The sequence below is a fragment of the Dipodomys merriami genome, unplaced genomic scaffold (genome assembly GCF_024711535.1).
Source record: "Dipodomys merriami isolate MVZ:Mamm:240054 unplaced genomic scaffold, mDipMer1.0.p SCAF_9, whole genome shotgun sequence".
Classification (NCBI taxonomy): Eukaryota; Metazoa; Chordata; class Mammalia; order Rodentia; family Heteromyidae; genus Dipodomys; species Dipodomys merriami.
This window is the reverse complement of record NW_027206512.1, coordinates 51930006-52069264: the sequence shown is the minus strand read 5'-3', so window position 1 is coordinate 52069264 and position 139259 is coordinate 51930006. Positions and strand designations below refer to the sequence as shown.

Genomic DNA, 139259 nt, shown 5'->3' with positions numbered 1-139259 from the left:
CCCAGAAACAGCCAGTGTTCATAGTGGCATCTTGTCTTCAGTGCATCACTGATCACAAGAACAATTCTGCATGGCCCGGGGAGGAGGAAGTTTGAGCTGACTTCTGGGAGACAGGAGTCTCATCTACTTTTAGGTTCCTAAGCCTATGACCAACTGAACAGGTAGAAAGAGCAAAACGTGGTGCATATCCTATAGCCCATTTCTTCATTGTCCTGGCCATTTTGCTTTCTGTGGTGTGTAGACTCCCAGTGGGTGAGAGTCTCCAGGGTAGGCTAGGAACCCGGGGCGAGGAGGAGGAGGAGTGGTCTTCAGGATACAAGTGAAGCAGAAGGCAGGCTTGCAGTTTGCAACAGGGAATCATTTACAACTCACCGAGTACCAAGTGCTGAGCACTGCAAGGAAGCCCGTGCACCTTGGTGGAACAGAGCAGAAAGGTGCTGCTCCATTGAGGACCAGGAAGTTTGTTATATAAGTAACATGTGAAAGCTGGACACATTCTGAGAAAGAAACAGATAAGCAGTTGATGAAATAAAAATGGTACAGGATATAGAAGAATTCAATAAAGCCAGTGCCGGTGGCTCACACCTGTAATCCTAGCTACTTAGGAGGCTGAGATCTGAGGATCATGGTTCAAAGTCAGCCCAGGCAGGAAAGTCTGAGACTTTTTTGGGGGGTGGGTTTCAGTCATGGGACTTGAGTCTGGGCCTGAGTGCTGTCCCTGAGCTCTTCAGCTCAAAGCTAGCACTCTACCACTTGAGGAGATAAGAGTCTTATGGACTTTCCTGCCCAGGCTGGCTTTTAATTGCAATCCTCAGATCTCAGCCTCCTGAGAAGCTAGGATTATAGGCATGAGCCACCGGCGCCCAGCCATGAGATTCTTATCATGGGCATGGAAGGAGAAAGATGCAAGCTAAGTGGCTAGAAAACATATTCAATTAAAAAGAAGAAAAATTCCTAAGTCATGAGAAAGAGCCGGCCAGTCAGGTACAACTAATGTATAAGAACAGAAAAGAACAACTTCAAGACAAATTGTAGGTAAAAAATGAAATACGTGGAACTTCTTTTGCTGCAGGAGAAATATCAAGTCAAAGAGAATGGCAAAGCCACTAGAAGGACAGCAGATTTTTCAACAGAAAATGGTTTCTCAACAGAAGCTGAAAGCTGAGAGTGCTTGGGCAGAAAGCTTCCTTCAAGCCTTGAAATAAGTTACCTACACTAATCAAAAAGAAGGAAAGTGAAAGAGGAAGAAGGTCCAAACTAACAAAATTACTGATGAGAAACAACAAATATCAACAGAAGTCAGATGATCATAAGGGAATACTTTGAAAACTTATATTCTAATAAACTGGAACATAAAATAAATGGATACATTTCTGGACTCAAGATGTGCCTGAATTAACCAGGAGGATATCAACCACATGAACAGATGCAGAATGAGCAATGAGATTGGAACAGCTAATAAAGAATTCCTCACCAAAGAAGAGTCCAGGACTAGATGGATTCACTCTACCAGGTTTTTAAAGAAGAACTAACACCAATGGCTCTCAAATTATTTCACAAAATGGAAAAGAAAGAAATTCTACTATATTCATTCAATGAAGCCAGTATTACCCTGGTACACAAACTAGATAAGGATGGAACAACAACCAAAAAGATATAGACCAATTTTCTTAGTAAATATACATGCAAAAACTTCTCTTCAAAAATACTGGCAAACCAAATTCAGTAACACACTAGGAAGATCATATACTGTGAGGAAGGTGGGTTCATTCCAAACATGAAAGATGCTACAACACATGAAAATCAGTAAATATAATGTGACATGTGCTCAGAATAAAGGACACATGAGCATCTCATTACATGCAGAAAAAAAAAGCCTTTGATAAAATTCAACATCCTTTTATGTTAAAGCCACGAAGAAACTAAAAACAGAAGGCATCTACCTCAACTTAATGAAAAATATATGAGACAATATCACATGTGGATCTGTAGCCAACATCATCATAAATGGAAGGAAAACCTGAAACCATTTCCTCTGAAATGAGGAAGAAGACAAATAAAGCCACCTTACCTACTCTTACTCAAAACAGTGCTGGAATTCCTAGCCACAGCAATGAGGCAAGAGAAAGCATAAACAAGGTACATATAGGAAAGGCAGAAGTCAAACTATCTACTTGCAGCTGATACGATAGTATATTTAAAAGACTCTGGAGACTTCTCCAAGAAACACATCACAAAATAGCATGATGCAAAATCAACCTATGAAAATCAGTAGCCTTTCTATATTCCAACAATGAAAATGCAGAAAAAGAAATTGGGAAAACAAAACAACTAGTAATAGCTTCAACAATAGCTAGAAATATACTTAACTAGGAGATGAATGTGTGTGTGTGTATGTGTGTGTGTCTGAGTCTGTGTCTGTATCTGTGTCTGTGTCTTTTTTTTGGGGGGGGGGTCCAGTTGTGGGGCCTAAACTCTGGGACTGGGCGCTGTCCCTCAGCTCTTCAGCTCAAGGCTAGCACTCTACCACTTGAGCCACAGCGCCACTTCCGGCTTTTTTCTTTTTGCTTATGTGGTGCTAAGGAATTGAACCAGGGCCTCAGATATGCAAGGCAAGCGCTCTACCACTGAGCCACCTTCCCAGCCCTGTGTCTGTGTCTTGACTGTGACTGTGTGTGTGTTGTTAGATGTTCAAGATGTAAATTGAGGCAAGTGTTCTGCCACTGAGATAGTACGTTATCTCTTCAGTTTTTTAATGTAGCATTGACTGTACAATCTTACCTCTTAGTAATGCTTTTTCTCTATTGAAATTAAATATTTCTTGATTTTTTTTCTTGTCTTCATTTTTTCTGTTTTCTTCTGGTGTTCATATAAATGAATTTTCCTATTTTTTGTCCTTTTACTCCTATTTATTTATTTATTTTTGGGTCCGATCGTGGGGCCTGAACTCTGGGCCTGGGCACTGTCCCTCAGCTCTTCAGCTCAAGGCTAGCACTCTACCACTTGAGCCTCAGTGCTACTTCTGGCTTTTTTTTTTCTTTTGCTTATGTGGTGCTGAGGAATCAAACCCAGGGCCTCATGCATGCAAGGCAAGCACTCTACCACTGAGCCACCTTCCCAGCCCCACTCCTATTTTTTTAATCTGTGTTTTTTTGCTGTATTCTCTAAAAGTTTTTCTAATCTTTGTCTTCCAAGTTATGGCTGGGCATTGGTTTGTTTCAAGTTCAAGGTTCTTAGGGATAAAATGGCTATAACATCCTGATAGCTTTCTGTTGGCTATCATATATAAGCATTTCTCTTGGGCATGTACTTACAAGCGAATCTCTAGTAGTTTTTCAAAATATTGTACCAACTTGCACTCCACCAAGACAGAAAGAACTTTGGAAGCTTACCATTTTAAAAAAGAGAAAACTTTTGGTACTCAAAAGACAGACTTTTGTGTCACTGGTAAGTTATTCTGAGATGTCCATAACTACAGCATTCCTTTGTATGACGTGCTATCTGATAGGAAGCTGTCTGTCTCTCCAGACAGACAAAAAGAGTACATTAGGGAATGTGTCCCAGCCTGGCAAACAGGAAGAGTGCTGTGTGTCCTAGACCATTTTAATTATGCTCTCACTAAGTGTCTAGCACAGCCTCACTTTATAATAGTCTCTCATAGTATATTATACTGAGTCTCATTTAAATCCATTTCTTCCTGGTGTTGTGTATTAAAAGGGAGCCAAAATTTAACACCTGTTTTCCCTTGTCTGTATTTCTTATTAGCATATAACCTCCACGTTTCAGTGTCTGTGGCAGTGTGAATGGAAGCACTCAAGACATGTATGAGATAAACATTTGAAGTCTCAGTGCTATATTTAGCTGTGTGGTTTCGAGTAAGTATTTTTACCCTTTTGAAATTCAGTCTGCTTGCCTATAGGTCTACCTGCTTTGCAAGGGGTGGGTCAGATAATTGATACAAAAACAAATACCTTAGACTACTATGCACACCGAAATTATCGTCTATATTAAGGTTCAGACTTGATATAGTTGGTTATAAAAATAAAAAAGCAACTGTGGGAGCAAACCGTGGTGAAGTGAAGAAGTGGGAGTTAGAAGCCAGGGAAGATAGGGACTGAGGTCACAGTGAGGAAAAGTAGATTCCAGAAGCCCAGGGAAATCTTCATTCCTGGTTGTCTTACAACAAAAGCAAGAGCTGAGCATCCTTTAGTGAAGTGGCCAGTGCAGAAATTCACCTGACCACCAGAGGGAGCCATTAACTAGGTTGGAAATCAGAAGGGCGGCCCATCTGTTTGTTTATAGTAAAGCCTCTCAAGATGCTTGGAGATTTAATTTAATATTTATAGGTCTGGGGAAAAAACATCCCACTAATCCTGACATTACTTCTTTTGCTTTAAAAATCATCTTTTAAATCAACATTAGCATCTTTCTCCTAATATTTTTTTCCTTTTTTTTCTTCCACTTTTTTTCCTCTTCTTATCCGCCTTCCTTCTTTCCTCTTTCCTTCTTCCCTCCTTCCTTTTCCTCCTTCCTCTCCCTTCATTCCCTCCCTTGTTCTCTGCCTCTCTTGCCATCCTGAGTTTCCAGTTCTTTGAGTCTTCAGCACTCTTCTTTCCTTGGTAGGTGCTCTACCATTTGAGTCACAGTACTAGCCCTCATTGCTTGAAGAACAAATTGCCTTTAAAATAAATCACAATTTCCACAGAGAAAGATCATTTCCTTTTATTTTATCACTCCTCCTATGACTCTTTCTTACACCCCTTTAATGCCTTTGTGCTTTACAATTTTAAGGGATTTCACTATTCAGTTTTCATGCATGCATATATGTATTTCAATCCAACTCACCACCACTGCTACCACCTCATCATTCTCTCCAAGAAAAATAATTTCCTAAAATTTAAAGCCTGTGTCAACCTGTGTCAACCCTGCCAGCCAGGGCATCATTTCTCGGTAGTGAAATTAGACAAGCTATCAATTTTTAAACCACAAGTTGTCTAGTTTACTCATGTCTCTTGGCAAGACAGCTCTGCCTTAGACTGAGCTCCTGGCAGGGGCTTCCATTGGAGCAGTGTTTTTACAGATGCACAGAACACCAAGGTCACAGGCGGGCTGAAGAGGAAGGCCTGGCTGGAGAAATAATCTATTTTTTTTGTTTGTTTCTGATAAAGCCAAAAATAAGAGGCTGAACAGTCAACAAATTCATTTTCTGATAATAACATTACTCACTTCTCTGGGAAAAGTCTAGCTTAGGCAACATTACAGTGATTAAAAAAAAAAAAAAAAAGGAGTGCTGTGGCTCAAGTGGTAGAGTGCTCTCTTTGAGCTGAAGAGCTGAGGGACAGTCCCCAGGCCCAGAGTTCAAGCCCCACAACCAACAACAACAACAAAAGCAGGTGACTGGGCATGTGGTTCAGTGGTAGAGTGCTTGCCTAGCACACATGAAGCCCTGGGTTCAATTCCTCAGTACCACAAAAACAGAGCCAGAAGTGGCGCTGTGGCTCAGGTGGTAGAGTACTAGCCCTTGAGCAAACAAAGAAGCTCAGGGACAGTACCCAGGCCTGGAGTTCAAGCCCCAGGACTAACACAAAAAAAAAAGAAAGAAAGAAAGAAAGAAAGAAAGAAAGAAAGAAAGAAAGAAAGAAAGAAAAAGAAAAGGAAAAAAAGAGTAGTTTCAGAAAGTCCTGCAAAAATGCAGGAAGTTCCATTTTCCTTTACCTCTATTTAAAATTACTGACATGCATTACATGTGGCATTAACAGAAATAAAACATGTTCACTTCTTCTATTCAGTGACTCTTCCGGACTGTGTTCTGAGCCCCGGGTTTTAAACTGATTTCCCCAGATGTCGGGTGCAGACCTTGGCCTTGCTGTTGAGTGGCTCTAGGACAGATGGACGGGTATGTAATGACACAAAATGAGAAGGGGCTAGCATGGAGGCATTCAGACAAAGGAGCCTGGGGACAGGTCTGCCTGTAGGAGCCTGGAAGGGCTTAATGGATGTTGGCATTCGAATTGAACTTGGAAATATGGGTAGGTCCCCTACGAAGTGAGGAAGAACATTCCAGATAAGCAACACAGAGTGTACAAAGTCTTGTGTTGTGTCACTTCCTCCAACCTGCAGATAGAATGTGGCTTTTTCTCAGGAAGAGAGGCAAGAAAAAGCCTGGAGAACTGGACAGAAATCAGCTTCTAGGGGGCTGGGAAGGTGGCTCAGTGGTAGACCGCTTGCCTTGCATGCATGAGACCCTGGGTTCGATTCCTCAGCACCACATAAGCAAAAAGAAAAAAGCTGGAAGTGGTGCTGTGGCTCAAGTGGTAGAGCACTAGCCTTGAGCTGAAGAGCTGAGGGACAGCGCCCAGGCCCAGAGTTCAGGCCCCACTACCGGACCCCCCCCCAAAAAGAAAGAAATCAGCTTCTAGAGACGCCATGTGGCATACCTCCAAGTTATGATGGCACTGGTTCAGTCAATAACTGTTTAGTGAGCACCAGCTATACTCTTATTTATCATCATGGGATCTCATCGCCAATCATTGCCCTTATCACCTGCCGTTCCACTAGCCTGGGAAGGATCGACAATAATCAAGTAAGAAATGCATGAATAAGCTAAGTGTAGATAATGGTACTGGATATGAAGAGAAGGAGCTAGGAAAGCTCTTCTGTCTAGCACAGGTAATAATGGGAGAGAGAGATTATGTGCTTGCACATAATCTTGTAAAATTGCACACACACACACACACACTGACAGAAGTCTGTGCCTACTTTCTGTGTCAAGTTGAACTGTGAAGTAATGCCTGTTGGTAACTCAGTGTTGGTGGCACAGTGAGTGATATCCTGGTAGTACCCTGGTGGAGGGGGGAAGGGAGTCCTGCCAAAGGACAACAAAACCAGAACAGACATGCCATAGGCCTGCCTCCTGCCTCTGCCTACTGTCCATCCTTCCTTGAATTCCTTGAATTCTTAGTTCTGGAAGGGATTGGAGGAGGCAGGGGCCGGTTGCCCGTATGGGTTCCCATGTACAAAAGTGTAAGATGTTTCGGTTCTGGAGGTCAGGATCCAAGGCCATATTTTCTCAGGTGTTTTTCAGAGTGGATTCAGGGCCCTCACTTTGAGGAAACATTTGCTTTCTGCCCCCATGGTACATGGAGTCCGAGACTGGGAGAAGTGGGGGCCCGGGCCGGAAGGCGACAGCAGGCAGAGCCTCTAAAGGCAGCAGCTCCGGGACAGTTCCCAGTATCGCTTTGATTCCGGACAAGGGTCCTGTGGCTTCCTGGTAGCTGTCATTGAGGAGAGTCAGCTGATGAGGAAACAATGTTTTCTCAGGTCCTTCTGAGGCATTTGAGGACCCTACTTGTGTTCTTGGGCGGTGGCAGGTCAGATGATTCTTAACACAGACAAGAGACGGAAGCAAGTGTTGAGCCAAAGCTAGGAAATGCCATAGGTGTGTGTGGTGGGCTGTGGACCAAGTGCATGTTCTTCAGGGCTGAAAGGGCCAGGTTAGGGGGGTTGGGGAGCAGCAGGCAGGCAGGGCAAGGGAACTTTGTTATAAGGTAATTGAAGACGTTGAGCCCTAGGTCCTCACAGTGAAACTCATGAAATATTAGAGACCTTGAAAACTTTCGCCTGATTTTAGCAAGCAGAAAATCATAACACGTTATATATAATGTATCTCAGATCTGTGTGTGTGTGTGTGTGTGTGTGTGTGTGTGTGTGTGTGTGTGTGTGTGTGTGTGTGTGTATTCTGTACTGGGGTTTGAACTCTGGACCTCAAGCTCTCACTTAGCTTTTTCTGCTCATAGCTGGTGCTCTACCACTTGAGCCATACCAGTTTTTGTTGGTTAATTGGTAGTAACAATCTATCAGATTTGTCTGCCTCAGCTGGCTTCAAATCAAGAGTCTCAGATCGTTGGGGCTGGGAAGGTGGCTCAGTGGTAGAGCGCTTGCCTTGCATGCTCGAGGCCCTGGGTTCGATTCCTCAGCACCACATAAGCAAAAAGAAAAAAGCCGGAAGTGGCGCTGTGGCTCAGGTGGTAGAGCGCTAGCCTTGAGCTGAAGAGCTGAGGGACAGCGCCCAGGCCCAGAGTTCAGGCCCCATGACCGGACCCAAAAAAAAAAAAAAAGAGTCTCAGATCGCAGCTTCCTGAGTGGTGAGGATTCTAGGCATGAACCCTGGCCGTAGCAAGTAATAGAAGGAGCAGCCATCTGCCTCTGCACCAGGCTTAGGATTGTTTTTTTTTTTTTCCCAGCATTTAAAAAAATTAGTTTACATTAGTTATGGGGGAAGTTTCATTGTTAAATTTTCACATGTTTACAACACATTCCAACCAATCCCACCCACCTAGGCTTAGGACATTTTAATGCTTTGCTGTATTTTCTTCAGATATTCTTTTTCTTCTGTTGGTTGTGGGGCCTGAACTCTGGACCTGGGCGCTGTCCCGAGCTCTTCAGCTCAAGGCTAGCACTCTACCACTTGAGCTATGGTGCCAATTCCGGCTTTTTCTGCTTATGTGGTGCTGAGGAATTGAACCCAGGACCTCATGCATGCAAGGCAATCACTCTACCACTGGGCCACCTTCCCAGCCCCTTCTTCAGCTTTTGGAAGAAGAAACAAAGCACTAAAAACAGAAGTTTCCTATATAGCCTTCCTCAGCCCTACGGTGAAAATGCCTCAGACTTTCCTTTTTAATTAGTTTTTGACAGTTTTGAGGCATACTTGCCAAATATTTTATAGAACGGCTTGTCTGATATTTTCCTTGCGATTAGCCTTGGTTTGTTTAGGGGTTTTGGTAAGGATCACGACAGAGAAAATGTTCCCTTCTTGTTTCACCATATTTTGTGAACCCGCTGATGCCGCTGTTTTATTGTTCCAGATGTTAGTAGTGAGGTGATGTTGTCAGGTCTGTTCACTGTAAGTCTCTGCCTCCCTCCCTCATTTCCATACTGTAACTTTTGGAGGGAAGTCACAGCGCTAGAGCACTAGTCAGCTTCTTGTCACTACAGAAAATACCTGGAGGTAATCAAGTGATAAGCAGAAAAGGGTTTTGAGCGTGAGGCGGGCAGTTGGAAGTTGCTTTGGGGCTTATGGTGAGGCAGTGAATCATGGCTGAGAGCCTAGGCTGAGCAGAACTGCTAATGTCATGGCCACAAAGGGGCAGCACAAAGGGAAGCAGGAAGAGGCTGGGGCCCTATGATTCTCTTCAACACAGTTCCCCAATGACCTAAGGCCTCCCGCTAGGCCTTGCCTCTGGAAGTCTGTCATCATCACCCAAGGGACTTCTATGCAGATCTTGCTCTTGCCTATTCATGCCCACCTCCTTCCTCTAGATGGCACTCAAGTCAACTTCCGCCCTCTCCTTCCCTATCTTACTGGCTGGCTCTACCTCCTTTGTCCTCTTCCCATTCTCTCCTCCCTCCCCTTATCTCTTTCCTCCCTCCCTTTCATTCCTCTTCTCCCCTAACAGCCTATGAGGCACAATGCTAGGCTGGATCCTAGATGAAGGTGGACAAAGCTCCAGGTCACCACCGGCAGAGCATCCCGTATCCAGAGGAGAAGCAACTATTGGGACTGCTGGTCTCCCTGTGACCTTCGCCCTCCTGTGGGGAAATAACCACTTGTCCCCTAATGTTACCTTCCAGTCCCTCTGCAAAGCATCTTCATTGGAAGATGTTTGGTGAAAGAGGAAGAATAGAGAAGAGGTGAGGATAGCAATCACTGTTCCCCACAAGACTCCCCAAAAGTTGAGAGAAAGGGTCAGGGCTGGGGGGGATAGGGGAACCTCCTAAGTCCAACCCATCAGATTCTCCCTAGTTGGCCAACTGGTTTACCTCAGTAGGCCTCCAGAGAGAGGTAAAGTCCTTGACCTTGTGTACCTAGACATGAACCTGTGTGATCAAACAGATGGCTTGGCTTCTTGGTTAACACTCTCTCAGGAGGAGTAGGGGTCTGTGATTTGGTGAAGAACAAAGATGATTTTCATAAGCAGCTTTGTGAGAGGCAAGGATGACCTCTCTTGGTCATCCTTGTAAGAGCAGGAATCCCAACTCTAGCTCTGAAAGGAGTTAAGAGACAGCCTCAGGGATTCCTGTATGTATGAGCTTCCTTCTCTTCTCAGAAGTCTGATCATCTCCCACCATGACTTCCTTGACAAACAGCCCCCCTCCCCCCACTCAGGGTCTTCTGCCCCTTAGTATATTTTAGTACTGGCCATTCGTTAGATTGTAAGTCCATTAACACTATGAATCCACTTGACTCACACAACCACCTTATGAAAGAGGAGCTGTGGTTACCCTCATTTTGCAGAAGAAGAAACAAAGTCATGGAGAGGACTAAGAAATGTCTGGGACACCTGTGGCACAACATGAGCCTAGCATGTGCCTGGCTCTGGGTTCTAATCCAACACAGCAAAAGCAAACTAAGAAAGTTGTCCAAGTGTTCAAAACCTGTAGGCAGAGGAGCCCTGGTATAGCTGGCCACAGTCCCAGGCCTCGTTCCTGTGTGGTTGGTAGTGGTGCTCCATCATCTCCCCCATCATCCATAGAGTCTTAGCAGTGAAGCTCTTTGTCATTTCATATCCTCCATCTTGGCTGGCACTCTGCCCCCTGGCGGCAGAGAGAGGGATACCTAGGCTCAGCCAGGGTTCCACCCAGTGTGACACCACTGGCCAATGAAGAGCTGGAACTGAACATAGCCATCCCTTGCTCCACCCAGTCACCCTCTACTCCATTAACCTCTGCCCCCTCCCTTTCTGCCCTGGCCCTTTATTCCCACTTGTCCTCTGCGTGTCCCCTGGCTGTGTCCTCCCAGCGCTCTCTGCACACGTGTTGACTTCTCCCCTCTCCCTGCCTGACTCACACCGATGTTCTTTAGAGCCACAACAGGTTTGGAGAGGGAAAGAGGCACCTTCAGGGAATGTGTCTTAGCCCATCCTTCCCCAAACTTCTCTACACAGATACAGGGTCCTAGTGCTAACTGAGAACTGCTGGTTTGAATTTGAACACAGTGCTAGAGCTGGGAGCCCTGGGCTACCCCCAGGGCCAGAGCCCTGAAGAGTTCCATCAGATTGGGTGGCCAGAGGGGGCTGGGAGGAACTGAAGGGGCGGTGGCTGCAGCTGTGGCCTGGGTAACTATGTAGACAGGTGGAGGGAGTGTCAGCCTGCCAGTTACACACATACTCAGGGGCTGGTCCCGGCCTTACTTCCTCTACTCACATGAAGTGTTTTCAGCTCAAGGGTTTATGGTTCTGAGGCTTCCAGGACCCAGTTCTCAGGTAATGTTGAGAAATAGTAAGTTAGCAATCAAAAGGTGACCTAAGGCTGGGGCAGAGGTCAGGGGGTAGCAGGCTCACCCAGTGCAGGTGAAGCTGGGGTTCAATCTCTGAAGATGGATCTAACATAAGCCTGATTTGTGAGTGAGCTCTGGGCAGGGGGTGGGGGATGGGGGTGTGGGGGAAGGGCAGGATGTACCCACTTGCCTTTCGGCCTCTCTGTTCTTTGTGAAGCTTTCCCTGAATCACTGGGAACAAATTTCAACCCAGTGATTGCATTCGATACCATTGTTCTTTCTGAAATCAGTGTTGTAGAACCAGCTCCATTTGTAAAACCACGTGATGCTTTGGAATCTAACAAATTCAGTGTAGGACAGTCATGGAATCTAAGTCTTAAAATGAGGATGTAAGCACTCTGTAAGAGATGGGATCGTCCATCCAACACCCCTTTGCTAGAGACTTTGCTTTCCATGGAGATCGGAAACTAGAGCAGAGAGTCTACAATGCTGGAAGAGGGACATGATGCTGAGTCCACCATGGCCTGAGATGTGTGTGACCTCAGCTGCAGGTTGAGCAGTAATGACCTAAATGTGAATGGCCAGGAATCTGGGCACCTTCAAGTTTTACTTAGGTTGCATCCACCCATCCAATGAGTAAGTGTGGAGTATCTCCTGTGCTCTAGGCCCTGGCCAGTGGAGGACAAAGACAACAGGGGGCCAGTCCTGCAGCCCTGTGGGCTGTCTTGGGTCTTTTTCTTTTTGCCAGTCCTTGGGCTTGAACTCAGGGCCTGGGCACTGTCCTTGACAGTTCTGAAGACACTGAACCAACAAACCTTGCATGGACAGCCCCAGGTCTGGGCCTGCCCTTGATTTCCAATTGGTCAACTTCTTAATTCATCAAGAGGGAAAACATTAGTTTAAAAAATGCATGGGGGAGCTGGGAAGGTGGCTCAGTGGTGGAGTGCTTGCCTTGCATGCTTGAAGCCCTGAGTTCCATTCCTCAGCACCACATAAGCAGAAAAAAGCAGGAAGTGGCGCTGTGGCTCAAGTGGTAGAGCACTCGCCTTGATCTAAAGAGCTGAGGGACAGCACCCAGGCCCAGAGTTCAGGCCTCCCAACCAACAAAAAACAAACAAACAAAATGCATGGGGCTGGGCACTGGTGACTCATGCCTGTAATCCTAGCTACTCCGGAGGCTGAGCTCTGAGGATCATAGTTCAAAGCTAGTCTGGGCAGGGAAGTTAGTGAGAGTCTTCTCTCCAATTAACTACTGAAAAGTGGAAGTGGAGCTGTGGCTCAAAGGGGTAGAGCGCTAACCTTGAGAGAAAACACTGAGGGATAGCACAGAGGCTCTGAGTTCAAGCCCCAGGACTGACAAACAAACAAAAATAGAACCTGGGCCACTTGGTTGAGAATTATACTAGTCCTTCTTGTCCTCTCATGAGGACACCTCAAACAGGAAACTGGACAATCAGAAGCCATGTCATTCCAACAGTTTTGTCCACTGAGGCTTTCTGTGCGCCAGGCTCAAGGCCTGGCCACCACTTTCAGGGAGAAAAGATGAAAAGTCATGTGTCAAACTAACTTCAGTGTATGGCTGCCTGGGCATTCCAGGCTAGGTAGAAATCCTGGACTCTAGGAGGCTGGTTCTGTGTGGGGATACATGGATGCATCCCCGCGTGCACCCAATCGTTGAACGAGCAGGTCCTGAGCCCTCAAGGCTCTAGGTGCTGGCGGAGGAGGACAGGGAGACTGAGCAAGCAGAGAAGGCAGCCTCTGGGCGTCTCCATGGGGATATAAGCAGGAGAGGACGTGAGGGAAGCGGGCAGGAGGACAAGAACCAAGAGGGAGCCTGCAGACTCCGCTCAGCACAGTGGCAGGAAGAACAGGATGGAGAGAGTAGGATAGAGAGGCAGGTTTGAGAGCGGAGAGCCTGAGCATGGGAATGAGGCTGCCCAGCGCGTGGCTGGGGCTTCCGTGGAAGTGGTCAGACGTAGATGTGGACCTGCTACACACAGCCAAAGCCTGAGCAAGAGGCAGAGGGGAGAAGACCTGGGGTCCATTCAGGAAATAGCCTGGTGGCAGCCATGGGAAAGAGAGTCACAGAAGATGATCGGAGCTTGGGTAATATCTGTGGGTGTTTATTAAGTGCATTTTTAGAGACAAAATATTAACTCACCAAAATGTCTCACATTTGGGGAGGTGGAGAGGGGGGCTGAAGAAAAGGAGAAAATAATTGTATTGGTAAAGACAGAGAGAAATAGAAGCTGTGCACTATAGGTAGAAGGTAAAATGGCACCATTACTGTGGAAAAATAACATGGTAGATACTCAAAAAATTAAAGATGGAATCACCATATGATCTAGCCATTCCACTCCTGGGATATATATATATATATATATATATATATATATATATATATATATATATATATATATATATATATATGCACAGACACAGAAGAATTACAAACACATTTCTACATCGCATTCATTGTAACATTAATCAGAATGTGCTGGCTTTGCAAAAAGCGCGCACTCAATTCATGGTAAACAAATGAATCACTCATGCGCTGGGTACACTGTGTGCACAAGACACTGGGCCAGGTAAAAGCCAGTCCCTTGGCTCCTGGGATCTTGATCTGGCATGGAGATGATTTTAGGATTTTCTTTTTCACCTCATGCTTGGAAATTCTATGATGATTGACATTTACATGGTATTCTGTATTTTGTATTCTGTATTTTGAGTACTTGGTGAGCCTTTAAAATCTGAAAACTGTTCTTCAGTTGAGAACTATTTTGTTTTTTTATTATTTTAATTTTATTGTCAGGGTTACAGAGGGGTTTTATGTACAGAGGGGTTACAATTACATAAGTAAGGCAGTGAGTACATTTCTTGTCCAACTTGGTACCCACTCTTCCATCTCCCTCTTTCCCTCCTCTCCCAGTCCCCCCCCCCCAGTTGTATAGTACATTTCCAACATACTGTCTTGTGAGTATTGCGTTGCATTGGTTCACCCTTTGTCCATTGTCTCACCATTTTGTTGTTCCCCTTCCTTTCCCTAATTCAGATAAACATATATACAATAACTGGGTACCAAAATCAAATACAGTGACAACAGGAGATAAACCATACAGGGAAAACACAAAAGAAAAAAGAAATCATGTAGTACATTAAAAACAACAAAGAAAAACCTTTTGTGTCCATGTCTTGGAGTTTATTTTGCTTAGCATCATTTTATATGGTTATACATACATAGCTATTGAGCTATTCTGCTCATCTGCTAAGATTGTCCTAGACATATACTAATTATTACAAATAATGAAAACAATGGGCCTGGGTGCTGCCCCTGAGCAAGGCAAGTGCTCTACCACTTGAGCCACAGCGCCACTTCCAGCTTTTTCTGCTTATGTAGTTCTGAGGAATCAAACCCAGGGCCTCATGCATGCAAGGCAAGCACTCTACCGCTGAGCCACCTTCCTAGCCCCAACTATTTTCTTATATCTTCAATATTTTTCTCCTATCCATTTCTCTGCAGTCTCTTCTATTGATTTTTTTTAAACCTTAGTAACTGTAATATTGGTTCTAACAGCTTTTTCTGCATTCCGTGTGCTCCTTTTTTACGCATACTTTCCTTGGTTATGACTATGATCTACTCTTTTAGTTTCTGGGATTGATGATGGGTTTTCAAAAGTTTTCTGCCCCTTAATATTGTTTTCACTTCATGTGAGTTCCTTTGTGGGATTTAACTTGATCTCCTTTCCTCTTCCCCTCCCACTCCTCTCCTCTCCTCCTCTTCCACTTGAACCTCTGCCTCCCTTGAACCAGTCTTGTTATGTAGGCCCTGGCTAGCCTCAAATTTGCCGTCCTCCTACCTCTGTCTCCCAAGTGCTACCCAGCATCCCTGTAGAATAATTGGACAGCAGCCAGGGATTTTGTCATTGAAACCACCAAATCCATGTCTCTAGTCTTTTCTCCTGGTCTGTTCTCTCAGTTTGGTCTCTCCCACCCAGCAAAGGCTCCTCCAGGGGTCAGCCTGGGAGTCATAGGTTTACCTACCAGTTAGGCTAGCATTTGTCCTGGAAGGGATGTAGGATGAGGACTTCAGCCCTGGGTTGTTTCACTTACAAAGACCTCTGGAGCTTAACCATGGCTCTACTCCCAATTCCTAGAGCCCCAGCGTGGGGTCCATAGGGCTTGTCCAGGGCCACAGAGCTAGTTTGACAGTCAACCTGGGTTTCTTGTCCTCTGCTCCCCTCTTGCAGCTGATTTTAAATCTCTCTTTTCCCAATCCCATCAACATCAAAGCTGTAACCGCAGTGCCACTGCCTGCCCAGGCCCTGCTGCATGCTTCGCCTTGTGCCGCCATTTGTATTCACAGCCTTGCGCACCATTTTGGCAGACTATTTTCAGAACAGAGAGTGGGAACTCTTGCCTATGAGTTACAAACCAAGTTTTCTGACTCAACACTTTTTTAAAAAAAAATCTGTAATTGAGAAACTGAATTGAGAATAACGATTCCACTTCTGTTTTATCAAGCTGTAACTATGCTTCCCAGCTGTGGGCTGGTACTGCCTGGGTCCATAGAAAAGGCCAGAGTCAGGTTCCCACCCCAGAGCCAAGCCTGAGACAGAGCTGACCAAGAGAGAGAGCTGTGTGGAGCATTATCCAGAGGGCTCAAGAGATGGCTTTAGCCAGACTGGAGAGGGCTGGGAGAAGGCAAAGTTATGACAGTGAACAGTCCAGAAACAAACAAAACTAAAGCAAAACTAGTGACCGATGCCATCTTTGGAACCTATGCCAGCACCACCCTTCTTGCTCCTGTGCGCAGTGGTTGAATGGATGCACAATCAAATACACATTTGAGTTGGGTGCTGGTGGCTCACACCTATAATCCAAGCTACTCAGGAGGCTGAGATGTGAGGATAGAGTGAGGTTTGAAGCCAGTTCTGGGAAGACAAATCTGTCAGACTCTTACTGCCAATTAACCAGCAGATAGCAGGAAGTAAATATGTGGCTTCAAGTGGTAGAGTGCCAGTCTTCAGTGGAAAAACGAATCAAGAGCACAAGGCCCTGAGTTCAAGCCCCAATACTGGCAACAAGAACAACAAAAAATACAAATTTGAGGGAATGGGAAGACATCCCCCCAACCCCTGACTCCCCCCCCCCCGCCCCATCTTCTCTGCTCCTTTTGGAGTTGTGTAGAGGGATAGATCGCGAGACCTTGGCTGCCCCAGCAAACTTGATGCTGGCTGTGCTCTGTCAGACCTGGAACAGGAAGGGCTTGGTCCTGCTTCTTCATCTGAACATTAATATTAATTGCCATCTTAATGTCGGAGGTAAATTCCTGCAGAACCAGTCTCAGGTGTTTTGAGGAAGCCTGGGCTGGGTGGAGCAGGTTGCTAACTTTGACTGGTGTCAGGCTGTGGGGGGGACATGGGTGTAGGTCACATTCCATCAGTGTTGGGTTGACCCTTTCCGGAACCTCTGAACTGCTTACCTTCCTTCCGCCTCACCTCGGGGCCTTGCCTACTTCCCTAGGGTCTTTCCCTTGCTCGGCCTCTACCCACCTCACCCCACTCCACCCACCCACTCTGCCCATCTCATCCCGTCCCATCACCATAGCAACCCAGGACAGGAGGACCACAGGGTCCTGGAGGGCCGACGTGACCACACAAGGCTGCTCAGCTGGTAGATGGCAGACGTAGGCTGGAATCTTGGCTAAGTTCTCTGTTGCATTGGTTCTCTTAGCAATCCTGTCCGCTCGGGTTGCTGCAGTTTAAGTTGTTCAGAGGTTGAAAACAGCAGAAGTTTGTTTCTCAGCTGTGCTCCCTGGGAAAGCCTGGGTCAAGGCAGCAGGCTCCGTGTCTGGCTCACAGATGGCTGTGGCTTCGCTGTGTTCTCACATGGACGGAGAGGCGGAGGAGCCTTCTGGAGGCTCTTTGATAAAGAGACAAATACTATTTTTTTAGGGTTCCACTCCCTTCCTTCCTTCTTTCCTTCCTTCCTTCCTTCCTTCCTTCCTTCCTTCCTTCCTTCCTTCCTTCCTTCCTTTTTGCCAGTCCTGGGGCTTGAACTCAGGGTCTGGGTGCTGTCTTTGAGCCTTTTTGTGCTCAAGGCTATTGATTTACCACTTGAACCACAGAGCTACTTACTTCTTTTTCTGAATAGTTTGTTGGAGAAAAGTGTCTCAGGGACTTTTCTTCCCTGGGCTGGCTTCGAGCCACGGCCCTCAGATCTCACCCTTCTGAGTAGCTAGGATTACAGGTCTGAGCTGCCAGCGCCTGGCTTCCAGCCTTAATTCCGATCACCTCCCACACACCTTACCTCTAAATACTGTGACTTGGGGATGAGGAATTGATATGAATTTGGGGACACACATACTTATAGCAGCACCCCGTGCCACCAGCCTGGCCCTGTTATGCCCTGAACTTATGGCTGTCATGGTCTTGGATTATTTCTTGGTCTTGGAATACAGTGCTGCCGAGGTTTGGGACCTCTCTGCCTTGTCTATTTTCATGCCCCAGGGCCTACCATAGGCCCCGAATAAATTAATAATAAATGGAAGGCACAAATATCGGCCTTTATTCCAGGGTGAATAGGCAGTGTTTACCCGGGCTCCACAATATAAGTGCTAAGATATTGATGGATGCTTTTCTGGAAGCTTAGAAAGTGGCCAGGAGCAAAGCAGATAGGCCCAGCCTGCCGACGTGCCATTATGGTGAGATGCAGGGCCCCAAAGACTCCATGCAGTGTCTGAGAAAGAGAGGAGCCCTGGTACACAGCACTGTTAGCTTTATATTTGTTGTCCTTACTTTCTGTCCATTAGTGAGGAGACTGAGATGCTAGCCCTGTTGAGTTCCAGGGTACCAATTTCCATCGAAGAACTACTGTAGTGTACACAGCATCCTACCTACCCCCTACCCCCACTCCCACACGTGGCCCTAGGAGATGGAGTTTTCATTCCCATCTGACACAGGAAATCTATCTTCAGAGAAGGTGAACTGACTTAATCAATGCCATAGTGTTAGACAGGGGAAAGGAAGACTTTGAACCTAGATGCTGAAGCTGTTCTCTTGTCTGACCCATTGGATTCATAGCTTGACTTCTAGCCATCCAGGACCAGCCCAGGCTATAGCATGACAAAAGATGTGAGACCACTGGATGACAGGAAAGGAACTCGAATCTAGGAGTCTTTGATTATGACCGTTGTCATATAAGCTGGGACATTTCTTCTCCTAGAAATTATGTAAAAGCAATAAAGCCAAGAAATACTTCCCATCACCAATCCTTCCCAGAATTTGCATTTTCAGACAGACTTAGAGACACAAATAATCTCTAGAATACACCAAAATACTACCAGAACAGCCTGAAATATTGGAGGTGAGCAGCTGACATGTGAATATGCCCATACGTCTCAATTTCTTTTGCAATGAAAGCTCAAAGATCTTGTCAGAGGCTGCCACAGAGCAGAAGAGCTGGGTCCAGATTCATTCACCATCTTCATTCATCATCTTGTCACTGGGTAACAGTTCAGTGTCTGAGCTCTGGAAGCTGGCTGTCTTTGCAATTTTTTTTAAAAAAAATATACCACTAACTATTTATAAGCTAATAAGGCTAATATTTTAGGGGTCTCATGGGGCTTGAACTCAGGATCTGGGCGCTGTCCTTGAGCTCTTTCGCTCAAGGCTAGTGTTCTACCACTTTGAGACACAGCTCCGGTTTTCTGGTGGTTAAAAGGAGATGAGTCACATGGACTTTCCTGCCTGAGCTAGCTTTAAGCCGTGATCCTCAGATCTCAGCATCCTGTAGCTAGGATTATAGACGTAAGCCACAAGTATTCAGCAAGCTAATTTTTTTTTAATCTGTTGTGGGGCTTGAACTCTGGACGTGAGCCATGTCCCTCAGCTCTTCAGCTCAAGACTAGTGCTCTACAACTTGAGCCACAGCTCCATTTCTGAGTTTCTGGTGGTTAATTGGGGATAAGTGTCTCACAGACTTTCTTGCCCGGGCTGGCTTTAAACTGCGATCCTCAGATCTCAGCCTCCTGAATAGATAGGATTACAGGTGTGAGCCACCGGCACCTGGCTAAAGCAAGCTAAGTTTTTACTCTAATAATCAAGTATTCCAGAGACAGGCATTCAAATGAATGATCCATTCATCAAAGTCACTTTGGCATTACTGAGGCTGTTCACAACACTCAAGAACAACTTTTTGGAATTGCCTTTAAAATGTATTAGTGAATATTAATAGGTCAGGGGGTTTCACCATGGTGTTTTGTGCATGCAGATACTGTACAGTGACCGGATCCAGCACTAGTATTGCACTGTGGGGATTTCTTCTTGACACATTCAGATACTCTTATTGGAGAGAGCTCTTTTTCCTTTGAAAGCAAATGAGTCTTTGAAAAGAGGTGGAATTCGTTCAGATTTCATTGAGATCATGCCACTTTTGCTTAAAAAAAAAAAAAACAAAAACACCAAGTCACTGTAACAACAAGGCTAGTGTTCTTGCCGGGATCATGAAGTCCCTTGGAGGGAGGCAGGGAAGGAGGCCTGGGACTTCACCAGTTTTATCAATGAGAGTGCCACGTCCTGTGCCCTCTGCTAGCCTGGGAAAGCTCAGACAGTGTGTCCTCCCATCTCCAAGCAGACATGTCCTCCAGTTGGATGCAAGAGGTCCTCTCCTGCTTACTCTCCAGGGATTCAGACTTCTCCATCACTACTGAAAGGCAAGACTCAACTCAGTAGGCTCGTTGGTTGTCTGTTGGCGATACGAAGACTTGATCTCAGGGTCTTGTTCTTGCTAAGCAGATGCTCTGCCACTTGAGACACACCTCGAAACCCTTTTTTGCTTTAGTTATTTCTCAGGTGGGGGTCTCTTGTTTTTGCTTGGGACTGGCCTTGGACTGTGATCCTCCTACCAATGGCCTTCCATGTAGCTGGGACCACAGATACAAAGTGCTATACCCTGCTTGTTGATTGAGATGAGGGTTTTGCTACTTTTTTTTTTTTTCTTAAATTGCCTTTGAACTAAAATCCTCATGATGGCTGTCTTCTCAATAGCTGAGGTTACAGACATGAGCACCATGCCCAGGTGGTAAATTCAACCTTAAGAACAATTTGGTTGAGCCATTTAAGTTCCTTGGAACTATTTTTTTTTAAATGTTATTTGGAGCAATGCTTGGAATTCCTCTGTGCTTTGTAGTTTCTGCCTCTTTGGTCTGTTTGTTGATTAAGTCGAGCTATGTAAGAACAAATAGATTAGGGCTTTGAGTGTGTGAGCTCTGCTATTTGTTTTTCAGGAATCTCATGGTCCATGTGACCCTCCATTCCTAACCTGAAGAGTAGGACAAGTAAGTTCCTTTACTGATCTACACACAAGCTGCGAAGTTATTGTTAACTTTAACGATTCATTCACATAGTCACAAGTTATCAAACATTTGTTACCGCCAAGATTTCCAGAAAGTAGTAATCCTAGAGGGAAAGCAGACATACCACAATGGGTGTGGGCATGAAGTTCTGGAACTTCAAAGACAAGCCTTGTTAGTCCACCTGGGGCGCTCTGAAAGGCTCCCTGGCAGAGGTGAGATGTTTGACAGAGATGGGGAGGAGGGCAGAGGGAGTGGCCATTCCCCCCCCCCCCACACACACACCATGGAGTTGAAAGGACTATTTGGGATTAGGCACAGTGAGTCTCAGGGTTTGCGTGCACTTGGAAAGAGCAGGATGGGGGCCGACCATGAAGGGATAAGTGTCTATCTAGGAATCTGTGCGCCTTGTCAGGGGCTGGAGCCTGTCAGACCCTCTCTGTGCAGGGCGGATGTGAGAGCGTTGGGAAAGCAGGACTTGGGGTTTGTGCTCAGCAGGGTAAGCAGATGGTACGAATGAGGAGACATAACGAAAGGAGAGAGGCTGAACGCCTGCACACGCATGCGCACATCACCTCCCTCCCCACGTCCTCCTCAGCGTTGTTGACAGCATTGTCCATCACCTGCATCCTTCACGCAGCCACTGTCAACTGCCCTCCACCGGATCGGACGCAGCCATGAGCACAGGGCTCTAGGCTTATTCCTTGCTATATCCCTAAACAGATGCTTGATCAGAATCTACTGACTTAAAGCTAAATCAAAGTACGTTTGAGCTCCTTTGCACTGACTGTGTCAGCCAACTGGTTAATGTGGTTGTTTAGCTCCTGTTTTCTTTTCTTTTTTCTTTCTTTTTTATTCTTTGTCAGTTGTGGGGCTCGAAGTCAGGGCCTGGGTGCTGTCCTTGAGCTTTTTTGGTCAAGGCTAGCACTCAATCATGTTGAGCCATAGCACCACTTCCAATTTTTTGGTGGTTAATTGGAGATAAGAATCTCATGGATTTTCCTGCCCAGGCTGGGTTTCAACTTGGATCCTCAGATCTCAGCCTCCAGAGTAGCTAGGGTTACAGGCATGGGCCACTGATTCCCAGCTTCTGTTTTTCTTTATGGACAAAATTTATTGCATTCTAAAAAGCATTTGAACTTCAGAAACTCCAGAAATACAAGCACTTTAAAACAAGTATCTATCAACCAATCTATCTATCTATCTATCTATCTATCTATCCATCTATCTATCTGTCTATCCACCTATTGTTAGTCCATCCATCTGTTTATTTATTTATTTATGATGCTGGTGGATGGTACTAAGCATTTACTCCACCATTGTGGTACACTTCAAGCTACAGAATTATTATTATTATTTTTTTGGCCAGTCCTGGGGCTTGAACTCAGGGCCTGGGCACTGTCCCTGAGCTTCTTTTGCTCAAGCCAGGGCACTACTTTCAACCTTTTCTATGTATGTGATACTGAGGAATTGAACCCAGGGCTTCATGCATGCTAGGCAAGCACTCTACCACTGAGCCACCTTCCCAGCCTGAGAATGATTTTTAAAAGAATAAAGAACAAACTAGGTTGAAGGGACAAAGAAAACTGACTAGGAGACAAAGCCCAGAGAACTGGCGTGCAGAAGTAGGTGTAAGGGCAGCACTTCAAGTAACAAATTCTTGTCTGAGCTTCCTGCTGGCCAAGGCAGAAAGAGCAAATGGCCAGTTATGACACATGCAGTCTTCAATAGACAAAGACATAACACCTTTTTTTTTGTCAGTTGTGGGGCCTGAACTCTGGGCTTGGGCACTGTCCCTGTGCTCTTCACCACAAGGCAAGCGCTCTACCACTTGAGCCACAGAGCCACTTCTGGTTTTCTGGTGGTTTGGAGATAAGAGTGTCATACACTTTCCTGCCCAGGCTGGCTTTGAACCATGATCCTCAGATCTCAGCCTCCTGAGTAGCTAGGATTACAGGCATGAGCCATGGGTACCTGGCCTATTTTTTTGTTTTGTTTTTTTAAAGCAGCGCCTCCTTTTTCATGGGAAAAGATGTCACTGGAGCCACGTGCATTCATGTTCACATTGCATGGATACAGTGCCATCTGGCAGCCTTGTGGTGAGCCTCTCTCTTCTGGTATAAGAGGTAACCAGAAATGTATTCGAGCCAGGGCTAGAGAATGTGAAGCCTGTAGCTCAAGTGACACTCATCTAAGGGCAGGCTGGAGCAGGGAGAGGGGGTAAGCAGTCATTTCCTGTCCTTCTGTCCTCTCCTGAGCCTTTATCAACCTAGAAGAGACTTGGGCAGCGATAAGGAGGAAGGTTACACGGAAATCTGGAGGAGGTCATGGGAATCTCGGTCACTGTTTGTCTCTCGTTCTTTGGTTTACTCAGGTTCCTTTGAAGCCCAATTTAAGTGAGAGGCTGGGCTTGCTGAATTTTTAAGATTGAAGCAGTGGGAAGGGAAGAGGAAACAGATTTGCCAAATAGCTAATATTCCCTTTGTTTGTTTGGCAGTACTGGGGTTTGAACCTAGGACCTCACCCTTGCCGGGCTGGTGTGATACTGCTGAGTGACACCCCAGAAATCTGCAGAGAAAGTAGAATAAAGAACCTGCTGCGGTTATGATATGGTTAAGGTGGAGAATACAAAAGAACAAGACCGAGTGCTATTTGCTGAATCCTTTTTTTTTTTTTTGCCAGTCCTGGGGCTTGAACTCAAGGCCTGGGCACTGCCCTTGAGCTTCTTTTGCTCAAGGCTAGCACTCCACAGTGCTACTTCTGGCTTTTTCTGTGTATGTGGTGCTGAGGAATCGAACCTGGGGCTTCATGCATGCTAGGCAAGCACTCAACCACTAAACCGCATTCCCAGCCCTGAATCCTTATTCTTTACCAGGTGATAAACTTACGTCCCATTTTGATTTGTTGAGACAGGGTCACATTATGTAGTCCAAGATAGCCTGATTACATACCTGATTACAGGTATGTGCTACTATTCCCAGTCTATATTCTTTTTTTTTTTTTGTTTTGGTATAGGGTTTGAACTCTGGGCCTAGATGCTGTCCCTCAGCTCTTCAGCTCAAGGTTCCACTTGAGCCACAGCGTCACTTCTGGTTTTCTGGTGACTTATTGGAAATAAGAGTGTCATGGACTGGGGCTGGGAAGATGGCTCAGTGGTAGAGTGCTTGCCTTGCATGCCTGAGGCCCTGGGTTCGATTCCTCAGCACCACATAAGCAAAAAAGAAAAAAAGCCGGAGGTGGCACTGTGGCTCAAGTGATAGAGCGCTAGCCTTGAGCTGAAGAGCTGAGGGACAGCGCCCAGGCCCAGAGTTCAGGCCCCACTACCGGACCCCCCCCCCAAAAAAAAAAAAAGAGTGTAATGGACTTTCGACTGGTCTGGCTTTGAACCGCAATCCTTAGATCTCAGCCTCCTGAATAGTTAGGATTACAGGCGTGAGCCATTGGCTCCTGGCTCTCAATCTGTATTTTTTACATAAATTTTTCATTTCATTTATATACTAAGCCTGGGATTTAGATAGCAATATCTTCATATTATGCTTGAGACAAATGTCTCAGAGCGATATGTTCATGGTCTGTTGTAGGGTGAGAATGACTTTGAACTTGTTTCTGTGTGAGTCTATATCTTGTGTTGTAACAAGGTTGTATATGTTCATGATCTGGGCTTGACATTAGGTCTTGGACAAGTTGCTTATATTTCTTTTTTTATGTTTTTATTGTAAAGATACTGTACAGTGGGGTTACAGTTACATGAATGAAGTAATGAATACATTTCCTATCAAGCACTGTTACCTCCTTTGTTTGTCCCCTACCATCCCTTCCCTCCCTGCCTCCCCAAGTCCTCCCTCCTCCCTGCCAAGTCGTAAAGTTTGTTTCCAACCTAGTATCTCGTATATCTCATTGTTACAATGGGACAAGCTGTATCCTTATTAGTTGCTCGTATTTCTGTGCCTCTGTTTCCACATCTGTAAAGGATAATGATGATGATGATGAGTTGTGTATGAAGGAAGTTTCCAGGGTTGTAGAAATGCCCTCATGTCCACAGGACTTGGGCCTCTTCTCATCCCTCCCTGGAGTGCACACAAGTCATCATGGATGACAGGAGCCAGAGCTGGGATGTTTGGGGCAGGGTCATGAGCAACCTGTGACTCTCTCTTCCCTTGTCCAGTCGTCAGCCTGGGCTTGAGCCCAGCATCCCAGGGCCCACGGCATTTCCTTGAAAGTCATGCCACAAACAAGACCTTCCCTGTTTCTCAGGAATGACCCCCGGGCCATCCTCCCAGGGGACAGGTCTGCATCCAGGTCATGGCTGTGCCAACAATGGCTTTTCTCACCAGCAAGTGTCAGATACCTATGAGTCTTTGTGGCACATGCAAAGAAGAGTTCAATTCTCTGTTTATTTATTCATTCATTTATTCAACACATGTCAGTTTAGCAGCCAACACTATATGGGGAGGGTTTGTGATGCATGACCAGACCCAACCCATTTCACCCATCTGATGGTTTCCAGAGGAGAAGACAAATGCTTTAGAATAAATTAACTACCAGGAGCTGGTGGCTCACGCCTGTCATCCTAGCTATCAGGAAGCTGAGATCTGAGGATCGTGGTTCAAAGCCAGCCTGGGAAGTAAAGTCTGAGAAACTCTTATCTCTAATAAACCACTAGAAAACCAGAAGTGGAGCTGTGGCTCAAGTGGTAGAGTGCTAGCCTTGAGCTAAAGAGCTGAGGGACAGCGCCCAGGCCCAGAGTTCAAGCCTACAACTGGCAAAAAAAAAAAAAAAAAAAAAAAAAAGAATAAAAAGAATAAATTAACTGAAGGACATGAACCAGGGCAGCAGGTCCAAACCAGAAAGCTGACTTTATACAGTCTCTGAGAAATCAGGAAGCTTCCTGGTGGAAGGATGAAGGGTGAGGAGCTGGGGGAGAGTTTTTCTCTTTTCTTTTTGTTTTAGGCCGAGATCAAGACTGGAACTCAGTACCTGACTCTGGTCATTGGTTAGCGCTCTACCAACTGAACCATGCTTTCAATCCTGGGAGAGATTTCTTTGAAGTTGTTTCTGGGTCGGCTGTTTGCACTTGCCTGGGGTTTGGAAGACACATGGGGCTGCTGTGTTTCCACAGCCGCCGGTTCTTAGATGCCACCTATTTCCACAGTTGTGGCTCTCAGTGAAGTATTGAAGCTGTCCCGGTGGAAGCAATGTCCCTACAGCCAGCCCTCCTGCGTGGCTTTCTCAGCCCTGCTGGCTGGACAGTAACAGATCCCCACGTGGCTAGCTCTGCATCCAGACTCTGGATACCATTGGCAGAGGCCTGCTTACAGCCCGTCGCTCCAGGCCTTCCAGTGGTTTCTGTAAATTCTTAATTCTCTGGATGAAATCTCTTTCTCCGTAAAATGGTTAGAGTGGCTTCTCTTTCCTGCTGGTGTTCCCTTCTGATAAAGCTAGCAGTCACTTACAATTATGAAAATGGTGGTAGGCCATTTTCTCACAGTGTGAACATCCTAGTGCGCTCACACAAACCAACATGGCCTCCTTGCTAGTGTGTGTGATGGGAGATTGAACCCGTGGCCTTACGCATGCAAAGGATGTACTCTACGAATGAGTTAGATGCCCAGCCCTAGGCCATATGATCTTATGGGACCACTATTGTCTATCTGGTCTGTAATTGGCCAAAATTCTGTTGTGTGGCATGCTCCTATGCTACTAAGGTACACATAAGTTCATTTATTTAGTCAATATATACCAAAACCCAGATATGCTTGGTTCTAGGCTCTGGGAATATAGAACTCTTCTGGCTTAGAGATAACTGGCAAAGAATAAAAGACCATGAAATCCAGCACATTCTGTTCTTCCAACTGTTCTATAAAATGAAGATGATTCACAACTCTATCTGTGATGCTTTTCCTAAAGTCTGCTGCAGACATCTTCCAAGTGTGCCATGTGTTAGAATAAGAAATAGACGAACTCTTGTTGTGAAATTTTAATAAGTCTGAAGTTTTGACCAGCAGAGCAAACTAACAAATTCAGATAGATAGATGATAGATGATAGATAGATAGGTAGATAGATCCTTAAACTTCATCTGTGATGAAAAAAACTAAACTATTTCTTTGTTACCTGGCTGGATTTCTTCTTTGCCAGATTTAAGAAAAGATTTTTTAAATTACCTACGCCATATGTTAGATTTTTTTAAGGCAATTAATTGACACTTTTTAAATTAGAAGTCCTTGAGACAAAATATACCCAAAGGATTAATTGGACAGTGTCTGTTATATTGCTTGGCATACTTAATGCAAAGAAAAAGTACTTGTAATTTTTCAAGTCTATTGATTGGCCTTTGCTATTGTTAGAAGATTTCTTTGTATTTTATGAGCAGTTATTTGCTGGCTGAATTGAAGAACTTGCACTTTTTGTGAACTATCTGTTTTGATTGCTTCTGCCGAATTTCCTAACAAAGTTTCTATTACTGAAAAAATAACTACTTATATTAAGACATCTATCCTCTCAAAGTGTTTTGCTTTTGTGAAAGAATCCATCAAACTCTTTAAAACTGGTCAAAATTATAACTGTAGATCTGATTTAAATTGATTAAAAATTAAAAATTAAGGCTGGAGGTGTGGCTCGAGTGTTAGATTACCTGTCTAGCAAGCACAAACAACTCAGTTAAAAAAAAAACCCTGGTATAGTACAACAAAAACATATTAAAAAAATTAAATTAAAAAAATTAGGTCTGGGAATGTGGCTTAGTTGTAGAGTGCTTGCCTAGCATTCATGAAGCCCTGGGTCTGATTCCTCAGTACCACATAAACAGAAAAAGCCAGAAGTGGTGCTGTGGCTCAACTGGTAGAGTGCTAGTATTGCACAAAAGAAGCTTAGGGACAGTGCGCAGGCCCTGAGTTCAAGCCCCAGGACTGGCAAAAAAAAATTAAATTAATTAAATTTAAATAATTTGATTTTTAATCTAAAAATTTAAATTTTAATCAATTACATTAGAATTATACACATACACATAAACACATAGACTATGTAGCTCAAGCTGGGCTTAAACATATGATGTCGGGGCTGGGAAGGTGGCTCAGTGGTAGAACACTTGCCTTGCATGCATGAGGTTCTGGGTTCAATTCCTCAGCACCACATTAAGCAGAAAAAAGCTGAAGTGGTGCTGTGGCTCAAGTGGTAGAGCGCTAGCCTTGAGCTGAAGAGCTGAGGGGCAGCGCCCAGGCCCAGAGTTCAAGCCCCATGACTGACAAAAAAAAAAAAAACCAAAAAACAAATGAACAAGCAAAAAACATGTGATCTCCTATCTCAGCCTTCTGAGTCCTAAGATTATAGATCTTGTCAGTTTGTAATTTTTTAGTATAAAAATGGATACATTTTCTCTTTTTTGGTTTGTTTTTGTTTTTTGCTTTATTCAATGACAAGGAAGTTATAAAGGTAGGCACGCATGAACAAGTGTGGTGACTGAGACAAGAAGAAAGCATTGTTTTCACGAGCAGATCCCTACCAACAGATTGTGTAGAGTGCATCCCTGATCTCCAGATGGCTTCCTTCCATCCCTTCCAGTCAGCATCCTTACAGAAGCCTCTCCTGGCCCTCATTATGACAAAACCTGCTGGTTGCTGTGTTTTGTAGAAGTGGCATGATTCAAAGCTGAGTGTGGCGGTACGTCGAGTCCCAGCACTCAGGAGGCTGAAGCAGGAAGATCTTTTTTTATTTATTTATTTTTTTATTGTGAAAATACTGTGCAGAGGGGTTACAATTACATGGGCAAGATAATGAGTACATTTCTTATCAAGCATTGCAGCCTCCTCCTTTGTTTACCCTTCCCATCCTCCCTCCCCCCCGCCCCCCAAAGCAGGAAGATCTTGAGTTAACAGCAGCCTGGGCTACCTAGCGAGGTCTTGATTAAACACACACACACACACACACACACACACACACACACACACACACAACTTACGCAATGTGTGTTTCTATATGTCTGGTTTCTTTCAACCTGTACCTGTTGTTACTGTTGATCCTGTTGTTTGTCTCCGTCATCTGACATTCGCCGGCATTGCTGTGAGTAGCAGCAGCTAGTTTCCACTGTGTACCACTGTGCAATCAGGTCACATGTACAAAGCTATTCTACTGCTGGTGGCATTTGGGGCCAGTATGACTCTATGATGTGATAGTAGGAAAGTCACACATGCCTCCTAGTGAGTAGACGCACTTGTTTCTATGGATTAGTTATCTAAGAAAGGAGTTTCTGGCTCATCGAACAGGCAGAGATTTAACTTTGGGAAACACTGGCAACAAGCTTTCCAAACAGATGGAACCAATTGGTACCCATCACAGTACATCCTCAGCCATGCTTCAGATCCTCTCATTTTCCCCTACTTTGCAAAGCAGAAAAATGGAGGGCGGGGTAGACTAAACATCCACCCAAGATAACATAGCTACTGGGAAGTGGACGTTCTTTGGAATCCTTGTGTTACTGCAGATCTGGCGCTGTCCAGCATACTCGCGGGCGTGTGAGGATATCATATATAAATAGCCCGATCACACGTCTCCGTGGAATTCTGAGAAAGGCCACATCAATGCTGGCTCCTGAGCGGTGAGCTTGAACTTGGTTTTAGGATTGTTGTGTAGCATTCAATCAGGGCAGAGTGGAAAAAGGCTCAGAGCATTTCTGGACAGGTTGAAGCCTTGGCTCCAGGCCGGGAGGGGAGGATGCGTGTGGGAGGGGTGACGTGAGGCTGGTTCTCTCACCTGAGCTACTGATCGCACTAGTGTCCCTGTCTCAGTGACATCGTCCTCGGGCGCCCAGATGGCCGCCATCGTCCTCTACTCTCCGCGTCTTGCTCAATCCTGAAACTTCTTATTGGATGAGGGAGCTTAAACCACACAGTACCGAGGGCCGGGAAGTCCCCATCCAGGTTCTAGCTGCTCTGGTTTCTGGGCACGGCTCCCTTCCTGGTGTGTGGGTGCTGCCTGTGGAAAGCCGGCTGTGCCCTGCACCGGTTGCCTCTCTATTGTACAGAACAGCAGCTCTCAGGCTGGGCCGGGCCCCGGGTGACTGCATTGGCTGTAACAGTACTTCGCTTCATTTCAAATGCAGATGCTGAGGCAGAAACACTGTACAGGATGTGTGTACGCGTAATTAACAATCCACCCAACACGAGTCATGAGACAGATGGATCAATAACTTCATGACCATATCAAATGAAATCGGAAGCATATGGTGATGTGGGTGTATAAAACCTGTATCAGAAAAAAAAAAAAACTGGACTGTGCCAGTTATCAAACACAGCACAATTGAAATGATGCAACTCCCTCACCTGATAATGTGGAAGGAGACACACCTAGAGCTGAGTATAGCGGCACTCCCAGACTTGTCCTTGGGCCACTGAGGGCATAGGTCAAGGATGGACAGGAGATGAACCTGTGACTCTGCCCCTGAGGCTTCAGCTCATCTTGGTTCGCCTGCTTCTTTTTTTTTTTTATTATATTTTACTTTATTTTATTTGTGAACATATTGTACAGAGGGGTCTCCTGCTTCTTAAAACCCGTTGGGATTCAGACCTGCTTGGCCCTCAGCCAGGCCTCTTCTACCCTTTCTTAACTTCCTGTAGCCTTATATTATTGTGAAGTATAGTATGTGACCTGAGAGTACCTATGCCTAGTCAAGATCGGAATTAAAAATAAAAAAATGACCATGTTAACCTGGTGTCTTTAATCCTAGCTATTCAAGAGGCTGAGATCTGAGGATTGAGATTTGAAGACAGCCTGGGCAGAAAAGTCCATGAGACTCTTACTTCTAACAAACTACCAAAAATCTGCAAGTGGTGCTGTGGCTCTCAAGTAGAATGTTAGCCTTGAACAAAGGAAGCTCAGGGACAGTACCCAGAGCCTGAGTTTAAGCCCCAAAACTGGTACTAACAAGTAAACAAAAAGCCAAACCTATTGTTGGCAACAGCTCAAAGCTCTCAAGTGAAATCAGTCATACTTGGCATGTGTGAATGCCAACAAAATGGATGCAACTTGTGTATTTATTGTTATTCATTAACTCCTGACATTGTGGAGAGACACAAGTTATGTTTCTGACACAGGTCATTCGTTGATAATGCTTCTTTCTGTGTCTCTGCATGATGGGATGGGGGGGAGGGGGGCATGACATCATCTAGCTCTAATTATCCCCCAGTATTATATTGAGGAGTAGAACTGGAACTGGTGAATTATGTGTGGAAATAGTCCACAATATTCACTACCCTATTCATCTTTATTGTCTTTTTTTAAAATTTCAGGACAGCAAGTCTAGTCTTTCCAGTATAATTATAATCTCCCTGAGGGCAAGACAGGGAAGTGTGGGCCCCACCTTTATGCATTTCTGGATGTATCCTTGATAATGGAAGCTCAGTGCTACCCAAGGGGTCAGGGTTGATGACGTCTCGTTGTTTTCCCCAGAAGGTTTGACTCCCTTCTATTATTGCAAGCACGTGGCTCTTAACATCCCTTCAAAGAGAAACTTGGCAGCTGTTTTGACTCCTGTGATGAATTCATCTCAGTATAATAAAATGTTCCTATTCCTCATGATTATTTCTCGTAGTTCAATATAGCTGGGAAAACTCATAAAACGAATGCTAATTAGCTGTAAGCTGGAAATCGGGTCTGGGAGACGGGCACTAAACATCCCATGTCATTACCCCCTTCCCCCGCCTCAGTTCCTCTTGGCATATTGATCACTACTCCCCCTCCTTGCTGGTGCTGAACTTCCCTTCATAATGGATCAGAGCTTGGCTTCTTATCCCTCCCCTCTTCCCACAGCCAGGCTGTGTAATTCAGGATGAAAGTCTGGTTGAAATTTGTTGTGAGTGACCTCTCTGAGCTCTCTGCCATGTTGCTTGCTTGTTCCTCCTGCTCCTGCTATGTGAACCTGCCTTCTATGGCCACATGGTTCATTTCTCCCATTCAGGCTGGCACCAGGCATACCCACAGCCTTTCCAGCATTCTTCTGGCAAACTTTTTCATTCCAAACTTAGAAGGGAGCACCCTCTTTCTTTTCTCTGTATTTTAGACCATCGCTTTTTAAAAAATAGACTTGGTTTAGTACAGTTTTTGATTTACAGAATACCTAAGCAATAGTATATGGATCATCTCCTCATTGCTTCTGCCAATGGTTCTCATGTTATTAACCTCTTCTTGCATTTATGGTAGTAGTTTGTAACAATGAATGAATCAATATTGTTAATTAACTCTAGTCTCTAGTGTGCCTTAGAGTTCATTCATCTATCTTGTGCATTTCTGTGGGTTTTGACAAGTACATGATGACATATATCAAACCGAGTGTCAAACTGAGTAGGTTCAGCTCTTTAGAAGTCCTCTTGGGCTGGGCTCAAGTGGTAGAGCACTTGCCAAGCATGCAGAAATCCCTGGATTCAATCCCCAGTGCTTCAAAGCAAATCCTCCCTGTCCATACCACTTTTTACTCATCTTTCTTATTTTTTATTGTTATTATAAAGGTGATGTACAGAGGGGTTACAGTTATATAAGTCAGGTATGAGCATATTTCTTTTTGGACAATGTCACCCCTTTCCTTGCTCCAGACCACAGCTTTTATAAGGCTTTATTGTTTGTATAGAGTCTAGCTTTCCTGTATCTCAGTCTTTTCTAGATTACAATCCTGATAAAGGGGGAATTTAGTTTTAGTTGATCTTGGGGCTTGAACTCTGGGCCTGGGCACTGTCCTTGAGCTCTTTTGCTCAAGGCTAGCACTTTACCACTTTGAGCCACAGTGCCACTTCTGGTTTTTGAGTGGTTAATTGGAGATAAGTTTCACAGTGACTTTTCTACCCAGGGCTGACTTTGAACCATGATCCTCAGATCTCAGGCTGCTGAGTAGCTAGGATTACAGGTGTGAGCCACCAGCGTCTGGCTTAAAGGAGGAAATTTTTTAAATTGATTTTGTTCATAATAGTATTCCTTGCTCAGTACTAACTTGGTCCATTTTCTGTTGCTCAGATTAAAAAATAATTACAATTAAAAAACCTAAGACTCACTGGGCACTGGTGGCTCATGTCTATAATCCTAGCTACTCAGGAGGTTGAGATCTGAAGATTGAGGTTCAAAGCCAGCCAAGGCAAGAAAGTCTGTGAGATTCTTGTCTCCAATTAACCACCAGAAAACCAGAAGTGGAGCTGTGGCTCAAGTGGTAGAGTGCTGGCCTTGAGCTGAAGAGCACAGGCACAGCGCCCAAGCCTCTGACTGACAAAAAATAAACAAAATTAAGACTATGCTGGGCAGCAGTGTCTCATTCTATAACACGGGATAGTTGAGAGGCTGAGGTTGGAGACTTGAGGTTCAAGGCCAGACCAGGCGGAAACTTTCATGAGATGCCTTCTCAACTGAGAGCTGGGTGTCGCGGTATGCACCTGTTATCCTAACTATTCTGCAAGCCTGACACAGATGGATCGCGCCTGGATACGTGCCCCTCAGGCAGGGAATGAAAGCCTATTTCAAAAATAATAATCAAGAAACAAGACCAGAGGCCTGGCTCAGAGGTTAGAATGTGTGCGTAACAAGTGTCAGGCACTGAGTGCAAACACAAGCACTACCAGAAGCAACGTACCCAAGGCCAGGTAATTTATAAAGAATTTGGCTTGTGGAGGCTGGAACTACAAGAGCATAGGCTAGGCTGCCTTACAACATGGCGGACGGCATCTCCTGGGCAGAGACGACAGGGTGATAGCTTCTGTCTCTTCCTCTTCTTATAAAAGCACCGATTCGATCATGAGGACCCCATCTTCATGGCCTCATCAGATCCTTGTTTTTCCCCCAAGGCCTCACCCCTCTCCAAATACTGTTCACTGAGTTTGAGCACTAGCTTGCCAACACATGAACCAAGCCACAGCAACTGCCCGCCGTACCCTAGACACTCAAGAAATAATTGTGTTGATGAATCATTTAATGACTGTGCAGAGCGATACGAAATTGTGAACCTGTGTACCCGCTTGGTCAGGGATTGAAAATATTGATACGTGGCCTTAGAATCCCTGGAAGCATTTCTCGGTCCTGGAAATGACTGGGGACAAGGTGGAAGGGGCATGTGCAGTTAGGCCACAACTTACTGAGGGTCAGCAGCTCTCATCCACTAGGTGGCCCAGACCTGTTTCTTAGTCTCCCTGCACCTCAGCTTCCTTCCCTGCAAAATGAGGCTTGTGATGCCGGAACTTGTCCCATCAGGCACATGCCTAGTGCATTAGAAGTAGCATCTCAGTGACCAGCACGCCCTTCACCTTTGGCTGTCTCCTGACTTGGACTCTATTTGCAGGACTCCATTTTCCCTGTAATGCTATAATGATGACCCCCCCAAAAAAGTCTGATTAAAAAGGAAGGCACTTTAAGAATCAGGATCCATCTAGAATGAAAAAATGCTCTTGTTAATTTTTCTCCCTGCTGAGTGTTTTGTCTTAGGTTTGCCTAGAGCCTTCTGTGGTATAATTTGCTGTTCTGGTTGGTGGTAAATCTTTAAAGGACTATTGTCTTATGTGGCTAGTTTCCAGAAGGCACGAGTAAAGAATACATGAAGGATGACAGGACTCTTTGTGCCTTTTTATTTGTGTTGCTGCCTGGGCTGAATCAGTAGGTAATAGTTAATATGATGAATGACCTGGAAGGACCAAAACACAGACTAAAAGTTATCCCACATGGTTCAAGAGGAAGGACAGAGACACAGAAGTACTTTTCATGACGCAGATTGGTGGCTCACACCTGTAGTCCAAGCTACTCAGGAGGCTGAGAAGTGAGGATGTCTGTTCAAAGCCAGTCTGGAAAGTCCATGAGACTCTTACTCCAATTAATCACTGGAAGGCCAGAAGTAGAACTGTGGCTCAAGTGGTAGAGCACTAGTCCTGAGTGAAAAAGCTCAGTCAGTGCCTAAGCCCTGAGTTCAAGCCCTGGTACCAGAAAACAACGCTTTTCAGAGACTCCAGAGGAGGCAATGGTCACATCATCTTGGGACATTTATTAAAGCCATGTGTGATACCAGCATCAGAAACAACTGTGGTTGTATGTTCTGGCTTTATCATCAAGGACTAGCGAGATACCATTGTTTTCCCTATATCAACTTTCCTTTCCTCTCTAAGGGAGAGCGACTTTTTTTTTTTTTTTTTTTTTTTGCTTATGTGGTGCTGAGGAATCGAACCCAGGGCCTCATGCATGCAAGGCAAGCGCTCTACCACTGAGCCACCTTCCCAGCCATCTAAGGAAGAGTGACTTTGTGAAGGGGCAGGGGGACCGAGCAGGCCTGTGACCGAGGACTGTTTCCTGGAGGGGGGTAGAACAAGTGGCTTCTGCCCACAGGCAGAATAGGTAGTAGACAGGGTAGATAGAAGCAAGGCTGGTTTGACCCCACTCTGTTATTCTCTGTGCCACAGCCGGCATTCCCTTTCGGAGCTTTTTTATCCTTGCCTATAATATGGGTCATTTGGACTGCATCAACTTGGGCTGGGTCTTGTCTTCTTTCTTCAAACAGACTCCTGTGCAGAACCCAGGAACAGAAAACAGATAGCAACTGGCCAGGCTTCCTCTCTTGGTTGGAGGCAGGAATTCACAGCCGTTCACCACCACCCCTACTTCTGTCTTTTCTCCCTACTCCTTCCCCCCCATGCTTTCCAGGAATCACAGAGTACAGCTGGAAAACAACTCAAGTCTGTGGCTGGAAGGCTTCTGTGCCCAATATTACCCCTGAGTTTCACCTAGCTGTTGATCTTTTCTTCCTGCATCAACCACTTTAGTATGAATTAATGCATTTTTTTTTTTGTCGGTCATAGGGCTTGAACTCTGGGCCTGGGCACTGTCCCTCAGCTCTTCAGCTCAAGGTGAGCGCTCTACCACTTGAGCTACAGCGCCACTTCCGGTTTTCTGGTGGTTTATTGGAGATAGGAGTCTCACGGTCTCTCCTGCCCGGGCTGGCTTTGAACCTCGATCCTCAGATCTCAGCCTCCTGGGTAGCTAGGATTACAGGCGTGAGCCACCGGCGCCCGGCTTGAATTAATGCATTTTAAACCTTGTTTTGGCTTTGAAAATGTTTCTCTACAATACTCACATGCCATCTGCCTTGCTAGACCTGGGTTTACAGTGATGGACAGTGGTCTCCCCATCTAGGGGCCCAGCTCAGAAGCGACTACGTGTGTGTTTGGGTATGTGTTCTAGAGCTTACAAGAGAGATTAGAAAGAGGTCAGTGCAGAGGCCCTGCAAGAGAGAGGTCTCTCATGAAAGGATACCTTCCTGGAAGAAAAGGACACTTTCGACAGAGATAAGCCAGGTTAAAAAAAGAGCCCTTGTAGACTGAGGAGCCATCTTATATAAAGACTTGATGATCAAGAGCTCAAAGTATTTGGGGCCAAAAGTTCTAGAACTAAAAGTTTGATCTCCCTTGCTGGGGGGGCAGAAGGAGGATGAGGAGGATGAAGATGATTTACGTATTGCTCTTATTGGTGAACCTAGGACATGAAAAAATGTTGTATATGTAGATCAGATATGGTCTACTCAGGAAGTAGAGGTCGAAGGATCAAGGTTCCAGGTGGGCCAGGACAAAGAGAAAAACAAACAAACAAAAAACCTTCCGGGTGCCGATGGCTCACGCCTGTAATCCTAGCTACTCAGGATGCTGAGATCTGAGGATTATGATTCAAAGCCAGACCAGGCAGGAAAGTCTGTGAGACTCTTATCTCCAATAAAGCACTCAAAACTAGAAGTGGCGCTGTAGCTCAAGTAGTAGAATGCTAGCCTTGAGCTGAAGAGCTGAGGGACAGTGCCCAAGCCTAGAGTTCAAGCCCCATGACTAACAAAACAAAACAAAACAAAAACATTAGAAAGGCAAAAGAATTGGAGGTGTGGCTCAAGCAGTGAAGACCTTGCCTAGTAAAGTCAATCCCCAGTACTACAACAAACAAATAAACAACAATATCTCCAAACCAAAGAATGGGTAAGGGTCTCCAGAAACTCCAGACCCATTTTTTTTTTTTTTAAGCACTATGTTGCTCTGTTTTCTTGAGAGCAGAATTAGAAGAAGCATGATCTAGCAAGATGGAAGGTGATTGGAGAAAGGCAGAGTGTGGTGGGGACTTCACCCTGCTGGGATACTCTGGGTCTGTGACTCGCTGTCCCTTGAGCTCTGGCCCATGCTCCAGCAATTGGGGCCCTGCTATGCTCTGGCAGCTACACTAAAGCCCTGCCCATACACCTGCAGCCCTATGCTAGTGCTGATTGGCTTTCCCAGTGTTGCTGGCATTCAACAACTGTCATGGCTACCACTGAGCTGTCATGGCAGGGTGGGGCTTTTATTAGGGCCATGATGATGGAGAGGCATTGCTGGGCATGCAGCAACTGGGTAGCAGGCCACTACATCACCAGGATGGGTCTGGGGACCAAGTTCTCTTGCCTGTTCATCCCTTGAGACAACCTGTCTCGGTAGGTTGGTCTCCCCTGTCAGAGCAGGGCTCTGGGCCTCCCAGGTCTGGCTGTCTGGCTCTACAGTCTACAGTCATGCTCGCCTCACTCAAAGGGAAGTGGTTGTCACTGAGGTTTGTGTGTGGTGAGCACCATCACGTGCTCAGACAGGGTGGGGCCAAGGTAATGCGAGTCACAGAGGACTTCGGTAAGTCTCTTGCTGAGGTTGGAAATGGATTTGGTGTGCTCAATGATAGTATGCTATTTCTGGATCTCCATTTCACTAATGTGACAGGCGGCCTCTCTTGGTACCACCAGCCAAAGGGCAGCCTGGAGTCTCCAGGCAAGTGCATCCTGTGAGTCTCTGGCAATCAGCCTATTTATTGCTCTTAGATTAGCTTCGCGCTGATGCACTTGCCACGTAGAGAAGGAAGGAAAGACACAGATCAGCTGGACCTTCACCTGTAAGTTGCTTTCACAGGTACAGGGAACTTAGACCCAGAGGTAGAGTGGTGTGTGTGTGTGTGTGTGTGTGTGTGTGTGTGTGTGTGTGTGTGTGTGTGTGTGTGTGTGTGTGTGTGTGTGTGTGTGTGTGTGTGTGTGTGTGTGTGTGTGTGTTATTTGGTGCCAATTACCTAACAACTTAATAGACCATTCTCATTATTTCTTGTCAAGAGGGTGTGGTGATTAATGAAGCCCCAGAAGCAGGATCATGGGGTTGAAATCTTGATTATACCACCTGATTATACAGCCACATGACCTTCACTGGCCTTATCTGAAAAATAGGGAGCATAACATCCCCTCAGGTTTTTGAGGGATTAAATCAATTACCCAGCAAAAGCATGCCACAAATAGGAGTCTTTATTATTATTATTATTATCATGCAAGCATCCAGGTCCTTTTCCTAGTCAGTGCCATTTGCAAATAACCAGACAGTTCTGGAAGCAGGGAGGTCATGTTATCCAGTGGGCAATGGATGGAGAAGGGGGACTCTGCCTCTGAAAACATCTTCTGGTGCCCGACTTCATGGTGCCTGTCTGAAATCCTGGTACTCGGGAGGCAGAAGTAGGACTCAAAGTTCCAGGTCAGGCTGGACTAGCGCTACATAGTGACATTCTGTTCCTCCCACCAAAAACAACTTGCACTTAATCAATTTCCCTGCCAATCATCACCTCTGAATTAAAAGTATCAAAATGTGGTCACTGAACTTGGATGTACATTTGAACAGTTCTGTGCTGTTTCTCCCAAACAGGCACAATAGATATAAGCCCCATACTATTGACTCATACCTATAATCCTAGCTACTCAGGAGACTGATCCTTGAAGGATCAAGGTTTGGGCAGAACAGTTTGTGAGATTCTATTTCCCCAATTGGCCAGAAAAAAGCTGGATTGGCCCAAGTGGTCTAGAGCATTGGTCTAGCAAGCAAGAGACCCTGAATTGAAGACAAGGTACTTGCACAAAAGAAAAGAAAAACAGATCTAATAGTAGATATAAGTAATGTTTATAATAGGTAACATAGCTAAATAGCTAAATGTAGTAAAATAATTAGAAAGTAAGGAGTCTTGAGTGTTTATTACACTGCCTTTGTGTCACATATAATGTATTTAGTTGTAAGTTTATATAATTTAATTTTTAACTTTCTTTCGAGATAAGGTTTTGCTATGTAGACAAGACTGACCTGGATCTTGCGACTCTCCTGCCTCGGCCTCCTCAGGAGGGGATTACAGGCATGTACCACCACATTGGGCTATACTTTAATTTGTAAGAAAGCCTGTATTTAGTCATTGAATTGCAAATTTTCCCCAAAACGTAGTAGTCTGTTCTCAGTGGGGAATAGTTGTCTCAGCCCACTGTCACACATGTACCCTGGGCTGCTCGTTTGTGTCAGCTTCTGTCGCTCCACACTCTCTGGAGCCATCCCTGTCATTTTGCATAGCAATTGTTTGCTCTTTGTTGTTGCTATGTAGTATTCCACTGTGTGAATCCTCTGCAAATTATTTGTAATTTTCTGTTGCTGGCCATTGGATTGTTGCCTAGTTTGAGCTGCTAATCATCTTTAATCATGAAGCTCTATATCTGTTCATGTATTTGTGTTTTATGTCTATGGGCTCATTTCTGTGAGATTTATAGTAGGGGTAGATCTGTGAAACTCTTCAGCATGTGTTGTCTTTAGCAGATGATACCAAATTATTTTTTCCCAACTGTTGAGATTGTTTCTCCTTTTAGCTGCAATGAGTTAGTATTCCACTTAAGCTGGGCGCTGGTGGCTCATGCCTGTAATTCTAGCTACTCAGGAGGCTGAGACCTAAAGATTACAGTTCAAAGCCAGGCCTGGCAGGAAAGTCCATGAGACTCTTATCTCCAAATAACCACCAGAAAACCAGAAGTGGTGCTGTGGCTCAAAGTGGTAGAGTGCTAACCTTGAGTGAAAAAGCTCAGAGACAGAGCCCAGGTCCTGAATTCAAGCCCCGTGGCTGACAAAAAAAATATCAAAACTGTTCCTCTGAAATTTTAGCCATTCTGGACAATATGTTGTGGTTATCTCCGAACAACCTGTTCTTTATTGACTCACAGTCCTGTACAGAATGGGATGCTGGAGAGTGTTTCTGCCTGGATTGGGGAGGGGCAGTGGAGAATGTGTGTGTCCTTCGTTAGAAGAGAAGCAGTGAGGGGCTCCCCAAATCACTAATCAAATCTCACCATGCAGTCATGACTGTGGCACTTCTATGACTAAACTACCTTAGCGAACAACTTAAAGGAGATTTCTTCTGGCTCCTAGCGTCGGAGGGCGTCGTCCATCCAAGTGGGAAGGGTATGGTGAAACAAAGCAGCTCACATCATGGCAGCCAGGAAGCAGGGGAAAGAGGACACAGGAAGGTTGAGGCCAGGAACAGCCCGCCCCCAGGACACGCCCCCAGTGACCCACTTCCTCCTGCCTTTCACCACCTCCCAGTGAGGAATCCATTAAGGGATCCATCCATTCACAGGATGCTACTTTGTAACACAGGCTGGCCTCAAACTTATAGTGTAGCCGAGGATTTTTTTTAAAGCTTACAATCCACTCACCTCAGCCTCCTGAGTGCTGGCATGACAGGTGGGCCACACCACACTTGGCTCCTAGATGTTTATGAATTGGGTCAGGTTGAAAATCAAGATCAAGCATCACACAGTGGGGGCTGGAGATGAGCTCCGTGTACAGCACTTGCTTGTATGGCAAGACCATGGGTTTAATTCCCAGTACTAGGAAAAAATCAAAATGAAGGGAGGAAGCAGGCAGGGGTGGGCAGAGAGGCAGAGAGGGACATTGACCTTTACCCACAGGGTGGGCTCCACTCCCTGAGAGGATTTTGTGGTTTGCGGTGGGAGGTGCGGTGGGCATGGCGGCATTTAAGGTTGGGGGCAGTGGCAGTAGATACTCTCAATTCCTGGAACAGTTTTGCACGTGAAAAAATTCTCCCCAGGGCTGGGAAGGTGGCTCAGTGGTAGAGCGCTTGCCTTGCATGCATGAGGCCCTGGGTTCGATTCCTTAGCACCACATAAGTAGAAAAAAAGCTGGAAGTGGCGCTGTGGCTCAAGTGGTAGAGTGCTAGCCTTGAGCTGAAGAGCGGAGGGACAGTGCCCAGGGCCAGAGTTCAGGCCCCACGACCGTACTCCACCCCCCCAAAAAAAAGAAAAAAGAAAAAATTCTCCCCAATTCCACATGACCTTTGCATATCCCACTGGACATGCTATTTGGGGGAAAAGTGGTTATAAGTATCTGTAGCTACAGTGGAATGCTCTTTCAAATAATACTAGTCATTTTGTTTTCTTTGTAGTGAGTAGTTCTAGGCTTTTAACTCAGAGGCTCAAAGTTGCTAGGCTGGTACCGGACCACATGAACCATGCCTCTAGCTCTGTTTGTTTGCTGGGTTTATTTATTTATTGCTGTTTATTTTCGAGCTGGTTATTTATAGGGTCTCATGAATGCTTCCAGCCAGGCTTGCCTCAAACTGCTATCTTTTTGCTCCCAGCCTCCTGAGTGGCTAAGATTGCAAGTGTGAGCCACACCAGCACCTCGCCCTGAAAGTCCTTTCATTTTATAAAATATAAGTTGACTGTTATTATTTAGGGGTTTTAAGAGGGGTTAGTATGGGGCTGGGAAGGTGGCTCAGTGGTAGAGCGCTTGCCTTGCATGCCTGAGGCCCTGGGTTCGATTCCTCAGCACCACATAAGCAAAAAGAAAGAAGCTGGAAGTGGCGCTGTGGCTCAAGTGGTAGAGCGCTAGCCTTGAGCTGAAGAGCTGAGGGACAGCACCCAGGCCCAGAGTTCAGCCCCACAACCGGACCCAAACAAAAAACAAAACAAAACAAAGAGGGGTTAGCATTTCACAAGTCAGGCAATGAGTACAATGTCAGCCCTTGCCTCATTTTTCCCATTTCCCTCTCCTGTCCCTGCCCACGAGTTCACATTCTACATAGTTCATATTCTACACAGTGTATACTGAGTACCATGACTGTTTTGGCATCTGTTCACCCTTTCTCCTTCCCGACCTCTCTGTGCTTCTCTTTGTCTTCCCTACAAAGAATAACAAAGTGTTTTGGTTTTTTTTTTTTTTTTTTTAAGGAAAAGATAGCCGGGTGCCGGTGGCTCACGCCTGTAATCCTAGCTACTCAGGAGGCTGAGATCTGAGGATCATGGTTCAAAGCCAGCCCAGGCAGGAAAGTTCGTGAGATGCTTATCTCCAATAAACCGCTAGAAAACCTGAAGTGGTACTGTGGATCAAGCGGTAGAGCGCTTGCCTTGAGCTGAAGAGCACAGGGACAGCGCCCAAGCTCAGAGTTCAAGCCCCATGACCGACAAAAAATAAAAGGAAAAGAAAAGCACATATTAACCTGAAAAGTACTTTTGGTACAATTTTAATATACACAGTCCACTGAAGCTTCCAGAAAAGCTAATACTAAACGAATTGATTCTGAGTCTACTCTGGTAGGTTGGGAACTTATCTGAGGGCTGCTCGATGTTTCAGAAAGCAATGACATTTTCTGATAACTGTGGTTCCTGCAGAATTTTAATCCCCAGTCGAATCAAACATACTTGTTAGTAGATGAGCTCCATGGGCTTCTATTGTGTTTTTATACATAGACCTTCATCCTGTTTCTATACATAGATGGAAAACATCTGACTAGTAATTTTTTTGGCTTTTGGCAAACTTCTGCCTAAATGTTGCTTGGATGCATGCAGTACCTTGAGTGTGCCATGCTCTCTCTTTTCCGCTGGATTTTGTACTTCTTGTGCAAGTTTGTTTGTTTTTGGAAAAAATCCCTGGTACTCAGTGTGAAGTTAAAGGCCTTCTCTAGATTTCTAGAACACAGATTGTGTGCATCAGAGGTCCTACCAAACCTTAAGTTCTGCAGGGACAAAGTCACATGCTGGCATAGGTTGGACATCTTTGCCCTTGGTACCCTTGGGAGGGATTTGGTGCCTATTTTTTCATTAAATAAATAGCATTCATCTGAAAAGCTATAGGTCTCTGACCCATCAGGAAGTAAGAGGATCCATGGTGGAATTTCCCCCATCAAACCAGTCACTGGGCAACCTAAGGTGAAATAAGAACTCTTCAGGAGAAGGAGAGTTCCTTGCCAATGAATGGAGGTCATGTCTTTCATTTGTTCATGTCCCTGTCAGAAAATCAATCGTTCAATTATTCATTGAGTCAGAATGGGTCATTTTGAAAGCGATCTTCCTGGTGAGCAAAGCTTTATCAAAGTTGACGTTATTCTTGACATGAGAACAGATTAACTTTGTAAGTTAATATTTAACTTATCCTTCCAGCACAATGATGGAAGATATTGTTGCTACCTGGGAACCCAAGGATGCAAAGGCTTTCTGGGTCATTTGTGTTTTCTTATTACCTTATCAAGTGAATAAATTTGAAAGGAATAAAAAGAGACATGGGAAATAATACTCATTTGGGTTTTACAGTCCCCCATCTCTAAACCATCAGCAAGCTCATCTGCCTCTCTCCTCTCTCCTCTCTTCCCCTGACATCATATGGGAAGATGGAGGCCCTGTGGCCAGCCAGATGGATTGAAGCTTACAAGTATTCTGACTTCAACTCTTTAGTTTGTGGCCTTAGCGAGGCCTGCTCTTTAAATCCTATTTCCTCCAATGGTAAAACGGGGAAATTCTCATTTGCATATTAGTTGGGAGAATTGAGCGATGATGGATGAAAGGCCCCAGGAAGCAAGTCAATGCTCAGTGAAGATTTTCCCCTCTCTGTGGAGAGCACACCCTAGGCCTCCCTCCCAGGTCTGCCCCGTCCCTCATCATTAGGGCCTTCTGGTGGAATTAGGTTCTTCCAGGGAAGTCTAAGTGGTGACCATATGTATCCCAACAGGCTTAGGGAGATTTGGGTGGTTAATGAAAACCGTGGGTGGTGAGCAGGGAGAGATTTTTATTTTCATGGAGACAATCAGTGACTTTGGAACCTGGGAAGGAATTTAGTTTCACCTTTCACAAAGACCAATTCCATTTACAAAGATGACGTGATTCCACAATCCACTATGCTGAAAAGCACTCTGATAGCGTTTTTACTTGTAGGATTTATTTTTCAATGACCCTAGACCATGGGCCAGGATGATCGCTTTATCCTGTGGAAGGATAAGCAACAGAACAGGGACTATGTCTGACTTTGTATTGCTGAATCTACACTGGTAGATCCCCAGTACAGCTGGAATGCATGGATGGATGAATGAATGGATGGATATTCATGGAATACAATCCTGAAGCTGACTTGCAACCTAGGGGTGTGTGTGTGTGTGTGTGTGTGTGTGTGTGTGTGTGTGTGTGTGTGTGTGTGTATGTGTGTGTGTGTGTGTGTGTGTGTGTGTGTGTGTGTGTGCTATGTCCTTAAAGCCTCCTGTAGCCCAGAGCCTTTCCATGTGCTAATCAGATGATGGCTGGTCCAGCTGCTGTCTTTCTGTGCTACTTACACATGGAACCCACTAGTCTTACACTGCTATATTTCACAGCTCACCCTTGACTGGATGGTTAGAGGAGACTCAGAAAAAGTTGCACCAGAGAGAAAGCCAATTATAGCCCAAATGGAAGGAATTTAATGGCCTGTAGTAATTCTCTGGGCTCGGGGCAAAGTCTCAAGTCTCTCCCTTTCTGATGTCAATTCTAGTCCCCCCCCCCCTAGAATTCTCCCTGCTTTAGTAATTGGGTTGGTTCTTGCTTGTTAATACTGAAATTCCTAATGAAATACTGGCCAGCCAGTATTTACAACACTTACTTTAGTAAATGAGGAAATCTGAAAAATGTCTCCTGCTGTGTTGTTTTTTTAAACCAGATTTATACTTTGGAAGGCACAGGATGGAACTGGGATATTCGGGGATCAAATATATAAGTGGCTAAGACAACCCTATCATTATCACTAGCTCTAAGTTATGGGGGCTGTTATCAACTGGAATATTGTAGAAAAATCTCAATTAACCAGACATCAACCTTCTAATAACTTCAAGTGATTTGACAAAAGGCAATGTAGTAACAAGTTGACCACTTTCCCAGAGCAGGCCACGTGCTCTATGCTCAGCACATAGCAGACGTACATTTTCCCTCTTGCTGTCATTAATACCTATTTACTGAACTGAAAAATGGGAAGAGGAGGTCTGTGAGGAGAGCCCAGTGATAGACAAGGTACCTAGCATGCATCCTGTTCAATCCCTAGTGGGGGGGGGAGGGACAGAGAGAGAGAGAGAGAGAGAGAGAGAGAGAGAGAGAGAGAGAGAGAGAGAGAGAGAGAGAGAGAGAGAGAGAGAGAGAGAGAGATTGAACAAAGGAAAGAAGGAAGAAAGGCAAAGACAGAGACAGAAAGTGAAGTGAACCCAGATCATATTAAAGATCTATGACTGATTATTGGACTTTAAGTAGCACTTTGGGGGGGAATGTATACAGAGGAGCTGGATTTGATTAGCACATGGTGTGGGCTTATGCTTAAATATGGCAATGGACCCCATTCATAAGTCCAATTTATACAATGTTAACTAAAGGAAATATGAACATTTAAATGACATTTTAAAATATAAGTTTTTTTAATTTGATTGGTCATGGGGCTTGAACTCTGGGCCTGGACACTGTCCCTGAGTTTTCAGCTCAAGGTGAACACTCTACCACTTGACCCACAGTAGCACTTCCAGTTTTCTGATGCTTTTTTGGAGATAAGAGTCTCACGGACTTTCCTGCCTAGGCTGGCTTTGAATCACGATCCTCAGATCTCAGCTTCCTGAGTAGCTAGGATTATAGGCGTGAGCCACTAGCACTCAACTAAATTAAAAAAATTTTAAAACATTAAAATTACAGATGGCTGAGTATAAGAAAGGTATGATAATATAGATGAAAGTAAGAAAAATGAAGGGAAGGGAAGGGAAGAAGGAAAAGTCATACATGTGCTTTGAAAGGAGGCTTTCAAGCTCATTCATCAGGAAGACTAACCACAGGGAGGCCACATTTTTTTTTTTTTTTTGGTCAGTCGTGGGGCTTGAACTCTGGGCTTGGGTGCTGTCCCTGCGCTCTTCAGCTCAAGGCGAGCACTCTACTGCTTGAGCCACAGCACCACTTGAGGCTTTCTGGTGGTTAATTGGAGATAAGAGTTTCACGGACTTCCCTGCCCGGGCTGGCTTTGAACCGTGATCCTCAGATCTCAGCCTCCTGAGTAGTTAGGATTACAGGCGTGAGCCACCGGCGCCCAGCAGGAAGGCCACATTTTATTCATTGTGGCCAGTCTGGGTGCTGATGCAGTGTGGGTAAAGGTGACTCCCCAAATATGCTTCTGGGAGCCAGGTGTGTCAGTAGGAGCAATTGGGGAACAGTTTAGTGTTCTTGGCAGCCAAAAGTGTCTACCTTTCTAGACAAAGTCCTGGGCGCAGGCACCTGCAGTTGGAGACGGGCCTTACCCATGATCCCCACCCCCAAAGGGACTGACCCAATAGCAGATGAGCAGATGACGGAACTGCCTGCCCATGTGGCCACAGAAAAGACACGACCCACAGCGACACAAACAAGATGGACGGACCCTGCCCTCAGAGTACGAAGAAGCTGCCAGGCACAGAGAGGAAGGCCAGTGTGGGGCAGTGGTTCCACCGGTCATCAGCACAGAGTCCTTCCCACTAGCACGTGGATTTTGTCCTCTTTGTGGTTGCAGCATCTGTGCTTCAGCTCAAGGAGGAAGGAAGGAGCTCTGAGCACACTCCTGTAAGTCCTGAAGGATTCTCTTACAGCACCATCCAATCCCTGTCTTTGATGCAAGGATGTGAGTCAGTGGTAAGATGAATATTCACTACTACACTTCTTCTTCTTATTATTATTATTACTGAACTCAGGGCCTGGGCACTGTCCCTCAGCTTCTTTTGCTCAAGGCTAGCACTCTACCACCTGAGCCACAGCACCACTTCCAGGTTTTTCTGCTTATGTGGTACTGAGTAATCAAACCCAGAGCTTCATGCATGTTAGGCAAGCACTCTACCACTAAGCCACATTCCCAGTCTTTGCATATATTACTAGAATACTTGAAAATGTTTCTAGAAAGTATTTAAAAAAAGAAAAATTTGCATTTGCCTTGAAAGGAAGTGATGCATGGGTGCTGTGTGCTGTGCTAAGTATTCTCAGCCATCTAGAGATGATTTAAACGGAATGAGAGAGCCAGGGGCTGATAGATCATGCCTGTAAGCCTAGCTGCTTGGGAGCCTGAGGTCTGAGGATCCTGAATTGAAGCCATCCTGGGCAGGAAAAACCATAAGACCCATCTCAATTAACCACCAAAAAGAAAAATGCTGCAAGTGGAGCTGTGGCTCACGTGGTAGAGCATTAGCATTGAACAAAAAAGCTCAGGGACAGTGCCCAGGCCCACGATCCTGGGACAGGACTATAAAGGGATGCTACCACACTAGACACATTTTTTTTTAAAGACTTTTGATAGAGAGTTTTTTCCAAATGGCTCTTGAGATAATAGAGATTCTTATCCAGTGTTAAACGCAAGTAATCACCGTGATGTACAGCCACCGCCACACTGGCCAGCCTCAGCATGATTCATTCAATTATTTTAACCCATTTATTTATCTTATAAAAATTTATTTATTTATTTATTTATCTATCGAAGTAGTGTTTTCCTGTCTTAATTTCTGTTGTTGTTTTTAATTTTTTGTCAGTTGTGGGGGCTGAACTCTGGGCCTGGGCACTATCCCTCAGCTCTTCAGCTCAAGGCTAGCACTCTACCGCTTGAGCCATAGCGCCTCTTCCGGCTTTTTCTGTTTATGTGGTGCTGAGGAATCGAACCCAGGGCCTCATGCATGTGAGGCAAGCGCTCTACCACTGAGCCAACTTTGCAGCCCCTCCTGTCTTAATTTCTTTGTTAGGTTGAATACTTTTTTCCCTCGTTTTGTTCTTTTTTTTTTTTTTTTAATTTACAGAAGGTTTATAAGATAGCTTCAGCTGGGTGCTAGTGGCTCACACCTGTAATCCTAGCTCCTCAGGAGGCTGAGGTCTGAAAATTGAGGTTCAAAGCCAGCCTGGGCAGGAAAGTTTGTGAGACTATCTCCAATAAACTCGTCAGAAAGAGCTGGAAGTAGCGCTGTGGCTCAAGTGTAGAGTTCTAGCCTTGAGCAAAAAGAAGCTCAGGGACAGTGCCCAGGCCCAACTTCAAGTCCCAGGACTGGCAAAAAAAAAAAAAAAAAAAGAACAACAAAAAAAGATAACTTCAAAAGCCAGGTGTGGTGATGTACATCCTTAATCTCACACAAGGGAGGTAGAAACAAGAAGACCATGAGTTTGAGGCCAGTTTGGATACATAGTTAAGACCCTGTTTAAAAAAAAATGCTGAGGAAGCTGGGCGCTGGTGGCTCACGCCTGTAATCCTAGCTACTCAGGAGGCTGAGATCTGAGGATCGCGGTTCAAAGCCAGCCCGGGCAGGAGACCGTGAGACTCCTATCTCCAATAAACCACCAGAAAACCAGAAGTGGCGCTGTAGCTCAAGTGGTAGAGCGCTCGCCTTGAGCTGAAGAGCTGAGGGACAGCGCCCAGGCCCAGAGTTCAAGCCCCACAACCGACAAAAAAACAAACAAACAAAAAAAAAATGCTGAGGGCTGGGAAGGTGGCTCAGTGGTAGAGTGCTGGCCTAGCATGCATGAAGCCCTGGGTTCCAGTCCTCAGTACCACATACACAGAAAAAACCAGAAGTGACACTGTAGCTCAAGTGGTAGAGTGCTAGCCTTGAGGGGAAAAAAAAAAAAAGCTCAGGGACAGTGCCCAGGCCCTGAGTTCAAGCTCCAGGACTGGTACCAAATATCAATCAATCAATCAATCAATAATTTTTAAAATGCTGGGAACTGGTGGCTCATGCCTGTCATTTTAACTACTCAGAAGGCTGAGATCTGGGGCTTATGATTTGAAGCCAGCCCAGGCAGAAAAGTCTGTGAGACTCTTTTCTCCAATTAACTACCCAAAAGCCAGAAGTGGAGGGATGGCTCAAGTGGTAGAGTGCTAACGTTGAGGGAAAAAGCCAAGCAAGAGCGTGAGGCCTGAGTTCAAGGCCCAGTACCAACACACACTCACACACACACACACTCACACACACACGCACACACACATGCGCACACACACGCACACGTGCACGTGCGCGCGCACACACACACACACACACACACACACACACACACACACACACACAGCTTCAAAGACTATTTTTTTTTTGCCAGTCCTTGGGCTTGAACTCAGGGCCCGGACACTGTCCCTGAGCCTTTCTGTGCTCAAGCTTGGCGCTCTACCAGAGCACCACTTCTATTTTTTTCTGTTTATGTGGTACTGAGGAATTTCAGAGACTCTTCTTCCATCTCCAGTAAATAATCTTACTGAGGAGAGAATAAGCAGACCTTGATTCTCAGAGCTGGCTGCAAAATAACTTATCAGTACTATAATCTTTATGACTTCACATTTCTGGAGATTCCTATCTGTGGCTAACAGCCACATCATTTGAGACTTATTAACTTAGATCCTTCCCAAGAAAAATAAAATATAATGATAGTATATATAAAGACATAATGTTTCACGCTTACATAGTTTGTTCTTTGGGAGATCAAAGAGCAGTAATAATGTAATAGTAATGAAGCACCTTTACGAACCTGTCAATTACACCTTTGAATGGACACGTGACACCCATCTGTATTTACACTGAAAACCACTCCTGTGTTTCTGAAATTCGAGTTTACCCTGGAGCCCTTACTGCTCTCTAGTTATGGCTCTAACACTACCTGTGTCAGGCTACGCGGATGAGGTGCATGGCTGGGGTTCTTCTGTGGTCCCTGGCCTGAGCTGGTACAGTCTTGTCATTTTGTCCCTTTATTCTGTCTCCAGACTCCATCTGAGCCGGCAGGAAGAGCTTGTCTTAGAAACTATCCTTTCTTGAGTTAGAGGTTAGGCTCTGAGAGATTTCATTTCCTTTTTCTTTTGGTTCTGGTCTTGCAGCTTGAACTCAGGTCCTGGGATCTGTCCCTTAGCTTTTTCACTCAAGGCTGGTGTGTTACCACTTGATCCGCACCTCCACTTCCAGCTTTTTGATGGTGAATTGGAGATTCACCAGGCTGGCTTTGACCCATGATCCTCAGATCTCAGCTTCCTGAGTAGCTAGGATTCCAGGCGTGAGCCACCAGTGTCCAGCGCCCTTTTCCTCACTTGTAACCCAGGCAATGAACTCACTAGAACTCCGGAGGCTGGGAGGTGTACCTGAGATGACTCTCAAGAGTCTCGGACCTTCTAGATGGTTTTCTTCTGGGCAGCAGGGGTCATGTGGGAAAAAAAATCTGGTGATCTAGTGTAGTGCTAGGTCAGCATAGATCCAAGAAGCTACTTCCACCAGGAATCTACTCTGAGCTGGCTCCAGGACTGGAGCCCTTTGAAGTAAAGCAGTGTGTGGTTTTTGTGAGCGTGTGGTGATGTGGGAAGGGGGTGGACACTCCCTGAGGGCTGCATGGAGGAGGCGGTGTTCTGTGGCCCTCACGGACCCACGTGGAGGTCACAGCTGACACCCACGTGCTTTTCTCCAAAGCCTTGACCAAGGCTTTCCTGGGTGAACCAGAGCCCCGCTCTGCTCTCCAAGCGTTGTGGAAACACTCGAGTTCGCGATGGGTATTCCCGCAGGCCCAGCCAGCGCAGGCAGCTCCCTTCTTCCAGGCCAGCAGCTGGGGGGCTTTGCCAGTTTCCTGGAGGAGGAGTGGGGAGGAATCTTCAACGCCCAGAGCCACCGCGAGGGCTTCTGCTGCCAGGGACAGGCTGGGTCTTCTCAGGACAAGCCAAGCAGTTAGCACCTGCCTCTTGGGGGCAGAGAGACACCCTGCCCCAAATGGCCAGACCTAAAAAGAACAAGCTAGTTTTTCTTTTTAATTTTTATTGTTTTGGTGGCACTGGGATTTGAACTCAGAGCCTTGCAATTATAAGGTTTGATTTTTTTTTTGGCCAGTCCTGGGGCTTGAACTCAGGGCCTGGGCACTGTCCCTGAGCCTCTCTACCACTTGAGCCACAGCACCATTTCTGTGTATGTGGTGCTGAGGACTCGAACCCAGGGCTTCGTGCATGCTCGGCAAGCACTGTCACTGAGCCAATTCCCAGCCCCTCTTGCGATTATAAGGCAAGCTTTCTCCCCATCTATTCTCAGAGAGTGTCTTGTGCTTTTGGTTTTGTTCATTGTAGGGCATGCCTTGACCCACGATTCCATGGCTCTGAGTAACTGGGATGTCAGGTGCTCACTGCCAGGCTTGACTAATCGATTGAGATGAATCTTGAGAACTTCTTAGCTCAGGCTAGTTTAAACAGGCATCCTCTTGATTGCCATTTCCCAAAGGGGCTGGGATTACAGAGATGAGTCCCCGAGCCCAGTCAGGATTGGATAGGTTTCAGGGAGACCATGGGTTATGCCCAGTCAGTGCCTTTCTTGCATCCCAGAACAGCCAGGAGGGGACACTTGTAAGGGGAGAGGACAGAGAAGGCAGCCGCAGGGCAGGCTACTTTAGGTCTAGGCTCACTGTTGTCCGGAGTCTGGGCATGGGGTTCTTTTACCTTTGTAGGTTGTGCAGAAACTCTTTAATATCTAGGCCCTTGTTAACTTAATCTTTGTAAAAATCCGGCTGGCGCCGGTCGCTCACGCCTGTAATCCTAGCTCCTCGGGAGGCTGACATGTCTGAATCACAGTTCGAAGCTAGCCCGGGTAAGAAAGTTCAGGAGACTCAGATCTCCGATTGAGCACCAAAAAAAAAAAAAAAAACCCTGGAAATGGCTCTGTGGCTTTAGGTGGTGGAGTGCTAGTCTTGAGCAGAAGAGCTCATGGATAGCGCCCAGGCCCTGAGTTCAAGCCCCACCACCACCACGTTTTTTAAAATTAATTAAAAAATAAATTAAGTGAATACATCAATTCAACTCTGTTTTAACGCCGATTCTATCCTGGTCTGCAGTGGGGGCCAGGCTGTGGACCTGTGACATCACAGGCAGGGAGCCACGAGGGCTGTGGCGGTATTCAGCCAGGGAGAGGCGGCATGCATAAGAGCAGTCCAGTGAGGTTAGAGGGGGTCACTGGGGGTGTGGCTCACAGGGAGAGCACCCGTCCTGCCCTAGGGCATCCTCAGCAGGTCACAGGGTGGCGGCGATTTCACCAGTGCAGCCAGCTGCTACTGCTGCTGCTACCAGTGTGAAGCGCTCCATGGCCAGTGTGTATGCCTACTGGCTTTTCAATGAGAACGGCCTCCTCCAGCCCAGGTGTTGAGTGCTTGGTCTCCAGCTGGTGGCGCTATTTTGGGAGGTGGTGGCAACTTTGGGAGATGGGACCTAGCTAGCTACAGGAAGTAGGTTATAAGGGGCGTGGCTTTGTTGTTGCTTTGTGGCTACTGGGGTTGGAGGCTTGAACTCAGCACCTTGTGTGCTCTCTCAGCTTTCTTGCTCATGGATGGCGCTCTGCCACTTGAACCACACCTCCAGTCTGACATTTCGGAGATAGACTCCCATGGACTTTTCTGCCTGAGCTGCCTTCCAAACATGATCCTCCAGGTCTCAGCCTCCTCTGTAGCTAGGGTTACAGGCATCAGCCTCGGGGACCCAGCTGCAGCTGTGATTGGCTTTAGATTTTTTTTTTTAATTTTCTTTTTAGTCACTTTGTCTCTACTTAAAAAAAAAAAAAAAACATGTCTGGAAAGAGGTGACTATTTTAGAATTATTCACACTTCACAATCCATTATTTCAACGGAAGTGATAAAGTGGCTGGGTGCCGGTGGCTCACGCCTGTAACCCTAGCTACTCAGGAGGCTGAGATCTGAGGCTCAAGGCTTGAAGCCAGCCTAGGCAGGAAAGTCCACGATGAGACTCTTATCTCCAATAAACTACCAAAAAACCTGGAAGTGGAGCTGTGGTTCAAATGGTAGAGCACTAGCCTTGAGCACAAAAACTCAGGGACTACACTCAAGCCCTGAGTTCAAACCCTGGGATACAGTCTCTCTCTCTCCCCCCCCCTCACACACACACACACACACACACACACACACACACACACACACACCCCGCACGTAAGCACATGGCTGTGGCTGCACTGGGCATGCCCGGGCACCTGAATCATGCTTTTCCAGGGAGGAGGATGATAAGAACGGTCCTGAGCGAGTGCCATCTCTGTCTGTCTCTTCTAGGAACCTGGGTAGGCTGTGTTCTCCCTCCTTAGTTTCCATTTGTTTGATGCCAAGAGTCGCCTCCATTTCCCCAATGGCGGCCCACTGCTCGTCCTCGGGGAAGTCCCCCTTGGCTGCAGCCTTTGGCAACAACAGCCAAAGCATCGTGGGGTTCAGAGGGTCAGGCACTCTCAGCCTGTGAAGAGGGAAGAGAAATCAGGCCAGGAGATTGGATTGCCCTCAAAGACCAGTCTGTTCTCAGAGCGGCCAGGGGCAGCCTGACTGCGTGACCCTCCTCCTGTGTCACTTTGGGCCAAGTCACTTATTCACCTTGGAAAGGAAAACTGTACCCCTCAGCAGGCTATGGGAGACCGGCTGTGTGACTCCTATGGCTTCAAACTCACCCTAAGACCACAGAGCACCAAGTACACACAAGCTGTTCTTAATCACGAAAGGGTTGTTTTCTATACTGAAGAAGTTCAGAGTGCCACATAGGGACTTGTACATCCCTTATGACTCAGTAAACAGTACTCATGCTGCAGGATTGTGGGCATCTTTGCTCTTGCTTGAAGAAACCACAGGGCCTTCGCACAACCCAGAAATCAGCACGGCTTGCTGTCTTGTGTCATCCAGGTTCTGCTCGCTCACAGATCCGTCTGTCCTCCAGCCCTTCTCGAACCAGGCTGTCCAGACTCCACCTTGCACTCTCTCCGCCTTGCTTTGCTCTCTCATCTTGGCTTTATGACTCCATAAGCCTCTTGTGTTCTACATTCCTTATTTTTCCTTGCCAGATTGGAAACTGTGGGTGAGGCAGGGCTGCTTTTCGGCCCCTGCTGGTCCCCAGAGCCGACCTAGACTGGTCTCTCTCTTTTTTTTTTTTTGGGGGGGGGGGTCCGGTCGTGGGCCTGAACTCTGGGCCTGGGCGCTGTCCCTCAGCTCTTCAGCTCAAGGCTAGCGCTCTACCACTTGAGCCACAGTGCCACTTCCGGCTTTTTTCTTTTTGCTTATGTGGTGCTGAGGAATCGAACCCAGGGCCTCATGCATGCAAGGCAAGCACTCTACCACTGAGCCACCTTCCCAGCCCCGTGGTCTCTTGATGGATTTTTGTTGCATGAATCCTTGAAGGGACAAAGGAGCTCACTTACTCTTCCAAGGTCCCCAGGACACGGGCCACGCCAGTTTCTCAGCTCTGATGTGGGCGAGCGAGCTCTGGCTGCACCCCATCCCCTGCTCATGGGGCTAGGGCCCTGGAGGAAGAGGGGCCTTGCATTTGGATACGGGCTGCTGCTGCTCAGCTCGATTAACAAGGCACTCTCTCACATCCGGGCATGAACAGAGCGCAGGCTCACACCCCCGGGGAGCGAGTGTGGCTCAGTGGCTGATGGGGAGAGATTCCGGTTATGACTGCCTGGCTGTGTGGCCTACTCAAGTGGCTTAAGCCCTCTGTGCCTCAGTGGATCCAAAGCATGGGGTGAAAGGGGCACCTGCTGCCTGGCTAAAGAGCTGTTTCTCCATACTAGAACACGGAACCTGTGACCTTTTCTTAAGGAGAGGGGAGAGGAGTTGAGGGAGGGGTGGAAGGGGTGCATTTGATTGAGATATATGGTGTGAATGGAAATGACATGGAACCCCCTTGTACAACTAATATATGCTGATTAAAAAATCTTTTTGAAAAAGTTGTTTCTAGCTGGGCACCAGGGGCTCACTCCTGTAATCCCAGGTACTCCGGGAGCTAAGACCTGAAGGATCATGGTTCAATGCCAGTGGGTCTAGGCAGAAAATCTTCAAGATTTCATCTCCAGCTAACTAGCAATGTAAGAGTCATGAGTTCAAGCCACACTCCTGGTGCTCATGTGCATGTGCGCGCATACGCACACACACACACACACACACACACACACACACACACACACATTTCTTCCTCCTCCTCCTCCTCCTTCTCCTCCTCTTCCTCTTCCACTTCCTCTTCCTCTTCCTCCTCCTCCTTCTTTGCCAGTCATAGGGCTTGAACTCGGGATTTGGGCACTGTCCTTCAGCTCTTCTGCTCAAGGCTAGCACTCTACCACTTAAGCCACAGCACCACTTCCGGTTTTCTGGGTGGTTTATTGGAGATAAGAGTCTCATGGACTTTCCTGACTGGGCTGTCTTTGAACCATGATCCTCAGAACACAGCCTCCTGAGTAGCTAGGATTACAGGCGTGAGCCACCGGTACCCAGCCACAAGTGTTTCTTACGATCACTTTTTTTTTTTGCTGGCCGTAGGGCCTGATCTCTGGGCCTGGGCGCTGTCCCTCAGCTCTTCAGCTCAAGGATAGCGCTCAACCACTTGAGCCACAGCACTGCTTCCGGCTTTTTTCTTTTTGCTTATGTGGCACTTAGGAATCGAACCCAGGGCCTCGAACATGCAAGGCAAGCGCTCTACCACTGAGCCACCTTCCCAGCCCCCGGTCACATCTTCTTTCTCCTTTCTTCTTCAACTGTCTTCTCTCTTTTTCTGCTGGTCTGTTGGTTTGTTTGCAGCACTGGCGACGGAACCTAGTATGGCATGTGGGCTACATCCTCAACCCTTAGAGTTTAAATTCATGGTCTCACTATATAGCCCAGCAGGTCTTGAACTCAGCCATCCTCCAGCCTCAGCCTTCAGAGTTCTGGGTTAGGGGTGAGCACCCCCATGCCTGGCGTTACTGAACATTTTACCAGGCTATGGGGGGGTGCGGAACCCAGCGGAACCCAGCGGAGGAGTGTGGGCTTTCCTGTCTCCTGCCTTGAGAGACCCCTTAAGACACGGTGTCCCTGCTGTGCACGCATGGCCCAACCCTCCTCTTCCTCCAGACCCTGACCTGTGTTCTGCATTTCAGTATATCTTTGGGTCTGGGTAATGAGGAACTTCTAAAAGTAGGTTTGAGTAATTAATTAACTAATTATTTTTGGTCCTATTGATCAAACCCTCATGCTTACTAGGCAGGGGCTTTGCCACTGGAGCTACATCCTCTAGGTTTGTGCTTCTTTGAAATGTACACACACAGACGAATGTACACACACAGCTGGGCACTGGTGTTTCATGCCTATGATCCAGCTACTCAGGAAGCTGAGATCTGAGGATCACAGTTTGAAGCCAATTTGGGCGGGCAAGTCCACAAGACTCTTATCTCCAATTAACCGTCAGAGAGAAGCTGGAAGTGGAGCTGTGGCTCAAGTGCTAGCCTTGAGCAAAAGAGCTTAGGAACAGTGCCCAGGCCCTGAATTCAAGCCCTAGGACCAGCGCGTGCGCGCGCGCGCACACACACACACACACACATAAATGAAAAATAAAAATGAGTTAAAAATAAGCATGCGCCATTTGTAGTCCGATTTGAGGATTCACAGAGGGAGGACACACCATGTGCCCACGTGGGGTGGGAGAGAGCTTTTCCACATCTTGTCATTTGCTCCTGAGGCGGGTCTTGCGGGAGTCGCTGCAGGTTGTGCTTTAAGATAGAGCCATGCTGGCCAGCTCCGAACCTGTTCTGGGAATGTTGCCACTCTGGGGCCAACGGTCCTTCCCCTCTGAAGGGTTTCTAGTGTTTATTCTACAAGTCATCCTGACGACTCTCCAGTTACACTTTGGATTATGGAGTGATAGTACACAGAAACCATTTAACTTATCTCCAGGGCTTTTACTTACAGGTTGGAAGTCTGGAGGTATTACATAATAGTAAGTTACAAAATGCAGACATATTTGCTTTATGATTTCAAAATATTGATCCTTACAAAGAATCAAAGGGAACTAAGAAACCTTCAGTCCTCTTGTGACTGCTCACACATCTCCACTCCTCTCCAAGTTCCATTCAAATATTTAATCTGGGGGAAATTAAGCGAAAGAGTCCTTCTTGGTGAATAATCTAACCAAAAGCATTGGTCCGTTTGCTGGAGGGGTCCAGGAACAGTGGAGAGGCTCCTTCCCCTCCTTCCTTTCCTTTCCCTTCCCCTTTCCTTCCCTCCCCTTCCCCTTCCCTCTCTTTCCCTTTTCACTGCTGATCTGAAATGCATTTAGGAGAAGAATGAAGCAAGCACTCAGGACCTGGCCGTCCCCATCAGCAATGCTCTGTAGACAGTCCCAAGACCCCACACTGTGCTGCTGTTGTGGTCAGGAAGCAATAATGGCGGGTTGACAGGCACAGCTGGGAGTTATGAGCATCCTTGCATTGCTCTGCCGACTTCGATCTACTCCTCCCTAACCCTTCACCCCTCCAGCATCCCAGGAAGCTCTTAGAACCCCACAGTGTCAGCGAGGAAGAGCTGTGATGGAGGCTCACTGCTTGAGATCCACGTCTTGCTGGCCCCTTCCTGATAACGCCGCTCCGGGGAGCGGGCCTCCAGTTCTATCTCTCAGCCCCTTGGACTTCCAGGAAATCATTTTGTAGCAGTTTTCCAAGAATGGCAGGCTTCTGATCCCCTCTGACTCGTCTGGAAATTGTACTCATCTGGAGTACAATTTTACACTCTCTAATCATTAACTGCCTGATAATAGAGTTCTTGCTGCTGGTTTTATGGTTTTTGGAACTGTTAGTGGTGGCTTAGAGTTGATGATCTGCCAGATCCAAGAATCAAGGGCCTGGAAGATCCAGAGAGAAGCACTCATCTTGGAGGGAAGGAATGGCAGACAAAAGTCCAAAGGTTGACTGATGGGGCCGGAGGAGGGGTCTAATATTCCTTGGGCAACTACGGCACCACCAGTGCTGTCTGCCCCAGAGATTTTCTAGGCGATTCTAGTTGACTCATTGCTCTAAGAGTTAGCATTCTTAGCTCCTTTTCAGAAGATAAGAATGTGAAGACTGAGGAAAGGCCCCAAATCGACATGAAGCCAGAGTCCCCCAGAGGCAGGTGCAGGGGAAGGCGGGAGGGGAGGAGGTGTATAGCACGTAAGGACACAGGGTGGACAGAGGGGGAGCCTCCAATACTATCCTACATTCAGTAATTCATTCCATACACATTTTTGGTTACTTGACCTCTAACCCTTGACCCCTAGTAGCAGACCAGCAGACTTATAAGTCAGCTGCCTTTTTATTTTCTTTTTCCTTTTTTTTGTTGTTGGTTGTGGGACTTGAACTCAGGGTCTGGACACTATCTCTGAGCTCTTACACTCAGGGCTACAACTCTACCATGTTGAGCCGCAACACCACTTCTGGTTTTTGGGTGGTTAATTGGAGATAAGAGTCTCATGGACTTTCCTGCTCAGGCTGGCTTTGAACCATGATCTTCAGATCTCAGCCTTCTGAGAAGCTAGGATTACAGGCGTGAGCCACCAGCACCCACTAGCTTCCTTGGGTTTCTGGCTGGATGACTTTGGGCACAGGACCTCTCTGGGCCTTTATTTCCTCATCTTAAAAGAGCTTAGTGTTCAGGTGCTTGTTTGTTCTGTGGTGAGTGCAGGTTTGGTGTCTTGGGCGTGGACAGTTCTGTGAGGTGCCGTCCAGGCTGGCTCCGGGCTGTGCTCACGGCTCTACAACCTGAACCAGAGACAACGATCATAGAGACTCAGCCCACGCCATGCTGCCCGCCAGTTCCCTCTCCCCCCAGACTCCATGCAAACTCTACGTCTGTGTCTTGCTCTCCTGGGGGTCCTGGGGCCTTGGACTGTGTCTCCCTTTACTCTCTTGGCTCAAGGGATCCTGGCCTGATCTGGTCTTTGCTGTTCACATGGCATTCCCGACGCCTGAAGATCTTTTGCCTCCTCCTTGAGTAACTCAGTGTCCTTTGGGGCCACTTTCTCCAGGTAGTCCTCCATGATTTCCTCCAGACAGGAAGTCACTTTGCCTCGCTCTGTGATTCCCTCATGTACCGACCCGTTCCTCATCTGCACTATTTACTTGCTTTTCTTTCCCAGGCTGTAACACTGGGGTAATCGGTTCTGTCGCTGTCTCCCATGGTGGGACCCCTAGATGCTGACTGAATAATGAACAAGGGCTGTACCACGGCAGGCCTCAAGTACCCAAGAAGGCCCAGAGCACCCCAGAACACCAAGGAGAAGGACAAAGCCGCTGTGTGTGGTCAGGGGGTTTTTCAGCAGACAGAGCTGTGAGAGCTACGTGCTGCATTGTTGGAATAATTTGTTCTTTGGGGTCCCCACCTTTGGCCAATAGGTGTTTGAGTCGGGCATTCCTGGAGACTCCCCAAGAAAAGACAGCAAGTGGGGCTCAGAGCTCCATGTGGGGCGATCATGGGGCGATCATAGGGCAGGGTCTCCTGGAAATCAAACAAAGGGAATGCAATAGGAGGTTGGCTGATTCCTGAAACCACAGCACAGGACCTCTGTAGTCAAGATACCTCTGGGAAGCCTGCGTGGGGTGGTTCATGCCTTTAATCTCAGCAACTTTGGGCGGGGGCTGAAGCAAGAGGATCCAGAATACAAGGCTAAGCTGGGCTCTGGTGGCTCACACCTGTCATCCTAGCTACTCAGGAGGCTGAGATCTGAGGATCACAGTTCAAAGCCAGCCTGGGCAAGAAAGTGTGTGAAACTCTTATCTCCAATGAATCACCAGAAAACCGGAAGTGGTGCTGTGGCTCAAAGTGGTAGAGTGCTAATTTTGAGTAAAAGAGTTTAGGAATAGCACCCAGGCCCTAAGTTCAAGCCCCACAACTGACCAAAAAAAGAAAAGAAAAGAAAAAAAGAATTCAAGGCTAGCCTGAGCTATAGAAGAATGATGTCTAGAAAAAGAGGTGAATGAATTAAAAAATCGAAGCAGCACCACTACTTTGATGTTCTTACCACTGCTCTTCACTTTAGGGCTGCGCCACTGGGCCAGTGCGGCCAGCCCCGCTCCATCTTGTCAGGTGGGGATGCTGTTTCCCAGGAGCTGGGGCACAGCGGGGAGGTAGAGCCCGCGCCACATACAGAGGCCCTGGGCTCTTTCCTCATCCAGACCCGGGGAGAGGGGCCGGCTCATCCTGAGGGCGAGAGTCTGCCGCAGCCCCCCTGTGTGGGCATAGTCTTGATCTTCTCCAGATCCCCTCCAGACTCTTGGGGGTCCTCCTTCCTCCTCAGAGCCCAAAGCTGAAAGCTGCTATGGAGCTGCTTGATGAGGCACTGGGGGCCCATCTCACACCACAAACAACAGTGCTGAGAGAACTACAGCTCGGGGCTGGGAAGGTGGCTCAGAGGTACAGTGCTTGCCTCTCATGCATGAGGCCCTGGGTTCGACTCCCCAGCTGGCAGACCAAATTCAGCCAGCACCTGGTTTTGTAGAAAGCTTTTCTTCTGTCCACTCTTACGTCATCATGGCCAAGTGGAGGGCAGGCCATGGGAGCCACTGGCTCCCCGGGCTGCGAAGATCTACGCTGTGGCCCTTCATGGAAAAAACTTGTAGACATCCAGCACAGAGCCCCGTGGGACCACTTACCCAGGTTCCTTTGCTCCTCCCCTCGGGGCTGCTGCTGTCCTGTGCACCACCCTTCTTTTCTGTTCCTGCCCAGTGCTGAGCATATTCAACCTCATATTTATCGGTTTCTCCCTAAACTCCAGGCAGACGGATCCAACTATTGACCCATCCTCTGTCCTTGGACTGCACAAAGCCTGCCTCCTTCTTGTCTCTTGGTAAATCTCTCAGTTGTGGGGCTTGGACTCTGGGCCTGGGTGCTGTCCCTCAGCTCTTCAGTTCAAGGTTAGAACTTTACCACTTGAGCCACAGCACCACTTCCGGTTTTCTGGTGGTTCACTGAAGAGTCTCATAGACTTTTCTGTCTGGGCTGGCTTTGAACCGCAATCCTCAGATCTCAGCCTCCTGAATAGCTAGGATTACAGGCATGAGCCACCGGTGCCCGGCCTGTATATGCTTTTGTATCATCATGAAATTGAAAAATTAGAAACAAAATCATGGTAAGGTCTTTGGTCTCCTCCCTACAGCTAATCTGCTAGAAAAGGTTTTTGGCTGTATCTTCAAAAATATTAGCTCTTGGGCTGGGAAGTTGGCTCAGTGGTAGAGCGCTTGCCTTGCATGCATGAGGCCCTGGGTTCGATTCCTCAGCACCACATAAGCAGATTAAAAAAAAAAGCCAGAAGTGGCACTGTGGCTCAAGTGGTAGAGTACTAGCCTTGAGCTGAAGAGCTGAGGGACAGTACCCAGGCCCAGAGTTCAGGCCCCACAACCAGACCACTGGTGAGCACTGGTGGCTCATGCCTATAACCTTAGTTACTCAGGAGGCTGAGATCTGAAGATTGAGGTTTGAAGCCAGCCTGGACAGAAAAGTCTATGAGATCCTTATCTCCAATTAACCAGCAAAAAGCTGGAAGTGTAGGAGTAGCTCAAGTGGTAGAGTACCAGCCTTGAGTTAAGGCCCAGTACTATAACTCTAACCTGGTTCATTCATTCTTTTTTCTTTTTCTTTTCTTTTTTTTTTTTTTGGCCAGTTGTGGGGCTTGAACTCTGGGCCTGGGCACTCCCTGCTCATCAAGCTCCAAGGCAAGTGCTCTACCACTTGAGTCACAGCACCACTTCTGGTTTTCTGTTGGTTAATTGGAGATAAGGGTCCCACAGACTTTCCTGCCTGGACTGGCTTTGACCCGTGATCCTCAGTTCTCAGCCTCCTGAGTAGCTCACAGGTGTGAGCCTACCAGTACTCGGCTTGACCTGGATTATTTTTTTGGGGGGAGGGGTCCAGTCATGGGGCCTGAACTCTGGGCCTGGGCGCTATCCCTCAGCTCTTCAGCTCAAGGATAGTGCTCTACCACTTGAGCCACAGCGCCACTTCTGGCTTTTTTTTCTACTTATGTGGTGATGAGGAATCGAACCCAGGCACTCATGCGTGCAAGGCAAGCACTCTACCACTGAGCCACTGAGCCACCTTCTCAGCCCTAACCTGGATTATTTCTGCAACCTCTAAGCAGTCTCTGTCTGATCTGCCCTTCCCCTGCCCTATTCCTCCCTGGGGCGGCCATCAAAGCAATGCTGTTCAGATACAAATCTACGATGCTGATCGAGACAGGTTGTACACACAAGCAACTTGGCGAATCCAAGGCTCTTTGTACAACTATTTAAAGATAATAAAACAATTACAATATATAAAAAGCCTGAGTGAATCCCAAATGTTGAATAGCATTCCAGATCCTGAAGGTGAGGATTCCAGACCCTTCCTGCTTCTCTCTGATTTGATCTCCTTCTTCACCCTGCCCTGGCTCATGTGATTCCAGCTGGACTGGTTTCCTCGTTTCCTGACAACCAAAAGCAGATTCCTACCTCCAGACCTTTGTGCTCATTCTTCTTCTGCCAGGAGCCCTTGACTCATGGCTTTACATCTCCCTCCATGAGCCTTTTCCCAACCTTCCTACATCAAACTAGTAGCCTCCGTCCTCCAGCCCCCACTATCCATGTCTGCTCACCGTGGATCTTACCTGCTGCACGATGTGGTTGGATATTTCCGGAAGGCAGCTAGCTATCTGTTTGGCTCATTTCGTACTCACATTATCTCCAATGGGGCTTAGCACAGAAGAGGTGCTTGGTGAATTTACCTGCTGTTCATCCTGAGAAACTTTGCTTGCTCTGTGTGTGTGTGTGTGTGTGTGTGTGTGTGTGTGTGTGTGTGTGTGTGTGTGTGTGTGTGTGTGTGTGTGTGTTTGCGCGCATTGGTGACATGCACATTGGTAACAGGGCTTGAACTCAGGGCTTGTGGACTGTTCTTTAGCTTTTTTTGCTCAAGGCTAGCACTTTACCACTTGAGCTAAAGCTCTACACCTGGTTTTTGAGTGGTTAATTGTAGTAACAGTCTCATGGACTTCCCTGTCCAGCTGGCTTCAAATTGAGATCCTTAAATCTCAGTCTCCTGAATAGTTAGGATTATAGGACTGCCCCATGGATGCCTCTCTGCTTCTGAGAAGCCAATCTCCTTCCTTCCTTCCTTTCCTTTCCTTTCCTTTCTTTTCTCTATTTCTTTCCCTCTCTTCCCCTTTTTTTTTTCTTTCTTTTTATGCCAGTACTGGGCTTGAGCTGAGGGCCTGGGCGCTGTCTCTTAGCTTTATCACAGAAGATTGGCACTATACCACTGGAACCACAGCTCCACTTCTGGCTTTTTGGTGCGTAACTGAAGATAAGTCTCTCACAGACTTTTCCTGCCTGGGCTGGCTTTGAATTGGGATCCTCAGATCTCAGCCTCCTGAACAGCTAGGATTATAGGTGCCAGCCACACATGCTCATCTGCTCTGGAAAGGCTTTCCTCCTGATCTTTTCCACAGCTGAGACCTGGAACCTTCACGCAGGGGTATTGCTCTACAAGGGCAAATGAGGAACACATGGGCAGATCTGATATTTGTCTCTGGAACGCTCTGACTCCAAATCCAGGGCTCCTGGGCAAGATTGTGGTTCTCCATCTCTAACAGTGGCTCTGGGATTGCTTTGCCAAAAGTAGTTCCTCACAGGGTATAGGAGATTCTCGAAGCCACAGAGAACCCATGTAGATCTGTGTGTTTCTGTCATAGGGTTAATATTTGCCCAAAGCACGTGGATGGGCTTTGGATGTGTGTGCGTTTCTCTAAGTCTGTCTCCCCGTGGATGGCGCCGTGTTTGATTTGTGTCCTCCCGAGTTCTTCGCTGTTCCTCTGCTGACTCCTGCACCATCTCTACTGGTTGGAATCCAGCTGGCTTTGGTGAATGGCAACCTGCCTTCAATTTCAGGTGCCCTTGGACCCTCCAGAGTGTGGCTGAGGCCTCGAATGAATAAAGGCTTCTCCACAGTTAAAGAAAGCTGGAGATCCAAACCCTTTCTCTGTAGGAAACAATTGCTCATTGGCTTTATTTCTAAACGGAAGGCCTCCTGTCTCCCTCTGCTTTTCCAAACTATGGCCTTCTCATCTTCTGTCCCACCTGACCCACCTGACCCTGTGGAAGTCCTCTTCTTCCAAGTGTCCTGAGAGGTGGCAGAGGGAGGGGCTGCTGTGCCACCGAGAGCAGAAGCGGCTCCAGTGGGTGACTCTCTCCTCTCCTCCTCCTGCTCCTCCTCCCGCTCCTCCTCCCCTCCCCCCGTTGCTGCTGCTGCTCCTCCTCCTCCCCCTCCTCCTCCCCCTCCTCCTCCTCCTTCTCCTCCCCCTCCTCCTCTTCCCCCTCCTCCTCCTCCCCCCCCCCTCCTCCTCCTCCTCCGCCTCCTCCTCCGCCTCCTCCTCTTTCTGCGGTCTCCTCTGTGCAATTTTGTTTTGTTTTATTTCTGTCCTGGGGCCTGGACTCTGTCCCTGCGCTTTTCTGCTCAAGGCTACCACTTGAGACACAGCTGTCTACTTCTGGCTTTTTGCTGGTTCATTGAAGATAAGAGTCTTTTCTAGCTGGGCGCTGGTGGCTCACTCCTATAATCCTAGCTACTCAGGAGGCTGAGATCTGAGAATCATCAAAGAGAATCAAAGCCAGCCCCGGCAGGGAAGTCCAGGAGACTCTGATCTCCAATAAACCACTCAGAAAACCAGAAGTGGTGCTGTGGCTGAAGTGGTAGAGCGCTTGCCTTGAGCTGAAGAGCTGAGGGACAGCTCCCAGGCCCAGAGTTCAAGTCCCATGACTGACAAAAAAAAAAGGTCTTTCCTGCCTGGGTTGGCATTGAACTGGGATTCTCAGACCTCAGCCTCCTGAGTAGCTAGAATTATAGGTGTGAACCACCAGTGCCCTACCTCATACCTTATATACACAGAGAGAGATGGATACAGATTATATATATGTATGTATATGTGTATATATATATATCTTATTTATTTGGTGTGGTGATTTTATGTTTCATTTTCTGTTGCAGAGAATCCAGCCCAGAGCCTCAGCCTCATGTATGCCAGACGAGCCCTCTACCGTGAGCTTCCCCTCTAGCCCAGCAGTGGTGGCTCTGTGAGGAAGAATGCAGTTGTGGCTGAGCTCCACTTCACTGGTGTATGTGCAGAACTGGCAGACAGCAGATCGGGTCCCAGAGATCAGGGCCTAAAATAAAGGTCCCCAAGTGAACCAGAGGACATAGCACTGAGAGGAAATAGTCTGCAGGGATCATGAGGTGGTGGTAGGCATTGAGCCCTGAAGAAAGCCAGGTATGTGTTTATCATAAATTGCAGGGATTTGTAAAACAAAAAGAACCATCTTTCATATCTGATAGTGTCAACAATTAATTTAATGTTCTGATTATAGCCTTAAACATGAGGTAGGGGTACTGAGTCATGACCTTTCAAGGGCTGATTAATAGTTACTACTTAAACCTCTCTACAGAATGTATCTGAAGTAGGCAATGGCTTTGATATTCTATTTTTTTTGTGGGGGAGGGTGGGGGGGGGGGGGTCCGGTCATAGGCCTGAACTCTGGGCCTGGGCGCTGTCCCTCAGCTCTTCAGCTCAAGGCTAGCAGTCTACCACTTGAGCCACAGCGCCACTTCTGGCTTTTTTTTTCCTGCTTAAGTGTTGCTGAGGAATCGAACCCAGGGCCTCATGCATGCAAGGCAAGCTCTGTACCACTGAGCCACCTTCCCAGCCCCTGGCTTTGGTATTCTAACAGCCAGTGATTTAAAATCTATAATCTGCTCCCTCTCCTTAGACCCTCAGATCTCAGCTTTCTGAGTAGCTAGGATTACAGGTGTGAGCCACCAGTACCTGGCCAATTCTGCCTTCTTGATGGAGAATTAGAGGTGAGAGTTTCAGGGACTTTCTTGCCTGGCTTTGACTTCAAACCTCAATCCTCAGATCTCAGCACCTGCTAGTGCCTGGCTGCCTCCCCTCCCCCTCCCCCTCCCCCTCCCCCTCCCCCTCCCCCTCCCCCTCCCCCTCCTCCTCCTCCTCCTCCTCCTCCTCCTCCTCCTCCTCCTCCTCCTCCTCCTCCTCCTCCTCCTCCTCCTCCTCCCCTTCCTCCTTCTCCTCTTTTCTTTGCTAGTCATGGGCTGGACTCGGGCCCTGGATAATGTCCCTGAGCTTTTTCTTTCGAGGCTAGTGCTCTACCACTTGAGCCGCAGCACCATTCCCATGGCTTCTTTTTTTTTTTTAATGCATATGTAATGTTTTGTTCAGAATCGCCCTCTCTGTTGATTCCCTTCCCCCACCCTGTCAGTGCACAGCTTTCGTTCAGTTTCCTCATTTCATTTAGGTTCTCCACCCACAGCTGCTTTGTATTTAGTGTATTCACCCTCTTTCCCCTCTCCCCATCCCTTCATCCTCCCGCACTTAGAATCCAATAGTGCTCTATGTACTCATACACGCATGTATGCCTATAGCTGTATATACAGCCGCCTCTGTCCATGAATATGTATGACTTTAGGTCCAGCTTCCTCGTGACAGAAAACACACGATATGTGGGTTTTTGAGCTTGGCTTGGATGGCTTCCAGTTCCATCCATTTCCCACTTGAGGCGGGGGGCTGCCAACCAGGCCGTGGCCAGCTTCGCAGGGGCTCCTCACTGCCTCATTGCCTCACGGGTCCGCGGCCTGCAGGGGAGCGGGTGCTGCCTTCTGCCCTGCACCTCCGGTGGCCACGTAGCAGCGCCCAGTGCAAACAGGCCTCAGGAAGCTTAACCCAGCCTGCCAGCTCCGCCTTCCCAAGCCCGGTTTGAATCTACTTTTGCCAAGTGCATGACTCCTTTATTTTTTTATTTTTTTATTTTTTTTTGGGTCCGGTCGTGGGGCCTGAACTCTGGGCCTGGGCGCTGTCCCTCAGCTCTTCAGCTCAAGGCTAGCGCTCTACCACTTGAGCCACAGCGCCACTTCCGGCTTTTTTCTTTTTGCTTATGTGGTGCTGAGGAATCAAACCCATGCCTCGAGCATGCAAGGCAAGCGCTCTACCACTGAGCCACCTTCCCAGCCCTGCATGACTCCTTTAGAGAGGCACGGACACCCGAGACTCACGTGGAAAGCGGGGTTCAGCTGGAGATGAAACAGCACAGCACACCTCACCCAAAGGTGGATGCGGCATGCTCCTCTTCTTTTTTTTTTGTCAGTGGTGGGGCTTGAACTCTGGACCTGCACTCTTCAGTTCAAGATGAGCACTCTACCACTTGAGCCACAGTACCACTTCCGGTTTTTCCGGTGGCTAATTGGAGATAAGAGTCTTATGGACTTTTCTGCCTGGGCTGGCTTTGAATGCGATCCCAACCTCCTGAGTAGCTAGGATGACAGGCTATGTTCCTGTTCTTCATTTCCCAAATAGAGGGAGTCTGCAAGGTCTCAGGACTCTGGTTGGTCTTGAACTCCCAGACATGAGCTGTCTTCCTGCTTCAGCCTCCCTAGGAGCTGAACTACAGGCACACCTTACCACACTCAACTTGCAACTGTCTTTTTGTTCATGTGTGTGCTGGTACTGGGGTCTGAACTCAGGGCCAGGGTGCTGTCTGTTAGCTTTTTCACTCAAGGCTAGCGCTCTACCACTTGAGCCATGCTTCTACTTCTGGCCTTTTGTTGGTGAACTGGAGAGGAGTCTCTCAGGTTTGTCTTCTCGAACCTGGCTTTGAACTGTGATCCTCAGATTTCAGCCACCCACATAGATAGAACTGAAGTTGTGAATCAGCTCTGGCAAGCTTTTTTTTTTTTGGTCTTTTCTATGCTAGTCTTGGGGCTTGAGCTCAGGGTCTGAGCACTGTCCTTGAGCTATTTTTTGCTCAAGACTGGGGCTCTAGTATAACCCCTGCTTTCACTGTATTTGATGTCGGTATAATTTGTGGAGGGGAAGGGCAAAAACAAATCATTTAAATAAGGATATAGGTGGACCCGTTGCAACAATGAGAAGTACAAATTGTCATGTCGAAAACGAACTTTACAACTTTGGTGGTGGGGGGGGAGGATAAAAAAAAAAAGACTGAGGCTCTACCACTTGAGCCACAGCTCCACTTCTAGCTTTTTTGGTGATTAATGGGAGATCAGAGTCTCAAGGATTTTCCTGCCTGAGCTGGCTTCCAACTGTGATCCTCAGATCTCAGCCTGCTGAGTAGTCAGGATTATAGGCATGAGCTACCAGCACCCACTAAACTATCTATCAAGAAGTCCTGTCCTGGGATGGGAAGGTAGCTCAGTGGTAGAGCGCTTGCCTTACATGCCAGAGGCCCTGGGTTCGATTCCTCAGCACCATATAAGCAAAAAGAAAAAAGCCTGAAGTGGCGCTGTGGCTCAAGTGGTAGAGCGCTAGCCTTGAGCTGAAGAGCTGAGGGACAGCGCCCAGGCCCAGAGTTCAGGCCCCACGACTGGACCCAAAAAAAAAAAAAAAAAAAAAGAAGTCCTGTCCTGGCTTTGGATGTGGCTTAGTGGTAGAGTGCTTGCCTAGCATGCATGAAGCCCTGGGTTCCATTCCTCAGTACCACATACACAGAAAAAGCTGGAAGTGGCGCTGTGGCTCAAGTGGTGGAGTACTAGCTTGAGCAAAAGAAGCTCAGGGACATTGCCCAGGCCCTGAGTTCAGGCCCCAGGACTGGCAAAAAAAAAAAAAAAGGGAAGTACTGTCCCTGTTGGTACCCTCAGTTTTGATGGGTCCAGAAAGACAGGGGATCGTGTTCTATTGGCTACTATACCATGTGAGCCTACTATGCACATGATCCCCTGATGTTTATTGTAAATTCCCCAGGTGATCCTTCAATGACGATCACTTTATGAATGGGGTCCTGAGCGCCCAGAGAAGTTAAGTGATTTACACAAAGCCATATAGCTTGTGATGTGCTTTAATGAAAACAAATGGATCTACTCCAAATCTCAGGCTGTGATAGATCAAACTCTACTGCTTCCTGCTCCTTCTCCAGGAAGCCCTCAGGCCCACACGTGAATTACTCTGGCTCACATTCTACCTTTATCTTAAGGTCTAGGGCTGGTGCCAGAAGGGTAGAGAAGGCCATCTCTAGGGAGCCTCGCCTGTCTGCCCTACAAGAAATCTGCCTCTGTAGACCTTCCTGTACAACTAGTCTGCATATATTATCCATCTAGAGGGTTGTTAAGATCTATGAGCCTAGCAACAGGGCTCACACGGATAATCCCCCACACCTGGAAGGCTGAGAAAGGAGAACAAAGAGTGTGTGGCCAGTCTGGGTTATCCACAAAACACTGTTTCAAAAAATAACTTCCTGGGGCTGGGAAGGTGGCTCAGTGGTAGAGCGCTTGCCTCTCATGCATGAGGCCCTGGGTTCGATTCCTCAGCACCACATAAGCAGAAAAAGCCGGAAGTGGTGGTGGCTCAAGTTGTAGAGCGCTAGCCTTGAGCTGAAGAGCTGAGGGACAGCGCCCAGGCCCAGAGTTCAGGCCCCATGACCACCACCACCAACAACAACAAAAATAACATCCCTAGCTGGGCACCGGGGGCTTACACCTGGATAATGCACAAGCCCTGAGTTCAAGCTCCACAACCGCACAGAAAAAAAAAAAAGAAAAAGAAATGTATTCTTTTTTCTTTTTTTTTCTTTTTTTTTGGTTGGTCGTGGGCCTTGAACTCTGGGCCTGGGGGCTGTCCCTCAACTCTTCAGCTCAAGGCAAGCGCTCTACCACTTGAGCCACAGTGCCACTGCTGGTTTTCTGGTGGTTAATTGGAGATAAGAGTCTCTTGGACTTTCCTGCCGGCTGGCTTTGAACCTTGATCCTCAGATCTCAGCCTGCTGAGTAGCTAGGATTATAGGTATGAGCCACTGGCACCCGGCAGAAATGTACTCTTTACTAGACGTATATACCTGTAACTTCTTTGTACATCACCTATAGAATAAGAATAAAAAAGATAGGTGTACAGCCCTTTTGATCTGGAGTTCTTGGAATTTGGGAGGGGAGGCCTGGGTTTCTTCCTATCCTCAAGGCTAGGATCCTATCAGTTCTTCTTGGTACACACACACACACACACACACACACACACACACACACACACACACACACACACACACACACACACACACACACACACACACACACACACACACACACACACACACACACACACACACACACACACACACACACACACACACACACACACACACACACACACACGCCTAACCCTCCTCTCTGCCCACAACTCTCCTTCCTTCCTGATTCTCCTTGGGGGAGTGGGAGGCATCGGCCCTTTCCCTTCTCTCTGTGCCCACCCAGGTCGGGTGGCTCAGGCTCCTGTTTGGCTGTTCAGCACCATGTGACTGGCAGGTGAGCCGCGATGGGAGGGCGGAGTCACCACCAGTTAGAGCTGGTCCCCAGGGCTCCTGGGCATCCGCCCTTTCCTTCCTGCCCAAACCTTTTCATCTCTGTAGCTTTGTAAACAAGTCGCCTCATTAAAACCCATTTTACAGATGGGGAAATGCTAGTCTTTCATCTGCTGGGCACAAAGGATTCTGCACACTCATTACTAGGGCCAGTGCAGCAGCGCCCTGCCCTTGTCACCTTGAAGTCCCAGAGGAGAGAGGAAGGGAGAGGAGAGGATGGGGGGGGGGGAGGGGAGACGAGGGGAAGGAGAGAGGAAGGGGAAGGAGTAAACCCTGGATTTGGATTGGATGACTCCGGTGGCAGTGTGTCATGAGTCACTGTGCCAGTGCTATCTCAACCTGCAGCCTTGCCATCACCAGAAATCTTTTTTTTTTTTTTTTTTGGGTCCGGTCGTAGGGCCTGAACTCTGGGCCTGGACGCTGTCCCTCAGCTCTTCAGCTCAAGGCTAGCGCTCTACCACTTGAGCCACAGCGCCACTTCCGGCTTTTTTCTTTTTGCTTATGTGGTGCTGAGGAATCGAACCCAGGCCTCATGCATGCAAGGCAAGCACTCTACCACTGAGCCACCTTCCCAGCCCATCATCACCAGAAATCTTATTGCCTATTGGTCCTTGGCCCCAGCCCAAGGCCCACTGAGTCCAAATCTGCATCTTAGGGTGCCTCTGACTTTAATGTACCTCCAACCCCCAGAGCAGGCCGCCATGTGGTGCCTTGTAGCATCAGAGGCCCGGCTGCCCTGATTCAAGTCTCCATAAGTCTGATTCAAGTCTCCCTGATTCAAGTCTCCCTGATTCAAGTCTCCATAAGTGCTTGCTAGTTGAATGAATTTTCCTCACTTTGCCAGACAGGGAGGTGGTTAGCTTGTGCCCAACCTTTCCTCTGAGATAGAAGCTTCTAGGGAAAAATACAGGGGGCACAGGAATGGGAAAAGAGTACCAGGTGAGGACTGGGTTGCCATGCTTTAAAAAAGTGAAAGAAGCCAGGTGCCAGTGGCTCACGCCTGTCATCCTAGCTACTCAGGAGGCTGAGATCTGAGGATCATGGTTCAAAGCCAGCCCGGGCAGGAAAGTCTGTGAGACTCTATCTCCAATTAACCACCAGAAAACCAGAAGTGGTGCTGTGGTTCAAATGGTAGAGCACTAGTCTTGAGCTGAAGAGTTAAGGGACAGCACCCAGGCCCAGAGTTCACGCCCTACAACTGACAAATAATAAGTAAATAATAGGTAAGTAAATCAGGAGTGGGGGGGCCAATAGAGAGGGAAAATATGGTGAAAAAAATTTTTTGCCAGTCCTGGGGCTTGAACTGGCCTGGGCACTGTCCCTGAGCTTTTCTGTGTATGTGATATTGAAGAATCAAACCCAGGGCTTCATGCACGCTAGGCAAGCAGTCTACCACTAAGGCACATCCTCAGCCCGGTGGAAATATTTTATATGACTGTCTGAAAATGGAACTATAATGCCCTATAAAAGTGTTGTTGTGTGTGTGCCAGTAGTAGGACTTGAACTTGGCCTGGGTGCTGTCTTAGGTTTTTAGCTCAAGGCTGGAGCTCTACCACTTGAGCTGCAGCTCAACTTCCAGAAACTGCTTTAAGGGGGAGGTGGAATGATGGGGAGAGATGCGGGAGTGAGTTTGCTTGGGGCATACTGGATGGGTATATGGAAATGTCCCAATGAACCCATGCCCCTTTGTAAGATTGGGCTATTTAATGAAAAATATAAATCAATCTTTAACCAGGTGCCGGTAGCTCACACCTGTAATCCTAGCTACTCAGGAGGCAGAGATCTGAGGATTACCACTCAAAGCTCAGACAGGGAAGTCTGTAAGACTCTGATCTCCAATAAATCAAAAAAAGCCAGATGTGGAACTGTGGCTTAAATGGTAGTATACTAGCCTTGAGGAGAAAAGCTCAAGGACAGGTCCCAGGCCCAGTTCATGTCCTAAATAAATAAATAAACAAATAAACAAATCTTCAGAACAAAGTCATAGAAGCCTACTTCCCAGTCCCAGACATTCTTTCCAACCGATCGAGGCACGACTTGTGCTTGGAGACCTAGAATCTGATCCCACACACAGCAGAGGCCACAGCGTCTCTTGGTCCCCAGGACTAAATGGCACCTTGTGCTCTAAGAGGAGGCAGAGTCTGACCACTCCCATGCCTCCTCACAGGCCTGCATCTTGGTCCCTTACCCCCTGTGCAGTGCACATGCCTGCTGGAAAACAAGATCTCTCACAGTCCCAAACTAGGTGTGGTAGCACACACCTATATCCTTGTACTTGGGAGGTTGGGGACAGAAGGATCATGAATTTGAGACCAGCTTGGACTCTATAGCAAGCAGCTGCCTTGAGGAAATAGAGCAAGGCTGGTGGAGCAGCTCAAGGTGTAGAGCACTTGCCTAACAAACACAAGGCCCTGAGTTCAAATCCACCTAGTACTGCTAAAACAACAACAACAAAAAGCCAAACCAAACAACAAAAACCCAACTTACATTCTTAGGATTGCCAGATGTAAAAAAGAAAAAGACAAAGGATGTCCAATTAAATCTGAATTTCAGATAAAGAACAAAAGATCCTTTAGTATATGTACGTATCATTTCAAGTGGTAAGATATATGGGCTGGTGATGTGGTTTAGTGGGAAAGTGCTTGCCTAGCATGCATGAAGCCCTGGGTTCTAATCCTCAGTAGTGCATAAACAGAAAAATCTACAAGTGGTGCTGTGGCTCAAGTGGCAGAGTGCTAACCTTGAGCAAAAGAAGCTCGGGGACAGTGCCCAGGCTGCGTCCAAGACTGGCAAAAAAAAAAAAAAAAATCAATTGGTAGGATATATGTGCTAAATATTTATTTTAAATTGAAGCAAAGGACTGATGATTCATGCCTGTAATTCTACTTACTCAGGATGCTGAGATCTGGGGATTGTGGGTTTTTTTGGGTTTTTTTTGGTTGGTCGTGGGGCTTGAACTCTGGGCTTGGGCGCTGTCCCTCAGCTCTTCAGCTCAAGGCGAGTGCTCTACCACTTGAGCTACAGCGCCACTTCCGGTTTTCTGGTGGTTTATTGGAGATAGGAGTCTGGCTTTGAACCACGATCCTCAGATCTCAGCCTCCTGAGTAGTTAGGATTACAGGCGTGAGCCACCAGCGCCCGGCGGGATTGTAGTTCAAAGTCTGTGAGCTTCTTATTTCCAGTTGATCCGCAAAAAAACAGAATTAGAACTGTGGCTCAAGCAATAGAGCACCAGCCTTGAATGAAAAAGTTAAGAAAAGTACGAGGCCCTGAGTTCAAGCCTCAGCCCCACACAAAAAGTAAAGATCTATGTTAAATTGAACTTAGGTGTCCTGTATTCTAACCACACCTGTGTACCGGAGGGGGCTTTCCCCAGTGTGGGGATCTGAGGTGATTCAGCATCTGGCTGTATCAACTCAAAGCTGTCCAGAAAGATTGGATCTTAGGTTCCATTGTTCCAAGAGCCCCAGATGGCTAGACACAGTGTCTGTCTTGGCTGCAGAGTTGGTTTTCCGTGAATGCATCTCACATGAATGCCAAATCGATTTCCCCTCTCTCTGGTACCAGATGGTGGACACAGTGAAGTTGTCCAGCTAGAAGCTGGGAACCCAGAGTTTGAACATGGAAAGATCTTTATTCAATGGAACCTTGATCAACGCAAGCTAGGAAGCTATATGAAAAATTCTGCAGAAATATGGAATGCTGTAGATAGCATGTTCTGTAAAGGGTGGGGGAGGGTGCTTGTGACCTAGCTGGCATCCACATTGCAGGCACACCCCTGTGATATTCAGTCAGAGAAAAAAAATAAGTGGCTGGGAATGTGGGTTAGTGGTAGAGTGCTTGCCTAGTATGCAAGAAGCCCTGGGTTCGATTCCTCAGTACCACATACACAGAAAAAGCCAGAAGTGGTGCTGTGGCTCAATTAGTAAAGTGCCAGCCTTGAGGAAAAACTCAGGGACAGTGCCCAGGCCGTGAGTTCAAGCCCCAGGACAGGCAAAAAAAAAAAATTAGTAATGGCTAGGAGAAGCCAGATAACAACCAGCTAAAATGCTACCATTTAAATGAGTACAAGTTGCAGGTTCATTTTCATCCTTTCATTTATTCACAAATGATTTCTTGTCCACCTGCTACATGCCTCCCCCCCCCCCTTTGGTGGGTATGGAAGGAGTCCTTGTGCATGCACTAAGGTCATTATTCCATTGGTGGTGAGTGAAGGCGGTGATCACCAGAAAGCTGAGTGCTTTGATCAGGGAGTTCTCTATGCTGTGAGGACCTTACTCAGAGATGAGGGTCCGAAAGGCATCTTGGGAGGAAGATCAGGAACATGGGTGGGGGGGGAAAGGGGGTGAGGAACAGAGGTCACGGCAAAGGAAAGGAAACAGCAAATGCAGAACTACTAGAAGGAAGAGGGCATGGCACCCTCAAGGCATTGAAGCCCAAGAGGGCTAGCCAGAGGAGGTGATTGGAGAGCTGAGATCTAATCAGGAACTGGCAAGCAAAGGACAATCACCTGGAAGGGTATTGAAGCAGAAGGGCGTGGTCTAGTTCAATATGGAGGCTGGATTGGAAGAGCAATCTGGAGTGGGGAGGGAGAGGAGAGAGAGAGAGACAGAGACAGAGACAGAGACAGAGACAGAGACAGAGAGACAGAGAGATTTTCACAAATATCCAGGACCAAAGCTGTTGACAATATATGTCTGGCTGCTCTGTTTGAAGGGAGAAGATTTCCTCCATTTGCCACAATCCCTGCTATACTCTCTCACAATATAATTGGCCATTTCTGTTATTTATGTGATCTCTAGTGATTTTGCCCACCAAGAATATAACCTGATTCTAACTACATGTCCTGGGGGCTGGGAAGGTGGCTCAGTGGTAGAGTGCTTGCTTGTATGGATGAGGCCCTGGGTTCGATTCCTCAGCACATTAAGCAGAAAAAGCTGAAGTGGTGCTGTGGCTCAAATAGAGCACTAATCTTGAGCTAAAGAGCTGAGGGATATCGCCCAGACCCAGAGTTCAGGCCCCATGACTGACCAAAAACAAAAACAAAAAAAACAAACAACCCCCTCCCCCAAAACTAACTAAATGTCATAAACTTTCTAATAGCTGGAATTGTGCATATTTATTTATATTCATCAGTACTGGAGTTTGAACTCAGGGCCTCACACTTCCTAAATAGGCTCTCTAACACTTTAGTTACACCTCTGCCCCCAAGAGTGGCTTACACTACCACCTAAGACTCAGACCTTTATTTTTTTGTTGTTGTTCTTTTTTCCCCCAAATATTTCTTTATTGAGATTATATGACTACATAGATTTCATAATACCCATTGTTGTACTTAGCTAAAGTCACACTTTTTAATCTTCAAAATCATCATTATCTTAATGTACATTGCTTATGAACTCCATGACCTTTAACAATAAAACTATATTTTACAAATTGGGTAATATGGGAAGTGGTGCTGTGGCTCAAGCGGTAGAGCACTTGCCTTGAGCTGAAGAGCTGAGGGATAGCATCCAGGCCCAGAGTTCAAGCCCCACGACCGACCAGAAAAAAAAAATTGGTTGATATGTATGTACATTTTTTCCTTTTGTTTAGTATCAGCTGTTCCCTCTTTCTTTCTCATTTTCTTCCTCCCATCACCACCCTTGAGTTGCTTAATTCATTTTCATCAATGTCAGACCTTTTTATTTTTGTCCATCATGGGCCTTGAACTCTGGACCTGAGCACAGTCCCTCAGCTCTTCAGCTCAAGGCTAGTGCTCTACCACTTGATCCACAGCGCCACTTCTTGTTTTCTGGTGGTTAACTGGAGATAAGAATTTGAAGGCCAGGGGCTGGGAAGGTGGCTCAGTGGTAGAGCCCTTGCCTTGCATGCATGAGGCCCTGGGTTCGATTCCTCAGCACCACATAAGCAAAAAAAAAAGCCGGAAGTGGTGCTGTGGCTCAAGTGGTAGAGTGCTAGCCTTGAGCTGAAAAGCTGAAGGACAGCGCCCAGGCCCAGAGTTCAGGCCCCATGACCGGACTCCCCCCCGCCCCCCCCCCCCAAAAAAAAGAATTTGAAGGCCTTTCCTGCCCAGGCTGCCTTTGAACCGCAATCCTTAGATCTCAGCCTCCTGAATAACTAGGTGGCATGAGCCCCCGGCTGAGACCATTATTTCTATAACCTGTTCTTTTTGTTCTGATGATAAAAGGTATTCATTCTGGGGGCTGGGAATGTGACTTAGTAGTAGAGTGCTTGCCTAGCATGCATGAAGTCTTGGTTTTGATTCCTCAGTACCACATAAACAGAAAAAGTTGGAAGTGGCATTGTGGTTCAAGTGGTAGAGCGCTAGCCTTCAAGCCCCAGGACTGGCCAAAAAAAAAAGTTATTTATCCTGGGCCCTAGTGGTTTATGCCTATACTTTTAAGTACTAGGGGGCTGACATCTGAGGATCGTGGTTTGAAGCCAGCTCAAGCAGGAAGTCTGTGTGAGACTCTTATCTCCAATAAACCACCAAAGCTGGAAGTGGAGCTGTGGCTCCAGTGAGGGCACTAGCCTTGAGCCAAAAAAAAACAAAACAAAAAAAAGGTAAGAGACAGAACCTAGACCCTGTGTTCAAACTCCAGTACTGACAGAAATAAACAAGCAAGCAAACAAATACATATAAAACAAATAAATAGCTGGACACTGGTGGCTCACGCCTGTAATCCTAGCTACTCAGGAAGCTGAAGTCTGAGGATCGTGGTTCAAAGCCAGCCCAGGCAGGAAAGTCCATGAGACTCTTTTTTTTTTTTTTTTTCTGTCGGTCGTGAGACTTGAACTCTGGGCCTGTCCCTCAGTTCTTCAGTTCTAGGCTAGCACTCTACCACTTGAGCCACAGCACCACTTCTGGCTTTTTCTGCTTATGTGGTGCTGAGGAATCGAAACCCAGGGCCTCTTGCCTGCAAGGCAAGCACTCTACCACTGAGCCACCTTCCCAGCCCCTTTTTTTGTTTTTGTTTTTTGTTTGTTTGTTTTTGTCAGTCGTGGAGCTTGAACTCTAGGCCTGGGCGCTGTCCCTGAGCTCTTTAGCTCAAGGCTAGTGTGCTCTACCACTTGAGCCACAGTGCCACTTCCTCCATGAGACTCCTATCTCCAATAAACCACCAGAAAACTGGAAGTGGCACTGTGGCTCAAAGTGATAGAGTGCTTGTCTTGAGCTGAAAAGCTGAGGGACAGTGCCCAGGCCTAGAGTTTAAGCCCCACGACCGACAAAAAAATTAAATAAATTAATTAATTTTAAAAATATATAGGATATAAAAAAGAGAAACAGGGGCTGGTTGGCTCAGTGGTAGAGTGCTTGTCTTGCATGCATGAGGCCCTGAGTTCGATTCCTGAGCACCATATAAGTAGAAAAAGCTGGAAGTGGCGCTGTGGCTCAAGTGGTAGAGCGCTAGCCTTGAGCTGAATTGCTGAGGGACAGCGCCCAGGCCCAGAGTTCAGGGCCCAGGACCAACCAAAGAGAGAGAGAGAGAGAGAGAGAGAGAGAGAGAGAGAGAGAGAGAGAGAGAGAGAGAGAGAGAGAGAGAGAGAGAGAGAGAGAGAGAGAGAGAGAGAAAGGGAGAACATGCATCTGACATTCACAGATGGATTTAATCTAATATATTTTTTTCTTTGCCTCTAGGTATCTATGGTTAAATCATATTTTGGATGGGACTATATTTCAAGTTTTATATCTTGCCTTACTTGGGGAACATGTGGCATACTAAAGCTAGGAATAAACATTTCACTGTTTCATCATGTTTGTAAAAATTTGTATATTCAAGTTGCTCAGATTTTTTGTGGTTGTTTTTGTTTTTCAGAGCCAGATGTGGTGCATGCCTGTAATTCCAGCACATGGGAGGCAGAGGCAGGAGGATTGAGAGGTGGAGGCTACTCTGGGATGTGATGTCCATGTGAGAGAGAAAAGAGGGAAGGGAGGAAAGAAGGAAGAGAGGAAGGGAAGACAGAAAGAAGGAAAAAAGAAAAAAGAAAAGGAAAGAAGAGAGAAGGAAGAAAGACAAAAGGAAGGGAGGTAGGAAGGAAGGAAGGAAGGGATGGAGGGAGGGAAGGAGGGAGAGATGGAGGGAGGGAGGGAAGAGGGAAGGAAGGGAGGGAGGAGTGAGTCTTGGCCTTCAGCTTAACATGATCCTGGAATTCAGTAATGCCAGTATGTCTTGGCAGCAATGTCTTCATTCTTGGCTAAACTTGGAGACTCCTCCAGGCCCAGACTGACACCCTCCCAAGTTCAAGTTTATCAGGAAAGAACTCCAGATGTTCCCATGTGAATCTCATTCTAATAACTGGTCCGGCTGTATAGTGCGCTTGCCTCGGAGCCCATGCTTGGGTCGAGGACATTTGTAATCTCTCTGGCTAAGCAGGGGTCCATATCACCTGTACTCCTATGGGTGGTGGCAATGCCACCCAAAGTGTATGAGCTCCGGGGGAGGAGGAGGAGGGGAAGAGGGGTGAGGAAGAGGAACATCTGGATGTCCCAAATTCTATTTTGGGGGGGTTGGTCCTGGGAGAGGTCTCTGAGCCTCTGTGTGCTCAAGGCAAGTGTTCTACCACTTGAGCTACAGCCCCACTTCTGGTTTTCTGATGGCTTATTGGGGATGAGTCTTTTGGACTTTCCTGACCAGGCTGGTTTTGAACTGCAATCCTCATATCTCAGCCTCCTGAGTAGCTAGGATTACAAGTATGAACCACTAATGTTCGGCTTACTTTCAGCTTATTCGGAGTAGTTTATTGGAGGTAAGAGTCTTATGGACTTTCCTGTCTGGGCTGGCTTCAAACCGTGATCCTCAGATCTCAACCTCTTGGGTAGCTAGGATTATAGGCATGAGCCACCGGTGCCAGTCTCCGAATTCTATTTTATTTCCCACTTAGAAACCAGAGAAGCCAAGCATAGCTAGGAGAAGCTCTGGGTGCAAGGTCACTTGCATACAACCTGGAGGAGTGGAGTGCCTGACTGTAAAGCTATTTTTTTGGCTTTCCTCAATAGCTGTGTCCAGAGTTCAGCAAAGTTCCACTGACTGGAACTGGCCCATAGCAAAGGGTCAGTGACAGAGTAACGAACGTTAAGCCCTTGGTGACAGACAACCTCTCCTGCATTGTTTGAGCTAAGTTATGCGTTTCATCTGGACTTCCTGGCAAAGGGCATAGACAGCTTCTGTGGCTGGGGAGGGAGCCTGTCTGCATCTTCCCAGAATGGGTGGTGTGGTATTGGGGGGCCAAGCTGCTGTGACCCAAAGCCAGTCCCCCTCCCACTGGGATTTCCCCTGTCCTGGTGCTGATCCGGCTTGGTCTGAGCAGACTCAGCAGCGGGTGTCCAGCTGGAGCCCTGCCAGGCTGCTTCAGCGTGTTGGAAGATGGAACCCAGAGGGCCTTGGGCACCAAGGGCCAGGCCACTATTGTCATTCTACAGAACCTTTCACACAGTCCCTTCGCCTGTCTGCCCTGAGGTCATTGGAAATGCCATCCTCCGTGGATCCAGGAGGTGTAACTGTGTCCCTCCTTCACAAAGAGCAGGGCACTGGTAATCCTAGCTACTCAGGAGACTGAGGTCTGAGTTCAAAGACAGTTCAAAGCCAGCACAGCTAGGAAATCTATGGAATTAATCTCCAGTTAATTACCAAAAGCCAGAATTGAAGCTGTGGCTCAAGTGGTAGAGTTCTAGCCTTGAGCAAAAAAAACTCAGGGACAATGTCTAGGCCCTAAGTTCAAGCCCCAAGACTGGAACAAATTAAAAAAAAAACATTAAAACAAAAATGTAAGTTGTAGTGGCATGCAAAATCATGTGTATTTGATGTAAAGTTATATAAAATAAACACACGTATACTCTGTGTGTGTGTGTGTGTGTGTGTGTGTGTGTGTGTGTGTGTGTGTGTGTGTGTGTGTGTGTGTGTGTGTGTGTGTGTGTGTGTGTGTGTGTGTGTGTGTGTGTGTGTGTGTGTGTGTGTGTGGCTATTGGGGTTTGAAATCAGGACCGGTGTGCTACCACTTGAGCCACAACTCCACTTTGGGTCTCTTGCTGGTTAATTGGAGATAAGACTTCACAGACTTTCCTGCCCTGGCTGGCTTTGAACCTTGATCTTCAGATCTCAGCCTGCTGAGTTACTAGGCTTACAGGCATGAGCCACCAGTTCCTGGCTTGCATGGGTATTTCAAGACAGAAATCCTTGCTGGTACGAAGAGGAGATTCATATCGGATGGAGGAAGCACAGAGCCTCGTGTGGAAGTTCACATTGGTAATCCTGGTGGAGGCAGGAGGATCTCAGCGTTGAGACTTTGTCTCCCAAAAGGAAAAGGAAAGAGAACTGGCTTGGCTTCGGACTGCTGTGAAGACATGGCGTCCTTCCTGAGAAAAAGGGGGGACTCAGGCCAGCCGGGCAGCTGGTGAGATTGTAGCTATTTCAGTTGTTTATTCTAGCTGCAGCAGAGGCGCAGGATAGGGTAAGGAGGGGTTGGAGGCCGGGAAGAGAAACTCAAAAGCAATAGCCCATCCAGTCAATGACAAGAAGTTATGACAAAAAGGCTCGGGACTACTGGCTAGCAGGGCTGGTCCCCAAAGGCAGAGATGAACAACCCACAGAGGAATGGCCCTACCTATAGTGCAGATGTGGGATAAGGCAAAGGTAGAGCTTGTTGGGAAGAGCACAGTGGTTTGGGTTTGGGCATTGTTTTGTCTTTTTGGCGGTCTGGGTACTTTGAGGTGAAGTCTTTGCTGTAGAACCTAGTTTGGCCTTGCGCTCTGGGTCCTTCTGCTCATCTCTTCCTAATGCTCAGCTCAGAAAGTAATTTTGATTTGTACAATTCTGTAGGAATAAGACTTCCTGTTTCAAAATAAAACAAAGCTAAACCGGATGCCAGTGGCTCACGCCTGTAATCCTAGCTACTCAGGAGGCAGAGAATTGAGGATTGCAATTCAAAACCAGCCCAGGCAGGAAAGTCCATGAGACTCTTGTCTCCAGTAACAACTCAGAAAAAGCTGAAAGTAAGCCAGGCTTCGGTGGCTCACGCCTATAATCCTGCTCAGAAGGCTCAGATCTGAGGATTGTGGTTCAAAGCCGGCCCGGGCAGGAAAGTCTATGGGACTCTTATCTCCAATTAACTACCAGAAGACTAGAAGTGGTGCAGTGGCTCAAGTGTTAGAGTGTTGGCCTTGAGCTGAAGAGCTCAGGGACAGCGCCCAGGCCCCAGGGCTGATAAATAAATAATAAATAAATAAATAAATAACACAAAGCTTATATGTTCAGCAATGGCCACACTCTAGGAATCCCCACTCCTTGTTTTATTTCATTTTATTATTATTATTTTTGGCGGTCCTGTGGCTTGAACTCAGAGCCTGGGTGCTATCCCTGAGCTTTTTTGCTCAAGGCTGGCGCTCTACCACTTTGCAACACAGCGCCACTTCCAGTTTTCTGGTAGTCAATGAGAGATGAGAGTCTCACCGACTTTCTTTCCTTCCCTGTCTGGCTTTGAACTGCGATCCTCAGATCTCATCCTTCTGAGTCGTTAAGATTACAGGCATGAGCCACTAGTGCTCAGTGGAATCCCCCTTTCTTTGTTCTGAGAAGTTAGCCAGCAGAGTGTTAGCAATTCTCTATAGGTAGAGCTATGCAGTCCTCTATAGGCAGAGAACCACAACAATCAAAACTCCTGTCTCCTCTTCTTCCTACATGGTTTCATTGAGCATTTCCTTGGTGTGTATGCCTTGGGCAAGACATGCTTTCCAGCTTCAAGATGCTTGTAATAAACCAAGCACTGTCGTCACTCCTGTAATACCAGCATTTAGGAAGCTGAAGCAGGAAGACTATGAGTTTGATGTCCACCCAGGTTACAAAGCCAGACTTTGTCTAGAAAGAAAGAAGGAAAGAAAGAAAGAAGGAAGGAAGGAAGGAAGGAAGGAAGGAAGGAAGGAAGGAAGGAAGGGAAAAAAGAAAGAAAGAAAGAAAGAAAAGAGAAAAAAGAAGGAAGGAAGGAAAGAAGGAAGGGAAGGAAAGGAAGGAAGGAAAAAAGGAAGGAAGGAAGAAAGAAAGAAAAGAAAGAAAGAAAGAAAGAAAGAAAGAAAGAAAGAAAGAAAAGAAAGAGCTAGGAATGTGGCTCAGTAGTAGAGTGCTTGCATGAAGCCCTGGGTTTGATTCCTCAGTACCACATACACAGAAAAAGTTGAAGTGGAGCTGCGGCTCAAAGTGGATAGAGTACCAGCCTTGAGCAAAGGAACTCAGGGACAGTGCCCAAGCCCTGAGTTCAAGCTGGTGTGGTGGCTTATGCCTGTAATCCTAGCCCTGTAATCCTAGCTATTCAGGAGGCTGAGATCTAAGGATCACAGTTCAAAGCCAGCTCGGGCAGGAAAGGCCATGAAATTCTTTTTTTTGGGGGGGGGGAGGGTGTCCGGTCATGGGGCCTGAACTCTGGTCCTGGGCGCTGTCCCTCAGCTCTTCAGCTCAAGGCTAGCACTCTACCACTTGAACCACAGTGCCACTTCCGGCTTTCTTTTTGCTTTTGTGGTGCTGGGGAATTGAACCAGGGCCTCATGCATGCAAGGCAAGCGCTCTACCACTGAGCCACCTTCCCAGCCCTGGGCCGTGAGTCTCTTATCACCAATAAACCACTCAGAAAACCAGAAGTGGCACAGTGGCTCAAGTGGTAGAGGGCTACCCTTGAGCTGAAGAGCTGAGGAACAGCGCCCAGGCCCAGAGTACAAGCCCCACAACCGACAAAAAAAAAAAAAAAAAAAAAAAAAAGAGTGCTTTTTCTGTTTATGTGGCACTGAGGAATCAAACCTAGGACTTCATGCAATGGTAGACAAGCACTCTACCACTAAGCCACATTCCCAGCCCCTTAAAATCTATCTATCTATCTGTCTGTCTGTCTGTCTGTCTGTCTGTCTGTCTGTCTGTCTGTCTGTCTGTCTGTCTGTCTATCTGGGTTGTGGGGCTTGAACTTGGGTCTGGGCACTGCCCCTGAGCTCTTTTGGCTCAAGGCTAGTGCTCGACTATTTTGAGCCATAGCACTTCTGGCTCCATTTTGAAATTTTAAAAATACCCTTAAAGGTTTTATTGCTCACTAGCTACCTTGCATCTATCACCCGAGTCCTTGGAGCGGTTCTTGGGAGGAACAGGTCTGTGGGGCAGACTGCAGACTCTCTATTTAGAAAGCCCCGGGACAGACTCTTACCTTGCAGTCTTAAAATAGTTCCTAATCAGATTCTGATCTCCAGAGCTCCCCAGATTGGGGAGCCCCAGCCAGTCACCTGGGCAGTAATTAGCATTAAACCACACCGAGTCCATTTCTCACTTCACACTTTATAGCCCGATTAGTTCTACTCGAGCAGTAATGGGGAGAGCTGTTTAGTATTCATAAATGCCACATCACATTGGGAAATAGTTCTCTTAGAGAACTTAGCGTTCTGGTTTTATTTGTTTATTTATTCGTTGTTGTTGGTGATGGTGGTGCTAGGGTTTGAACTCAGGGCTGGTATATACTTAGATTGTTTTCTTATAGGTTGCTCTACCACTTGAGCCACACCTCCAGGCCCACTTTTTGCTGGTTATTTTAAAGACAGAATCACCTCAGATTGTTCTGCCTTGGATGGCTTTGAATTGTCATCCTCCAGATCTCAGACTCCTGAGAAGCTAAGATTACAGGTGTGAATCACTGGCGCCTGGGTGGAAATTCCCAGTTGAAATAGTCACCAGTGTTCACATGACCCAGCACTCGTCTTACAACTATCTCTTTCACTGCTTTCCATGTTGAGTGAAGATGAGCTCACTTTTATTGCTATCTGTGAAACCATGTGCTTTTCTTGGCTGGGTTGGGAAGCAAGAAACCAATGACTAAGATTCCTCCATCTCTGAGCTGGCTGCTGACCAGCTTCTTCCTTTCTTACCTTCCTGGGAAAAGGAGCTGCTGTTGGTGGGGAAAAAGCAAAAAAGGTTGATAATATCTGTCTGTCTGTCTATCTATCTATCTATCTATCTATCTATCTATCTATCTATCTATCTATCTATCTATCTATCTATCTATGGCAGTTCTGGGGGTGAATCCAGGGTACCAAGCATAGTAGGCAAGAACTGCCCCGATGAGCCACATCCTCAGCCCCAAAGACCATTTTCATAGCAATTCATTCAATGAGAGTTAACTGTGCAGTGAAATTGGGCTTTGAGTCCTGCCACCTGCAAGATAGAACACTGGATAATGATTACACAATGAGCCACCAGATTATAGTTCCTCTCCGTCCTCTCTGTCTTAAGGACACTGACTTTTGTCCAAGGCCAGCTATGTGCTCCCAGAAGGCCGAAGGATCCCAGCTAGCTTCAGGTACATTCATTTGTGGGAATTTCACATATAATATTGTGTGTGTGTGTGTGTGTGTGTGTGTGTGTGTGTGTGTGTGTGTGTGTGTATGTGTGTGTGTGTGTGTGTGGTTTAAGCTCAGGGGCCTGGGTTTTCATTCCACCACTTGAGCCACAGCTTGACTTCCAACTTTTTGGTAGTTAATTGGAGATAAGAGTCTCATAGACTTTCCTGTCCAGGATGGCTTTGAACCATGATCCTTAGTCTCAGTCTCCCAAGTAGCTAAGATTACAGGCCTGAGCCACTGGTTCCCAGCTCAGTTATGAATTCTTTTTTTTTTTCCTGCCCTCTTTCATACATGCTTTTCTTTTCTTTTTTTTTTATTGTGAAAATACCGTACAGAGGGGTTACAATTACATGAGCAAGGTAATGAGTACATTTCTTATCAAGCATTGTTGTCTCCTCCTATGTTTCCCCTTCCCATCTCCCTCCCAACCCCCCCTCCTGCCTCCTCTACCCTCCTCTAGCACCAAAGTTGTAAAGTTCATTTTTTGACATAACGTCTTATACATCTCATTGTTGCAATGGGTCCACCTTTATCCCTATTTAAACAATATTTTTTCCCTTCCCCTCCCCAAATTATACCAACATCAAATACAGTGAAAACAGGGGTTATACCATGGGGGAGGGACATTCAAAACAACAAAGAAATCATCTTATAAATATGTTAGAAACAATAGCAAGAAAGAAAAACAATCTGAGTCCTTATCTTGGGGTTCATTTTTGCCTGACATCAACTTATCTGACCATTTCTACTTGTCTCAGACATATACTAGCTATTGCAAATAAGGGAAACCATGGGCCTATGTTTCTTTGGGCCTGGCTTACTTCATTACAGGATGGAATAGGAGAAACCCTAGGTCTCCTTGGCACAGGCCAAGATTTTCTTTTTTTTTTTTTTTAATATTATTTTATTTTATTTGAGAACATACTGTACAGGCCAAGATTTTCTTAATAGAAACATAACAAATCAAAGAAAGGTTGGACAAATGGGATTGCATGAAATTGCAGAGTTTCTGCATGGCAAAGGACATAGCTAACAAAATCAATAGAAAGCCCACGGATTGGCAGAAGATCTTCACTCGCCATACAATGGACAAAGGTCTCATATCTAAAATACACCTGTAACTCAAAAAATTAAATCCCCCAACAACAAATCCTCAAAGAAACAACTGTCCAATAAATAAGTGGGCTAAAGACTTACAGAGAAACTTCTCTGAAGAGGAAAGAAGGATGGCTAATAGACACATGAAGAAATGTTCAACCTCCCTAGCCATAAAAGAAATGCAAATCAAAACAATATTGAGGTCTGGGAAGGTGGCTCAGTGGTAGAGCGCTTGCCTTGCATGCATGAGGCCCTGGGTTCGATTCCTCAGCACCACATAAGCAGAAAAAGCCAGAAGTGGCGCTGTGGCACAAGTGGTAGAGCGCTAGTCTTCAGCTGAAGAGCTGAGGGACAGCGCCCAGGCCCAGAGTTCAGGCCCCACGACAGGACCCCCCCCTCAAAAACAACAACAACAACAACATTGAGATACCACCTCACCCCAGTTAGAATGGCCATAATCAAGAACTCTAATAACAACAGATGCTGGAAGGGATGTGGACAGAAGGGACCCCTACTGCATTGTTGGTGAGAGTGTAAACTTGTTCAACCTCTTTGGAAAGCAGTATGGAGATTCCTCAAAAGACTCCACATAGAGCTCCCCTATAACCCAGCAATTTCACTTTTGTGCATTTACCTAAATGCTCACAAACAAGACCATACTAAAGCTACCAGCACTATGTCATTATTTACCATAGCTAAGATATGGAACCAACCCAGATGCCCCTCAGTAGATGAATGGATCAAGAAAATTGGTATATATACACAATGGAATTCTATGCCTCCATCAGAAAGAATGACATTGCCCCATTTGTTAGGAAATGGAAAGACTTGGAAAAATTATATTAAGTTTTGAATTCTTGTAGGCATGTACTCTGATGTGCACAGAACCAGCAGAACCAGAATCTTCTCTGGATAAGCAGTTGATGCAGACACATTTCCCTCTCACGACAGGCGATGCTCTGGGGAATGAAGAATGACCAACTTGACTTGGGTTCTGGAAAGTTAAGCATTTTGGTAAATGGGATTGTTCACATTCCTGTGGCATGTCAAGTGAAACAGGAATCTGTTCCAGCACCTTTGCCCGAAGCAGGTAGAAGTTTTTAACCAAACTTTAGGGGAAAATGCTGGGCATTCAAATGCACTGTGTAACCTGACAAAAGAGGCTTAACTGGGGTTTCAGGCCATACTTTGGAGCCAATGGGACAATTTCTAAGACTTCTTGTCACTCAGCCTACTGTCAAAGTGCCTACTTTAGATGACTGGGTGCGGGCTGGGAAGGTGGCTCAGTGGTAGAGCGCTTGCCTTGCAAGCCTGAGGCCCTGGGTTTGATTCCTCAGCACCATATAAGCAAAAAGAAAAAAGCCGGAAGTGGCGCTGTGGCTCAAGTGGTAGAGCGCTAGCCTTGAGCTGAAGAGCTGAGGGACAGTGCCCAGGCCCAGAGTTCAGGTTCCATGACCGGACCCAAAAAAAAAAAAAAAAAAAGAAAGATGACTGGGTGCCATTTTAGATGAACAGGACTAACCCAGCTGCAAACCTGCTGAATTAGTGACCGTTATTATTTGCACACCAGGCAGAGCCCTCAGTTAGCTAAATCTGGGGTGCAGAGCCAGGTTTCCACAAGCAGCTCCACCCCATTTCTGACGTGGTCACTGGACCCCCTGAGCACAGCCTTCTGATTACTGCTAGGCCCTACAGAAACTTCCTTGTAGAAATGGGGACTCTGGTGTTTACTCTGGCGTTTACTCGTTGGCAAAGGACTATGTTTATTCTTCTTGGCTCAGGGAAGCTGCTGATGGCCCTTAGAGACAAGGAGCCCTTAGTTGGAGGAGGTAGCCTGGGATCCAGACTGGTGTAATGGAAAGGTGAATCCTTTCATGACCAGCCATTGTTGTCTATTCCCCAGCCTTCGAATGCATCTCATGACTGTGGCCTTGGATGAGCGCTTCCTGCTGACAGGGAAAGGCAATGGCGACCAGCATGCTGCCAGTAAACTGGGGAGCTGGGTGCTGGTGGCTCACAGCTGTAATCCTAGCTACTCAGAAGGCTGAGATCTGAGGATCACAGTTCCAAGCCAACCCCAGGCAGGGAAGTTCATGAGACTCTTTTTTTTGGATCCGGTCATGGGGCCTGAACTCTGGGCCTGGGCGCTGTCCCTCAGCTCTTCAGCTCAAGGCTAGCACTCTACCACTTGAACCACAGCGCCACTTCCGGGATTTTTCTTTTTTGCTTATGTGGTGCTAAGGAATTGAACCCAGGGCCTCAGGCATGCAAAGCAAGCACTCTACCACTGAGCCACCTTCCCAGCCCAGTTCATGAGACTCTTATCTCCAATAAACTACCCAGAAAAAGCCCAAAGTGGTACTGTGGCTCACGTGATTGAGCACTAGTCTTAAAGCGCAAAGAGGTTCCAGGACAGTCCTGAGTTCAAGCCCCATGATTGGAAAAAACAAAACAAGCAAACAAAAAAGCCCCCAAACCTGGGGAGCCAGAGAAGAAAGAAAGAATGGAAGGACAAGCCCAGGACAGGGTATTAGAGCTCAGGAAGATGAGTTTTGCCCCCTGCCCCCAACGTTATCCTTATTTCACTGGGGACCAGTGGTGCGAAGCCTTATCAGCCACCAGAATGCTACCCTCCGGGGATAGAGCTGGGGCCTGTGCTCTGAGCTTTGGAGTCTTTTGGTGACGCCCAACCCTACGCTCTTATCCTGAGTTTCCTTTCTAGAAGAAATAGTTTAATCTGAATTTGGTGACTCAGCCTGGAGGGAGGGAGGCTGTGCATTCCTTCCCCCTTGGATTCCACAGTAATCCCAAATTGGAGCAACTGGCTGCACCAGCTCCCGCAGTACCCTCCCCACCTTTTACCCCTCCAGTGGACCGAGAAGGGATTATAGGGGTTCGACAGGCTGGACACACCTTCTCAGCACATTCTCAGGACTTGCCCCATGAAAAACTTGCTCTTAGGTCTGTACCTTTTGGAGCCCTGAAGTAAAAGCTTTTTTTTTTTGGTGCGTCCTGGGGATTGAACTCAGGGCCTGGGCACTGTCCCTGAGCCTCTTTGGGCTACAAGACTAGTGCTCTACCACTTGAGCCACAATGCCTCCGCTGGCTTTTTCCTGAGTAATTTATTGGAGATAAGAGTCTCATGGACTTCCCTGCCCAGGCTGGGTTTGAACCATAATCCTCAGATCTCAGCCTCCTGAGTAGCTAGTACCCAGCTTGAAGTAAAACTTTCTAGGCCCAGTGTTTCTCTGAGACCAGGTAGGGCCAGCAGGAAGGCACACTTGAGCAGATGTAGATTGCAGGGCCCGAGGTGTCCTTGCTGCTGGGACTGTGGACCGGAGTACCTCTCACTGGGACATCACGCGGTGCACGCACACGTCCGATCTGGGCTCCCGTGGAAACTAGCAGCATTTGTGGCTCTTTCACTCGAGCATCCTTCTGATGGCCAATCACGGCCTTTCTAACTCAAGTCTTTCTTTTCTTTAAAAAAAATGTAAACTTTAAACTGTAACCCCTCTGTACATCACCTTCATAACAGGAATTTCAAAAAAACTTCTTAAAAAATTAAACGTTAGGGGCTGGGAAGGTGGCTCAGTGGTAGAGTGCTTGCCTTGTATGCATGAGGCCCTGGGTTCAATTCCTCAGCACCACATAAGCAAAAAGAAAAAAGCCGGAAGTGGTGCTGTGGCTCAAGTGGATGAGCACTAGCCTTGAGCTGAAGAGCTGAGGGACAGTGCCCAGGCCCAGAGTTCAGGCCCACGACTGGACCCAAAAAAAAAAAAAATGAAACGTTAATATTAGCATATCTCACACATTGCTCCAGCTGGCCTTCAGCTCCTGACCTTAACTTATCCTCTGGCTTCGCCTGTCCAAAGTTTTCTCTCTCTCTCTTTTTTTTTTTCTAGTCCTGAGGCTTGACCTCAGGGCCTTAGCACTATCCCGAGAGCTGCTTTTTGCTCAAGGCTAGCACTCTACCACTTGAACCACAGCACCACTTCTGCCTTTTTCTGTGTATGTGGTACTTAGGAATCTGACTCAAGGTTTCACGCATACTAGGCAAGCACTCTACCACTAAGCCACATTCCCAGCCCCAAATTCTTTTTGAATGGGTAATAAAATTATTCTAAGGGCTCCAAGTACATAAGGGTATGGAGAGGAAAGCGCCCTCTCCTAGACCTCTTGTGCAGCCCATGGTAAGGGGTCATGTTGGCCAGACTTCCTCTGGGGGAGACCCTGCCCAACAAACACAAGTTGGTGATGTGAGGAATTTTCTTTCAAATAAACTCTTGGTTGCAGTATATTGGTCCTTAAGTCTAGCCATGCTAGGAACCTTCCAGAGCCACTAAGAGGCCACGGACAGGCTAGCTTTGGGGGGCAGGGAGTGAATCCCAAATGAATTCATTTCCTCTAGGATCTTGGACAATCCTAGCCTCTCTCCAAGGGGCTTCGTGTACAAAACAGGAGAGCGAGCATGAAAAAGCTTCCAGGGTCAGATGACTGATCAAGGACCTCACATATTCCCGGACATAGGTATGGTACATACAATTCTTTCACGAATACTAGTTCAGAGTCTTCACCAACACCCTGAGCTCCAACCCTAGAACCAGTGTGCGCATGCATGCACGCACACGCATGCGTGCACACATGCACACGCACGCGTGTGCACACACACACACACACACAAAACCAACAACAACAAAAAAGGATTAAACCAGCCCGTAGGGGGCTGAGTAGATTTAAGGAGGGTGCTGGCCTGGGGGAAGGCATTTCAGTTCTAAGGTGGTACCCACATTGAGTGGATTAGCAAGGCTGAGACCTGGGTGGAGAGAATTATGTCTTGGCTCACAGGTATAAAACCTAATGTCTTCTCTGTCCCAGTCAGTAGCCACTTCCAGCGGCTCCCAGAAGCGTCCAGTAGTTGCCAGCAGTACCCAGCAGTACCCAGCAGTATCCAGCAGTTCTTCATTGCTTCTTTCCCAGGTATGGAGACTACAGTGGGTCTGGGGAGTGTAGATCGTCTCTTACAGGGTACTTACTATTGGGAGAATGCTCTATGGATGGACTAGCGGAGGTCTGTGGAAGGATGGGCATGGACAGGCGAGTTCTGGTGACTACTGGGAACTTGTAATTAGGAGGCTGAGAACTGGGTAAAATATTGTATTGTCTGAGCCTGAGCTCCTTCCTCATTGGCAACATGGGAGGCCATACAGGTCAACCAGCATAAAGCTGAGAGTGTGGAGGAGTGGTTCACGTGGGAAAACACAGAAAAAGCAAAGAAAGAATGGGAGGCCCTGAGTTCAAGTTCCAGTGCCAGCATGAATGCACACACTCATGCACGCAGAGTCACCCCATAGTTTTACAGTTCTGGAAGTTAAATATGATTCTGGGTGGTAGAAATTGAGCAGACCAAGGCTCTGGCCTCCAGGGAGTCTGGAAACGAGAGTGCTGAGGGTGTGAACCTCATGGATGATTGAAGATCAAAGGTGACACAAAGGGCTGGGAAGGCGGCTCAGTGGTAGAGCGCTTGCCTTGCATGCATGAGGCCCTGGGTTCGATTCCTCAGCACCACATAAGCAAAAAGAAAAAAGCCGGAAGTGGCACTGTGGCTCAAGTGGTAGAGTGCTAGCCTTGAGCTGAAGAGCTGAGGGACAGCGCCCAGGCCCAGAGTTCAGGCCCCACGACCGGACCCAAAAAACAAACAAACAAAGGTGACACAAAGTGAATGTACCCCTAGCTGCCCTGTGGTACTCTGCCTTTGGCAAGTAAAAATGGTTTGTAAGCCAGGTGCCGGTGGCTCACGCCTGTAATCCTAGCTACTTAGGAGGCTGAGAGCCGAGGATCTTGGTTCAAAGCCAGCCAAGGCAGGAAAGAAAGTCCGAGAGACTCGTTTCTCCAATTAACCACCAGAAAACCAGAAGTGGCGCGGTGGATCAAGTGGTAGAGTGCTAGCCTTGAGCTGAAGAGCTGAGGGACAGCACCCAGGCCCAGAGTTCAAGCCCCACGACCCACCAAAATAATAATAATAATAATAATAATAATAATAATAATAGCTTAGAGGACCTTTCCACTCTATCTTCTCCAAGCTGGTGAGTGGGGAATTGGGGCTTTTGGAGCCCATGGACTTGCCACTAAGTTAGGTAGGTAGCTACTTTTTTCCCCTCAAGCTTCTGGGAACTTAGTATATCGAGAGACCCCTCCCTTGTAATAGGACCACCTCAGCTAGAGGCATCCATGAGACCCTCCATGTGCAGGAGAGAATCATCAAGCTTAGAGGTCCCATAAAGAATTTTCTTTGGCCAAGTGCTGTGGCTCATGCTTGTAATCCTAGCTACTTAGGCTGAGATTTGAGGATCCTGGTTCAAAGCCAGCGGGGTCAAGGAAAGTCCCATGAGATTCTTATCTCCAATTAACTACTGTGGCTCTGTGGCTCAAGTGGTAGAACACTTGCCTTGAGCTGAAGAGCTCAGGGACACTGCCCAGGCCCAGAGTACAGGCCCTACAACTGACACCCCCTCCCCCCCAAAAAATGTCTTTGGGTGATGTCAGAGAGAAGAGGAGTGGGAGGGACAAAGGTGGCAGGAGCTGTCAAACAGGACAGGAATGCAGTTGCAAGTTATGGGGTCAATAATAGCTTCAAATGGTAATGCTTAGTGTAACATAAAGGGACATAGAGTGACCCAAATTATGTAAGAAATAGTAGTCATTAGATTTGCATATCCACAGGCTCCCATTTGCATGCCAGCAGTACCCAAGTAGCCTGTGTTTGCAAGGTCCTACCCAGGGCCAGGGTTAAGTAATGCATCAGTGCAGATTCTCTCAGCAAAGGAGCAGCCCAAGAATAGGAAACCCATGGAATTGAGTTAGAATAGTGACTTGGCTTCAAGAAAAGCCAGCTCTGGCTCTGGGCAGAGAATTCATCCTCTGGTGGGAGGTGTAGAAGGGTGTGTGAATTAACATAATCCTATCACCCTTGCTGGAAGTATGTGGTCTCATTTCACTTGTCTAGCTGATGCCTGGATCAGGGGACTTGGTTCCCATTTGCAGGGTTAACTTGGGTGAGTCACTGAGGTTTGAACTTCAAGTTTCCAATTTGTTTAGCAAGGAAGGTCTCGGGCTCAAAGTCCTTCTGAAGGTTGTAAATCTGCACACCTCACTCCACAAGTGGCTTTCGGTTCTTAATTCGGTGATGATTTTGATTAGATTAGCTTGGGTTTGCAGGTGACCTTGAATGTTATTTAGGGGGAGGAAAGGGTCTTTGTGCCCCAAGCCCCACATTTCCTGGGCAGCCCCTATCTGGCCATTCCAAGGTAGACTTGCTTTGTACTGGAGGAATCTAAGGTCCATGGCTGAAATCCACACATACTGAGCACCTATGGTGAACCAGGCTTGAGCTTGCAGATCCCTTTCAAGGGACAGACAATTCAGGAGGCTTAAAGAGAAGGAAAACATTCCAGAGGGAGCGGACAGCTTCCCGGTGGTCAGGGAGTCATCTCAGAAGTGGGGACAGGTCAGTCAGTGTAATTTTGCACAAATGTTTGTGCCATTGAGGAAAGGGGAAATCTGACACTTAAACTCAACCACACCAAAACCTGAGGCTATCAGAAAGGGTGAGTGTGGTTTCCAATAGTAAAACCAGCTGGGTAGGGATTGAAGCCAATAACTATGAAACATTTCAGGGCCACAAGAGCAGTCTCTGTGGATTCAGGGGAAAAAAAAGTCTGCCTTTGATAGGGTACAGCTTCAGGGAAATATAAAAATAATACGGTACAGATTTAAAAAACAGAAAGCCATAAAAACTGGAATAATGGGGAGGAGGGGGGGAGGGAGGATGGGAAGGGATGGGAAGGGGAAACAGAGGAGGCTACAATGCTTGATAAGAAATGTACTCATTATCTTGCCCATGTAATTGTAACCCCTCTGTACAGTATTTTCACAATTAAAAAAAAACTGTAATAATGGCTATTCAGTAGTAACTGGCCCTTCTTTTTGGAAAACTTCAGAATTTCTACACTGACCCTAACTTCTGTCATAGAAATGTTAGCAAATACGACTCCTAACCTCCAGGTTAAAGGATTGGATTAGAGTGTCAAACTACAAGTCAGGAATCCTTCCGGCTTTCTGAACACTTCTTGGAGTCTCCTCCCAAACCTCTGTCCCGGAGCAGCGGGGGAGGGGGTAAGAGCTGGAGGGTCAAGCCAAGCATTTGTGCTTTCTGCCCTCAACCAATCATTGAGTCATGTGATTTCCAAGGCTCAGTCCAACGTAAACATTCTGTGTTTGAGTTACCTATAAATCCTCAAAGATTGCAGCACTCTGTGATTTTATCTAAAGATTTCCACAGAATGATACCTTCAATAGGGGGGGTGGGGGATTGTGTTTTGGTGGGGTCCTGGAAAGGAGGTAGTAGATGCACAGTGCCTGAGTCCAAAGGGGATAACCTGAGAAACTTCTAGAACAAGATAGAATTTGATCCAATTTATGATGATAAAGGAGAGACACTAAGACTTGTTCAGTGAACCCAAATGGGGAAGGGCTCACTTCCTGAAAGCAGATGAGATGAGCTTGTTTACTTCACTGTGGGTCCCGGTGAATGTTCCCACGGCTCACCTTAAGGATCTTACCCCCTGCAGATGAGGAAGCATGAAGGGACAACAGTGTCACTGCCATTTGGCCTTCTTCAGGGGCTATAGCTGCTCTAGCTAGGCATGAGGACCCTGGCAATTTTATGGAGTTTCCTTTAAGATCAAGAGCTCCTAGCTATGGTCCCAGCCCATGGAGCTCTGAATGCTCCAACCCCCCTCACCCCCAACTGTGTCTGTGCTGGGGCAGTAGAACCCACTGGAAATATGGGGTGGGAGAAGGCTATATCTATAGCTAGGTGGATTCTGGGAAAGGAAGTTGGGAGAGACAGGTCAGGTGGCCTAAGGCAGTCCCAAGCCGGTTGCTCGCTCCACTGTCAACTGAGTTGTCTGAGTTAGATACTTTTTGCCAATTGGGGGTACAGGAAGGGGTAAGGGGCACTGCTGTTTCCCTCATCCCTGAACTTCAGTGTTTCCATTTGGGATTTCTGGCTCAGGATAGTGAGACTTTAATACACATTCAAGGGGAAACACACTTTGAATTACATTTATGTATGTGCATGTATGTATGAATTATGCATTTATTTTTATTTTGTGCTGGTGCTGGGATTTAAACTCAGGACCTCACACCCTTAGCTTTGTATTTATGTTTATTTTTCGTTAGTCTGGGGCTTGGACTCTGGCCTGGGTGCTGTCCCTCAGCTCTTCAGCTCAAGGCAAGCACTCTAGCACTTGAGTCACAGCGCCACTTCCGGTTTTCTGGTGCTTGAGTGGAGATAAGAGTCTCACAGGCTTTCCTGCCCAGGCTGGCTTTGAACCGAGATACTTAGATCTTAGCCTCCTGAGTAGCTAGGATTATAGGCGTGAGCCAGCAGCACCCGGCTGTCTTTTTTTTTTTTTTTTTGCTCAAGCCAGATGCTTTACCACTTGAGCCAGATCTCTCTCCATTTCCCAAATTTTTTTTTCCAATCACCTTTGAAGGTGTGTGAAGCAGTCAATTTTTTTCCTTGTTAAACAAGAAATGGGGTGAAACAGCCCTACCTCTCAAAGGTAGAGACTGAAGAGCAGGGCCAGTTTCTCTAAGTGTTTAAATTTGGGATTATAGGCTAGGGGTGTGGCTCAAATGGTAAAACTCCTACCTAGCATGTGTGGCCCTGAGTATCACCAAAAAGAAAACAAAATACTGAGGGCGGAGGAGGAAATACATTCTTGGAAGTTTTTTTTTTTTTGAAGCTGTCAGAAAGAAGCTGTATTTGGACTTAAGCTGGTCTCATTTCCTGCCTTTTTCTTTGCTGTACGTTCTTATTTTATCAATCAACTTTATTGCTTTGTAAGCTGACTAAAATCCATTTTGGAGCAGCAGATAAAACTTGCTCACTACCAGAGAAAACTGCAAGAAGGCTTTTGTGCATTGCTCGGTGGTGCTCTCTGCATATTTATAAACATCTAAGCAAGGTTGAAAATGGCCTATAATTATGCCAGTCCTGTGTTCTCTCCCTTTCAATTTTTTTTTTCATTTATCCTTGATTCTTTGAAGTCAAGTCTTTCAGGACAATGTAACTTGGCATTATTTGACATTTCTTGAATTCTGGCCATATCAATATGAATAGATTCCACATTAGTGGGCTTGGCCAATCAGCCTTTTCTCTCAGCACTGTAATAGATAGGCACACCCCAAATCCTCCCCTCAATGTAAAAGTTCAAAGTGGTTTTGTTCAGGTGTTATTTTTGGAGCCTCTGTCTCAGGCTTTTATGATGCAATGCACTTTAAGCCTCTTTCTTGCTGAAGCCAAGAAAGAAAATACCCAAGTGGTTTGCCCAGAGGCCTCAGAACTGGGGGCCTGAGCAGGTGGGCCCAGAGTACAGCTGCACCCTGGCAGGCTGGCATTAGCCATCCTTACCTCTTGTCTGACTTCATACCTGGCTGCAGTTTTCTGCTGGGAGTTTAGAATGAATAGAGCAAGGCTGGGCTTTCCCATTAGGCTCAATGCCTGGGTTTTCCCAGGGCCTGATGACTCAGAGGGTGGAGTGGGGGAGAGAAAGAGAGCCTGGACTATTGGTGGCCTTTCTCTCATCTCAACACAGTCATCTCCTAGGAGTGTCATCCCTCCCCAGTGGAATCTGTCAGTTCCACTTTGTAAAGCACAGAGTCCATAGATGCTGGTTCAAAGGGCAGCAGGCCAGGGTCCGTGTAGACTTGAGACATCTGAGTCAAGATGAGCAGTCTTGGTTGTCCACTTATTCTGAGGACAGAATTCAGGGTCTTGCACATTCTCTAGGCAAGTACTCTACCATTGAGCTACAACCCCAGTCCATTTCTGTCCGCCCCTCTGTCCCTGCCTCTCACTCCCACTTGGCTTTCTCACTCAAGGCTGGTATTTTACCACTTAACCTATACCTCTACCCCTGCATTTTGCTGCCTGCTCTACTCAGGCAACTGTTCCTAACTTTTTTTTTTTTTTGGTTGGTCGTGGAGCTTGAACTCTGGGCTTGGGAGCTGTCCCTCAGCTCTTCAGCTCAAGGCGAGCACTCTACCACTTGAGCTACAGCGCCACGTCCGGTTTTCCGGAGGTTTATTGGAGATAGGAGTCTGGCTTTGAACCGCGATCCTCAGATCTCAGCCTCCTGAGTAGCTAGGATTACAGGCGTGAGCCACTAGCGCCCACTTGTTCCTAACTTTCTGTCTGCTCAGTGGGATAGAGTTGAGGCTCCATAAGCTAGCAGCACTGTTTAGGTAGAGATGAGGTACTTCCCTAGTGTCCTGCTATGTCTCCCTCCCACATTCACACTCATCCCTCACATTCCACTGATGCTACCTTAAGTAAAGGTTGGAACTGCCGCCTCTGATGATGGCCTTCCAGGGAGTCCACAGGGGGAGCAGGACAGAGACCAGAAGTGCAAGGGTACCCAGACAATCTGGCTTTCCACGCAGACCACGCTGGACGAAACTCATTAACTGGGAATCCATTCAGTGCATAGATGAATTCCTCAGGGCAGAGCCCTGATTATCTCAAGTCCTCACTCTTTCTATCTCCTGGGGATTAAATGTCAACAAAAAGGAACACATAAACGTACATGTATATATGTGTGAAATTTGAAGTTCATTTGCACCACTTCTGGTTTTTTTCTTTTTGCTTTTGTAGTGCTGAGGAATCAAACCCAGGGCCTCATGCATGCAAGGCAAGCGCTCTACCACTGAGCCACCTTCCCAGCCCATTTAAATTCCTTTCATAATCCTTTGGCAACATGTAAATTTATTGCTTTTGGAAGATGGCTGTTCGGTACTCCAGGAACTAAGATTTAATGGAAGACCATTTCTTTTCCTTTGAAAGCACACACACACACACACACACACACACACACAAACACACAAACAGTCACTACTCACCCTTTTTATTTTCCATAACTATAGCTGAAGTGGAGGTCTATAACATTTTAGTTGGCTGTTTTACATGGTGGATTCCCTACAGGAGAGATCTTCCTGTGCACACTTAGGGCCATGGAATTCACTCATTTCTCTCCTTAGGGCAGGTGGATTAGACTCAGTGGAGAACAGGTGAGATGCCGATTTCTTTGGAGTTAAATTGGCCGTCATCATCTCTGAAAGACAGAGGAGAGGAAAGAACAGCAGTGTCCTGTGCAGCTCTCCCGTTAGCGGTAAGGAGTATCCTCATCAAATCTGGGAGGAGAAGCTACTGTGATTATTGGTAAAGAAAGGGCGGGGGGTTGATCACCACACACAGATGCAGACATGACCACTAAGGCTTTAGCCATGGCTTAATCACTACAGCAAGCAGCTGAGGGGAGCAGAAAAAGTTTCTCTAGACACATAAACACCAGAAACTTTTACAAAGTATTGCTGCTTGCCTGCAGCTATTTAGAGTATGAACTCTGTCTGAGATACTGAAGGAATTCTCAGATTGTCCTTGGTTTTGTGGAATTATTGTAAGTCATCAGGAAGTTGTTCCATTTCAGTGTGTTTTGGTTTTGGTTTTTTTGATTGTTGTGGGCCTGATTTCTGTCCCTAAGGTCTTTTGCCTAAGGCTAGGGTTCTATCACTTTGATCCACAGCACCACTCTGGTTTTCTGGTGCTTCATTGGAGATAAGAATTTCATGGCTTGGGCTGGGAAGGTGGCTCAGTGGTATAGCACTTACTTGTCTTGCATGCATGAGGCCCTGGGTTCGATTCCTTAGCACCACATAAGCAGAAAGAAAAAAGAAGCCGGAAGTGGTGCTGTGGCTTAAGTGGTAGAGCACTAGCCTTGAGCTGAAGAGCTGAGGGACAGCGCCCAGGCCCAGAGTTCAGGCCCCACGACCGGACCCCCCCCCCCCAAAAAAAAAAATTTCATGGCCTTTCCTGGGCTGGCTTTGAACTGATCCTCAGGTCTCAGCCTCCTGAATAGTAAGGACTACAGGTGTGAGCCACCAGCACTTGGCAAAAATGTGTGCTTTCTATTTAGTTTTTGCAATCAGGGTCCAGCTGTGATGCCCAGGGTGGCCTCAACTGCTCAGGTGATCCTCTTTCCTCAGTCTCCAAATGGTGGCACCAATAGGTGTTCGCTCAGCTTTTTGAAGTTTTTGACTGGTTATGCACTTAGTGACACTGAGGAACAAACCGGATTTTAGGTGAAAGTACAACTGCTGGGCCCAGGCTATCCGACTTAATTCTGACCCAGTTACTCACCTGTGGCCTTGGGCAGGATATCTAATCTGTATCTCAGTTTGCTCATCAATAAAATGGCAATAATGTATGTCATGGAATAAATGAGTCAGTTTGGGAGAAGCACTTACTATTTTGTGCAGAGTGAGCAAGCTGTAAATGTCACCACCTATTTGGATGCACATGGAACTGTTTCAAAACCCATTGACTTCAAAAAGGATCCAGGCTCCGGGGAGTGATCCAGGACCTCTCTTCAGAACTCTTCCCCAACCACCAAGCCATTACATTTTTTAAATTCAGAGGCAGTTTATTATGTTAAGCAGGCTCTGGTTGTACCATCACCCCAGCCCCATGGGATTTTCATGGAGACTTTCATGTTTTATTTTTCATTTTTGAGATAATTCATTTGAAAAAAATGGCAAACTGGGAATCATAGCACCCTGTAATAATCTGCTCTCAGGAAACCGAGGAGGCCTGGGCTCCAGTGTGAGACTCTGACTCCAAAGAAATAAACAGTACATAGAATTAGTATAATTCGTAGATTTACCACAAAGCCAATAACTACAGCCAGGTTTGTTCAGTGAGGGTTTCAGCCAATCTGCTCAGGGTGGGACAATGGCTCTCCTGGTCTCTTCCTAAGATTGCTTAGTGCAATCCTGAATGCTAAGATTTAGTTTGGGCTTGGTTTGGAATTTCATTTAAATGCAATCAAACACTGAAATCTTTAATGATTGGCTTCTTCTTTGACTTAACCGTAGGTTGGTGAGACACATTCATTTAGTGGCAGATAGCATATTCTAGTACAGTATAATAGATTAAACATTTAGTGACACTTAAGTATGATGTTTTATCATTTAATATTCCAGTCTAGTCATGAAAATGGCTATCTAAGCTGTTGTCTAGACCTGTGCTGTTCAAGGCATTCTCTCAGTGAACATGTGTTCATTTCTTCTCCTGGGTATATGGCTAGGAATGAATGCCAGTATCTCCATTCTGGATTGTCCTTTTATGTTATGGTTGTTGCAATTTGTTCTTTATGTAAGAAATTTTGTATTTTGAGTTTGAAACTATTTGCCTATATTTCTTCTAGAAGTTCTATTCTTTGGCTTTGATATAGACTATGTAAGTTCAGTAAGTTCAGGTTCCGGGGGCTGGGAAGGTGGCTCAGTGGTAGAGTGCTTGCCTTGCATGCATGAGGCCCTGGGTTTGATTCCTCAGCACCACATAAGCAGAAAAAAAAGCCGGAAGTGGCACTGTGGCTCAAGTGGTAGAGTGCTAGCCTTGAGCTGAAGAGCTGAGGGACAGCGCCCAGGCCCAGAGTTCAGGCCCCATGACCGGACCCCCCCAAAAAAGTTCAGGTTCCAATTCCTGTGACATTGGGTTAAATTTGTTCACTTCCTTTGGGGCCCCTGTTTGTGGTCTTATATATCTAGTTTTGTTTGTTTTGTTTTGTTTTGGTCAGTCTTGGAGCTTAAACTCAGGACCTGGGCACTGTCCCTGAGCTTTCTCATTCAAGGCTAGTGCTCCGCCACTTTGAGCCAGAGTGCCACTTCCTTTGTACCGCTAGTTTTAGAACAAAATTTAAAGCAAAGTTTCACTGGGTAAGCAAATGAACATAGGTCACAAACTCATTTGATGTCAAACTTTAACCATAATACAGAAAATCCAATGATTTTCATTTTTCAATGTCTATACATTTTTACAGTTAAAAAAAACCCCATGTTTATGATTTCAGAGTGCTTTCTAAGCCCTACTTCAATGGACTTCTAAGTTCTGAAACTCTTCTGGTTCCAGGAGCTGAACCAGCTACACAGGATTATATATTTAACTCTCCTCAGAGTAGAGTAGCCCTGGGCAAGACTCCTGGCTTTGAGTCTAAATTTCCACATTAATGACACCATTTGATCTACCAAATTCTACCACAGAGCACAGCAACAGTCATAAGAGAATGCTATGGCCCATAGAGAGGGGGGTAAGGGTCTATATTTCTGACAAACTGCTTTTGCTTGCATGCGAGCACAGGCTGTAGGCTTAAAGCACTAACTAAATGGTGACAGTATTCAGTGTCTGAGGTGAAATGAAAATAGGGAAATGCTCTTCACCCAAACCCTATGTCACTGGAGGATGAGACACGGAAATATCCTGTGCCTTTCCTTTGCACTCCTTGCTATTGGAGGTTTTGAGGTTTGGGGAAGTGACTGTAGACCTCACAGCTACTGGGACAGGCTGTAGGATTCGCATTCCAGTGGTGTCTGCAGCCTGCCTTGCTCGCACTATAAGCAGGGCTGAGCTCTGTCCACGTGGGTGGCTTCCTGTCACAAGCTGACTGTTTCACAAGCCACTGGCTGGAGAGGGGCTAGTCAGACCCTGTCCCTGAGGATGTCTTGCGTGTCCTCCTACTAGGACAAATCATTCTCTCGCACAGAGCCTCCCAGGCCGGTTAGATGTCTGTCTTCATTGCCTACCTTCCAGGCACTGAGTCCTGAGCTTCCAGATGCGAGTCACCAGCACCTGTGAAACACTAGCATACATGGTCCATACTTTGCCTATCATTGTGGGCCAGGCGCTGGTCTGGGTTAGATTTTTACCTCTAGTCTAAGGGACCTTTAGTCCCATTTTTACACCAGAGTCAGGAAAGCCTGGGGGCAGAACAGGGAATTCATTGCAGGCCCTAGGCCCCTCCCACCCCACAGCCACCTGGCTAAACCCACCCACTCTCCAGCCTCCAGCGTTCCTAGAAGCCCAGGTCCTGAGCTCTAGGCTTTAGAGTGACACCAGCTGGTCCCCAATAGGCTCTTCCACTATTAGCTACAGGCAGCCGGGCAACTGGCAGAACAGGCTAAGCCCCGCTTCCCCTGGCTATATAAAACCAGGGCAGCAAGGGGAGAGGAAGGGCCTGAGTGCTGGCCCGCGAGCATTGAGGTGTACCTGGGACCCCATCCACCAGTCCCCCCTCCCCCGCACACAAACTCCCAGGGCAGATCTGTGGCGGGCTGGGAGGAGACATTTGCACAAGGGAAAGGCACAGGGCAGAGCAGGGCTCAAAGGGGCACGGCAAAGCCAGGCCCCCGGCCCCAGAACATTGGAAGCGCATCCATCAACACCACCCCTCCCCATCATCCCACCTTCCTGGGCCTTTTCCAACGAGCCCTCCAGAGTCAGGCTGGCCCACTAGGGTCCAGCTGCCGAGTGCGGACTCTACAGGGAGAGAAGAGGCATCTGGAACAATCTCAGCTTTGTTGTGAATCTGTCCCTGAGTTTCCAGTTGGCTTTTATCTGTGTCCAGCGTCTGTGACCTCTCTGAAGCCTCGGGGGAGGGTGACTAGAAGATCCAGACTCCCAGGGAGAGGAGAAGGAGGCCGGCGGGAGGTGGGGGGGCGGGCAGGGAGCGCAGCAGCTGGCTGCCGGCCGGGGCCGGGGCGCGCGGGGCGCTGCCAGGGGCGCGCGGGGTGCCGCCGGGGCGCGCGGGGTGCCGCCGGGGCGCAGGTCGTTCGGGTGGCCGCACTATGTCTGAGGTTTCTCCCCGCAGCCCGGGGCCGGCCGCCGGCCTCGTCCCCCCCCCCACCCCCCCTCCCTGCGCTCAGCCCGGGGAGGTCACCATGGGCTCCACGAGACGCCAGGTAGGCAGTGCCCCGACGGCGGCGGCGGCGGGCGGTCCTGGAATGTGCGAGGGGCGTGATGACAGCGACGGCCGCCGGCCTCTTTGCGCAACACCTTCGCCATATATACGGCCGGGGCGCCGCTGCGCTCCACCTGCGCGCCTCCGGCGGCCCCGCACCTGCGAAGGGAGCGCTGGTGAGTACCGCGCCGCTCTCCTCCCGCCCGCCCGCCCGCCCGCCGCGGCCCCGGCGCCCGGCCGCCCCGGCGCCCGGCCGCCCGCCCGCTCATTTCGACTTTCGCGCTTCTTCTCTTAGTACTGGATGCTGAGTCGAACTCCGGAAGCCAGGCTGGCTTTGGGCTGCGGAAGAGAACACAGGAGAGAACCTCTCCCAAATATCTAGTCCGTCCTTCTTCCTTCCTTCCTTCCTTCCTTCCTTCCTTCCTTCCTTCCCTCCTTCCTTCCCTCCTTCCTTCCCTTTCTTCCTTCCTTTCTTTCTTTCTTTTTCTTTCTTTCTTTCTTTCTTTTTCTTTCTTTCTTTCTTTTCTGTCTGCCTGCTTTTCTTCCTTGCTTCCTTTTCTTCTTCCTTCCTTCCTTCCTTTTCTTCTTCCTTCCTTTTCTTTCTCCCTCCTTCCCTCCTTCTTTCTTTCTTGCTTCTTTCTCCTGCCAGTACTGAGGCTTGAACTCAGGATCTGTCTTTGAGCTTTATTTTCTTTTTCCTCCAGGCTAAGGCTCTACCATAGGACTCGTTGGCTTTGTTTTGGTGTCTCATGGACTTTTCCTTCCCCGGACTAGCATTGTCTCCCTTGCTCTGAAAGTTTCCCTAGAAGTTAAGTTTTGTGCAAGACGCGATGCCCCCAGAGTGACCGGCACGTGCTAGTCTGCAGTCTCTGATCTAAGATAACTGCAAGAGATCTGTTCCCACAGGGCTGGCTGCGGTCAGTAAAGTCTGTCACTTTTCCAGTACTCGTCCCAGGAGAGACAAGAGCCCAGGATTTCTGTTTGAAGAGTGAACAGGTAGCAGGCAGGGAGTTGATGACTTTGCATGAGTCCATGTGTCCGTAGAGACACACATACACACACACACACACAGGGGGCGGCTGGCCCAAGGGTGAGGAAAGAGGAGACTATCTGGTTGTTTGCCTGACCAGGTACAAGCGTTCCAAACATCAGGCCCCATTTGTCTGTCCTGCTTTTCCCCATTCCCCCCCTGAGCTGGCTGGCCTGTGGCTTGTTGAGTATTGGACAGCGCTTCCCAAGCTGTGGTCATAGAAGTGGCTGTGGTAGCTGGAGACTGAAGCTTTTGTGCTGGCCCAGTTGATAATGACCTTTACTGTTTTTTTTTTTTTTGTAAGCTTGTAAATGGGTGACAAGAAAGGCATGCTTTGTGATAGTTTTGGATGTTAAACAAATTCCCCCCTCCGAAATCATTCAGCCCTCTCACTGAAACTCAGGGGACCAGTGCCCAGTGGGAGGACAGGTGACTGGATTGTCACTGTTAGATACAAAGTAGAACCACAAATAGCCTGACTTCATTCAGATAGGGAACCTCTGAACACCAATGGTTTGAATAAAGAGGATTTCAATTAAAAAAAAAAAAAGACAGCAAGATGCTTCTGATTTGCAATTTGGCCCCCTTTCAAACCCCTTACTATAATGACATATGTGATCATTACAAGATTTTACTGTGCATTAAGAATAAAATACATGCTAGGCAAGCACTCTACCCCAGTTTTTGTGTGGATGTGGATGTGTATATGCTTATGCACTAATCCTGAGGAGATCCACAGCTCCACTTGCAGCTTTTAGTCTAGCTAGCTCTGAACTATGATATTCAGATCTCAGCCTCCTAAGTAGCTAGGATTACAAGTGTTAGCCATCATTGCTCTGTTCAAGGTGTTTTTTCTTTCTTTGTTTGTTAATTTCTTTTAGAGACAGCTTTACTGTGGGGCTAAGTCTGACCTGGAACTTGCTAGCTATGTAGCTTAAGCTGGCCTTAAAGACTGCTGCTCCTGCCTTCTGAGCCCTCGGGACTCAGATGTAGACTCCCATGCCCACATTAGATTTCCGCAGTCCCGTGGCTTGTGAACTCAGGGCCTGGGCACTGTCCCTTAGCTACTTCTGCTCAAGGCTAGCACTCCTTCTGGCTTTATCTGTTTATGTGGTACTGAGGAATCAAATCCAGGGCTTGATGCATGCTACTACTAATCCACATTCCCAGCCCTGGATTTATTTTTAAGCATCATAAATATGAGTGCTTGTTTGGTAACTGAGCCCAGTTAAAGCACTCAGATACAATGTCCAACTAGGATCCTTCTGAAGCCACTCCCCAGTGTGAGGCCTAGGGCAGTTGTCTCCTATTAAGGCTTGCTCTTATCTTCACGGTTTTAACATTGACCACCCACTCCTAGAACACCACCACCATGCCCTTAGGCATTATTTCCCATCTAAAGGGAGATCACTGGAGAGTTCCCGGGCCTCCTGCGAACACTGGGCTGCATGCGTGTGAGTTATGTATGAAGACAGCGTATCTATGTGATTTTAGTAATTAATTCCGCCAGGCCTCAGTCCCCCCCCCCCCCCACAGCCTAAAATATTGGTAAAGCTAATACTTAAAGCTAAATACCAGGTGCTAGTGGTTGATACCTGTGATCCTAGCTACTTAGGAAGCTAAGATCTGAAGATCAAGGTTCAAAACCAGCCTGGACAAAAAATTCCATGAGACTCTTATGAATTAACCAGCAAAAAGCTAGAAGTGGAAGTGTGGTTCAAGTAGTAAAGTGTCAGGCTGGAGGGGGAAAAAAAAAACCAAATAGCAGCAAGAGGCCCTGATTTCAAACCTTAGTACCAGAAACAAAAACAAAAGGATAAATACAGTCAGTCTGTGCTTCTGCAGAATAGGGTTGGTGCTAAAAGATAACTACTTGAAGTTTCTTGTGAGGCTACATGATTTACCTCAGTACCTGACAGAAAGTACCTGATGTTTGGTTGATAAATATTCGGTGCATTGTCCCTTGTATATGTGGCCAGAGAATGCAGAATAACTCACTGCCTCATTTCTTGGGGTGGCCCTGGCTGCTGCTTTAAGTATGGATGACAGCTCTATACAGGTCCTGGCTAAAGAGGCTGGACCAATGCAAGGTGCAGGGGTTGGGTGACTGCCAGACATTCGTTATTTCCCTGCTTCCCAAGTCCCAGAAGAGCCCACAAGGAAGAATGAGAGTTTATCTTGCCCTTGAATGCTTGTATGGAAGCGAGAAACAGAGCCACAAGGTGAGCCACATGCAGTCATTTGTAAAGATGGGGCAGGGGCAGGGGAGTAGGTGTGACCGCTCAGCCTTGGGGCCACAGTGTAGCTGCCGCCCTCTCTCCTGGGCATGAGCAACATGCTCCCCCCACACCCACCTTGTCCTGTTGCTTCTGGCTGGTGGCAAGAATGCATTGCATTGTGGTTCTCAGGAGACAGAGAGACAAGGCGAGAGAAAAGGTGCCCAGAGCCCTCTCCTTCAGGAAGCAGGGTCAGGCCCTGAGCTCAAATTCAGGTGGCATTTTCCGTCCACCTTATTCAGTACAGTAGAGATTCCTAAAAGACTGAGGTTTGCTGAGTCCAGCACTCTGGTATGCTCAGAGCCTTTGTGAGACTCCGTAGCCTGTCATTACAGCATTCTTGGCTGGCGTATTTGGCCAAGTGCATGACTACACAGGAGTGACCTCTATGAACTGGTCAGTCACCCCCCCCACCGTCTACCTCCTGCCCCCCTCTCCCCCTCCAACCCCGCAAGGCCTTTGTTGAGCTGCATCCAAGCCCCGTGTGCCCCATAGCTTGATGGAATTGGAGTATTCCTTCCCTGCATCCCTCCTCACTGACCCCAGTTCTAGAAAGGCTTCTGGGTTCAAATCCTGACAGCTGTGTGACTTTAGGCAAGTTCCTTCATTTCTCTCTGCCTCTGTTTCCTTCACTGTCTGGATTCTGGAAAAGAAGCCCTTTCTTGCTAATAAGACCGAGGTCACAGCATTGCTCCGTCAGAAGGTGAATGGTTATGCCTTTCTCTTTCTACTTTTGGCTCATTGATTGTGTCTGCTACTGTGCTAAGTCCTAAAGATGAGCTGTGAATGGTAGGGCAAAGTAGAGTACAGATGAGCTCCTGCTCTTTTAATGCATGTCAGAAGTTCTGGTGGTTGTTCTGCCGGGAACTGGGCTTGGTCCTCACCTACACATCATGATTGATGGACAGAGTATTGTCCCAGATGATGAAACAGAAGTCTGGAGATTCATAGGTTCGCATACAACGAAACCCGGGCCTCTCATCCATCAAGTGTGTCAGACACTGTCTTCTGAGTAAGACTGGCATAGCCTGGGACCCCAAGGTCCCCTGAAATGACTGTCATCCATTCCCATGGCTGAGGAGGCTGCCTACGTTCAGGTTCTGCCTTTAACTTTGGAGCCCTTAGCTGCAATCTCTCTGCTTCTGGGATGTGGGTCAGCCTGCATCGAACTGGAGCTCCACTGGATGGGATGAGGGCAAAGAGCCTGCATACCTGAGCTGCAGAGAGTAGAGTTGGTTGGGTGGATGCCAGGTGCCCTATATTTCCACACATCTAGATGCAGAGAGCTATGGGGGTGGTGAGGGCAAGAAGGGAGGGGCTGGCAGGGCTAATGTTCTCTGGGATGCCTGTTTCCTTCCTGATCTTCTACATCCAGCACAGTGAACCCAAAAGTGATGGGGAAGATGAAGGAAACTGGTTTAAGCAAATAACTGAGTGAGGGAGGTTAGTGCCACATTGGAGTAAGTGTCTGTTAAAGAGGAAACTTGTAACAAATCCCTGGACTGAGAATAGGGAATATGAGGATTCCCAAGAGGTAGGAGTAGAGCCAGTGTGCTCTGCTTTCTTTCCCATGGTGTTGGCTTAGGCTGAAAGAGTTCTCTGGAGGTGGATACAGGCAATGCAGGCCTCTCACAGAGACCTTGAGGACATTCTTGCTGGATGGGTTCCATGCCATCACGTCCTGTTCCTTTCTGTACAGCTTGTACACAGGTGCAACGCCACCCATTGCTCGCAGTATTGTAGATTAGGGACACTGGATCCCGGGCAAGTCTGTTCACTCTTTGTTTAATCTTTGTCAATGTCCTTGTTTACTGCTGGTGAGTTTCCCCATTGGGATGGCCCTCACATCCAGCTTGCAGTTTCCTGACCCAGTTGCTCCATCTCACCAATGTAGGCCAATCCGATTTGCATATACATGGTGATGAGGAAGGTTCAGGTTGAGTTGGTCATCATAATCAACATGGGCAAGGGTGTCCTTCAGTAAACCAACCTGACTCCTTCCTTCAAAGATAAGTGTTGGGCCGGGGGTGTGGCTCTGGGGAGGGAAGGCAGAGCACCTGCCTAGCCAGCATGAGCCCTTGAGTTCAAATTCCAGATCTATCTATCTATCTATCTATCTATCTATCTATCTATCTATCTATCTATCTATCTATCTATCTATCTATCTCTATATGCATATGTATATTGTGTTTATTCCATGAGGCCCTGGAAGGAAAATTATAACTGGGTTCCTGTTTCCTGAGAACTTATAGTGAGGGAAGCAGTAAAATGCTAATAATCCTAGAGGTTTAGTTAAGATTATGGGAAAAAGAGGTATTAGATAGAAGGTGGTATTTTATTTATTTTTTTGCCCATCATGGGGCCTGAACTCTGGGCCTGGGCGCTGTCCCTCAGCTCTTCAGCTCAAGGCTAGCCCTCTACCACTTGAGCCACAACACCACTTTTGTTTTTTTTCTGCTTATGTGGTGCTGAGGAATGGAACCCAGGGCCTCATGCATGCAAGGCAAGCGCTCTACCACTGAGCCACCTTCCCAGCCCCGAGGGTGGTACTTTTAGATTCTTCCTTCACAGAGGCAGGTATGTGAACCTCTGATTAGCTGGAATAGCTCATTGCAGACCTTTTTGAGTCCTCCTGCTTAGTATTTTTGAGGCTGTCACTATGGTGATGGGCGGGACCTGCCTGGATGAGCTCCTGGTCCTATTGCCTCAGCCTTTCAAAGTGCTGCAATTTTAGATGTGTGCCACCATGCTTGGTTTAAAACTTGGTCTTTCGTCTTGCTTGTTCATTTATCTGTCTTTGGAAGAGGGGACACAGAAAGGGTGAACAAATGTAGCAGTGGTGCTTACTAGACACTATGTTGAAAGTGAACCATACAGCTTGTGGATGGAGGCAGGAGGGAAATACAAGGAGAAGTGAGCGATAGGGTGACCGTGTCCAAAAAGAAATGCACTCATGGAGGAGGCTGCAATGCTTGATAAGAAATGCACTCATTACTTGACTTATGTGACTGGAATCCCTCTGTACATCATGCTTATTTTAGTAAGATTGTTGATAAAGGCAAGGAGGCCAGCTTAGGGTCACAAAGACAAACTTGAGCTTTGGAGACAGAATTAGAATCTATTAGTGAAGGTTCTTTAGCCTCTGAAATAGATGCTCTTGGGCTTTTAGAGCAGTGTCTGGTTATCTGAGCTGGAGGCGGGGAGTGTCCTGGGAGAGACAGTGTAAGGAGGCTTCTAAATAACCACAACATCTGTGCCCCCAACTTTCTGACCCCAGAGGTCAGTGTCAAGGTGAAGATCAGCTTGCACCATGTAAACACTGTATCTCAAGTGTAAATCATCTACCAGCCAAACAACTTACATTCCCTCTCCCCAATTCCATGAGCAAAATCAGTGCTGGGGGAAGGTGAGTCACGTTATTGTCACAGCCTGGGACTCCAAGCAAAACCCTAGCCTCATTGACAGAGCTACACTTCAGAACTGGCTCTCTTCTGCCAGACACCTGCCTTTTTTTCTTGACCTTCTTTTGCAGTTGTGATTCTCAGATCCTTTTTCCTGCATAGAGACTGAGGGAGATGCTGTATGCCAAGCACCAGCGTGGCACCTGGCAAGTTCTTCGTTGCTATGGTAGATTGGGTTAGAAGTCAATGGAGATATGTCACAGCAGGTCATGGTAGTGTCAGGCGGATCTCATAGTGGCAGAGCAGAGAAGAGGAGGACCTATGTTAAGCCCACTGTGCTGGGCAGATACAGGACCCTCAGTGGGCCTTCTGTGTTTAGGAAAGTGTGTCTGGAGAAGAAGGGAATGGAGGACAATCAAGAATGGGAGTCAGACTCATTTGCATCAAAGCTTGCCTGTGAGATCTGGCCAAAGTAGGTGCTTGGCTCACCTGAGCAGGAGCTGCATGGTGGTGAGAGGCTCCCAGGTGGAGCTGGTGGAATTTGCAGGCAGTCAGTCACCATGATTGATGGCAGGAATCGAAACAGTGAAGTAAGCATTTGAGGAATATATAGGCTTAGGATGGGGAGAGCACGTGGCAGCTGCTGTCATGGTTAAATCTGGAAATCCCAGCAGGAAAAAGTCAGCTATCATTTTTCCACTTACCTGCGGAACAGTTTTGGCTCCTGTTTACTTTGTTGAGATTACGCAGAGACAGGGGCAAAAATGTCTTCTCTTTGTAGTCTACAGTATTTTCCTTAGAATCTTTTTATTTTTATTTATTTAATTACTTTATTTTTTGCCAGTCCTGGGGCTTAAACTCAGGGCCTGGGCACTGTCCCTGAACATTTTGCTTAAGGGCATAGCACCTTACCACTTGAGCCATAGCACCACTTACAGCTTCTTCTGCTTATGTGGTACTGAGGAATAGAACCCAGGGTTTCATGCACGGTAAGCAAGCACTCTACCACTAAGCTACATTCCCAGCCCCCTTAGAATCTTTGAATGGCACACAAATATCCTTTGGTCTGGGTTGCACTCATTTTCAATTAGTTTTTGTGGTTGCTTGTGGTGATATTGGAGTTTGAACTCAGGTCCTTTCACTTGCCAGGTAGGCACTCTACCACTTGAGCCATGCTTCCATACCTTCAATAAGTATTTGTTGGGCATTGTCTCTACCTTCCAGACCCTGAGGCACAGCAACAAATGAGACAAAGTCCCATTCTTGGTAGTGCTTGTACTCTGGTAAGCAGGAAATAGACTAATACAGGAAGAGGAAAGGAGACTGACCCAGATTCTGGGAAGTCCTCTCCAAATTGATCTGAACAACATTTCTGATCTTCTGAGAGTTACTATTCCTGGCTTCCCAGTTCTTAGTAGTGAAACAAGTCGGGCAGAGCGCCAGGATGAATGAATGTAAGATATGGTGGGCGCTTGCCAACTGTTTTTAGATCTTCCAGAAATGTTCATCTCATAACATCTTCTCCAGCACAGTGTATCATTATTTTGAAAAAACAGTTTTACTGGCACTCGAGTTACTTGTCAATCTTAATTTGCATATGCCGGACTGAACCCTTGAATTTTAGCCAGTACAATTCTGAGACTTTCTGTTCTTTGAATTGCTTTGTCTGAACCTGTCGAAGGACAGGGACTGCACAGAGTGAACTTCAAGTGTGTCAAGAGCCAGGCTCACTGAGAGAGGCATTGTGGAAAAGACAAGGAAGTCTAGAAGCTTGCGGAAGACAGTGTTCTGATAAAGGGTTATTAACCCAGGCAGCATGGCACAGTAATAATTGCTATTAATCGAAAGCAGGCTCCATGCCAGACACTTCCCAGGCCCTTAATCTCATCATTAATCTCATAACCATCTTACAAATGGGAAAGTGATACCCTTTACTCAAGGATAAAAGGATCTAGCCTGCCTATGCACCTACTGGCTGACACGGCAGGATTTTAAACCAGGCCCGACATGCCACTGGTGTCACCAAAGGCCCAGATGATAGGTTGAACCAGCATAGATTATGTGTACTGTGCGGTAACACACTGGTTCTGTACACTGAGCCGGGCAAATCAGCAGTGACCTGTATATGATCTGAACATTTGGGGAGGGATCTTAAGGACCTGATCTTACCATGAAATGATATGGATGATAGATGGATTTGCATCCCTTGTCTGAATCAGCCCAGGTGAGACAGACAGGACTTAGACAAACGCAAGAGAGACAGTGTTGTACTTCTAGAGTAGAATGGTCTCCATTTAGTAACAGCTTTGGGTCTTCCAGGAAGGACTCTAAACAGCAAAATGTGGTGTTCCCACTTAGCAGGATGAAGCACAGTGCTCTTCCCTCTGCTCCCAGAGTAGAAGCTTTGCAACTGTCAGCTGCTCCTTTAAGTTCTGTCTTCCCATCCACAGACTATGGCTCCTTGGCCAGAGTTGGAAAATGCCCAGCCAAACCCCAATAAATACATCGAAGGGGGTTCAAATCCGCAGTCAGCCTCTGCAGCCAAGGACATCATCAAAAGTAAGTCCGATGCACCCCCCTCTTCCTCCCAACAGGGACTGGGTCTCCCTGGGTCTGAGGCCTGAGACCTAGGTCTGCTTACTCAGCCGGCCTCGTTGCTTCTTTTGGGCAGATGGCAGTGAGACTCCAGTACCCAAGATTGAACTTTTGCCTTCCTACTCCACGGCGACCCTGGTGGAGGAGACCACTGACGTGGACCCCTGGGATATGCCAGAGCTCCAAGACACTGGGATCAAGTGGTCAGGTAAGCTGGAGCCAGTGGGGGCCATATCCCTCATCTCCTGTGTGTCACTCTTTGAGACTCTCAAAGCATTTGACAATTGAGACATTTTGTTGTTATTTGATTCAACCAATGTGCCAGACCCTGGAGTATTGACCAAGTCACTATTGTAGTAACAAGACCTCCCCTCCCCTCTCCTTCCTACTCCTCCCTCCCTCCCTCCCTCCCTCTTCATCCATCTTCCTTTTCTTCCCTTCCCTTCCCTTCCTTCCCTTTCCTTTCTTTTTCTCTTTCTCTCTTTCCTCTTTGTTGGTCAGTACTGGGGCTTGAATTCAGGGCTTGAGTGCTATCCTTGAGCTTTTTTGCTCAAGGCTGGCATTCTACCACTTGAGCCACAGCTCCACTTCTGGCTTCATGTTGGTTGGAGATACAGCTCATGGACTTTCCTGCCTGGGCTGGCTTTGAACCATGATTTTTCAGGTCTCAGCCTTCTGAAGCAGAGAAAGTTCAGCAAGACTAGTTGGCATGTGAGAAAATGCCCCTCTCTTTCCCAGGCATTGGCTAGAAGCACCCCAGCCTGCAAACCAGAAATCTAGCAAGCAGGAGGTAGTGGGGGGTGGTCAGTGGGAGGAGGAGGAGGAGGCAAGAATCAGTTTGAAGGGAAGCAGAGAAAACAACAGCCAAGGATGCATGGAGACCAACAGTATGGCTCCACCAAGGGTGCCTGTGATCACTATAGTCTCCTTCTAGAAAGTGCTTTGTAGCCATTAGTACTGACCCTGTACTTAGAGATGGTAAGTGCTCTAAACTGCTCCCCTATCCCCTCCCCTACCACAACACTGTGGTTCAACTGAGCGTGGAATCTGGTCTGCTGTTTGTGTCCTGGAGCCCAGAGCATTTCTTCTTTAGAAATGGGCAGGGTGGGAGTGGAGATTCAATAAAGCAACTTAAGCTGCAGCAGTGGACACAGCCCATCCAGGCTCTTTAGACCCATAAACACTGAGTGGCCCTGGCAGGGGAGGGGAGGGAGGGGAAGGAGGGGACCAACCAGGAGCTCACTGCTAGTCTAATCAGATTTGCACCCACTAAAACCCCTTTCCTGACTCTTCTCTGCAGAGAGGGACACCAGAGGGAAGATTCTCTGTATCTTGCAAGGAATTGGGAAATTCATTCTGCTCCTGGGCTTTCTCTACTTGTTTGTGTGCTCCCTGGATGTCCTCAGCAGTGCTTTCCAGTTGGTTGGAGGTAAGGACTCAAGGCTCTGGGGCTGCGGCCAAGGGGTTGTGGATGTCATAAGCAGATTGTGTTCAGCTGGTCCCATCTTACAAGCCCTCTTAAGCCACAGAATGTTTTCAAGTGTTTGTAGAGGATCGTAGGATTAGAATCCATCTTGCAGAGTCTACACCCTCCAAGAGGACACAGGTCTATAAATATAGACACCCAAGTGTCTAAGGTAGGCCACAAGCCAGGTCTGGAACCCATTCTAAGCTATCAACCTCTTGCCTTTGTTCACATGATCCAGGAAACTAGTTTAACCCTCTATTCTCTGAAGAGTCCCTGCTGTTTCATCTTCTCTGCCTGAAGATGATGAGAGAAGAAAGAATATTGTCATAGGGCTGGGAAGGTGGCTCAGTGGTAGAGCTCTTGCCTTGCATGCCTGAGGCCCTGGGTTCGATTCCCCAGCACCACATAAGCAAAAAGAAAAAAAAGCCGGAAGTGGCGCTGTGGCTCAAGTGGTAGAGCGCTGGCCTTGAGCTGAACAGCTGAGGGGCAGCGCCCAGGCCCCAGAGTTCAGGCCCCACGACCGGATCCAAAACAAAACAAAAAAAACAAGAATATTGTCATAGGCCAAAGCTAGAACCAAAGCCAGCCTGGAGCTAGGAGTGCATAGAGAAGAATAGGATCTGCTCAGGAGGCAAAATCAGTCTTTTGGTGCATGGAGAAAATTGCAGAGGCAGAAGGCTTGGGATATCACGAATTGAGGCCAGGTCTGTGATCAGAGGCCAGCCAAGGGCTTGCTGGTTAGATAGGGAAAGAAGGGGAGCTGAAGGGTGAAGATATAAAAGGAACCAGGAGGCCCACATGGACAGTCTCTGCTCATCAAGGCAGTGGAGGGAAGACAGAAGCAGGGCTAGTCGCTGGGCTCCTTCCCCACAACCAGCTGGCTTTGGAAAGTGGTCTGGACCCCTTGTCCACCTCACTCCCCGGCCTCAACATGGGCCATTGATTTGTCTTTCAGGAAAGATGGCTGGGCAGTTCTTTAGCAACAACTCCATCATGTCCAACCCCGTGGCAGGACTGGTGATTGGGGTGCTGGTGACAGTCATGGTACAGAGCTCCAGCACCTCTTCGTCCATCATTGTCAGCATGGTGTCCTCCTCATGTGAGTCTGGGTCCCCCGGGAATTGTTCCAAGTACCTCTGTCTTCCTTGAAAGCCTGAAACCTTCTCTGGACCTATCAGGCCAGACTTCCTTGGTCTGCCCATCTGGTCCATCTGGGAAACAATCCATTGTTGGTTCCATGTGGATGGCTGGGTCTGAAAAGAATCCTGATGTTTTATGACCCTGATGAATTCTTTAGATCAATAGTGCCCTGCCCAGCCCAGCAGCCACAAGCCACAAAGTGGCTGCTTTATTTCACTGATCTGTAATTGATTAAAGTTACAAATATAAATTTAGTTCCTCCATTGCCCTATCTGCATGTGCCACAGAACAACACCAATACAGATCACTTCCATTGATTTAGAGCACTTCCTTGGAACTTTACCTATCAGGGCTTTCAGTGGAAGATGTCTAATCACATCAACACATGGGTGTTGGGTGAGCTGGTAGTTGTTCAAACTCCTAGCTGCTTGATATTTGGGTTGGTTAGGTCAAAATCTTGTGGAGCCACAAGTCCCCTTCTGGCTTTTTGCTGGTAATTGGTTATGAGAATATCATGGGCTTTTCTGCATCTTCACGATCTCAGCCTCCTGAGTAGCTAGGATTACAGGCTTGAGCCAAGCATGTTACTCTTGTATGTCAAAACTGCAGCAATCCAGAGATTTTTTTTGTTAGCCATTTCCTGCCAGGAATTGGTCTCATAAATGTGCAAGTGTTTGATGTCTAGCAGGTGGATGACGCATGTTAATATGAGCCTTGATGCTACGTACATCTGACCTGCGTCCCCAAACACTGGCTGGCTCTAGGTCTCCTGTAAGCTGGCCTTACATCCCCTAACAGGGAGCAGGGAGGAATAAAGGCATTGGGGTCAGTCCGTAGGAGGAGCCTTGGGGGACTTGTATAGGTACCTCCAAACTGAGAGGACACGTTCAGATTTCTATGTTGAGCCAATGTAACCTCTAAGGAGGCTCAGAGCAGCTGCTTCAGAGGACTGTAGGGTGGGTGAACTCAGGCGGAGACAGGCTCCCTTCTTAAACTTGTCACTGGCTCTTCTCTACCGCCTCAGTGCTGACCGTGCGGGCCGCCATCCCCATCATCATGGGAGCCAACATTGGGACATCCATCACCAACACCATTGTGGCGCTCATGCAGGCAGGAGACCGGAGTGAGTTCAGAAGGTAGGACATTCAGAACCAACAGCTCCTTGGCAACTGAGAGATCTTGGGGGGCGGGGGTCAGCCTGCCCCAGTGGCCATCTTGGTTTAGGGCTCCTAAACTAGAGCTTCTGTGGAAACCTCAGGGAGTCCAGCAGGGATGGACTCCAAGCTGAGAGCTCTGATTCCCAGTCTGCAGAGGTAGGATAATAACAGTATCTATCACCATTGTGTTATCTTAAGGATTAAACCCAGGCAGGCAGGTGGGTATTTAGCAAAATGCCTGGCACCTGGTCCACCTCACGCAAGGCAAGTTCCAGCTAGACTCTAGCTGCTGGGTGGTATGAGTTGATGTCTCAATGAATCATAAATAATTATAACTTCCTAAAACATTTATTTTTGGCCAAGAGCAACAGTGCCACTTTTTCTTTGTTTTTCATTTGCCTGCCAATGAAAGAACAAATAGAGAGTTTTGTGGCCATAGAAGACCTCAAAATAGAGCAGGTGGAATATATAGCCAGGTGGTGTGAATACTTCTTAAAAAAAAAAAAGAGAAAAGTTAATGTAAAAATGAAGCGGAACTCCTGGGTTCTCTTCTAATCCTTGGGAGAGTTTCTTGAAGTGTCCCCCAGTGTGTCAATGTGATGTGATGGTGTGGTTTGGCGAAGACAGACGTCAGCTGTCTGCTGGTGAATTTGTAGTTAGCAGACAGCATCAGCCATTCATTTGGTCCCTGATGAAATGTCCCGATGGCCACAACAGTACACATTAAACAGGGCGTTCTCTTCATTTGATTCTCATGAAGCCACGTAGGCTTTCCTACACCCCAATTTACCCATGTTGAAACTCAAGGAGACAAAGTGACCTCATCATTGAGGGCTTGCAGATAGGCATTTGCATTCCAGATTTGGGGTTCTCATAACTCTTAGATGGATTGCCTTCTTTGCCTCAGGAAAGCCTGGGGGACATAGCCATGGAGAACTGCAGTTTGTTTAGCTCATCCTATGTGGATGTTTCAGTGTTTCCCATATCTTTCCTGTAGGGCTTTGGATTATTATTCCTTATATTTCTAGAATAATGATGACTGCATCATACGGGTATGTGTTGCTTAGGAAACGACTAGGAAGTAAAGAATAGTTCTATGGCAGCTTTGCATGAGTGTCTCAGGAAGAATAACAATAAATTTTTTTACTTTTCTTTTTATTGAAAAGGGGATGAGTGGGGGGGTTGTTTACAGTATTTTTAAGAAACACCAGCTAATAGTGAAATTTGCACTCTCAATGTATTTCTTTTTCTAGCGAAATTAAGTGTTTTCAGTATCTCTCTCTGGCCCCCAAACCATTTGGTTTTAAGGGGTTTCTGCTATGTCCACATCTATGATATATCTGTATATCAGGGGAAGAACCTAGAGCCGGATTTTTTTACCTGGCGACGGGACAGGGTTGAGCAGCTCTGAATACCCTCAGATATGGCACCAAACAGCAACTTTTTTTTTCATTTTTGGGGGTGCTAGGGCTCAAACCCAGAATTCCATGATTGCTCATAAAGTGTGCTACCTACTAGTGAGAAAATCTGCGGTTCTGAGGGGTTTATTGTCACAGACTTTACTACTAGAACTGACTTTGAACCTCAATCCTCAAGATCTCAGCCTTCTAGGCTAGCTTTGAACCATGATCCTTAGATCCTGAATAGCTAGGATAACAGGCATGAGCCACCAGTGCCGGGTTTATTTTTTTAATAGTTAAGAATTCCCTGGTGTAGAGGAATTTGACTATTTAGAGCCTACTATTTATTACCTGATCTCCTCCTCTCCAATGGCAGGTAGCACTCAGAGTATACACAATTGAAAGTAACCTTGTCATAATTCTTCAGGGAGTAGCTGGAGGGGGAGGAGCATTCCAGCCTCAACCTGCTGAGTGTGCTCACAGGGCCCATGCCGGCCCCCCCCCACCCCCTGCCCCTGACTGCACACCTGTGTACATGTAGATCAGTGATGCTCACCTGTGCACTGGCTGATCTAGCTGTTGGTGTTTCCCTCTCCCAGGGCCTTTGCAGGGGCCACTGTCCACGACTTCTTCAACTGGCTGTCTGTGTTGGTGCTTCTGCCCTTAGAGGCCATCACCCACTACCTGGAGCTCCTAACCAACCTGGTGGTGGAGTCCTTCAACTTCAAGAATGGAGAGGATGCCCCCGCCCTTCTGAAAGTCATCACAGACCCCTTCACAAAGCTCATCATCCAGGTAGCCATTGACCAGGATGACTGTCCGCCTGCCCTGTGCCATCTCCACTGACTCTGGAGAGATGAGCGTCTGAATTGCTGTGGGGTAGCCTCTGACAAAGGCCAAGGGAGGCAGAAGTTTAGGGACACTTGGTAGTATTCTCTGCCTTGGCTTCCATATGTGGCTTTTCAGCTTGGGGCGAGGTATGATGAGTCCATGCTTGACGAGACACTTGAGACCACTTTTTCTGGGCTCACTGATTGTCTTATCTAATACCTAGCAAAGGGGAGTGATTATTGCCCTTTCAGCCAGGAGCCATCTCTTGGCCATATCAAAATGAAAGCCATTAGAAATGTTGCCCTGGAGAGAAAGAGAGAGAGAAAGAGACAGAAGGGATCTGAGCTTTCAATATTACCTTCCAGTTTTCTCTGTCACTCAGCCAGTGAGGTCCATACCAGTGTCCTTGTCATAAAACCCTTCATCTCTTGAGCCTCTCTGCTAATATCTGGGGCCTACACTGAAGGGACTGAGGGAAGGGGTGGGGGGCACATTTGACTTGTGAGTCCCAAGGCGAATCGAGCTCAGGCTCCTCTCAGAGGTCTCTCCTAGCCACCCCCTTCCACTTCCGTCCTAAACCAGTTTTGAGGCCATGCATGCTGACTTTCTACCCATTGTCTTCCCCAGCTGGATAAAAATGTCATCCACCAAATTGCAATGAATGATGCTTCAGCCCAAAACAAGAGTCTGATCAAGATTTGGTGTAAAACGTTGACCAATGTGGTAAGCTTTTCAGAAATGTTACTGGGCTGGTGAATCTTTAGTTTTTTGGTTTTTTTTGTTTTTTGTTTTTGGTCTGGTCATGGGCCTGAACTCTGGGCCTGGGTGCTGTCCTTCAGCTCAAGGCTAGCGCTCTACCACTTAAGAAGCCACAGCGCCACTCCCGGCTTTTTTTTTTTCTTCTGGTTATGTGGTGCTGAGGAATTGAACCCAGGGCCAGGGCCTCATGCATGCAAGTCAAGAGCTCTATCACTGAGCCACCTTCCCAGCCCCTGGGCTGGTGAATCTTGGCAACCAAGTTCTTACAGAAATATGGTAGAGGGCTTGGGCAGTGGAACCAGCAGCCATCTTTGCCTTATCCTAGGCCACAGAGGCAACTGACTTGTCCTTCTGTTCCTGTTGCCTGGAGAAGGTTTATTTATCCTTGTCTGTCTCTCTGCTCTGGTTTTGCAAGGGTTTTTGCACTGTTATAGGTGCTGGGACCAGGAAGAATCTCTTACTTTCCATACTCTTCTAGAATATTCTTTCTTCTCTTTGCCATACAGTAGAGTTTTGGCTTTTCCTTGATTCCAGGGTGTACATATGTTCATGTTTCTTTTCCTTATGTGCCCCAAGCTGGAAACACACACACACACACACACACACACACACACACACACACACACACACACACACACACACACACACACACACACACACACACACACACACACACACACACACGACACCAGCTGGTCCTAGTTGGTCCAAGAACTTTCCCAATGAAGACGAAGACTCCAGATGTGAAAGAGACTCAATGAGAAAGTCTCATTGTGTGCCCAGGGCTTTTCCTTCTCCCCTCATTGCTGACCTTTCTCTACCAGAAGTGGGTGTCACGGACATTTCTCATGTTTGTTGTTTAGACGGAGATGAATGTCACTGTCCCTTCACCAGTCAACTGCACTTCGGCTTCCCTCTGTTGGACAGATGGCATCCACACCTGGACCATCAAGAATGTGACTCAAAAGGAGAACATTGCCAAATGTGAGTGGCACTCAGCCAGCTGGTCTCCAGGACAGGAGAGAGGGGTGTAAGATAGGCATGGCTTATACGTATGTGTGGGTATTCACTGAGAGCCCTGTATATAGCAGGCCCCATGCAAGGCACTGAATGAGGCCAAGAGTCTGTGGCGTTCTCCACTGCAAAGGAGTGTGGGAACGGCCGTAGGTCTAGATACTAAAAAAAAAGACCCTGATTTAAGCCAGGAAGAATCTTTAGCTGGGACATCCCCCACCACCTAGTTAGACTCTCTGTGTCTCTAGGCCAGCACATCTTCGTGAATTTCAACCTCCCTGATCTTGCTGTGGGCATCATCCTGCTCTCCATCTCCCTGCTGGTCCTCTGCGGCTGCCTGATCATGATCGTCAAGCTCCTGGGCTCTGTGCTCAAAGGGCAGGTGGCTGTGGTCATCAAGAAGACCCTCAACACTGGTAGGTGCACTTCCCACCTGTGCTGCGCAACCCAGAGCGGCTTCTTTGGGCCTCCTTTTGAATGGCCTCTGAGCCATAGCGTTTCTTTCTTGGATCTGATAAGCTGGGGGAATGTCCAGGGGTGCTGAGTGGGCTGTAGGAGGAGGCATCAGCTTCCATTGCAGGATGGCAAAGCGCCGAGAAAAGAAAGCCAGATCAACTCTAGACAGCCAGGGGTTGGGCTATGTCCCTTGTAGGTTTTTTCTATGTATATGACTGGACTTCTTCTCAGGAGTTGTTTGGATTCCTGAATAATATGAAATTTCCTCTTTTTTTTTTTTTCCTCTTCTATCATCCAGATTTCCCCTTTCCCTTCGCATGGGTGACTGGCTACCTGGCCATCCTCGTGGGAGCTGGCATGACCTTCATTGTGCAGAGCAGCTCCGTGTTCACGTCTGCTCTGACTCCACTGATCGGTGAGCTCCTCCTGGCTTCTCTCTCCCACCACCACTGCTGTGTCCCGACATCCCTCATGCCAGTGGCGCATGCTCACCTGCCTGTGTTTTTTCTCCTCAGGTATTGGGGTGATAACCATCGAGCGGGCTTATCCACTCACGCTGGGCTCCAACATCGGCACCACCACCACTGCCATCCTGGCTGCCTTAGCCAGCCCAGGCAACACACTGAAGAGTTCACTCCAGGTCAGGACCTGTGACACAGGGCTGGGGTTCTGTGGGTAGGGTAGATACAAGCCCATCCGATGGCTTTCCATGTTATGTCCAAAAGATGGGACTAAGAGAAGCCACAGGGAGATAGAACAGAAGCTCAGGGTGTAAATCTTCAAAGACTCTCCCCTTGACTAATTGGAGATAAGAGTGTCACAGACTTCCCTGCCTGAGCTGGCTTTGAACCGTGATCATCAGATTCTAGTAGGTAGGATTACTAGTGTGAGCCATTGGTGCCTGGCCATTTTTAAGAAGAAAAAAAGCCATGAGATTTATTTTAATAATGCATTTGATACAACCCCTTATCACCTTGACATGTAATTAATATAAAAGTTGGCAATCAGTGTTGTATTCAACAATCTTGTGGCTAGAAGCTAATATATATGACAAAGCTGGTCCACACCTGGTGACTGGTGATGCCCATGGAAAGTAGACAAGTACAGGATGACCTGGGTTGAGTCCTACTTCATGGTCTCCCTTACCTTAGGGGGCATGGGGGACTAGATCTCTTGTTCATCCCTTACGAGTGTCCGTCACTCAGTATCTCCCCTAAAGTGCTTGCTACAGTGGCCCTGACACAGGGACTATGGCCCCCGGGGCTGCTTCTCCTCTGTGGTGGCCTGCTATTGGGAGCCTAGAAAAAAAGTGAACAAACAACAACAACAAAGAATGAAATAGCGCTAAAACTCCAACCTCCTGTGTTTCAGATCGCCCTGTGCCACTTTTTCTTCAACATCTCCGGCATCTTGCTGTGGTACCCGATCCCATTCACCCGCCTGCCCATCCGCCTGGCCAAGGGCCTGGGTAACATCTCTGCCAAGTACCGCTGGTTTGCCATCTTCTACTTGATCTTCTTCTTCTTCCTGACCCCGCTGGCGGTGTTCGGCCTGTCCCTGGCCGGCTGGCCGGTGCTGGTGGGTGTGGGGGTGCCCATCGTCCTGCTGATCCTGCTGGTGGTCTGCCTCCGCATGCTGCAGTCTCGCTGCCCGCGCATCCTGCCGCTCAGGCTCCGGGACTGGAACTTCCTGCCCGACTGGATGCACTCGCTGAAGCCCTGGGACCGCTACATCTCCCTGGCCACCACCTGCTTCCAGAGGCGCTGCTGCTGCTGCTGCCGCGTGTGCTGCCGTGTGTGCTGCATGGTGTGCGGCTGTAACAAGTGCTGCCGCTGCAGCAAGTGCTGTGAGGACCTGGAGGAGGGGCCCGAGGACCAGGCGGTCCCCGTCAAGGCTCCCGAAGCCTTTGACAACTTAGCCATGAGCAGAGAGGTCCTGGATGAGGACAAGGCCCAAGTAGAAACGCTGGACATGAAAACCATTGCCATCAGCACCGCCTTCTAGGCCGGCTGAGGGGTGAGGAAGCAGGGGTGACATCCACTTTCATTGTCTTTCCCCTGACCCAGCACGACAGCCTGTATGTAGGTCAGCCTCATCCCAACCGCTCGCTCCCTTGCTTTTTCTCTCCCAGAAGGTGTAGGGAGAATTAGAACACAAACCCAGCCAGACTGATGACCAAGTCCAATCCCCTAGATCTGTTGTTAAACTTCCAGCATCTTCCTTAGAAGGGAAAGGCCCAAACCAAGGGATTAAGGAAGGTTCTCCAAGGGCCTCTGTAAGAGTTGGTGTATATATATGTACAAAGCTCTCTTTCCTTGTGATAAAGCCCAGGTAGCGCTTTAATCAGATGGCCTGACCCCAGAGCAGGGAAAACTGGATGTTGAGAGACTGGACAAGGTGTGGGGCTTCCCACCTGATTTCCAGCGCTCCCCACCCCAGTCCCACACAGGGTTTACTCACCTGGCATTTCTTTCTGGAATGGGAGCCACACCTGGGCTGTTTGGCACCCCTGTTGCCCTCCTTTGTGGGGTGGGGAGATAGCTCTCAAGGCATTCTCCAAGAAAGTTTTACACGCCCCAGGAGCAGGAGACCAGGGCTTAGCTGAGGGTGAAAAATGGTGTGAATGAAATGGGGTTCTGGCCACTGAACCATGATTGTGAAGCTCAGCAGGATGCACAGGTAGCTGTGGTTAAGGGGATGTGCTCCACGCCCCAGGTACTTTCTAGAACCCCCTGTTTTGTTTTCATTTTTTGTGTGTGCCAGTCCTGGAACTTGAACTCAGAACCTGGGCACTGTTCCTGAGCTTTTGTGCTCTACCACTTGAGCTACAGCTCCATTTCTATTTCTCTGGTGATTCCTTGGAAATAGGAGTTTCATGGACTTTCCTTGCCAGGGCTGGCTTTGAACCTAGATCCTCCAATCTCAGCCTCCTGAGTTGGTAGGATGACAGGCGTGAACCACTGGTACCTGGCTTCAAAATCCCATTCACACAATTTCTCAGCCTCAACCATCGCCTGTCTCATCAAGCAGGTGAGCCTCAGCCTTACCCAGGAAGCGGGGAGGAGACAGCTAGACCCCAAAGATCCCATGCACCCCCCATTCAACATCACCATCTGAACAGGGTGGGGTGCTCAGCTGAGCCTTCTGACCCTACCCCTATGTAAATACCAATTCCCAAACACATCTGTTTCTACCCCATATTTATAGTCATGCAACTGTACAGCAGTTTTCATAAGTTATATAGTAAATAGTGTGATTTGTTTCCTAGTATCTCATTTGGAAATGAGGCAGGGCTCCTGTGTGAAAGAGCATCTCTGTATATTTGTAATGCTGCCTTTTAAATGTGACTCCTTAGCCATCTTGCCTTCTTCCCGTCTGTAAATATGTAAGTTAAAACCCAGGCATTGGCTGCAGCTTTCATTACACTCTGATTTTTAAAATGAGATCCTTGTATCAGTTTTGTATTTTTTTTTTTTACTGGTTGTGGGAAGGGAGAAATAAAAGAATCAAACCTGAGACGAGTGAGTTGTTTTTCTTTAGAAGGATATAGGGGCCTTCATGGATCTACTTCTGAAAGCACAGCTCTAGGCTGGGAAGGTGGCTCAGTGGTAGAATGCTTACCTCGCATGCATGAGGCCCTGGGTTCAATTCCTCAGCACCATGTAAGCAGAAAAAGCCAGAAGTGGCGCTGTGGCTCAAGTGGTAGAGCGCTACCCTTGAGCTGAAGAGCTGAGGGACAGAGTTCAGGCCCCACTGACTGACCAAAGAATAAAAATAAAAATAGAGGCTCTCTTTGTTCAGTTAACTTTACAACCTGCCGTCGTGGACAGCTGTGGAACCTCTAAGTCCTATGTGTATTTATGGCCTACTTCAGTGTATTGTTTTTTCTTCCTTCCTGACTTTTCATGGAATCTGCTCTTGAGTGTTATGCTAAGTAAAACATTAAAATGTAAGGTATTATTAGGAATTTATATTATTGTGCAATGCCAGTTTTGAATGCGAACATAGGGCTTTTGGCTCACATGTGAATCATTGAGATTCTGTAGCTCATGTTTTGCATGTCCAGTTTCCTCATCTGGAATATGGGGCAGGAACACTTGTTATGATTTTCAGAATAAAGCACAATCAGTCCTCAGTATCCTGGAAAGTATCATGGTATCTGGAGGATCACAGTTCAGAGCCAGCTTGGGCATTTTAATCCAAGAGCCTCTATTTGTGCTGTCCTCATTACACCATCTAAAGATGCTTTCATGGACATTTAGAAATCTCATCTAACCCCAAATGGCTTTCTTTTGTCTTTCTTTGTAGAGTGATTTCTTGAAGTCTTGCCAAGCAATACAATCTGAAATGAACAACAAACTCAGTTGTACTCAAATAGAAGTTATTACCTCAACTGTGTAAAAAGGAATATCCTGTGCTCTTATTGGTAAAATATGTAGTGTCCATGTTAATAATTAGAAATAATGTATGGCATTTGATGGATCTTTAATGCAAATCTTTCACCTGACAAGTCCCACCTCCATTGACTGATTTCTTTGGTTCTTTGGTTCTCCTGCTATTCTTTGCTCTGAGGAATTTTATATTCTTTTACTTTTGTTGGTTGTGGGGCTTGAACTCTGGGCCTGGGCATAGTCCCTGAGCTCTTCAGCTCAAGGCTAGCTCTCTACCACTTGAGCCACAGTACCAGTTCTAGTTAATTGGAGATAAGAGTCTCATGGACTTTCCTGCCCTGGCTGGCCTCGAATCCCCAGACCTCAGCCTTCTGAGTAGCTAGAATTACAGGTGTGAGCCACCAACACCCAGTGGAATTTTACATTCTTGACCCATTATTCTCCTTTAAGTCATGGTGGTTACATCCCTAGTGGATTACCTATTTTCAGAGGAATCAACACTTTCCAGTGATAGGTACTGGGAATTGTTTGATTGCCATCAGGATTAAAAGTCAACGGTCTCGTTCTTCGGGGTAATGATTACCTTGTGGTTCTGGATAAGGGTTCACTGCATGGCCTTGCAGGTGATAACCTCCCCAGTGAACTGTTGATAATGTCTCCTGACTTCCTCCCAGCTGTGCCTGCAGCATACATGCCATGTTATTTGAATTCTCAGCTTTGTTGAGAGGATGATCTATACGTGGGACTTATTACACCATGAAAAGGGAGACCAGGTCATCAGTGTCCTTAGGAGACAAACCTAGGGAGGTCTAAGGTAAGTGACCTAAGTGGCTCACACCTTTATACAACTTGAGCTAGTTTGTCTATATGTTTACTTAGTTACTGAGGACTGAACCTAGGGCCTCATTCATGCTATCACTGAGCTATCCCCTCAGCCCCTTAAAAAAGTCTACACTGAAGAAAAACAGGACTTGTCCTTTGTATCAGCTCAATCAGAAGGAGTGGACCAACTTATGTCACTAGGGACTTTCTGATGGGGCAGACCAAATCGGACAACTGTATAACAGTAGCCAAACAAACACCCCCTTCAGTGGAGCCCCTGAATCACTTCAGCTTGAGAGTGGCCCAATTCATGAAACATTGTTTGTGCAAATAAATATTTTACCATGCCTCAGTTTACCTTTCTGACAGTCCAGAGTTGAAGATGACCCACATTGGAGTTCAAATTCCTCAGTGAGTCAAGTGGAAACTTGATGGTAATTAAGGGCTATAAAGGAAGCCAGGGAGATGAAAGTTTTCTGGCTGGTTAAAGTCCTCCACCCCAGGCAGCATGCACTTGGGCTGCTGGGGCTTGAGGCCTTTATATCATGCCCCAGTCCTATATATATATTTTTTGTCAGTCATGGGGCTTGAACTCTGGGCTTGGACGCTGTCCCTGAGCTCTTCAGCCCAAGGCTAAGCACTCTATCACTAGAGCCACAGTACCACTTCTGGTTTTCTGATGGTTTATTGGAGAAGAGAGTCTCACGGACTTTCCTGCCTGGGCTGGCTTTGAACTGTGATCCTCAGATTTCAGCCTCCTGAGAAGCTAGGATTATAAGCGTGAGACACCGGAGCCCAGCCTGTCTCTAAATTTTTTTTAAGTCAATCAGATGCCCCCTGGAAATAGTTTCCCTGCTCCCAAGGGAATGAGTGCAGGACTGACTGATCTCTAGCATGCAATCACTTAGCATAGCGCTGAGTGCTAGAAAAGAATTGGACAGATGCTTTTGTTGATTCTGAAAAGGTGGTATAAGAGGACCGGAGTCAGAGGAAGAACAAGGGAGCACAGAAAGCAACCCCACACCTTTATTCCTTCTCCTTGTTGTTGGGCTTTTTTTTTTTTTTTTGGCCAATCCTGGGGCTTGAACTCAGGGCCTAAGCACTGTCCCTAAGCATCTCTGTGCTCAAGGCTAGCACTCTACCATGTGAACTACAACACCACTTCTGGCTTTTTCTGTTGATGTGGTACTGGGGAATCAAACCCAGGGCTTCATGCATGCTAGGCAAGTACTACTACTAAGCCACATTCCCAGCCCACCTTGATTCTTTTTTTTTTAGACTTTTTTTTATTAAATGTTCATTTTTGCTATCTTTTTTTTGGGGGGGTGGGTGGGTCTGGTCGTGGGGCCTGAACTCTGGGCCTGGGCGCTGTCCCTCAGCTCTTCAGCTCAAGGCTAGCACTCTACCACTTGAGCTATAGCACCACTTACTGCTTTTTTCTTTTTGCTTATGTGGTGCTGAGAAATCGAACCCAGGTCTTCAGACATGCAAGGCAAGCACTCTACCACTGAGCCACCTTCCCAGCCCCCACCTTGATTCTTTTTCATGGTGCATTCATTCCATGTACCAGACCAGGGCCAACTTAATATCATCCTGTCTCTCCACATTAACCCACTTATTTGAAAGGCACAGCAGTAGATCTGAGTTGTCAGCAAGCAAATATACAGTGTTGGGCGTGGGAGGAGTGCACAAAGGCTGGGAAATGGGGGACAACACCACCATAGGACACTCAAGGAAGTGTCCTCCAAGCAAGACTGGGGAGGAGTAGGTGAGTGAAAAGCTGAGATTGAGATAGAGATGATCTTTATCTTGAGTGAGTTTGGACTTGGTCCTGGTGCAGGTAGTGAAACTCAGAATTTGGTCAAGTCACATGTTCCAGTTTGCAACCAGGAGAATCATGAGTAGCTCAGGACTAGAGGGACACAGGCTGTTTGTGCAGAGATTGGTAGACTGAGATGGCTGTGGGAATGACTTTCTGGCATCTGTGTTTTTCTTCTTGTTCTTTGTTGTGAGTGGTAGTGGTAGCGATGGTTGTGGGGCTTGAACTCAGGACCTGGGGCTGTCCTTGAGCTCTTGCTCAAGGTTGGTGCTCTACCACTTTAAGCCACAGAGCCACTTCCAGTTTTCTGGTGGTTAATTGGAGATAAGAGTCTCATGGACTTTCCAACCCCGGTTAGCTTTGAACCTCAATCCCCAGATCTCAAATTCCTGAGGAGCTAGGATTAAAGGCATGGGCACCTGGCACTTCTTGTTCTTTAACCAGGGCTTCCAAATAAATCTGAGCACTAACTTAATCCTGCAGGAACAAAAGCTTTGTTTCTGATGCTCTCAAAGAGCAGTGAGTATCCCAATTGTCCATCACTTACCTTGTGGGAAGCACAGAATCCTGAGAGCTGTCTTTAGATCCTCCCTCTGCCTCATCCACCATGGCTGGGTAAGAAGGTCTACACTGGAGTGATGGAAATGTTTCAGACCTAAATAGATACCCACATATACAGTAAATGCTACTGAGATTTCCACTTGAATACAGCAGTTGCTTCTCTTTTAGAGATGAGTAGGTCAGCGATGAGTGTGCAGCATAGACAGAGGTCTCAGGCTTGCCTTTCAAATAACTGGGTTAATGTAGAGAGACAGGATGACATCAAGTTGGCCCTGGTCTGGCACATGGAATGAATGCACCATGAAAAAGAATCAAGGTGGGCTGGGAATGTAGCTTAGTAGTAGTACTTGCCTAACATGCATGAAGCCCTGGGTTTGATTCCCCAGTACCACATCAACAGAAAAAGCCAGAAGTGGTACTGTAGTTCACATGGTAGAGTGCTAGCCTTGAGCACAGAGATGCTTAGGGACAGTGCCTAAGCCCTGAGTTCAAGCCCCAGGATTGCCCCCCCCCCCAAAAAAAAAGCCCAACAACAACAAAAAGGAATAAAGGTGTGGATGCTGCCGCTTAGAAAGTAAGTAGAGTAAGGAACACCCATCAGTCAGCAGGTTTTTCTGTCAGCGGGGTTTGTACCCCAGGGGAGACTTTTATTTGACCTGCTCCACCTCCTGCTCATACCTGTGGCCCCTCATACCTGTGGCCCCTATCTTATTTCAGAAAGAGACTTGGGAGATTCAGAAACAAGATGTGGGTTTGCATTCTGAATCTACCACTGACTAACTGTTAGATTTGGGTCGGGCTATTTAATCTCTTGAACCTCAGTTTCCCCAGCTTCCAAATGGAACTGTTTCCCCCTCCTAAGAGGTGGAAGGTGAGTGGCGTAGTGTTTCAAGCTCTGGAAGGGTCTCTACCCAGGCTCGTCACTCAGGGGAGTTTACACTCAGGTTCGTTTCGTGTATCTTTTCCTTTCAAATAAAGGGCTGTTGATTCTTACAATCTTCTCAAGAATGGAGGAAGTGATTATATCAGAACTTGTTGAGGAAGCTTTCTAGTGACTTTCTTGGGCAAAAATTACTCATCAGTGTAATCCTGATCTAAGTACTTCATGTGGACTAACTCATGTTATGTTCCCACCAGCTGAAGGAAGCAAACTCACCATAACATCTCCACTTTCCAGATGAGGAAAAGCCAATGTCATCTGGAGCGCAGGCTCGCCTCCTGACACTGCTGGGGTGTTTGTTTGTTAAGCAGAAGCTTTGTCCCCCCCCCCCGATTGTAAAGGCAATCATGTACTGAAATGAAATTCCTATAACAAAATTACCTCATTTTAAATGAGAACAGCAGTGGCACTAAGTATACACTAGACTCTTAGTATCCTCCAAGGGGACTTCCATTGAGGAAAAACTGCACATAATCAGGATGCAGAGTTCAGGGCTGTCCTGTGGATGCCAGATTCATGTTTCCCACAATGCCACAATGTTCTCCTTTTTTTCTTCTTCTTCCTCTTCCTCCTCCTCTTTCTTCCTTCTCCTCCTCCTTTCCTCCTTCTTCCCTTTTCCTTCTTTCTTCTTTGTGCTGGTCCTGGGGCTTGAACTCTATGTGCTCTCCTTGAGCTTTTTCACTCAAAGCTCCACTTCCAGCTTTTTGGTGATTAGTTGGAGATAAGAGTCTCTTGGACTTTCCTGCCTAGGTTGGTTTTACACCTCACTCTCCAGATCTCAACGTCCTGAGGAGGTAGGATTACAGGTGTGAGCCAGCCACATTTACTTTTACTTGGCTCTTGGGAACGATTTGCATTGGGATTGGCAGATTTTCACAAAATGAAGGGCAGCAAAGTGCTTAGCCAACCCTGCAATGATTTAAACACGACTGATGATACCAGGGGACAGCTTCTCTGCATCCACAGTGGTCTGCCTGGGCTGGCTTTGAACCTCCACTCTGAGAAATTCTTATTTCCAATTAGCTAGCAGAAAGCCAGAAGTAGAGGTGTGGCTCTCATGGTAGAAAACAACAATGTTTTGCAAGGACCACTTCTTCTTAGTTCCAAAACACTTCCATGACTCCAAAGCAGGCTTCTCTATGTAAATATTTCCCTCTTACCTCTCCCCCAGCAGCTCTCCCTCCCCCATCCTCCACGTCTGACTTCTGTTTCTATGAATTCATTTATTTGGGACATTGCTTATAAAAATAGAATCCTATAAAATGTGACCTTTTTCTGTTTTTTTTTTTTCCTGTTAGCATAATGTTTTGCAGGTTAATCTACACCGTAGCACGCATTAGTACTTTCTTATGGCTGAGTAAATACCTCGTTGTTGGTAGATGCATAACTTATCAGTCCATTCATTGGCTAATGGACATTGGGCTGTTTCCACCTGTTGGTCACCTGCCATACTGTTAGTGCATACAGGTATATGTACTTGCTTTAGTACCTGTTCTCAGTTTGGCTGTTATACAGGTTAGAGCATACAGGTATATGTACTTGCTTTGGTACCTGTTCTCAGTTTGACTGGGTTCTTACCAAGGAGTAGAATCGAAGTGTCATATGATAATTCTACATTTCACTTTTTTTTTTTCCTTCGGTCAGTCGTGGGGCTAGAATTCTAGGCCCGGGTGCTGTCCCTGTGCTCTTCAGCTCAAGGCTAGCACTCTACCATTTGAGCCACAGTGCCACTTCCAGCCTTTTCTGTTTATGTGATGCTGAGGAATCGAACCCAGGGCCTCATGCATGGGAGGCAAGCACATTATTGCTGAGCCATCTTCCCAGCCTCTCCACATTTCACATTTGAAGCAGCCACCAAGCTACTTTCCACAGAGGTCAAAACACTTTCTATTATATCAGTAATTACATCTTGCCAACATGTATTGTTTTCTACTCCTGTGTAGGGTTTTTTTTTTTTTTTTTGGTGCTGCTTCTGGGAGTAGTTCTCAGGGCCATGGTGCTGTCCCTGAGCTTTTTTTGCTCAAGTCTAATGCTCTACCACTTGAGCCATAGCAGACTTCTGGCCTTTTGGTAGTTCATTGGACATAAGAGTCTCACAGACTTTCCTGTCCAGGCTGGCTTTGAACCTAGATCCTCAGAACTCAGCTTTCTGAGTAGGTAGGATTATGGACATGAGCCATTGGTGCCTGACTTAGGTTTCTTTTTTTTCTTCCTTCCTTTTTTTTTTTTTTTTTGTAGGTCTTGAGGCTTGAACTCTGGGCCTGAGCACTGTCCCTGTTCTCTTCAGCTCAAGGTGAGTGCTCTACCACTTGAGCCACAGCGCCACTTCCGGTTTTGTAGTAGTTTATTGGAGATAAGAGTCTCACGGACTTTTTTGTTCAGGCTGGCTTTGAACTATGATCCTGAGATCTCAGCCTCCTGAGTAGCCGGATGGCTTGTGTTTCTTTAACACATAATTCTAATGGGTAGGAAGGGGCAACTCATGGTGGGTTTTGTTTGCATTTCCCTAATGACTAATGATACCAAGCATATTTGAATGTCCTGGGGGCCATTTGTACATGTTCATTGGCAAAATGTCTATTCTGGTCTGGCATCTTGTTCGATTGGCTTGTGTTGGGTATTGCTATCACAGAAGGCACCAGGCAGCATGCTTTACAAAGATAAGGAGCTGCTTTGGCTCCTGGTGGGGGAAGCCGGGTAGGCTGAGAGCACAGAGCCAGTGTCTGGGCTCTGCGATGTGTGGTGACATGGTGGGAACATCACAGTGAGGATTTGAGCCTGAGAGACCCGGGAGGAGAGGGGACTGAGCTTGTGCCTTTCCCTGAGCCCACCCCTCCATACCTCCCGGCTCCACCGTGAGGCTGCTGACCATGCTCTGGCCACACCCCCATGACCTCAATGCCTTGCAGTTGCCAGCCCTCAGTACTGCTACAAAGGTGAGCACAGTTATTTTTGTATCAAGAGCATTCATTTCTTGACCAGGCCATTCCACTCTGACAGGAAGCAGGCATTGCTGTCCCTTGCATTGGGCTCTCCACTTGAAGCATCCCTCCAGCATGAGAACAGGCTCAGGGTGTGCACTAGCACCCAGAGCCAAAGGCAAAGACATTTCAACAGGAGCTTTGGATGGGGACCACGGTGGATGCTTGTTTTGTGAGGTTGTGAAAAGGCCTCATATGTATGCTCCTCAACCGGCGATGAAATTACATCCAGATGAAGTCATCATAAATTGAAAATATCACAAGTCAAACATACATCTAAGAGCTGGGCATGGTGGTGCACAGCTGTAATCCTAGCACTCGGGAGGCTGAGACAGACAGCGTGAGACCCAGTTTGAAGAAAACACCTGGAATCTGGTGTGAGTCCATGCTTGTAATCCTAGCTACTCAGGAGGCTGAGATCTGAGGATTGTGGTTCAAAGCCAGCATGGACAGGAAAGTTCATGAGACTCCTATCTCCAATAAACAACTCAGAAAAAGCCATGGTTCAAGCTATGGTTCAAGTGGTAGAGAGCAAGTAATGAGTAAAAAGAAGCTCAGGGACACTGCCCAGGTCTTGAGTTCAAACCAGAGGGACTGGCAAAAAAGAAAAAAGAAATGAAAATGTCTTTAATAACCTACCAAATGTCATGGCTAAGCAACAAAGTACACTGTAAGGTATTGCTTACCTGTTTAAACAAATTGTTTTGCCTTTTAAATAACAACAGAACACATTCATCTTGCTGCTAGGAAATATAACTCACGGCCACTGTCCTGTACTGTTAGAGAATAGTGTTTGGCATATTTTCTGCCTGGAAAAAGATCAAAATTCAAAACATACGACTAGGGATGTGTGGTTCGCATAGTAAGTGCTCCAGGTTCAATCCCTAGCACCAAAGCAAACCAAACCAAAATTAGCACACAAAAAAAAAATTCAAAACACAAAATACAGTTTTACTGAGATAGCTTGGTTTTGGACCATGATGAATCAGAAAATCAAGTTGAAAGCTGTGTGCTGATGGCTTACGGTTCAAAGCCAGCCTGGGCAGGAAAGTCTGTGAGACTCTTTCAAGTTGCAAGTAGAGCTGTGGACGACCTGGATCTTACAGATATTAGACCTTTTCAGATTTATATATGCTAATATTCATAGACATATTCACTCATCGACTGACTTTTGACTTCACTACACTGTCAAAGATTTTCTTAACTTTAAGTCTAGTTTCCTTATTTTTTTCTTTGATTTCTCAATCCAAGGTTATGAAGATTTTTCCCCAGTTTTCTACTAAGAATGGCACAGTGTACACTGTTATATTAGCCTTTTGGACCATTCAGGGGAGCCCCATGCACTTACCTGGCTTTATTTACTCAAGGTTGGTGCTGTACCATTTGATCCATGGCTCTACTTCTGGCCTTTTGCTGGTTAATTGGAGAGTAGAATCTGACAGACTTTTCTGCCCTGGCTTCAAACTTCAATTCTCAGATCTCAGCCTCCTCAGTAGCTAGGATTCCAGGCGTGAGCCACGGGTGCCCAGCTTGAAGGGGCTATTCTTTCTTCACTGGAGGCCGTTGCCTCTGTGATTTTCTTTTTTTCCAAGTTAAGGCTGTGAGTTTATGTGGGAAGTTCTGGGGGGTGGGGGACAGGAAACCCTGTGCTTACAAGAAGGTGGCAAAGCGGGGCTTGTGCTATCACTGCAGGGTGCAGTGGAGCTAGTGGCACTTGCTGGCTTTAGGGCCCTCCTCTTTATGCAATGGCTTTGGGCCTGGTGCCCAGTGCCCTCATGGCAGTAGCGCTGGGTGGACAGCACCCACTGCTCTCAGGTCCTGATGCCCCCTGTTCAGCATGTGGGTGCGGCTGTGTGGGAGTCACAGAGCAGCCACCCATGGAAGCCACCTGTGACCCCCCACACACACACACACCTGGTCCCCGAAGCGGGGATTTCTGAGCACAGCAGACATCTTCCCAAGGTCTTGTTTATCTTCTGGAGCTGAGACACAATGTATCCAACCCAGGTTTGGCAACCACAAGTGTGTGGGTGCAAAGATTCACATTCTGTAGCAAGGTGATGTGCATGGGTTGGGGGGCAGGCACGCAGTCTCCGGCATCTTGAACTCTCCAGGTATGCCTGAGGTCTTCACAGAGCCCCTTTTCCAGGGTTTGTCACTACCCTCAAAGGGGTCCTGTGTGATTTTGGTCTTTCCTGGAACTTGTATGAGATAATTAAGAAAAGCCAGTTGTAGCCAGCTGCCCCTGACTACAGGTGGCTCACACCTGTAATTCTAGCTCACTCAAGAGGCTGAGATCTGAGGATTGTGGTTGGAAGCCATCCCAGGCAGGAAAGTTTGTGAGAGTCTTATTTCCAGTTAACCATCAAGAAGCTGGAAGTGGAGCTGTGGCTCAAGTGGTGGAGTCCCGGACTTGAGCAACAACAACAAAAAGATGATGCTCAGGGGCAGCACCCAGACCTTGAGTTCAAACCCCAGGTGGCACAAGAAAGAAGAAGGAAGCTGGGCACCAGTGGCTCACACCTGTAATCCTAGCTATTAAGGAGGCTGAGATCTGAGGATCATAGTTCAAAGCCAGCCTGTGCACGAAAGTCCATGAGACTCTTATCTTCAATTAACCACCAGAAAACTAGAAGTGATGCTGTGGCTCAAGTGATAGAGCACTAGCCTTGAGCTGGAGAGCTCAGAATCAGTGCCCATGCCCAGAGTTCAAGCCCATCACATACAAGAAAGAGAGACAGAGAGAGACAGAGAGACAGAAACAGAGAGAGAGACAGAGAGAGACAGCAGAGACAGAGAGAAACAGAGAGACAGACAGAGACAGACAGAAAGAGAGAGACAGAAAGATAGACAGAGATAGAGACAGAGACAGACAGTAAGACAGACAGAAAAGAAGAAAGGAAGAAAGAAAGGAAGAAAGAAAGGAAGAAAGAAAGAAAGAAAGAAAGAAAGAAAGAAAGAAAGAAAGAAAGAAAGAAAGAAAGGAAAGAAAGAAAGGAAAGAAAGAAAGAAAAGAAAGAAAGAAAGAAAGAAAAGAAAGAAAGAAAAGAAAGAAAGAAAGAAAGAAGGAAAGAAAAGAAAGAAAGAAGGAAAGGAAAGAAAGAAAGAAGGAAAGAAAGAAAGAAGAAGGAAAGAAAGAAAGAAAAGAGAAAGAAAGAAAGCTGGGTGCCAGTGGCTCACGCCTATAATCCTAGCTACTCAGGAGGCTGAGATCTGAGGATCGTGGTTCAAATCCAGCCTGGCCAGGAAAGTCTGTGAGACTCTTATCTCCAGTAAACCATTCAGAAAACTGAAGTGGCACTGTGGCTCAAGTGGTAGGGAGCTAGCTTCGAGCTGAAGAGCTGAGGGACAGCGCCCAGCCCCAGAGTTCTAGCCCCATGACAGAGAGAGAGAGAGAGAGAGAGAGAGAGAGAGAGAGAGAGAGAGAGAGAGAGAGAGAGAGAGAGAGAGAGAGAGAGAGAGAGAGAGAGAGAGAGAGAGAGAGAGAGAGAGGAGAGAGAGAAATGCAATAGGGGGTTGGGAATGAAGCCTAGTGGTAGAGTGCTTTTCTAGAATGCATGAAACCCTTGGTTTGATTCCTCAGTATCACATAAAAGGCTGGGGGCTGGAAAGGTGGCTCAGTGGTAATTTGCCTCACAGGCATGAGGCCCTGGGTTCGATTCCTCAGTACCACATAAGCAGAAAAAGCCAGAAGTGGCGCTGTGACTCAAGTGGTAGAGCATTAGCCTTGAGCTGAAGAGCTGAGGGACAGCGCCCAGGCCCAGAGTTCAGGCCCCACAATCGACAAAGGAGGGGAAGAAGAGGAGGAAGAGGAGGAGGAGGAGGAGGAGAAGGAGGAGGAGGAGGAGGAGGAGGAGGAGGAGGAGGAGGAGGAGGAGGAGGAGGAAGCGGCAGCCACCGGAATTGGTGTGGCACAAGTGGTAGAGTGCTGGCCTTAAGCAAAAAGAAGCTCAGGGGGCAGTGCCCAGGCCCCGAGTTCAAGCTCAGGACTGGCCAAAAAAAGGGGGGGGCAAGAGAAAAAAAATGAGATAGGAGAAAGAAAGAAGAAAGGAAGAAAAGAAGAGGAGATGAGAGGCAGAGAAGAGAGAAAGAAAGAAAGAAAAGAGAAAAAGAGGAGAGGAGAGAAGAGAGAGAAGAGAAGAGAAGAGAAGAGAAGAGAAGAGAAGAGAAGAGAAGAGAAGAGAAGAGAAGAGAAGAGAAGAGAAGAGAAGAGAAGAGAAGGGAAGAGCCAGTTGCTCCAAACCCTGGAACAAGGACACTAAAGGAAGTCATAGAAGAAACTCTCTAGAGCCCTACAGCTTTGCAGGGATAAGGGCTCTTCTGTTTGTGATTCTATCAACCAGCAGTGCAGTGGCCCTTTTAAGTGATTTGATTTGTTAAATGAAATGAGAATAATCAACAAAGCAAACCACTGTGATAACAGGTTGGAGGGCCCTGTGTGAGACACAACAGACAGAGCTAATCTTTGTATGGGAAGGTGTCACCTTTCTACAGATATCTCATCATTTGAGTAATTTACTTCCTCTGTTTGCTTTCCTGATACTCCTGAATGTAAAAACATTGACCAAACTGGTAATTATAGTATAGTAGGTTGCAGTTTCCAAAGCACATTCACCTTCTACCACAATGAGTGCATAACCAGAAATCAGACTTCACCAATTCAAGAGAGCCAGTGACCTTGGAACAATAAATAATACACTGGAGAAGAACTCTTGTATACAATGTATGAATCATGCCAGGTCTTTTGTTCTGTGAGGGAAGAGGAAAAGAGGATCAGTGTTTTCTAAGTGTTGCAGAATCTTTGTTTCCTTATTTAATCTTTTTTCTTTCCTTTATTTTGTGCTGGTACTGGGGTTTGAACTGAGGGACTGGGAACTATTCCTTAGCTTTTTTTTTGTTCAAGGCTGGCACTCTTACCACTTGAGCCACAGCTCCACTTCTGGCTGTTTGGTAATTAGTTGGAGATAAGATTTTCATAGACTTTCCTGCCTTTGTTGGCTTCAAACTACGATCTTTATATCTCAGCCTCCTGAGTAGTTAGGGTAATAGGCGTGAACCACTGACGTCTGGCTCTCATGTGATTTTTATACCAATTCTCATTCTGGTTTTACAGATATGGGAACTGAGAAAAAAAGAAGCTGTCTCTTGCTCAAGGCAGATTTCTTTCTTTCTTTCTTTCTTTCTTTCTTTCTTTCTTTCTTTCTTTCTTTCTTTCTTTCTTTCTTTCTTTCTTTCTTCTTCCTTTCTTTCTCTTGCTTGCTTGCTTGCTTGCTTGCTTTCCTTTCTTGCTTTCTTGCTTTCTTTTTGTCAGTTGTGGGGTCTGAACTCTGGGCCTGGGCGCTGTTCCTGAGTCTTTAGCTCAAGGCAAGTACTCTATTACTTGAGCTACAGCACCATTTCTGGTTTTCTGGTGGTTAATTGGAGATAAGGGTCTCACTGATTTTCCTACTCAGGCTGACTTCGAACTGTGATCCTCTGATCTTAGCCTTCTGAGTGGCTAGGATTACAGGCTAGGATTACATGAGTCACAGGTGACTAGCCTCCAGGCAGATTTCTTTTTTGTTTTTTTTTGTTGGTCGTGGGGCCTAGGTGCTGTCCCCTCAGCTCTTCAGCTCAAGGCAAGTGCACTACCACTTGAGCTACAGTGCCACTTCTGGTTTTCTGGTGGTTTACTGGAGACAGGAGTCTCAGAGTCTTTCCTGCCCAGGCTGGCTTTAAACCACGATCCTCAGATCTCAGCCTCCTGAGTAGCTAGGCACCCAGCTTCCAGGCAGATTTCTAAGATGGATCTGAGGCAGATCTGAACCCAGGTTACAGTCCACATATCCAAGTCCACACATCCTCCTCTACTTAATCTCTTCTAGAGGAAACAGCAGCATACACACAGGTGAGCTTCAGAGTACCAAGATCAAGCCCCCAAATGATCCAATTAATTCATGCAGGAGCTTTTCTTGCCTATGTATATTTAAGCCAGCTAAATTCAGGCTTCCAAAACACCAGAACAGAATTAATTGTATTGACTCCTTTATCAAGGTAGCTGCATGGACTTGAGGGGTACGGCATGTTCTGATACTCAACATGCCTAGGGCAGATCACTACAGGTAAGCAATGCAACAGATCCCACACCTTCCATAATTACCTCTTTGTATTATTGTTGTTTTTCGAGACAAGGCCTCATTATAAAGCCTAGGATGGCCTCAATCGCATGACCTTCCTTGCTTCAGTCTTCTTGTGCGTGGGGATTTACAAGTGTAAGCCACCAAAGCATACCATTGTGTATTTCTGTGTGTTAATAGCATGCATCTAGCAAAATGTCAACACACAATACAGTATAATTAACACTTTGACTTCCCTATTTCACTGATTTACAGAGGCAAATTTATCTTTCTCCTTCCTGGCAGAGAGTTATAGTCAAATGGTAGTGTACTCTTCTAGCATGCACAAGGTTCTGGGTTCAATCCCTAGAACTGACTACAAAATAATAATGATGATGATGATATAAGAAATGAACTTCATTGATATTTAAAAATACCATAACAGACATTGAAAAGAAATGTACTGAAGGAAATGTTTTCAACATGTGTAACTGGAAAAAGATGCACATTTAGGACTCCAAATCAATAAGAAGCCCAGGTGAGACTGAACAGAAAACTATGATAAAAACAGAAACTAGGAGGAAAGAATGGGCATGGATGGCCAAGGGGCATAAAAAAGTCAGGAGATCACAAATGAAAATGAGCTTCCATGTGCTGCCATTAGGTTGAAAAATACTTAGAATTTTGTGTGTCTGCGTGTGTTTGCCAGTAATGAAGCTTGAACTCTAGACCTCAAACTCTCAGCTTTCTTGCTTAGGGCAGATGCTCTACTACTTGAGCCATGCCTTGAGTCCAGACTTTTGTTAGTTAATTGGAGGTAGAGTCTTGAAGACTTTTCTTCCCAGGCTACTTTTGAACATCGATTTTCCAAGTTTCAGCCTTCTGAATAGCTAGGATTACCAACGTGAGCCCTCAGTGCCTAGCTTAGAAAATGTGTAGCATTTTGATAAAAGAGCTGGTTAACAGTTAGACCCCCCCCCCCCCTGCTTGGGGGTGAAGCATTTGATTTTGCTACACAATGGCACTTGGCAATAAAGTAGGTAAACTCTGCATGCTCCCTAACAAAGTAATTGAACTTTTTTGTGTGTATGTGCCGGTGCTGGGGCTCAAACTCAGGGTCAAGGTGCTGTTCCTGAGATTTTGTGCTCAAAGCTGGCCTGGCACTCTACCACAGGAGCCACAGCTCCACTTCCAGCTTTTTTGGTAGCTAATTGGAGATAAGACTCTCATACTTTTCTGCTGGGCTAGCTTTGAACCATGATCATCAGATTTCAGTCTCCTGAGTAGTTAGGATTACATATGTGATCCACTGGTGCAGTACGTGAACTTTTTAATATATACTAGAAAACAGTTAGCATGAGAGACATTACAGAAAACAGTCAATGACATTGATATTAACAAAAATAAAAAAAAGATAATGGTACTTAAATTGCACTGAAGGGGAAACAGCAAATTCAAGCAATGTCTATAGACGTAGAGTGGGAACAAAAGGATTAGGGGGAAGAGGAAGGATTATGAGGATATTTTGTTTGTAATTTGTGTGTGTATGTGTGTGTGTGTGTCACAGGGCTTGAATCCTGGGCGTGAGTACTGTTCCTGAACTCTTCAGCTCAAGGCAAGCACTCTACCACTTGAGCCACCGGTTTTCTGGTGGTCTATTAGAGATAAGAGTCTCATGGACTTTCCTGCCCAAGCTGGCTTTGAACCACTATCCTAAAATCTCAGCCTCCTGAGTAGCTATGATTATAGGTGTGAGCCACCAGTGCCTGGTTCTTGCAAATTTTTTTTGTTTTTGGTCGCTTGTGGGGCTTGAACTCTGGGCTTGGGTGCTGTCCCTATGCTCTTCAGCTCAAGGCAAGCACTCTACCTCTTGAGCCACAGTGCCACTGTAATTTTTTTTTTTTTTTTGTCGGTCATGGGACTTGAACTCTGGGCCTGGGCGCTGTCCCT

The 139259-nt window shown here is 46.9% G+C and overlaps 1 protein-coding gene and 1 long non-coding RNA gene across 3 annotated transcripts; one reads left to right on the top strand and one right to left on the bottom strand.

Annotated features, from left to right (window-relative positions):
- Positions 1 to 94541: 94541 nt before the first annotated feature.
- On the bottom strand, positions 94542 to 101163 carry LOC138821033 (uncharacterized). Its single transcript, XR_011370034.1, has 4 exons — positions 101020 to 101163; positions 97282 to 97493; positions 96710 to 96927; positions 94542 to 96136 (listed from the first exon to the last, which is right to left on the bottom strand). It is a non-coding gene; the product is annotated as an uncharacterized lncRNA (long non-coding RNA).
- On the top strand, positions 97442 to 123216 carry Slc34a2 (solute carrier family 34 member 2). 2 transcript variants are annotated; one of them, XM_070013108.1, is made up of 13 exons: positions 97442 to 97550; positions 111331 to 111439; positions 111552 to 111683; positions 112776 to 112904; positions 113899 to 114042; positions 115108 to 115219; positions 117240 to 117435; positions 118099 to 118194; positions 119094 to 119214; positions 119493 to 119660; positions 119999 to 120115; positions 120216 to 120340; positions 121072 to 123216. In XM_070013108.1, exons 1-13 carry the CDS (start codon positions 97455 to 97457, stop codon positions 121702 to 121704), a joined length of 2178 nt encoding a protein of 725 aa, XP_069869209.1. In that variant the 5' UTR covers positions 97442 to 97454; the 3' UTR covers positions 121705 to 123216. The 2 variants fall into 2 exon arrangements, with proteins under 2 accessions (XP_069869209.1, XP_069869208.1); XM_070013107.1 differs by lacking the exon at positions 97442 to 97550 and adding an exon at positions 102252 to 102349.
- Positions 123217 to 139259: the final 16043 nt, after the last annotated feature.

Coding starts and splice junctions, on each gene's coding strand:
- Slc34a2 (XM_070013108.1), top strand. CDS start 97,455: ATGCCGATTTCTTTGGAGTTAAATTGGCCGTCATCATCTCTGAAAGAC. Junction 97,551..111,330: donor GTGCAGCTCTCCCGTTAGCG/GTAAGGAGTATC, acceptor TCCCATCCACAG/ACTATGGCTCCTTGGCCAGA. Junction 118,195..119,093: donor GTAAAACGTTGACCAATGTG/GTAAGCTTTTCA, acceptor TTTGTTGTTTAG/ACGGAGATGAATGTCACTGT.